The 121,934-nt window shown below is 58.4% G+C and overlaps 8 protein-coding genes, 1 long non-coding RNA gene and 1 other non-coding gene across 20 annotated transcripts; 5 read left to right on the forward strand and 5 right to left on the reverse strand.

The window, feature by feature from the left end:
* Nucleotides 1-12,577: 12,577 nt before the first annotated feature.
* NGFR (nerve growth factor receptor) lies at nt 12,578-24,966 on the reverse strand. The gene is made up of 6 exons (XM_058857834.1): nt 24,841-24,966; nt 21,091-21,232; nt 16,515-16,874; nt 14,754-14,997; nt 13,749-13,909; nt 12,578-13,224 (listed from the first exon to the last, which is right to left on the reverse strand). Exons 1-6 carry the CDS (start codon nt 24,880-24,882, stop codon nt 12,923-12,925), a joined length of 1,251 nt encoding a protein of 416 aa, XP_058713817.1. The 5' UTR covers nt 24,883-24,966; the 3' UTR covers nt 12,578-12,922.
* A 16,225-nt stretch (nt 24,967-41,191) lies between these two features.
* PHB1 (prohibitin 1) lies at nt 41,192-45,915 on the forward strand. Of its 3 annotated transcripts, none has more exons than XM_058857838.1 (7): nt 41,192-41,299; nt 41,784-41,900; nt 42,149-42,310; nt 43,047-43,189; nt 43,809-43,925; nt 44,579-44,674; nt 45,516-45,915. In XM_058857838.1, the coding sequence occupies exons 2-7, from the start codon at nt 41,813-41,815 to the stop codon at nt 45,726-45,728; spliced, it is 819 nt and encodes a 272-aa protein (XP_058713821.1). In that variant the 5' UTR covers nt 41,192-41,299; nt 41,784-41,812; the 3' UTR covers nt 45,729-45,915. The 3 variants fall into 3 exon arrangements, with proteins under 3 accessions (XP_058713821.1, XP_058713822.1, XP_058713823.1); XM_058857839.1 differs by having other exon boundaries at nt 41,231-41,323; XM_058857840.1 differs by lacking the exons at nt 41,192-41,299; nt 41,784-41,900; nt 42,149-42,310; ... (1 more) ...; nt 43,809-43,925; nt 44,579-44,674 and adding an exon at nt 44,714-45,229 and having other exon boundaries at nt 45,465-45,915.
* A 1,815-nt stretch (nt 45,916-47,730) lies between these two features.
* ZNF652 (zinc finger protein 652) lies at nt 47,731-72,375 on the forward strand. The gene is made up of 6 exons (XM_058857825.1): nt 47,731-48,093; nt 59,676-60,727; nt 65,514-65,661; nt 67,089-67,204; nt 69,071-69,215; nt 70,387-72,375. Exons 2-6 carry the CDS (start codon nt 59,867-59,869, stop codon nt 70,884-70,886), a joined length of 1,770 nt encoding a protein of 589 aa, XP_058713808.1. The 5' UTR covers nt 47,731-48,093; nt 59,676-59,866; the 3' UTR covers nt 70,887-72,375.
* Nucleotides 62,621-65,497, reverse strand: LOC131588835 (putative per-hexamer repeat protein 5). 5 transcript variants are annotated; one of them, XR_009279652.1, is made up of 3 exons: nt 64,550-65,497; nt 63,697-64,509; nt 62,621-63,599 (listed from the first exon to the last, which is right to left on the reverse strand). XR_009279652.1 is itself a non-coding variant. In XM_058857836.1 (2 exons), exons 1-2 carry the CDS (start codon nt 65,408-65,410, stop codon nt 64,345-64,347), a joined length of 1,026 nt encoding a protein of 341 aa, XP_058713819.1. In that variant the 5' UTR covers nt 65,411-65,497; the 3' UTR covers nt 62,621-64,344. The 5 variants fall into 5 exon arrangements, 1 of the variants encoding a protein (XP_058713819.1); XR_009279654.1 differs by having other exon boundaries at nt 62,621-63,311; nt 63,537-64,509; XR_009279653.1 differs by having other exon boundaries at nt 62,621-63,375; nt 63,537-64,509.
* A 3,887-nt stretch (nt 72,376-76,262) lies between the features above and the next one.
* Nucleotides 76,263-82,044, forward strand: PHOSPHO1 (phosphoethanolamine/phosphocholine phosphatase 1). Of its 2 annotated transcripts, none has more exons than XM_058857841.1 (3): nt 76,263-76,458; nt 80,018-80,085; nt 80,861-82,044. In XM_058857841.1, the coding sequence occupies exons 2-3, from the start codon at nt 80,041-80,043 to the stop codon at nt 81,614-81,616; spliced, it is 801 nt and encodes a 266-aa protein (XP_058713824.1). In that variant the 5' UTR covers nt 76,263-76,458; nt 80,018-80,040; the 3' UTR covers nt 81,617-82,044. The 2 variants fall into 2 exon arrangements, with proteins under 2 accessions (XP_058713824.1, XP_058713825.1); XM_058857842.1 differs by having other exon boundaries at nt 76,278-76,458; nt 80,864-82,039.
* A 171-nt stretch (nt 82,045-82,215) lies between these two features.
* On the reverse strand, nt 82,216-88,911 carry ABI3 (ABI family member 3). Of its 2 annotated transcripts, none has more exons than XM_058857827.1 (8): nt 88,487-88,911; nt 86,958-87,125; nt 85,926-86,102; nt 84,728-84,813; nt 84,494-84,586; nt 83,588-83,964; nt 83,346-83,432; nt 82,216-83,061 (listed from the first exon to the last, which is right to left on the reverse strand). In XM_058857827.1, exons 1-8 carry the CDS (start codon nt 88,868-88,870, stop codon nt 83,042-83,044), a joined length of 1,392 nt encoding a protein of 463 aa, XP_058713810.1. In that variant the 5' UTR covers nt 88,871-88,911; the 3' UTR covers nt 82,216-83,041. The 2 variants fall into 2 exon arrangements, with proteins under 2 accessions (XP_058713810.1, XP_058713809.1); XM_058857826.1 differs by having other exon boundaries at nt 82,218-83,061; nt 83,346-83,468; nt 88,487-88,908.
* On the forward strand, nt 86,098-86,948 carry LOC131588839 (uncharacterized). Its single transcript, XR_009279656.1, has 3 exons — nt 86,098-86,240; nt 86,365-86,386; nt 86,539-86,948. It is a non-coding gene; the product is annotated as an uncharacterized LOC131588839 (long non-coding RNA).
* A 2,306-nt stretch (nt 88,912-91,217) lies between the features above and the next one.
* GNGT2 (G protein subunit gamma transducin 2) lies at nt 91,218-93,191 on the forward strand. The gene is made up of 2 exons (XM_058858041.1): nt 91,218-91,558; nt 92,604-93,191. Exons 1-2 carry the CDS (start codon nt 91,475-91,477, stop codon nt 92,727-92,729), a joined length of 210 nt encoding a protein of 69 aa, XP_058714024.1. The 5' UTR covers nt 91,218-91,474; the 3' UTR covers nt 92,730-93,191.
* A 1,962-nt stretch (nt 93,192-95,153) lies between these two features.
* TRNAQ-UUG (transfer RNA glutamine (anticodon UUG)) lies at nt 95,154-95,225 on the reverse strand. Its single transcript has one exon. It is a non-coding gene; the product is annotated as a tRNA-Gln (tRNA).
* A 6,520-nt stretch (nt 95,226-101,745) lies between these two features.
* IGF2BP1 (insulin like growth factor 2 mRNA binding protein 1) lies at nt 101,746-118,210 on the reverse strand. 3 transcript variants are annotated; one of them, XM_058858003.1, is made up of 16 exons: nt 117,976-118,210; nt 116,199-116,259; nt 111,831-111,879; nt 111,003-111,054; nt 110,665-110,728; nt 109,824-110,066; nt 108,823-108,957; nt 107,871-107,993; nt 106,814-106,949; nt 105,956-106,048; nt 104,668-104,721; nt 104,501-104,605; nt 104,005-104,079; nt 103,073-103,204; nt 102,668-102,781; nt 101,746-101,946 (listed from the first exon to the last, which is right to left on the reverse strand). In XM_058858003.1, exons 1-16 carry the CDS (start codon nt 118,148-118,150, stop codon nt 101,863-101,865), a joined length of 1,695 nt encoding a protein of 564 aa, XP_058713986.1. In that variant the 5' UTR covers nt 118,151-118,210; the 3' UTR covers nt 101,746-101,862. The 3 variants fall into 3 exon arrangements, with proteins under 3 accessions (XP_058713986.1, XP_058713985.1, XP_058713987.1); XM_058858002.1 differs by lacking the exon at nt 104,668-104,721 and having other exon boundaries at nt 104,501-104,617; nt 105,923-106,048; XM_058858004.1 differs by lacking the exons at nt 104,668-104,721; nt 108,823-108,957; nt 109,824-110,066 and having other exon boundaries at nt 104,501-104,617; nt 105,923-106,048.
* Between the last annotated feature and the right edge of the window lie 3,724 nt (nt 118,211-121,934).

A 121,934-nucleotide genomic window follows, 5' to 3' on the forward strand; every position in this document is an offset into this window, starting at 1 on the left:
TACCTGGAGAAATCCCGGGAATTCCTCCTCCCTGCGCCCGGCACTGCCAGAGATCCCAAACCCCGCTGGATTTCCGGGGAATTTTTGGAAGTCCAAAGAAGCGAAGGCCAAATGTTGGGAGGAATTTCAATGGATTTCCCCATTTCAGTGGGAATTTCACTCATTTCCCCATTTCAGTGGGAATTTCACTGAATTTCCCTCATTTCTGTGGGAATTTCACTGGATTTCCCCATTTCAGTGGGAATTTCACTCATTTCCCCATTTCAGTGGGAATTTCACTGAATTTCCCCCATTTCAGTGGGAATTTCAATGGATTTCCCTCATTTCTGTGGGAATTTCACTGGATTTCCCTCATTTCTGTGGGAATTTCACTGGATTTCCCCATTTCAGTGGGAATTTCACTCATTTCCCCCATTTCAGTGGGAATTTCACTGAATTTCCCTCATTTCAATGGGAATTTCACTGGATTTCCCCCCGGTTGCAGCGGGAATCTCTTCCCATCCCCTCTCCCGTTCCCTCATCCCTTTCCCTCTTTCCCAGCTCACTCCACTGGGAACGGCGGCTCCAAGGGCTTTGGCGGCATCCAATTTGGGATGAGAACCCCAAAATCTGGGATGAGAATTCCAAAATCTGGGATGAGAACCCCAAAATCCAGGATGAGAACCCCCAAAAGAGTCCGGGACCTTCCCACTCCTCATTCCTGCCCAAATCCATCCCCTTTTCCCACCGGCCCCCCGGGATGGGCCTGGGGAGGCTCCGGCAGCACCTGGATCTGCCAGAACCCTGCGGGAATCCCGCTGAAAATCCCATTGCCATGAAAATCCTGAGTGAATCCCACTAAAAGTCCCATTCCCACTAAAAATCCTGAATGAATCCCGCTGAAAATCCCATTCCCATGAAAATCCCAAATGAATTCCTTTGAAAATCCCATTCCCATTGAAAATCCCGAGTGAATCCCACTGAAAATCCCATTGCCATGAAAATCCTGAATGAATCCCGCTGAAAATCCCATTCCCATGAAAATCCCAAATGAATTCCTTTGAAAATCCCATTCCCATTGAAAATCCCGAGTGAATCCCACTGAAAATCCCATTGCCATGAAAATCCCGAGTGAATCCCACTGAAAATCCCATTCCCATGAAAATCCTGAATGAATTCCTTTGAAAATCCCATTCCCATGAAAATCCCGAATGAATTCCTTTGAAAATCCCATTCCCATGAAAATCCCAAGTGAATCTCACTGAAAATCCCATTCCCATGAAAATCCTGAGTGAATCCCACTGAAAATCCCATTCCCATGAAAATCCCGAGTGAATCCCACTAAAAATCCCATTCCCATGAAAATTCTGAATTAATCCCACTGAAAATCCCATTCCCATGAAAATCCCAAATTAATCCCGCTGAAAATCCCATTGCCATGAAAATCCTGAGTGAATCCCACTGAAAATCCCATTCCCATGAAAATCCTGAGTGAATTCCTTTGAAAATCCCATTCCCATGAAAATCCTGAATGAATCCTGTTGAAAATCCCATTCCCATGAAAATCCCGAATTAATTCCTTTGAAAATCCCATTCCCATGAAAATCCTGAGTGAATCCCACTGAAAATCCCATTCCCATGAAAATCCTGGGTGAGTCACACTAAAAAATCCCATTCCCATTAAAATCCTGAATTAATTCCATTGAAAATCCCATTCCCATTAAAATCCCGTGTGAATTCTGTTGAAAATCCCATTCCCATGAAAATCCCAAATTAATTCCTTTGAAAATCCCATTCCCATGAAACTCCTGGGTTAATCCCACTAAAAATCCCATTCCCATGAAAATCCCAAATGAATCCCACTGAAAATCCCATTCCCATGAAACTCCTGGGTTAATCCCACTAAAAATCCCATTCCCATGAAAATCCCGAATGAATCCCACTGAAAATCCCATTCCCGGGGCGCTCCCGGCTGCATCACCGAGAATTCTGAAGGGGAATTTGCTCCTGGAGCAAAGGAGAAGCGGCTGCAGCCCCAGGGCTGCCGAATCCATGGAAAATCGGGAATTCGGGAGCGGGGGAGGCGCTGGCGGCGCTCCCGGCTCAGCCGGGGTTTGGGCCGGGACCACCCAGAGCCGCCGCCCCTTTGGATTCGCCGCCCCCGGGAAAGAATTCCCGACCCTCGGAGCCTCGGGAAACACCTGGAGACCCCCGGGGAAGCCAAAATCACCGCGGAGCCGAGCCCGGGATGTGGGAGAACATCCCAAAAATATCCCCAAAAACATCCAGAGGCAACCCAGAAATATCCCAAAACCATCCCAAAAATATCCCAAAAACATCCAGAGGCAACCCAGAAAGCATCCCAAAGCCATCCCAGAACCATCCCAAAAATATCGCAGAACAATCCCAAAAACATCCCAGAAAACATCCCAAAAACATCCCAGAACAACCCCAAAAACGTCCCGGAAAACTTGCCAGAAATATCCCAAAAAACATCCCAAAAACATCCCAAAAACATCCCAAAAACGTGCCAGAACATTCCAGAACACCCAGAAACATCCCAGAAACATCTCAGGACCATCCCAAAAACATCCCGGAAAACATGTTAGAACATCCCAAAAATATCCTAAAACATCTCAACACAACCCAAAGCATCCCAAAACATCCAAAGGCATCCCAAAAAACATCCCAAAAATGTGCCAGAACATTCCAGAACACCCAGAAACATCCCAGGAGCATTCCAGCCCCAATTCCCAGGAACATTCCAGCCCCAATTCCCGGAGCTCGGGCTCCCTCCAGGATAAACTCTCGGCTCCCGCGGGATCCTCCCGGTTTATTTTTGTGGGATTTTGCTGCAGATTCCGCCCTGGACACCGATCCCGTTCCTCCGAGCTCAATCCCGGGCTGGAATCCCATAAATATCCCAGATTATTCCCCAGTGGCTCCCAGCTCCTGCCTGATTGTCAAAGCCTGATTTTGGATCCTTCCCGATCCCGATCCCAATCCCGATCCCGATCCTGATCCTGATCCCGATTCTGATCCTGATCCTGATCCTGCTCCTGATCCCGATCCTGATCCTGATCCCGATCCCGATCCCGATCCCGATCCTGACCCCGATCCCGATCCCGATCCTGATCCCGATCCCGATCCCGATCCTGATCCCGATCCCAATCCTGATTCTGATCCTGATCCTGATCCCAATCCCGATCCCAATCCCGATCCTGATCCTGATCCTGATCCCGATCCCGATCCCGATCCTGATCCCGATCCTGATTCTGATCCTGATCCTGATCCCAATCCCGATCCTGGTCCCGATCCTGATCCTGATCCCGATCCTGATCCCGATCCCGATCCCGATCCCGATCCTGATCCCGATCCCGACCTCCTGGAGGCTCCGGGGCTCCCGTCCGGTCCCGGATCCCAAAGAGAATCCGGGAACCCCTGGGTGTCATCCCTGGAGACCCAAATCCCCCTGGGAGGGACCCAAATCCCCCTGGAGGGATCCAAATCCCTCTGGAGGGATCCAAATCCCACTGGGTGGATCCAAATCCCTCTGGGAGGGATCCAAATCCCCCCTGGATGGACCCAAATCCCCCCTGGAGACCCAAATCCCCTGGGTGGACCCAAATCCCCCTGGATGGACCCTGAGCCCCCGCAGGATCCAAACTCTGATCTCTGGCTTGGCCCTTCCCGGGGCTGGAGAGTGCTGGAAGCCCCGGATCCAGCTGGGAATTGGTGGAAAAACCCCGGGAACTGATGGAGAAAACCCCGGGAATTCTCTGGAGAAAACCCCGGGAATTGGTGGAGAAAACCCCGGGAATTGGCTGGAGAAAACCCCGGGAATTGGCTGGAGAAAACCCCGGGAATTCTCTGGAGAAAATCCCGGGAATTCTCTGGAGAAAATCCCGGGAATTCTCTGGAGAAAATCCCGGGAATTCTCTGTTTCCCGGCGGGAGCTGCGCCGGATCCCGGGGGATGAAAGCCCCGATTGTGGGGACAGAGGCCCTGAAAGGTCCCTTTGTCCCGGGAATGCCGAAATTCCTGGGAAGGAGCCCTGGAGCGGCCGGGGGGGGGCTCAGCCGCTCCCTCTGCGGATCCCGAACCCTCTGTGCTGCCATCCCGGATTTTGGGGTTCCCATCCCGGATTTTGGAATCCTCATCCCAGATTTTGGGGTTCCCATCCCGGATTTTGGGGTTCCCATCCCGGATTTTGGGGTTCCCATCCCGGATTTTGGGGTTCCCATCCCAGGTTTTGGAATCCTCATCCCAGATTTTGGGGTTCCCATCCAGGAACTGCCGGAGCTCTCAGGGTCCGCCCCGGGATCGTGGAATGGTTTGGGGTGAAATTCCCACTCCCAGCCGGAGTTATCCGGGATAATTCCCATGAAATCCCAGGAATTCGGGATTCCTTAAGAGCTGCTCCAGCTCCTGCTGAGTGCAGCAGAATTCCCCGGCACCGCTCGGGGCATCCATCGATCCCGGAGAATTTATTCCCGAGGCATTTCCAGGAAACGGCTCTAATCAATCCAGAGCCAAGCCCGGGAGCAGGGAAAGGTGGAATTCCCTCCTCCTTCCCAGGAAAGCTCCATTCCCGAGGCCATTCCCGGGAAGCCGAGCCGGGAATGGGGCCAGGATGGGATCCCAAAGCTCGAGGATCCCGTGGGATCCCCAGCTCCTCTCCCCGCTCCCACTTTTCCCTCTCCTCTCCCCGGGAAATCCGGGATGCGAGGCCGGGAGCTGCTCCGGCTCCCGCCTTTCCCCCTCTCCCGGGATTTTTTGGAGCACAGGATTCCGGGTTTCCATTCCAGGCCGGCTCCTCTCGGGAATTCCCGGGCCCTTCCCGGGGAGCTCCAATTCCTTCCTCTCTTCCTTTCCCTGGGAATCCGAGACTCCGCAGCTGACAGAAACCAGGGAAGCGTCAGCTGCTGGAAACCGCGATTCTGGGAATATTCCCGCAAAACCTCCTCCCGGGGAGAGAAACCGGGATAAGGTTTCCGCTTGTGGCGGTGCTGGGCTTTGTTTGGGAAGAGGTGATGATTTCCCGGGATGATCCCGGCCCGCGGGGGATTTATGGAGCACTAAAACCCAGCAGTTTCCCCCTCATCCTCAGCCGGGATCGTTTTCCTGCCGAAAAGCTCCGGGATTTTTCCTTCCTTCCGGCACAAATCCCGGCCGGGCAGGGAAATCCTTCCCAGCTCCTTCCAGCCTCGGAATTCCCACAAAATCCCATCCTGAGCCCTGATTCCCACACAAATCCAGCCGGGGTGCCAGAATCCATCTGCAGATCCCATTCCAGGATCCCATTCCCGGGATATCCCTGGGATATCCATCCAAAGGATAACAGATCCCTGCCTCCCTCCCGGAATTCCCAAATCCCTCCCTCCATCCCTGCCAGGTGCATCCAGAGCTTTCAACGAGCGTGGGAAGTGTGAGGGAAAAGCTGGGGATGAAGGGAATTTTTCCTGGGAAAATCCACCTTTGTTTTGGGTGGCTCCGGGAAGCGCTCGGTCCATCCGGGAAGGGGCTCGAGGGAATTCGCTTGGATTTGATCATCCCTGGAATTCTCTGGACACTCCGGGGGGTTCCCATGGCCGGGAATGGGCTTTGGAAATCCCCGAATTCCAGGAGAATTCCCGATTCACCCCGAAGGGCGGATTGGGACAGCGGAGGAGGACAAGGGGGATGGATTTAAACGGGATTGGAGATGGAAACCGGGATGGAATTCCCGGGAAATCTGTGCCCGCCCCGTCCCTGGGAGTGTGAGCGGGATCCCCGATTATCCCGGGATTCTGGAAAGCTCTGGAAGCACCGGGAGAAGGGAAGGAAGGGGTTGAGCTGCAGCGGGAAAAGGCGACGGGAGAATTCCCGGGATTCGGGAGCGGGGCCGGACTTATCCCGACCCCGAGATCCGAGATCAGAGGGACGGGAAAGGCAGGGAAGGGACAGGGAAAGGGACAGGGAAGAACCGGGAAGGGACATGGAAAGGCAGGGAAAGGGCAGGGAAAGGCAGGGAAGAGCCGGGAAGGGACAGGAAAAGGGCCGGGAAGGGCCGGGAAGGGCCGGGAAGGGCCGGGAAGGGCCGGGAAGGGTCGGGAAGGAAGGGGAGGAAGGGGAGGAAGGGGAGGGAGGGGAGGAAGGGGAGGGAAGGGGGGGATTAAAGGCTCAACCCCGGCTCCAGAGCAGGAAATTGGAATAGAATCCTTGCCCGCGGCCCGGGGGGGCATTCCCGGCTTCCCGAGGGTCCTGGAAGGGGAAAAAGGAGGCTCCTGGTCCCGCCTGGCCGGGATGCGCTGCCCTCGGGATGTTTTGGAAAATCCCGGGCTCCAGCTCGGCCTGGGGGGATGAAGCAGCGCCCGCTGGGCTCCGACTGCTTCCCATTAAATAACTGGGAATGCGGCTCCATCTGGGAGCCAGATTTACCCGGGGGGATCGGGGGGATCGGGGGGGCTGATCCCGCCGGGATCGGGAACATTCCCAAAGCCCCGCTCCCAAACCCGGCCTGGGAGGAAGCTGCGGGAAAACTGGGAAGGTTTTCCTGGGAAAACTCAGTTCCTGGGAGGGACGGGGGGGAAATATCGGGGAGATTTGGGATTGTCCAGCCGGGCCGGGAGCCGCTGCTCCGCTCCCAGACCCCGCCGCTTCCCGGTTTTCCATTCCCGGTTTTCCCTTCCCGCTTTTCCCTTCCCGCTTTTCCCTTCCCGCTTTTCCCTTCCCGGTTTTTCTTTTCCAGGTTTCCTTTCCAAGCTCCAGGGGAAGCTCCCGGCTCCCCCCGGGGGTTGAGTGAAAAGCGCTTCCGCGGAGTTTAATTTGGAATTTTTTCCTGTTTTCCCCCGGTGATTGCTGCGTTTTCCCAGGGCTTGGGGAGGGGTTTGGGATTTTTCCCGCTGGATCCAGCAGGGATCTGTTCCCGTCTCCCCGCTGGCAGCAGATGTGGGGTCGAGCAGCTCTGGCCCTCCCCAGGCTCCCATAAAAAAGGGGAAGGAGGTTTTCCAGGGATTTTCCCCGGCCCATGTGAACATCAGGCTCCTTTCCAGGCTTTATTCCTCATTTCCCCTTTTTTTTCCCTCCCCAGAATTCCAGCTGCTCTCCCTGATCCCACACACGAAGCCAAGCCCGTTCCCGCTGCGGGAATTCAGGGCGGGATTTGGGATCAGAGGATTCTCCTTTCCCTTCCCAGCTCCTCTCCCTGCTCCTTCCAGCCCCGCTCCCGAGGGGATCCAGGATGGACAATCCAGGAATTCCTGCATTGCCTGCGGGGCCGGGAGAGGGGAGGGGATGTGGGGATGGGATTGGGAATGTGGGGATGGGAATGTGGGATTGGGAATGTGGGGATGTGGGAATGGGAATGGGAATGGGAATGTGGGGATGGGAATGGGAATATGGGAATGGGATTGGGAATGTGGGAATGGGATTGGGAATGTGGGAATGGGAATGTGGGAATGGGAATGGGAATGTGGGAATGAGAATGGGAATATGGGAATGTGGGGATGGGAATGTGGGATTGGGAATGTGGGGATGTGGGAATGGGAATGGGAATGGGAATGTGGGGATGGGATTGGGAATGTGGGGATGGGAATGGGAATGTGGGGATGGGAATGTGGGAATGGGAATGTGGGAATGTGGGGATGGGAATGTGGGGATGGGAATGGGAATGGGAATGGGAACAGGGATGGGAATGGGAATGTGGGGATGGGAATGTGGGAATGGGAATGGGAATGTGGGAATGAGAATGGGAATATGGGAATGTGGGAATGGGAATGTAGGAATGGGAATGTAGGAATGGGAATGTGGGAATGGGAATGGGAATGGGAATGTGGGAATGGGAATGTGGGAATGGGAATGTGGGGATGGGAATGGGAATGGGAATGGGAACGGGAATGTGGGGATGGGAATGGGAATGGGAATGTGGGAATGGGAATGGGAATGGGAACAGGGATGGGAATGGGAATGGGAATATGGGAATGTAGGAATGGGAATGGGAATGTGGGAATGGGAATGTGGGAACGGGAATGTGGGAATGGGATCCCATCAGGAAGGCTCTGGGGGCTTTTCCCCATCCTGGATTCCCGGGTTTTTTTTGGGGAGAGCGGGAAGAAGCGGGCGGGACAGCGACGACGATGCTTTATTGGCATCCCAAGGATACACACGGACAAATTCCACCCCCCCAGGGCCTCATGCTGCCCCCAACCCCCCAAATCCTTCTACTTCCTAAGAATCCGGCCCTGGAATTACAGAGAGGGGAGTGGAGGAACACACGGCCTTTGTACAACGAGCTCTCGGCTTTCCCTCCTGGGTTTGGGGTTTTTTTGGCGGTTTTTGGGATTTTATTCCCATTTCTTCCCCGGGGGGGGATTTGGGGCTCCTCTTTGAGTCTGTCCCACTTCCCTCAGCCCTAAAAATCTGATTTTTTGGGATTCCGGGTGCTGAAATCCCTTTCCCGTGGCGATGAGAACCTGAGAGCGAGGCAGCGTTGTCCTGAGGAAAAGAATTCCCAGCGGGAGGAAAAGAAAAGAATTCCCGGTGGGAGAGGCTCAGCCCGGCTGGCTCATCCAGGAAATTCGGGAAATTCCTCATTCCAGGCACCCTCAGCTTGTCCTGGAGTGGCTTTTCCAAAAAAAACCCGGATCAATGGGAACCTGAAGATGGCCAGTGATGGAATCCATCCCAAATCCATCCCAAATCCATCCCAAATCCATCCCAAATCCATCCCAAATCCATGGCTTGGCCTGGCAGGAGCTGGGGGTTGTAAATTTGGGACGAATTTCCTTGGATTTGAGTGCTGGGAGAAGTTTGGGATGGGGATTTGGGATTTTCAGCACTTCCAGGAGCCAGAGTTTCCCTCCAGGAGCTCTTCCCGAGGGATCTTCACAGGCGGGAATGATCCAAATCCCAGCCCGAGCTTTTCCATCATCCAGAGCACAGCAGGGAGGGAAATTTCCAGAAGATTTTGATGGATCTGGGATCCCATGGATGCCTCTCCAACCCCGGGGAGACTCGGAGCTCTCCTGGGAACATCCAAATGCTGATTTTTGGGAGGGGGGAGCGTTCCTGTGCCAGAGGATTGGGATGGGAATTCCCAGCTGGAAGTGGAGAGGGGACAGGGCTGTCCCCAGGGGGGTCACACGAGGAACATCGAGCAATGGCTCCAACACCACAATTCCTATTTACAATCTCTCCTCCAGGAGGGAAATCCCGCTCGGGAAGGGATTTTGGGATGAATCCAGAGGGGCCGTGCCCGGCTCGCCCGGCAGCGCTGGAACCTCGGCGTGCCCCGGGCAAGGGGAGCAGGGCCTTGGGGACATCGCTGGGAGCTCGGTGACAGCTCTGGGGACATCGCTGGGAGCTCGGTGACACCTCAGGGGACATCACCAGGAGCTTGGTGACAGCTCTGGGGACACTCCTGGGAGCTCGGTGACAGCTCTGGGGACATCGCTGGGAACACGGTGACAGCTCTGGGGACATTACCAGGCCAGGTTCGCTCAGGGGACACTCCTGGGAGCCTGGTGACACCTCTGGGGACATCGCTGGGAGCTCGGTGACACCTCAGGGGACATCACCAGGAGCTTGGTGACACCTCTGGGGACATCGCTGGGAGCACGGTGACACCTCAGGGGACATCACTGGGAGCACGGTGACAGCTCTGGGGACACTCCTGGGAGCTCGGTGACACCTCAGGGGACATCACCAGGAGCTTGGTGTCACCTCAGGGGACATCACCAGGAGCTCGGTGACACCTCAGGGGACACTCCTGGGAGCTCAGTGACACCTCAGGGGACATCACCAGGAGCTCGGTGACAGCTCTGGGGACACTCCCCAGGCCAGGTTCGCTCAGGGGACACTCCTGGGAGCCTGGTGACACCTCTGGGGACATCACTGGGAGCTCGGTGACACCTCAGGGGACATCACCAGGAGGTTGGTGACACCTCAGGGGACATCGCTGGGAGCTCGGTGACACCTCAGGGGACATCACCAGGAGCTCGGTGACACCTCAGGGGACATCGCTGGGAGCTTGGTGACAGCTCTGGGGACATCGCTGGGAGCACGGTGACACCTCAGGGGACATCACCGGGAGCACGGTGACACCTCAGGGGACATCACCGGGAGCACGGTGACACCTCAGGGGACATCACCGGGAGCACGGTGACACCTCAGGGGACATCACCAGGAGCTTGGTGACACCTCAGGGGACACTCCTGGGAGCTCAGTGACACCTCAGGGGACATCACCGGGAGCTCGGTGACACCTCAGGGGACATCACCAGGAGCTTGGTGACACCTCAGGGGACATCACCAGGAGCTTGGTGACACCTCAGGGGACACTCCTGGGAGCACGGTGACACCTCAGGGGACATCGCTGGGAGCACGGTGACAGCTCAGGGGACATCACCAGGCCAGGTTCGCTCAGGGGACATCACCAGGAGCTCGGTGACACCTCAGGGGACATCACCAGGAGCTTGGTGACAGCTCTGGGGACACTCCCGGGAGCTTGGTGACACCTCAGGGGACATCACCGGGAGCTCGGTGACACCTCAGGGGACATCACTGGGAGCTCGGTGACACCTCAGGGGACATCACCAGGAGCTCGGTGACACCTCAGGGGACATCGCTGGGAGCACGGTGACACCTCAGGGGACATCACCGGGAGCTCGGTGACACCTCAGGGGACATCACCGGGAGCTCGGTGACACCTCAGGGGACACTCCTGGGAGCCTGGTGACAGATCCGGGGACATCACCAGGAGCTTGGTGACACCTCAGGGGACATCACCAGGAGCTTGGTGACAGCTCTGGGGACACTCCCCGGCCCGGGGCCACTCTCCAGCTCACCCAGCCAGGGCAGAACCGCCCCAAAAATGCATTTTTATGTCTCTGGAGCGATGTCACCTCCCCAGAGACGTGCTGGGGTCATTTCCCTGGAGAGGGGACATTTCCCAGGGGACATTTCCATAGGGACATTTCCATGGGGACATTTCCAAGGGGACATTTCTCAGGGGACATTTCCCAGGGGACATTTCCGAGGAAACAGTTCCCAGCCTCCCCTCACAGTGCTGGCACAGGAGGAGCCCTTCCAAGCTGGGTGGGGACAGTGGGGACAGTGGGGACACTGGGGAGAATGGGGACATTGGGGACATTGGGGACATTGGGGACAGTGGGAACAGTGGGGATATTGGGGACATTGGGGAGAATGGGGACATTGGGGACATTGGGGAGAATGGGGACAATGGGGACATTGGGGACAGTGGGGAGAATGGGGACAGTGGAGACATTGGGGACAGTGGGGACATTGGGGACATTGGGGACATTGGGGACAGTGGGGACATTGGGGACAGTGGGGACATTGGGGACATTGGGGACATTGGGGACAGTGGGGACATTGGGGACATTGGGGACATTGGGGACATTGGGGACATTGGGGACAATGGGGACACTGGGGACATTGGGGACATTGAGGGGGACATTGAGGGGGACATTGGGGACATTGGGGACAGTGGGGACATTGGGGACAGTGGGGACACTGGGGACATTGGGGACATTGGGGACATTGGGGACACTGGGGACACTGGGGACATTGGGGACATTGAGGGGGACATTGAGGGGGACATTGGGGACATTGGGGACATTGGGGACAGTGGGGACATTGGGGACAGTGGGGACACTGAGGACAGTGGGGACATTGGGGACATTGGGGACATTGGGGACATTGGGGACAGTGGGGACATTGGGGACAGTGGGGACATTGGGGACACTGGGGACAATGGGGACATTGGGGACATTGGGGACTGGGGACATTGGGGACATTGGGGACATTGGGGACATTGGGGACAGTGGGGACAGGCAGAGCGCAGCCCTCAGGGCTGTCCCCTCCGGTCCAGGCACTTGCTCAGCGTTTCCCACCCTCAGTGTCCCCCTCGGTGACCTCTCGATGTCCCCTTGGTGTCCCCTGCAGCCCCCCGGGGGGGTCGGGGCACCCCAAAATCTGCTCCTCAGTGTCGGGGTCCCCATGGGGAGACCACAGCCCCGAATTCCGCAGTGTGGGGAGCCCCCAGAGCCCCCCCAGAGCCCCCAGAGCCCCCCCAGAGCCTCCGGAGCCCCCCCAGAGCCCCCCCAGAGTCCCCAGAGCCCCCCCAGAGTCCCCAGAGCCCCCCCAGAGCCCCCAGAGCCCCCCCAGAGCCCCCCCAGAGTCCCCAGAGCCCCCCCAGAGTCCCCAGAGCCCCCCCAGAGCCCCCCCAGAGCCCCCAGAGCCCCCCTAGAGCCCCCCCAGAGCCCCCCCAGAGCCCCCAGAGCCCCCAGAGCCCCCCCAGAGCCTCCAGAGCCCCCCCAGAGCCCCCCCAGAGCCCCCCCCAGATCCCCCAGAGCCCCCAGAGCCCCCCCAGAGCCTCCAGAGCCCCCCCAGAGCCCCCAGAGCCCCCAGAGCCCCCCCAGAGCCTCCAGAGCCCCCCCAGAGTCCCCCCAGAGCCCCCAGAGCCCCCCCAGAGCCCCCCCCAGATCCCCCAGAGCCCCCAGAGCCCCCCCAGAGTCCCCAGAGCCCCCAGAGCCCCCCCAGAGCCCCCCAGAGCCCCCCCAGAGCCCCCCCGGAGCCCGGGCCAGCAGCTCCAGGGCTCTGCAGCCCCGCCGGTTTTTGGGGGGACAGCAGCTGGATTTGGGGGTGTCGGAGGGGAACGGGGCAGGAGGATGAGGAGCCCCGGGGAGAAGGGGCTGGAAGGGGGGAGGGGAGAGCACGGTGGTCACTCCCGTGTCCGTCTGTCCGGCTGCCCGCCCGTCCCGGGGCTCCGGCCACAGCCGGGATTTGGGCTCAGGGCGGGGCTGAGCCCCCCAAAACCTTCAGGCGCTGCCGGGCGGGCTCGGCACCGGGAGGGGACGGCACCGGCACCGGGAGCTCAGCCGGGGGGAGCCGGGGTGACCCCCCAGAGCCCGGCGAGGGTCCCCCCCAGGCCGGGGCTCCCTTCAGACGGGGGAGGTGGCCGTGGACTCGCTGGCCAGGCTGTCGGCGATGTCGCCGCGCTGGAGCCGGCGCAGGGCGGCCAGCAGCGCGTCCAGCGTGGCCGACTCGCGGCAAGCCCAGTGGGCCAGCAGCGCCCGCGCCGGGGACTCCTCGCGGGTGAAGGAGTCGATCAGGTCCTCCTTGTAGCCCAGCTCGCCCGCCAGCTGCCGCCACGTGTCCTCGGCAGAGCTGCCCAGCAGCTTCTCCACCTCCTCCTGCTTGCTGGCCGGCAGCGCCGAGTACAGGCTGCTGTCCGCCTTGGGGGCTGCGGGGGGGAACGGCCTGAGACACAGCCCGGGGTGGGGGTCTGTGCTCCCTGCCACCCCCGGGGTCCCTGAGTGTCCTCCCTGCCACCCCCGGGGTCCCTGAGTGTCCCTGGGGGTCCCTGTCCATCCTCCCTGCCACCCCCGGGGGTCCCTGAGTGTCCCTGGGGGTCCCTGTCCATCCTCACTGCCACCCCCGGGGTCCCTGAGTGTCCCCGGGGGTCCCAGAGTGTCCCTGCCCGTCCTCCCTGCCAGCCCTGGGGGTCCCTGAGTGTCCCTGAGCATCCCTGGGGGTCCCCGAGCATCCTCCCTGCCACCCTCAGGTGTCCCCAAGCTTCCCAGGTGTCCCTGCCCATCCCAGGTGTCCCTGAGTGTCCCCAGGTGTCCCTGTCCATCCCAGGTGTCTCTGCCCATCCCAGGTGTCCCTGCCCATCCCATGTGTCCCTGAGTGTCCCCAGGTGTCCCTGCCCATCCCAGGTGTCCCTGTCCATCCCAGGTGTCCCTGTCCCCCCCTGGCTGTCCCCACCTGGCCCCTGGGTGCCCTGCCCGGGGGGCTGCTGGTCGTGCAGGCTCTGGCTGTCCACGGAGATGCCGCTGTCGCTGTGCAGCTTCTCCCCCTCGGGGGACGGGGTCTGGTTCACTGGGCGGTTGTTGGCTCCCTGCTTGTTCTGCTTGCAGCTGTTCCACCTGTGGGGACAGCGACAGGGACAGGGACAGTGACATCCCTGAGGCCAGCAGGGGTTTGTCACAATTCCTGGTTTGTGTCCTGGTGCTGGGACAGGGACAGGGACAGGGACAGGGACAGGGACAGGGACAGGGACAGGGACAGGGACAGGGACAGGGACAGGGGCTGGGACAGGGACAGGGACAGGGGCTGGAACAGGGACAGGGGCTGGGACAGGGACAGGGACAGGGACAGTGACATCCCTGAGGCCAGCAGGGGTTTGTCACAATTCCTGGTTTGTGTCCTGGTGCCGGGACAGGGACAGGGCTGGGACAGGGGCTGGGACAGGGACAGGGACAGGGACAGGGACAGGGACAGGGGACAGGGACAAGGACAGGGACAGGGACAGGGGCTGGGACAGGGACAGGGGCTGGGACAGGGGCTGGAACAGGGACAGGGGCTGGAACAGGGACAGGGGCTGGGACAGGGACAGGGATCTGGGGAGTCGGGGACAGTGGGACCCCCACTCCGGATGTCCCACAGGTGCCACCAGCGAGGGTGCCAGGTTGGCTGGGCTTCCAAAACCGTGAGGAGAGAGGCAGGAGGGGTGAAGAGGGAGGTGGCAGCAGGGTGGGGGACCCGCTGTCCCCCTGTCCCAGCCCTGTCCCTGTCCCTGTCCCTGTCCCTGTCCCTGTCCCTGTCCCTGTCCCTGTCCCTGTCCCAGCCCTGTCCCTGTCCCTGTCCCAGCCCTGTCCCTGTCCCTGTCCCTGTCCCTGTCCCTGTCCCAGCCCTGTCCCTGTCCCTGTCCCTGTCCCTGTCCCTGTCCCTGTCCCTGTCCCTGTCCCATCCCTGTCCCCATCCCTGTACCTCTTGAAGGCGATGTAGGCCACCAGCCCCACCACCACGGCGGCCAGGATGGAGCAGTAGACGGGGATGAGGTTGTCACTGGTGCCGTGGGTCACCACGGGCTGTGAGCTGCCCATGATGGTGGTGGCCGTGCTGGCCGCGGTGGTGGCCGTCCCCTCGGTGCCCGGTGGCTCCCTGCTGGCCGGCTCGGGGCTCTCGGAGCCCCCCAGGGACGGGCTCTGCGTTGTCCAGCGAGGGTGGAGACCTGCCCGGGTGGAGGGGAAGGAAAGCCAGGATCAGGACGGGAATTCCTGCAGGGATCTCTTCCCTGGCTGTGGGGGTGGTGGAGGTGGCAGCTCTCGGTCCCCTCGGCCTCGCTCCTCTCCAGGCCAGGCCAAAGCTGTCCCCTCCCCGGGGGTGGCCGTGGCTTTGTCCCAGCACGGTCCCCTCGGGGCACAGCTCCCACTGCCGCCCCCAAATCCAGGGAATCCCCCCCAGCAGCCCCCCCTCCATCCCAAATCCCCCCCAGCAGCCCCCCTCCATCCCAAATCCCCCCCAGCAGCCCCCCTCCATCCCAAATCCCCCCCAGCAGCCCCCCCTCCATCCCAAATCCCCCCCAGCAGCCCCCCTCCATCCCAAATCCCCCCCAGCAGCCCCCCTCCATCCCAAATCCCCCCCAGCAGCCCCCCCTCCATCCCAAACCCACCCCAGCACCCCCCCTCCATCCCAAATCCCCCCCAGCAGCCCCCCCTCCATCCCAAATCCCCCCCAGCACCCCCCCTCCATCCCAAATCCCCCCCAGCACCCCCCCTCCATCCCAAATCCCCCCCAGCAGCCCCCCTCCATCCCAAACCCACCCCAGGCGGGGCTGAGGCAGCCCCGGTGCCCCTCACCCCTCACCGAGCGCCAGGGCCTGGATTTGCCCCTTCCCCGGCCCCACCGGCTCCGTTCGGGAGTGACCCCGATCCCGCCACGCCCGGGCGTGTCCCAGGAGCGGATCCGTCTGGTCTTGCACCAGGGAAACGCGTGGCTGCCCCATCCCATCCCATGGATCCCATCCCATGGATCCCATCCCATCCCATGGATCCCATCCCGAATTCCCGCTGTCCTCTCCAGCCCTTTGCCCGCTGCCACCCTCAGGGCCAGGCCACATCCCGTAGCCCATCCCGGAGTGAGGATGCGCCGGGAATTGCGGAGGGAGCCGGGACCTCGCTTTGCCACCCCCCGGGATCGGCACCAGGCTGGAATTGAGCCGGGCTGGAATAGAGCCGGGCTGGAATTGAGCCGGGCTGGAATTCCGCCCCGCCAGCCCCCGGGGCCGCAGCGCTGTCGCTGTCGCTGTCGCTGTCGGGGGGGTTGGTGACATCCTGCCCCTCCGCTCCCGGCCCCCGCTGCCCTTTGGGAGCCGCTCCCGGCGGACAAAGCCGGCCCTGTGTCCTTGACTTGTGGCTCCATTTACTCGACCCCTGGGCCGAGCTGCCCCGCACCCGGCTGGGCGGCGGCGGGGACAAAGCGCTTTTCTCCGGGTGCCGCCGCTCCCGCCCGGGCATCGCCGCTGGGCCTGGCCAGGAGCCCCCGGCAGCCCCGGCCGGAGCGGCCCCGCTTCCCCCGGCAGCTCGGCACCGCTCTGCCTCTGGCTCTGCCGCCCTTTCTCCCCCTTTCCCGCGGGGCTGGGATTTTTGGGATGCTGATGGGGACCGGGAGGAAACCGCAGCTCCTTTGCCTCCTCACTCAGGGACCCCAGCGCCGCTCCCAGAGCCCAGAGGAGGACGCGGCGCTCACCCCGGCACTCGGCATCGGCCGCGGCCGTGCACTCCCGCACCAGCAGCTCGTTCTCCTCGCACGTGGTGCACGGCAGGCAGGGATCCACGAAGTTGGCCTCGCTGGAGAAGGTGCCCTCGGGACACTCCTCGCACACCGTGTCCTGCGAGTCCTTGCAGGGGAACATGAGGCCGAAGCCCACCTCGCACACGCGGCACTCGCGGCAGCTCCCGCTGGATTCGTCCTGGAAGTATCCGTAGGCGCAGCGGCAAACGGCGTCGTCCGACTCGACGCAGGGCGCGGACATGCTCTGCAGCCCCTCGCACTGCGTGCACGGCTTGCACGGCTCCGTGGCGCTCACCGTGTCCGAGAAGGTGACACCTGCGGGGCCGCGGGGGGCTCAGAGCGTGGTTGGGATCAGATCCCGGCTTCTGCTCCCGGGGTTTCCCTCTGGGGTTTGCCCGGGGTCAGAGGGAGAGGGGTCCCCGCCTCTGCGGCCCCCCAGAGTCAGCTTCCCTCGTTCCCGCAGGAATTCCCAGCTCCGGGTTCTCATTCCCATTAACACCTGCACAATTCCCAGTTCCCAGCACCTTCCAGGCTCTGCTTCCCATTCCCGCCTCAATTCCCAGCTCCGAGCACCCACCGGAGGTTCCTCTTCCTGTTAACACCTTCCCCATTCCCAGCAATTCCCAGCTCCGGTATCCCGGACTCTTCAGCCCGTTAACACCTTCCCCATTCCCAGCAATTCCCAGCTCCGGCATCCCGGACTCTTCAGCCCGTTAACACCTTCCCCATTCCCCGCAATTCCCATTCTGAGCATCCTTCCAGGCGCAGCTTCCCATTAACACCTTCCCCATCCCCACCTCCCCATCCCATTCCCACCTTCCCCGCAATTCCCGGTGATCCAGCGCTGCCCCCAGCGCTCCCTGCTCGTGAATTCCTCCCTTCACCCCCATTTCCGACCTCCCCGCGGTCCCTCTGGGCATTCCCGCTCCTCACATCCCAACATTTTCTCCTCCGCATCCTTCCCGGGGCTGCGGGGCTCGGGGCCAGCGGGAGGGGAGGCTTTGCTGACTCGGCCTGGCCCCGGCTCCGAGCGCTCCGGTTTCCTCCTGCAGGACGCGCTGCCGGGGAAATCGATGCCCGGGCCTCGCTCTGGCCGCTCCCGGAGGAGCTCGGGGATATTTTTAGCCCCGGAAGAGGGGTCAGAGCCCGTCCTGGAGGGCGCAGCTGCTGCCAGCTCCCAGCTGATCCCACCGGAGCCCATCCCGGGGAAATTCCAGCCGGGGGGATGGAGAATCCCTGCGCTGGGAACGGCCATTCCCGCTCTCAGCAGCTTCCCTGGGGACACCGGGCTGGGGACAGGACAGTTCCTGCTCGGGACGGGAATTTTGGGCTGCTCCGGAGGGGAATGAAGCGCCCCAACCCCCCGGGAATGGCGGGGATGGGAGGAAATTCCAACCCGGATTTTCCCCACCCCTCGCCCGGGTGTCCCGCGCCTCTCCCGAGGCTCCCCGGACCCGCAGAGGACGCGGAATCACCAAAACCCCGGAACGCTTTGGCTCAGGAGGGATTTTAAACCCCTCGGAGCAGGGACAGCTCCTCCTGTCCGTGCTCGGACACTCCCGGGGCTCCCCCGGGCCGGGCCGGACCGGGCAGGGCGAGCAGCCCCGGGGCCGCACACGCGGCTCCCATTAACCTGGGCTCATCCCTCGCATTATCCTGAATTATTGATGGGCCCCATTAGAGCGGGGAAGTGGCCAGGAAAGGCTTTCGGCTGAGTGGGCACATTTGCAGCGGCAGCCGAAGGGATCTGAGCTGAGCAATTACAGCCCCGCTCCAAACGGGGCCCCCCTGCCCCATCCTCCCTCCCCCGGCATGGGGGCTGAGGGCGATGAATAAATCATGAGGCAGCGCTCGGGGGGGCTGCGGACGGGGAAAAAGGGGAAATTACAGCAGTCCCCACTCTTGGGGTGGTCTCTGGACCCCCCCCGGGCTCTGGCAGGTGCCGGGCTTGGGTTTGGAGCGGGAATTTTGCAGCGGGATTTTGGCAGCGGGATTTTTTGGCAGTGGGATTTCTTTAGTGGGATGTTTTGGCAGTGGGATTTTTGCAGTGGGATGTTTTGGCAGTGGGATTTTTTGGCAGTGGGATTTTTGCAGTGGGATTTTTTGGCAGTGGGATTTTTTTCCAGCGGGATTTTTTCCAGTGGGATTTTTTGCAGCGTGATTTTTGCAGTGGGATTTTTTTCCAGCGGGATTTTTTGGCAGTGGGATTTCTTTAGTGGGATTTTTTGCAGCTGGATTTTTGCAGCGGGATTTTTCCAGCGGGATTTTTCCAGCAGGATTTTTCCAGCGGGATTTTTCCAGCGGGATTTTTTGCAGTGGGATTTTTCCAGCAGGATTTTTTCCAGCGGGATTTTTTGCAGTGGGATTTTTCCAGAAGGATTTTTCCAGCGGGATTTTTTTGCAGAGGGATTATTTTCCAAACCAATTCCCCCGGCGGATCGGGAGCGCGTCCAAGGGAGTGCCCGCAGGAGGCAGCCCGGGGTGCAGGTGGGAACCTCAGCCCTGGGCCGGGCCCGCATTCCTGGGGCTCAATCTGGAGCCTGAGCCAGGAGCGGCGCTGCCTCTGCCTGCCCAGCCCGCGGCAGCGGGATCCGGAGGGATCCGGAGGGATCCGGAGGGATCTGAAGGGATCCAGGGCCACAGGATCCTCTCCCCATCCCAGCCAGGGACGGCTGCTTGCAGGTCTCCTTCCCTCCACACCCCAAATTCCCTCCCAGGGAGGAGCTGAGGGTGGGGAGGAGGTTTTCCCTCGGTGGGATCCAGATTTTATGGGATCCGGTGCAGGGGGGATCCATCCCTCTCTGGGATCTGTCTGTCACTGGGATCCATCCCTTGGTGGGATCCATCCCCTCACTGGGATCCATCCCCTCTCTGGGATCCATCCCTCACTGGGATCCATCCCTCTCTGGGATCCATCCCTCTCTGGGATCCATCCCTCGGTGGGATCCATCCCCTCACTGGGATCCATCCCTCACTGGGATCCATCCCTCAGTCGGATCCATCCTTCTCTGGGATCCATCCCTCACTGGGATCCAGCCTTTGGTGGGATCCATCCCCTCACTGGGATCCATCCCTCTCTGGTATCCATCCCCTCTCTGGGATCCATCCCTCACTGGGATCCATCCCTCACTGGGATCCATCCCCTCACTGGGATCCATCCCTCACTGGGATCCATCCCTTGGTGGGATCCATCCCCTCACTGGGATCCATCCCTCACTGGGATCCATCCCCTCTCTGGGATCCATCCCTCACTGGGATCCATCCCTCTCTGGGATCCATCCCTCACTGGGATCCATCCCTCACTGGGATCCATCCCTCTCTGGGATCCATCCCCTCTCTGGGATCCATCCCTCACTGGGATCCATCCCTCAGTCGGATCCATCCCTCTCTGGGATCCAGCCTTTGGTGGGATCCATCCCCTCTCTGGGGGGATTCCTCTCTGGGATCCATCCCCTCTCTGGTATCCATCCCTCTCTGGGATCCATCCCTCACTGGGATCCATCCCTCTCTGGGATCCATCCCCTCTCTGGGATCCATCCCCTCATCCAGGGGTGCAGCCCCGGGCTGCCTCAGTTTCCCGTCCATCCATTTCGGAGGGCTCGGGTGTATTTTTATCCCTGTCCTGGCTCTGCTCTGCCCCTGCTCGGCTCCTCCAGGCTCCTCCAGGCTCCTCTGCTCTCTCTGCAGCCCTTCCCCCTCTCCCATCGCCTCCCCGGAGCCTCCCGGGCTCCCGGCGGATCCCGGCGGGCTCTGGCAGCGCTCCCGGCTCCCGCGGGGCTCGCTCGCGTCTCCCACCGACTTTTATGGAGCGTTGGACACGGGAATCGCTCCTGGAGCCGGCCCGGAGCGCTCCGAGCCCGCCCGCCGGGCTTTGCCTCCCCTCCCCGCGCGGTTTCGCTGCTGTTTCACGGCTTTTGAAAGGTTTGGAAGGGAAAAATCAACGGGAGCAGTCCCTGGGGATGGATCTGAGCTCGGGCTGGGGGATTTTGGGGATAAATGTGGGGCCTGCAGGTGGAGAGGGAGCGGGAATGGGGCTGGGAATGAGCCCGGGATCAGATCCCAGCCCAGGGAGAGGCGGCATTGACAGGGCGGATCTTTGGTTCAGGGAATCCGGGAATATCCCGATCCCAAGGATCATCCCAAATCCCTCCCTGTGCCTGAGAGCACAGAGCCCTTCCCCAGGCCCCAAAGTCCCATTTTGGGGGAAGAATTCTGCATTTTGGGGAACAATATCCATTTTTGGGGGAAGAATCTCCATTTTGGGGGGAAACAATCTCCCATTTTTGGGGGAAGAATCTCCATTTTAGGGGAACAATCTCCATTTTTGGGGGGAAGAATTCTGCGTTTTGGAGGAACAATCTCCCATTTTCATCCATCCTCTCCCCAGAATCCGGCCCGAACCCCTCCCGGCTCAGCACGGGGGTGACCCGGGGAGGCTGCAGCGCTTCCAGCGGGGTCCGAGGGGTGACCCCCGGGTCTGTGGCGGTGTCCCCGGCCCGGTGGCAGCCCCGGGGGTTTGGGGGGTACTCACTGTCCAGGCAGGGCTCGCACACCGTCTGGTTGACCCCGCAGGGCTGCGCCACGCCCTCGCCCACGTTGCAGGCCCGGCAGCAATCCCCGCTGGCCGTGAAGAGCTTGGAGAAACACTCGTCCTTGGAGCCCCCGGCGGGTCCCTGCGGGCGAGCAGAGCCGGGCGGTCCCTGTCACACCCGGGGGAGGCTCCGGGGACAGCCCGATCCTGCTGAACGCGGATTTGGGGCAGGGGGGAAGCAGAATTCACTCATTTCCAGGCAGAATTCACTCATTTCCAGGCAGAATTCACTCATTTCCAGGCAGAATTCACTCATTTCCAGGCAGAATTCACCCCTCAGGAAAGGCCCTGCTGATTCTGCGGCTGGAGGGGGTCGGGAGAGCCCCCGCGGGTGTTTTGGGGGGGCCGTGGCCGCTGTTTGTCCTTGTCCCCCGCCTCAGCCGCCTCCTCTAAGGGCACCGCGCCATCCCGGAGGGCTCGGGACAGGAGACGGGAGGAGGAATTCCTGCCTCTGGACAGCCTGGGTGCCACCTGTGCCCCCCAAAACCCGCTGGGCAGCAGGAACGAGATGGCAACGAGGAGCTGAGGGACCCCAGGAGCCCCGGTGACCTCCCCGTGTCCCCGCTGCCACAACCTGTCACCACCCCTGGGAGCCACCAACACCCCACGGCCCCTCCGCAGCCCGCCCAGGGGGGAGCTGCTCCCCAAAACCCCTCCTGGCCGGGAGACCCGAGCCCTCCCGAGCCCCCTCCCGAGCCCCCCACCCCCGGCTCCTCCGGGGAGCATCTGGCGGCCTCGTCAGCGCCTTGGCCGCGTCCCCGCGCCCGGAGCGGCCGCGGAGCCCCGTGCGCGCCGCATCCGGCGGGGCCGAGACAATGGAGCGCCAGTTGCAGGCGGCTGAATGACAAAGTGCTCCAATTACCCTGAGCTGGGAGGCGGCCGCTCCCCCTCCCCGGCTCCGCCAGCCCGGCCTGGCAGCCCCTGCTTCCAGAGCCTGATTCCAGAGCCTTTTCCCAGAGCCTGCTTTTTCCAGGGCCTTTTTCCAGACCCTTCTTCCAGAGCCCTTTCCCAGATCCTTTTCCCAGAGCTGTTTCCCAGACCCTTTTTCCCCAGACCCTTTATTCAGAGCCCTTTCCCAGAGCTTTTTCCCAGACCCTTTTCCCCAGACCTTTTCCAGAGCCTTTTCCCAGATCCTTTTCCCGACCCTTTTCCCAGATCCCTTTTTCCAACCCCTTTTTCCTAGACCCTTTTTCCCAGAGCCTTTTCCCAGATCCTTTTCCCGACCCTTTTCCCAGATCCCTTTTTCCCAGACCCTTTTTCCAACCCCTTTTCCCAGACCCTTTTTCCCAGACCCTTTTCCCAGGCTGTTTTTCCCGCTCCAGGCAGGCAGGAGGGATTGGAACATTGGGAATCCTCCCAGATGTCACCCGGGACGGGGCTGGGCTGAGGCCCCACGCCCCTCGTGGGGGCACATTTGGGGTTTTGGAGCCCGGAGCTCATCCCGCTGCTCCCTTCGGGATCGGCCGCTCGCAGCTGCCCGGGATGAGATTCCAGCGGCCGGGAATGGGGCTGGGGGATGGCCGGGCTGGTCAGGGGGTGGCCACGGAGCACCCAGAGCACCATCCCAGAGCATCCACAATCCCAGAGCATTCCATGATCCCAGAGTATCCACAATCCCAGAGCATCCACAATCCCAGAGCTTCCAACAATCCCAGAGCATCCCGTGATCCCAGAGCTTCCACAATCCCAGAGCTTCCACAATCCCAGAGCTTCCAACAATCCCAGGGCTTCCAGCTCTCCCAGAGCATCCCATGATCCCAGAACACCCCACAACCCCAGAGCATCCCACAATCCCAGAGTTTCCACAATCCCAGAGCATCCCATGATCCCAGAGCATCCCACAATCCCAGAGCATCCACAATCCCAGAACACCCCACAAACGCAGAACACCCCACAATCCCAGAACACCCCACAATCCCAGAACATCCCACAGTCCCAGAACATCCCACAGTCCCAGATCTTCCATCTCTCCCGGAGCATCCCGCTCTCCCAGGCCGCTCTCCCACGCCTCAGGCAGCTGCCGGTGGCTCCGCGTGGGCCGGGCCTGGCCTCGCCACTCTCGGGCCACCTGTCCCCTCCCCGCGGGGCCACCGCCGCCCCCCGCCCCTCCAGCGCTGCGGAAAAGGCGATTCCGGCTCCAGGTGCCGCGGCCCCGCCTCTCTCCGAGGGTTCCCCGTGGGGGTCCGGGGGCTCTGAGCCCCCCTCGGGGCTGGCCGGGGGCACCTGGTCCGCGTTAGGCTGCGGGAACTGCGCGTTCCGAGCGGTGGCAGAGCCGCGGGGATTAACCCGTAAAGCGTTCTGACAGCTGGCCGGGCCCGAGAGAGCCGGCGACACCTCTGGAAGCTCTTAATTGCTTTTGGAGCCGTGGCCGGGGGGGATGGAGCCGTGTCCCGGGGGTGGGAGCAGTACCGGGGGTGGGAGCAGTACCGGGGGGACGGAGCAGTGTCCCGGGGGACGGAGCCGTGTCCCGGAGGGTGGGAGCAGTACCCGGGGGGTGGGAGCGGTGTTCCGGGGGGTGGGAGCAGTACCAGGGGTGGGAGCGGTGTTCCGGGGGGGTGGGACCCCGAGCAGGCGCTGCTGGAGGGACGGAGCCGCTCCGAGCGAGTTTTGGGAGCGCTGGCACCGCCAAGCGAGATCCGCTGGAGACGAGCCCGGCAGCGAGATCCGAGCAGCGCCTCTGGGAGAGGCCAAATCCCGGCTCCCGGCGATTCCCGAAGTTTGGGCGGCTCGGGAGCCGCGTCCGAGCGCCGCCGCTCCAGGGCCGGGCAGCGCAGGTACCGAGCGGGGACCGGGATGGGGGTCCCGGGGTGCGGGCACTGCTGGGGGGACACAGCTGGGGTCCCTGGGGACACTCCCAGCCCCGGAGGGCAGAACCGGCCCCCCGAGGTGACCCCGGCCCAGGGAAGCGGCGCTTTGGGGACATCACAGCCCGGCCCCGCCGCAGCGGGCGGGGCGGGGGGGCGAGAGGGCGATGCCCTGGGGGGGAATGGTTGGGATCCATCTGTCTGGGGCAGCTCCGGCCCCTCCTGCCCCCCCGCCCGCTGTCACAGGGGCGGGAGGGACCATCCCGACCCCCCCTGCCCCTGCTCCGCTCCTCAGCCCCCGAGCGGAGCCGCTCAGCTCCACCTTCAGAGCCCTGCCCGAGGGGTGTCCGGCTGCCCGAGCGCCCCCCGGCACCCCAGGGAAATCCTGAGCCCCAAAAATGTCCCGTTCCAGCCCCAGCTGCGGGCTTGGACCCCCCCGGGCACTCCCCTCTCTGCTGCCCCCTCTTCCCGTGCCCTGAAGTTTTTTGTCTGGGGCGCACGGGGGGCTCTGCCGGGAGGAAAAGGCTCTGAGCCTTCGCTCTGGGAGAGTTCGGAGCCGGGAGAGTCCGGGGGAGGTTTGGGGGGGGCAGGTGATGAAGGCTCTGGGGGGTTCTGCCCGCTCCCCTCGGACCGGGGCTCCGTCACCCTTTACAGCGGCACCGGAGGGGCTGCGGGACCCCCGTCCCCACCCAGCTCCCCGCACCCCAAAACGCTCTGCCCGCCCCCCCCAGGGGCTCCCCGGCACCTCCGGGACCCTCCAGCCCCGCACGGAGCCTCCAGACACCCCCTCGTGATGGGGACCCTCCATCCCCCGGTGCCCCCGGGGCTCGGCACCCCCTCCCCGCCGGGCTCTGGGGGTGTCCCGGGCGCTGCCCCCCGCACTCACCGCCGGCAGCAGGAGCAGCAGCAGCGGCAGGAGCCCGGCCATGGCACAGCGGGGGAACGGGGCCGGTGACACCCCCGGGAGCCGGAGCGGGGCCGGTGACACCCCCGGGAGCCGGAGCGGGACCGGGCTGCCCTCGCTCTGCCGCTCCCCGCCGCGGCGGCGGCCAGAAAAGGCTGCAAGTCCCTCCCCCTCCTCCTCCTCCTCCTCCTCCCCGCCCCCGGAGCATCACGGAGCGGCCGAGCCCGCACCCTCCGCCGCCGCCACACAAAGCCCGAGCCCCCCCCGGGACCCCCGGGCCCCCCCGGGCCCCCCCGGCCGCCCACGAAGCGCTTTTGGGGCTCGGCTGGGCACGGGGCTCTTCAACCCCTCGGTTCTCGACGCCCATCCTCGGCTTTTTATCTCCTGCGCTGTCTGTCCGTCCTTCCTGCCCCCTCTCTGTCCCCTCCTCTCCCGCGTCTGTCCGTCTGTCCCCGTCCTGTCCCTGTCCGTCTGTCCCGGTCCGTCTGTCCCCGTCCCCGCCGTGGTGTCACCGATGTCCTCTCAGCCCTGTGGGATGGGCTGCGGTTTCCAGCCTTGCAGGGGACAAGGGACAGCGTCCCCCAGCCTGGCGACACCCCAGGGCTGTCCCGGCCGTGCGGGTGACACAGAGAGGCCCCCAGAGGGGGAGGAGCGGCGGGGGCTGAATTAAATCTTTGTAATTCTGCCCTCCGCAGTGAAATAATCCCAAATGGGCGCCCCGTGCTCCCTACAAAGATCCCCGCGTGCCGCCCTCCTTTGTGCTGGAGCTCGCAGGGTGACTCTGCCCGGCCTCTCCCCGATCCCACAGCGCTGGAAATGCCAGGGCTGGAAATTCCTCATCCCCGCGTCAGCCCCGGGAGCGGCTCTGTGGGGTCACGGGAGCGGGATGGGGACACCGGAGCGGCTCTGTGGGGTCACGGGAGCGGCTCTGTGGGGTCACCGGAGCGGGATGGGGACACCGGACAGGGATGGGGACACCGGACAGGGATGGGGACACCGGAGCGGCTCTGTGGGGTCACCGGAGCGGCTCTGTGGGGTCACCGGACCGGGATGGGATCACCGGACCGGGATGGGGTCACCGGAGCGGGATGGGGACACCGGACAGGGATGGGGACACCGGACAGGGATGGGGACACCGGACAGGGATGGGGTCACCGGAGCGGGATGGGGTCACCGAACCGGGATGGGGACACGGGACCGGGAAGGGGTCACTGGACAGGGATGGAGTCACCGGACCAGGATGGGGTCACGGCTGGCACTGGGAACAGCCCGGACCCGCTGTCCCTGCCCCGGGGTGGCTCCTGTGGCCGCAGCACAGCGGATTTGGCCTCGTGTGCGTCCAGCTCCAGGTGTTTCCTCCCCGCTCCGGGCTCTGCAGGTGCTTTTGGGGCTCCCGAAATCCGGCCGTTCCCACCCCTGCAGCCACCGGAGCCCCAAAATCCCCGCGGGGTCACGGTGGGAAAGCGCCGCTCCGCTGGATTTCCTCTGGAAAAGCCAATTCTGGATTCTCCGAGGCGCTCGGGGCCGGCTGCTCCCGCCTGGCTCATCCCGGGAAAGGCTTGACGGAATTCCCTCTCTCGCAGCTTTTCCATGGGATTAAACCCGAGCCAAAAAGCTGCCGTTTGTTCTCCGTCACGGGCAGAACATCTGTGAGCCACATGGAGAAGCTTTCCCAGCCAAAAAAAACACGCTGGGGCCAGGTGGGAACGGGCCGGGAGCTGCCCGGGGCTTGGGATGCCCAGCCGGGATTTGGGATTCCCACCCTTGGGATGCCCAGCCGGGATTTGGGATTCCCACCCTTGGGATGCCCAGCCGGGATTTGGGATTCTCACCCTTGGGATGCCCAGCCGGGATTTGGGATTCCCACCCTCGGGATGCCCGCACGGGGGGCAGGGATAATCCCACTTTTAAGGGGTTTTTATGGGATCACGGATGTTCCCGCTGCCCCAGCGGGCCGGGATGGGGTGACCGGGATTCCTCGGGCTGCGGGGGGACAGGGGGCAGCAGCCCTGGGGACATTCCCGGGAGCAGCGGCGTGGCCGGGCTGGCACAGCGGGGGAGCAGCCGCGGGATCCCGCAATTAATTTCCAGCAGCAAGTGGCAAATCCAGATGTTTTCCTCAGGCCCTTGGATAAATCCCTCCTCCCCCTCCTCCTCCCCCTCCTCCTCCTCCTCCTCCTCCTCCTCCTCCTCCTCTCCCTCCTCCTCCTCCTCCACCTCCACCGAGCCCCGGCCCTGCCCCGGTCCCGGCCCGGTGCCGGTCTGGGAATCATCCCGGGAATCTCCGATCCCGCCCGGCTGGGCTCCATCTGCGCCGGGAAGGGAAAATTCCTGCTCCCATCCCAGCCCTCTGGAAAAGGGACTGGAGGAATTCCTCACGGAATCGCCCGTGCGTGGCTTTTCCTGTCCCCCCCAAAAAGCTGCGGCGCTTTCCCGGCTCCGTGAGGTGACAAAAAAAACCTCTCAGCGCTCCGGGGTCACCTCCTGGAGCTCAACCCAAAGGCTCCGGGGTTTTTTTTGGAGAGGGAAATGGAATTCTCGGAGCTTTGCAACCCCTAAGGTCACCCAAAGCTTCACCCGCCTGCCCCTGGCTGTGGAGTGGGGCCGGTCACGGTCCCAAAAAGCCTCGAGGGGACCCAAAATCGGTTCCCGGGGGCTCTCGGGGCGCGGTGGAGCCGGGGCCGGCTCTGAGGTGCAGGGAGGGCTCGGCCCCGCTTTTTATCCCACAAAAAAACCTCCCCCGGTTTTTCCTCTCGGCTCCCGAGCTCCCCTCGGGTCACGCATGGAGAGGTTTCCCTGCCGGAAAGGGCAGGATTAATTAGCGAAAGGCCAATTAGAGCTGGGTGAAATATTCCCATCCTCGCAGCGTTTTCACCCCCTCGTTTTCTCCCGGCGGTTTCCAGCGGCCGCTCCCAGAAGGATCCCGGGGATTTTCCCCGCTCGGGAAGAGCCCCCAGGACGAGCCCGGGTTGGACACTCGGGATCTGCGAGGTTTTTATGGATTTTACCCCAAAATTCCCTTCCCGACAGAGCCGATCCCGCGGTCACGGCGAGATAAAAATGAGGATGAATTAATAAATCCACCTTGGGAGCTGCCAGGGAAAACCCGCCGGGAATCAGGGAATGGGGCCCGATCCCGCCTGCTCCGGGGGGAGGGAAAAATCCCTTTTTGGGGGAAAAGAGAGGAAAATCCGGCTGGAATTGGGCTCTGACCTGGTGTCACTTCACTGGGAGCCACCGGAGCATTCCCACCTCCCTGGATTGGAGCGGAATTTGTGGCATAAAAGGAACATTTACAATAATCCCTTCTGGATTTATTTCAATTTTTAAAATAAAAAAGGGAGAGAAGTTTTTGTTTGAGCTCTCCAGAGCAGCTCGGCTGCGAGATTCGCACCTCGGGCCGTGTCTGGAGCAGGGAGGGAAGCGCGACCCCAAAACCCCAAACACCCCAAAAGCTCCAGGGCAGGAGCACCCAGCGCTCCCCAAGCTCCCCGCAGCTGATTCCCTGCTCGGTTCCCTGGGATTTCATTCCCCGGGATTTCATTCCCTGGGATTTCATTCCCTGGGATTTCATTCCCTGGGATTTCATTCTCTGGGATTTCATTCCCTGGGATTTCTCTCTCTGGGATTTCATTCCCTGGGATTTCTCTCTCTGGGATTTCATTCCCCGGGATTTCTCTCTCTGGGATTTCATTCCCTGGGATTTCTCTCCCCGGGATTTCATTCCCCGGGATTTCTCTCTCTGGGATTTCATTCCCTGGGATTTCTCTCCCCGGGATTTCATTCCCCGGGATTTCTCTCCCTGGGATTTCTCTCTCTGGGATTTCTCTCCCCGGGATTTCATTCCCTGGGATTTCATTCCCTGGGATTTCTTTCCCTGGGATTTCTTTCCCTGGGATTTCATTCCCTGGGATTTCTCTCCCCGGGATTTTTCTCTCCCAGGGATTTCTCTCCCAGGGATTTCATTCCCCGGGATTTCTCTCTCTGGGATTTCTCTCCCTGGGATTTCTCTCCCTGATTTCCACGCCTGCAATTCCCGCCTCCATCCCCCTCCCTTCCCCGCTCTGGCAGCTCCCGGCCTCCCCCCTTCCCTTTTCCCTTTCTTCCCGTGTTTTCCAGCGCGATCCATCACCCTGCCGGCAGCGGGGGGGATTCGGGATGAATCCTCGGGCCCTTATAAGGCCGGCCCGGAGGAATCTCCGGGAAAAACAAAGCCCAGAGAGAAACCAGGGCCTGTCCAGCTCCAAACAGCCCCGGGGGGAAAATCCCGGGGGAAAAATCCCGGGGGGAAAATCCCGGGGGAAAAAATCCCTGGGGGAAAATCCAGGGGGGAAAATCCCGGGGGAGAAAATCCCGGGGGGAAAATCCCTGGGGGAAAATCCCGGGGGAGAAAATCCCGGGGGGAAAATCCCGGGGGGAAAATCCGGGGGAGAAAATTCAGGGGGGGAAATCAGGGGTAGAAAATCCAGAGGGAAAAATCCCGGGGGGAAAAATCCCTGGGGGAGAAAATCCCGGGGGGAACATCCCGGGAATTGCGGGCGGGCAGGGATAAAGGACGGGACCACGCCCGGCAGCAGCAGCGCCGTTATCGATGATCGATCGATCCCGGGATTGGGAGGTGATTGATCCCGGGATAGGGAAATGATTGGGAAGCGATTGATCCCGGGATTGGGAAGCGATTGATCCCCGGATTGGGAAGCGATTGATGCTGGGATTGGGAAGCGATTGATCCCGGGATTGGGAAGCGATTGGGAAGCGATTGATCCCGGATTGGGAAGCGATTGGGAAGCGATTGATCCCGGATTGGGAAGCGATTGATCCCGGATTGGGAAGCGATTGATCCCGGGATTGGGAAGCGATTGATGCTGGGATTGGGAAGCGATTGATCCCGGGATAGGGAAGCGATTGATCCCGGATTGGGAAGCGATTGGGAAGCGATTGATGCTGGGATTGGGAAGCGATTGGGAAGCGATTGATCCCGGATTGGGAAGCGATTGGGAAGCGATTGATCCGGGATTGGGAAGCGATTGATCCCGGGATTGGGAAGCGATTGATCCCGGGATTGGGAAGCGATTGATCCCGGGATTCGGGGATGAGCCGGGCCGGGAGATCTCGGCTTTTCCTTGGCTCAGGGCTGCGCTTTTCGCCGCCTTCGGTTTTCCTTTGGGGGCGGGGATTTGTTTTAATCGACTCCGTGCTCGGCCGGAGCTGGAGGAGATAAAGGTAGAACGGAAGAGGGATGAATGGAATAAAATAAAATAAAATGGAAATAAAATAAAAATTAAATGGAAATAAAATAGGAATAAATTACAAATAAAATAGGAATAAATTACAAATAAAATAGGAACAAATTACAAATAAAATAGGTATAAATTACAAATAAAATAGGAATAAATTACAAATAAAATAGGAATAAATTACAAATAAAATACAGATAAAATACAAATAAATAGAAATAAAATAGACGTAAATAGAATAAGAGATTAATAGAAAGGAGATAAATAGAATGAGATATAATAGAATAGAAAATAAAGAATAGAATAGAATAGAATAGAATAGAATAGAATAGAATAGAATAGAATAGAATAGAATAGAATAGAATAGAATAGAATAGAATAGAATAGAATAGAATAGAAATATGAATATTTGCACTGGAAGTGCCCTAAAAGGTCCCTCGGATCCCGCTCTGGGATATTTCCCAGCCCAGACGAGATCCAGGGATTTTGGGGCTCATTTTCCCGCTCCAGGCCGGGATGTTCCCGGTGCCCGTGCCGGGAATTCCAGCTGCCGTGCCTCAGTTTCCCCTGTGGAAGGTCTGGGAATTTCGCCTCCCCTGAGCCTGTTCCCAGCAGCGGCTGACGCGCGAGGGGGGAGCTCATTTCCCAGCCCGTGATGAGGAAACTTAATTGCTGCCTTCATTGCTTATGCAAATGAGCCGTGAGCACCCGCGGGAGGGAACGGGAGAGGGAACGGGAGAGGGAACGGGAACGGGAGAGGGAACGGGAACGGGAACGGGAGAGGGAACGGGAACGGGAATGGGAATGGGAACTGGAGAGGGAACGGGAGAGGGAGCGGGAACGGGAACGGGAGAGGGAACGGGAACGGGAACGGGAGAGGGAATGGGAAAGGGAACGGGAACGGGAGAGGGAACGGGAACGGGAGAGGGAACGGGAATGGGAACGGGAATGGGAACGGGAACAGGAATGGGAACGGGAACGGGAGAGGGAATGGGAATGGGAGAGGGAACGGGAGAGGGAAAAGGAATGGGAGAGGGAACGGGAGAGGGAACGGGAATGGGAACGGGAACAGGAACGGGAACGGGAATGGGAGAGGGAACGGGAACGGGAGAGGGAACAGGAACGGGAACAGGAATGGGAACGGGAATGGGAGAGGGAACGGGAGAGGGAACGGGAATGGGAGAGGGAATGGGAACGGGAGAGGGAACGGGAACGGGAGAGGGAATGGGAATGGGAGAGGGAACGGGAACGGGAGCGGGAACGGGAGAGGGAACGGGAACAGGAACGGGAACGGAACCGGAGCGGTTCCAGCTCCGTGTCCCTCCCGATCCAGAGCGATCCATGGGGCCGTTCCCTCGGCTCCGCTTTCCCGACCCCTCCACTGCCATGAGTCTAATTACCCCGCGATGATTTTTGTTTTAATTAGCGGCCGGGGCGGTTTGGGTGGGAGCGCCGGGAGCTTTGGGAACCCGGCTGGAGTCTGACAAAGGTCACGCAGCGAGGATCGATCGCATCGGGATAATCGGATTGGGACGGGCAGCGCTGTCTCGGCCCCGCTGGAATTCTCCGAGCCAGCAAAGAGCGAGGAGGAAATTGGGTAAAAGCAATTTTATCCTGGCTCGGAGGAGGGAGTTAATGAGGGCCAGGACATGACAGCGACAGGGAAAGCGGCCCCGCTTCCCTCGGGGCTGCCGGAGCCCCCCAGCCCTGCACGGAACCTCCCCGGGCCCCCAGACCCCTCTGGGCCACCTTGGGGGGTCGCGGGGATCCATCTCCCCAAAATCCAGCGCTGGGATCATTCCTGAAATCCCCCCGAGCGATCCCGGGAGCTTCTCCCCGCTCCGGGCTCTCCTCTCCCGGCTGGATCTGCTGTCCCTGGGGCGGGATTTGGGATGGATTCCTGCTGGATGGACAGCGGGAGATGGAGGAGGAAGGATCCTCCCGGGACACGGATGAGCTTTGGGATTCTGGATGAGCTGTGGGATGCTCATCCCTGTTCCCACCTGTGGGGAATCCATCCATGCATCATCCATGGATCATCCACGGATCCATCCATCCATCCATCCATCCCTCCATCATCCATCCATCATCCATCCATCCATCCATCCATCCATCCATCCATCCATCCATCCATCATCCATCCATCCATCCATCCATCCATCCCTCCATCATCCATCCATCATCCATCCATCCATCATCCATCCATCCCTCCATCATCCCTCCATCCATCCAATCCCCGTTCCCCCCCGGTGTTTTTCTGGGGTCTTTTCCCCCTCCCCTCCCGGGATGTGCCGGGACAGTCCCGGGGTCCCTTCGGGGGGCTCGGGGGTCGCTCCCAGCCCTCTTTGACCCCCGGCTGGGGCGGGGCTGAAAGCGGAGCCGGGTCCTGGCAGTGACGGATGGGCCGGGGGCTGCTGGGCTCGCACATCTCCCGCTTTTAAAAGCATTACAGCTCCCAGGCCGATCAAGCCGGGGATTTGCTGAAGCCGCTTGAGGTCCCATTTTCCCTGGAACCCATTTCCATGGCATGAATCACCGAGCGGAATGAACTCAATTAGTCCAGACAGAGGCAGGAGATAAATCAGGGTCCCATTAGGAAACCTGGAGGGGAATTTATGGCCCCGAGCGGCAGCGCTGGCTCGTTCCCTCCCCTGCCCATCTGCAGCCGGCTCCGGAGCCGCGCCGGGACCGCGGGGCCCTCTCCCGGTGCCGGGGATGCTCCGGGGATGCTCCGGGGATGCTCCGGGGATGCTCCGGGCCGGCTCAGCCCCGTCTTGACCGGCTGACCCAGATCGGAGCCTTCTCCTTCCCCGCCAGCCTCATCCTCCCTCCTTGCTCAGTCATCCATGGCTGGATTCCTGCTCGGGGACGTTCGGGAGAAGCCCGGAGCCTTCCTGGAAATCCGGGCTGGAATTTCCCCGATCCCGGCTGCTGGAGGCTTCAATCGGTGCCGAGCTCCTCGGGGCGCTTCCCGACCCCGCTGAGCAATCCTGGGGCGCTCCTGGGGGGTCGCGGATCCCCCTCAGAGCCGGGGATGGAGAGAGGGGGCCAGGGAGGAGCTGGGTGGGAGATCCAGGGCGATCAGGGGGGTTCGGGGCGCTCACGGTCCCCGGGGAGGTTCTGGGCGCTGGCTCTGAGCTCTGCGAGCCGCAGCCCTGCCCCGGGCAGGAGCCGGAGCTGATTTTATCAATCGCTGCAGCCGCCCTGGGCTCCCTCCAGCAGCGGAGTCTGCCAGGGACAATTCCTGGAGCCCGGGAAGCGGCAGCTCCATCCCCGCCCGAGGGCTCTGGGGGCAGCCCGGGGGCTCCCGGCCTCCCCCACATCCCCGAGCCAGCATTTCCCAGGGCTCAAAAAGGATTTTTTTGTCTTCCGGACAAAATCCGCGTCCGGCGCTGGCCCTGGGAGCCGCTCCAAGGGCTGGGAATGTCCCGCGCCACCCGCAGCTCCTCCCAAAAACACCCCAAAAAACACCCCAAAAAACCACCCCAAAAATACCCCAAAAAACCACCCCAAAACACCACCCCAAAACCACCCCAAAAATACCCCAAAAAACACCCCAAAAAACACCCCAAAAAACCACCCCAAAACCACCCCAAAAATACCCCAAAAAATACCCGAAAAACACCCCAAAAACACCCCAAAAAACACCCCAAAAACACCCCAAAAACACCCCAAAAAAACACCCCAAAAACACCCCAAAAACACCCCAAAAAACACCCCAAAAGTGTGGCAGGATCTGCTTTTCCCCAGGAGCCACCCCGGGAACGTTCGAGGCGGGGCTCGCTCTCCCCAAAATCACCGCTGGCTTTCCCAAGGCTTTTCCCGCAGCCAGGGGCAGCTTTTGGGTGACACAAACTTTGCCCCAGGGGACCCGGCCAGCCCCCAAAAGCGGCTTTTCCACCTTTTCCACCTTTTCCACCTTTTTTTCCACCTTTTCCGCCCCCGATTCTCGGCGCTGCGAGCGCGGCCGGATCCGTCCGGCCCTAATGGGAGTCTGCGGGGAATTTGGGGATCAATGGCGGGCAATTAACGCGCCCCGGAATTGGAAGAGGCGGCGCAGAGATCCCACCTGGGATCGGCCGGTGCCAGGGAATGGCAGCGCTGGGATGGAGCCATGCGGGAAGTGACGCCTGGGGAGCGCTGCGGGCGCATTTGGCAAGGAAATGCCCCGGCCTGGCAGCCACGGGAGCGGGGAAATGGGAGCGCTGGGGGTGCTCAGACAGGGCTGGGGCCGCCGAACCCCCCGTGAGCCACTGAACCCCCTCCGTGAGCCACTGAACCCTCCGTGAGCCACCGAACCCTCCGTGAGCCACCGAACCCTCCGTGGGCCACTGAACCCCCTCCGTGAGCCACCGAGCCCTCTCCGTGAGCCACCGAACCCTCCGTGAGCCACTGAACCCCCCCGTGAGCCACTGAACCCCCCCGTGAGCCACTGAACTCCCCCCGTGGGCCACTGAACCCTCTGTGAGCCACCGAACCCTCCGTGAGCCACCGAACCCTCCGTGAGCTACTGAACCCCCCCGTGAGCCACCGAACCCCCCCGTGAGCCACTGAACCCCCCCGTGGGCCACTGAACCCCCCCCCGTGAGCCACCGACCCCCCCCAGTGAGCCACTGAACCCTCCGTGAGCCACCGAACCCCCCCGTGAGCCACTGAACCCTCCATGAGCCACCGAACCCTCCGTGAGCCACTGAACCCCCCCGTGAGCCACCGAACCCCCCCGTGAGCCACTGAACTCCCCCGTGAGCCACTGAACCCACACCGTGAGCCACCGAACCCCCTCCGTGAGCCACTGAACCCCCTCCGTGAGCCACTGAACCCTCCATGAGCCACCGAACCCCCTCTGTGAGCCACTGAACCCTCCGTGAGCCACCGAACCCCCCCCGTGAGCCACTGAACCCCCCCCGTGAGCCACTGAACCCCTCCCGTGAGCCACTGAACCCCCTCCGTGAGCCACTGAACCCCTCCCGTGAGCCACCGAACCCTCCCCATGAGCCACTGAACCCTCCGTGAGCCACTGAACCCCTCCGTGAGCCACCGAACCCCCCCGTGGGCCACCGAACCCCCTCCGTGAGCCACCGAACCCTCCCCATGAGCCACTGAACCCTCCGTGAGCCACTGAACCCCTCCGTGAGCCACCGAACCCCCCCCGTGAGCCACCGAACCCCCCCCGTGAGCCACTGAACTCCCCCCGTGAGCCACTGAACCCCCTCCGTGAGCCACTGAACTCCCCCCAGTGAGACACTGAACCCCCTCCGTGAGCCACTGAACCCTCTGTGAGCCACTGAACCCTCTGTGAGCCACTGAACCCCCCCGTGAGCCACCGAACCCCCTCCGTGGGCCACCGAACCCCCCCGTGGGTCACCGAACCCCCCCGTGGGCCACCCGGCCGGGTGCTGAAGGCGGAGGTGGCCCAGGTTGTGCTGGGGGGGGGGAAGAGCAGGGGAAGGGACCCCCCAGGTGTGACCCCGATATCTCTGCCCCCCGATATCCCTGCCATCCAATATCCCTGCCCCCGATATCCCTGCCCCCGATATCCCTGCCCCCGATATCCCTGCCCCCCGATATCCCTGCCCCCCGATATCCCTGCCCCCGATATCTCTGCCCCCGATATCCCTGTCCCCGATATCCCTGTCCCCGATATCCGTGCCCCCCGATATCCCTGCCCCCGATATTCCTGACCCCCGATATCCCTGCCCCCGATATCCCTGTCCCCGATATCCCTGCCCCCCGATATCCCTGACCCCCGATATCCCTGTCCCCGATATCCCTGTCCCCGATATCCCTGCCATCCAATATCCCTGCCCCCCGATATCCCTGCCCCCCGATATTCCTGCCCCCCGATATCCCTGCCCCCGATATCCCTGCCCCCGATATCCCTGCCCCCGATATCCCTGTCCCCGATATTCCTGACCCCCGATATCCCTGCCCCCGATATCCCTGTCCCCGATATCCCTGCCCCCCGATATCCCTGACCCCCGATATCCCTGTCCCCGATATCCCTGTCCCCGATATCCCTGCCATCCAATATCCCTGCCCCCCGATATCCCTGCCCCCCGATATCCCTGACCCCCGATATCCCTGACCCCGATATCCCTGCCCCCCGATATCCCTGCCCCCCGATATCCCTGACCCCCCATATTCCTGACCCCCGATATCCCTGCCATCCAATATCCCTGCCCTTCAATATCCCTGTCCCTGATATCCCTGCCCTCCGATATCCGTGCCCCCCGATATCCCTGCCCCCCGATATCCCTGTCCCCGATATCCCTGCCCCCGATATCCGTGCCCCCCGGTGTCCCCCCGCTCTCTCCATCCCATCCCATCCCTCATTCCCAGCCCCATCCCCGCCCTGTCCCCCCCGGATCCCCCCGGGCTCCACCCGAGGCTCAGGAGGCAGCGGGGGCTCCCTGACCCCGGGGCGGCTCCTGCTCCACAAAGCTCCGGATTGTTCCCCCCGGCGGCCGCCGGGACACGGGAAAAACGGGGGGAGGCGTTTTCCAGGGATTTCTGTGGCCCCCGGGAATGCTCCGGGCGGATCCTCTGCTCCAAAGGGCTGCGTGTCCTGGGGGGGGTGTGGGGTACAGTGACCCCCATCCCATCCCATGGATCCCATCCCTTGGATCCCATGGATCCCCCATCCCATCCCATGGATCCCATCCCATGGATCCCATCCCATGGATCCCATGGATCCCCCATCCCATCCCATCCCATCCCATCCCATCCCATCCCATCCCATCCCATCCCATCCCATCCCATCCCATCCCATCCCATCCCATCCCATCCCATCCCATCCCATCCCATCCCATCCCATCCCATCCCATCCCATCCCATCAGGAATGAGCCGGGACAGGGACAGGGACACCGGGAAGTGACCGAGGCTCAGCGCTGAGCCGGGGCCTCGTCCCTCGCCAGGATCCGATCGATCCCGAGGCTTGGGATGGGATGAGGAGGGACCCGCCGGGGTCACCCAGCCGCGGACGAGCACCTGGGACTAATTGCGCGAAATAAATGAGCAATTAAGGGCGCTGCGGGAATACTGGAACATCCCAGACCTCTCGCTGACCCCCGGGCAGTATCCCTGGAAACGGCCGGAGCGGGATGCTCAGCCCGGCCGCTCCCGGCGGGATCGGGGCCCTCGGAGCCCCCCCGGCGGCGGAAGCGGCTCCGGCCCCACGGGCAGCTGGAGCGGCCGCACTGAGGGGCCTTTGTCCGGCCAGGGGTGGGCTGAGCCGGGGAGGGCAGGGATTGTCCCGGGAATGGCAGGGATTGTCCCGGGAATGGCAGGGTTTAGTTGGGAATGGCAGGGAGTGTCCCGGGAATGGCAGGGAGTGTCCCGGGGAGGGCAGGGATTGTCCCGGGAATGGCAGGGATTGTCCCGGGAATGGCAGGGATTGCCCCGGGAATGGCAGGGAGTGTCCCGGGAATGGCAGGAATTGTCCCGGGGAGGGCAGGGATTGTCCCAGGGAGGGCAGGGATTGTCTCGGGGAGGGCAGGGATTGTCCCGGGAATGGCAGGGATTGTCCCGGGGAGGGCAGGGATTGTCCCGGGAATGGCAGGGATTGTCCCAGGGAGGGCAGGGATTGTCCCAGGGAGGGCAGGGATTGTCCCAGGGAGGGCAGGGAGTGTCCCGGGAATGGCAGGGATTGTCCCGGGAATGGCAGGGATTATCCCGGGGAGGGCAGGGTTTAGTCAGGAATGGCAGGATTTAAACAGGAATGGCAGGATTTAGTCGGGAATGGCAGGATTTAGCAAGGGAGGCTAAAATTTGTCCCAGAGCGGGCAGGAATGGGGGGATTTTGGGGGATTTTGGGGGGATTTTTTTGGTCCCCACCTCCAGGCTGGGGTTTTTTCCAGCCCCCACTCTCTGCCCCCCATCCCGCCCGGGCCAGCCCGCTGGGAGGAAATAGAAATGGAAATGGAAAATGGAAAATGCGCAATTCCAGAGCCGCAGAGGGTCAGGGGTTCAGGGGCTAATGCAGAGGATCGGGTTAGGATTCATTAACTCCCTTTTAATTGCAGCCCTGCTCGGGGACGCCCTTTTACCTGCGCGGCTGGGGCGGGCGCTTCCCGCAGCACCTGCGGTGTCCCCAACCCCCCCGGGAATGTCCCCAAACCCCCCCGGGAATGTCCCCAAATCCCCCGGGAATGTCCCCAAACCCTCGGGACTGTCCCCAAATCCCCCGGGAATGTCTCCAAACCCCCGGGAATGTCCCCAAACCCCCCGGGAATGTCCCCAAACCCCCGGGAATGTCTCCAAACCCCCCGGGAATATCCCAACCCCCCCGGGAATGTCTCCAAACCCCCGGGAATGTCCCCAGACCCCCCGGGAATATTCCAATCCCCCGGGAATGTCCCCAAACCCCCCGGGAATGTCCCCAAACCCCCCGGGAATGTCCCCAAACCCTCGGGACTGTCCCCAAATCCCCCTGGAATATCCCAAACCCCCCGGGAATGTCCCCAGACCCCCCGGGAATGTCCCAAATTCCCCGGGAATGTCCCCAAATCCCCCGGGAATGTCCCCAGACCCCCCGGGAATGTCCCCAAACCCCCCGGGATCCCCTCTCGGTGCCCGGACCCCTTCGCTCTGCAAATCCGCCGCGATCCCGAGGAAGAGGAGGATGAGGAGAAGGTGGGAACTGGGGCGGGGGCTGAGGGGTTTTGGGGGGGCTGCGTTTCCCCAGTTCCCCGATTTCCTTGGAGCTGACGATTCCCAGCTCCCGGAGCCTTCCCGGAGAACGCGGCTCGGTGCCGGTGCCCACCGGGGACCCGGCGCTGGCAGAACCGGGCGGTGCCGGTCCCAAATCCGCCCGGCCCGGGGGGATTGGGAGCATTTCCCGATGGGATCAGGGATAATCCCGCTCTTCCATCCCCCAGCCCAGCGCTCCCACCCAGGGGGATTTTTTTCCTTCCCCGGCGCGGTCGGGCGGGGCCACCCGAGCGGGACCGGGCTGGATTTTAAAGCAGATTAATTAATGAAACTGCATTGCGGGGCCGTGCGGACAGAGTTCAGAATGCAAACAGCCCTAATTCGATTTCTCTGACTTGCAAATCGCGGCAGGGAACTCGGCTGAAATCACATTAAGGCCGTTTCCACTCCCAGCCGCGTCCTCGCAGAGCTTTAATGCAGTTTGGATAATTTAATTTAAATTTTATTGAGCCTAATTCGGGTTTGTGCCGGGCGCGGGGCTGGGCTGGGACCCCCGGGAAGGGCTGGAGACCCCCGGGAAGGGCTGGAGACCCCCGGGATGGATTGGGGACCCCCGGGAAGGGCTGAGAACCCCCGGGATGGATTGGGGACCCCCGGGATGTGTTGGGGACCCCCGGGAAGGGCTGGAGACCCCCGGGATGGATTGGGGACCCCCGGGATGGGCTGGGGACCCCCGGGAAGGGCTGGAGACCCCCGGGATGGGCTGGGGACCCCCGGGATGTGTTGGGGACCCCCGGGATGGGCTGGGGACCCCCGGGATGTGTTGGGGACCCCCGGGATGGGCTGGGGACCCCCGGGATGTGTTGGGGACCCCCGGGATGTGTTGGGGACCCCCGGGATGTGTTGGGGACCCCCGGGATGGATTGGGGACCCCCGGGATGTGTTGGGAACCCCCGGGATGTGTTGGGGACCCCCGGGATGTGTTGGGAACCCCCGGGATGGGCTGGAGACCCCCGGGATGTGTTGGGGACCCTCGGGATGGGCTGGGGACCCCCGGGATGGATTGGGGACCCCCGGGATGTGTTGGGGACCCCCGGGATGGGCCCAGGGAGGGGGCCCAGCGCTGTTTTGGGGTGCGGCTCCACAGCCAGCCCCCAATAACGGGGTCCCAGCTCCATTTTGGGGTCAAAGCCCCCGATATCGGGCTCGGGTGGCTTGGGGACATCAGCTGGGACCTGGCCCCGCTTTTAGGGTCCCCTCCAGGCCCCCTGGGCGGGCGCTGAGCAGCGCCGTGCCTCAGTTTCCCCACGCGAGGTGGCACAAGCTCGGGGGGTGACAGTGACACAAACTCGGGGGTGACACAAGCTCTGGGGAGGTGACAAAGTCTCTGTGCCCAGCGGGGTCACCTCGGAGCGGATCCCGCCGCGGGCTCGTGCTTGGGGTGGGGTTTTTTTTCCCCTTTTTTCCATTTTTTTCCCCTTTTTTTTCCCTTTTTTCCCTGTTTTTCCGGGATTCCAAAGGGAGAGCGCTGCTTCCCTCTAGCGGCTCCGGGAACGGGAGGGGACAGGGACAGGGACAGGGCCCTTTGTCCGCGGGGGAGCTCCAGGGAGGGACACTGAACCCCGGTGTCGCAGCTCGGGAAGGACGAGGAGCGCCTGGAGAGGAGCCCAAAAATGATTCGGGGTCTGGAGCGCCTCGGGGGAGGAGAGAGAGGGAGCCAGGGCTGGTTGGGATGGAGAAGGGAAGGCTGAGAGTGGAAATATCCCGAATTTCTATGGAAATATCTCAAATATCCATGGGAATATCTCAAATATCCATGGAAATATCCCGAATTTCTATGGAAATATCTAAAATATGCATGGGAATATCTCAAATATCAATGGGAACATCTCAAATATCAATGGGAACATCTCTAATATCCATGGAAATATCCCGAATTTCTATGGAAATATCTCAAATATCCATGGGAATATTTCAAATATCTATGGAAATATCTCAAATATTTGGAATACATGTCCCCTGTACCTCGTGTGTCCCCTGTCCCCCGCATGTCCCCGCGTGTCCCCTGTCCCCCGCGTGTCCCCTGTCCCCTCATGTCCCTTGTCCCCGTGTCCCCTCCTGTCCCCCGCGTGTCCCCTGTCCCTTTGTGTCCCCTATCCCCCGTGTGTCCCCTCCTGTCCCCCGTGTGTCCCCTGTCCCTGTGTCCCCTCCTGTCCCCGTGTGTCCCCTCCTGTCCCCCGTGTGTCCCCTGTCCCTGTGTGTCCCTGTGTGTCCCCTCCTGTCCCCTGTCCCCTCCTGTCCCCCGCCTGCCTCCCCCCGCCGCGCCTACATCTCCCAGGAGGCCCCGCGCTCAGCCCGGCGCTCCAGCCAATAGCGCGCGGCCTTGCTCAGGGAGCCGGGGTTACCCCGGGGTCTCCGGGCGGGCGGGCAGCGGGGGCGGCAGCGGAGAACTTCATATCCCAGAATGCCACGGGGCGCGCGGGCCAATGAGGAGCGCGCGTCTTGGCGAGGCGCGCAGGCGCGCTGCGGCGGGCGGCCGCGGATTCATGTGGAGGTCAGCGGCGCGGCGGGAGTGGCGGTGGGTGCGGGCGAACCGGGGGCACCGGCGGGCCCGGGGGAACCGAACCGAACCGAACCGAGCCGGGCCGGGCCCGAGCCGCGCCCCGAGGGCGGGAGGGAGGGGTGGAGACAGCGAGGCCTTGGCCCGTGGGGTGCCCGTGCTGGGAGCGAGCGGCCTAGCGGGGAGCGGGCAGGGGGAGGCGTGCGGGGCTCGGGGAGAGCTGGGGACGGGTGTGGAGGGTGCCCGGGGGGCTGAGCCCGGGGAGGGGTCACGGGAGAGAGACCCCCGGGGCTGGGAGACCCCTGGGGCTGGGGAGACACCCGGAATTGGGGAGACCCCCGGGGCAGGAGGAGCCCCCCGGGACTGGGGAGACCCCCGGTGCTGGGAGCCCCCCGGGGGATGCGGTTGGCGGTTCCAGGCAGGGCTCGCTCCCCGCTGCCCCCCGGGTGAGGTTTGAGCGGCCCGGGGGGGTTTGCAGGGGGGTTTCGAAGCGGCTGGAGCTGTGAGATGGCTGCCAAGGTGTTCGAGAGCATCGGGAAGCTCGGCCTGGGCTTGGCTGTGGCGGGTGGAGTCGTCAACTCCGCTCTTTACAACGGTGAGTGGTTCGGGCTGAGCCCCCGGGTGGCGTTTCTGTCCAGTATTGACCTCCCGGCGCTTTTATTGCCCAATAAAAACAGACCGAGCCCTTGCAGTGTGAGTTCCTTCCCACGAAAGGCTCGGTGAGGAGCAGCCTGGGATTCCCTGCAGTTCCAGCTGTGCTTTCTCCGGGCTCTGTTCTCCCCAGGGCCCCGTTAATTCCCCGTGGGGCTGCGGTGGCCCTGACGTGTCCCTTTCCCCCGGCAGTGGACGCGGGGCACAGAGCTGTGATCTTCGACCGCTTCCGGGGGGTGCAGGACGTGGTGGTGGGAGAGGGGACCCATTTCCTGATCCCCTGGGTGCAGAAACCCATCATCTTCGACTGCCGCTCGCGGCCCCGCAACGTCCCCGTCATCACCGGCAGCAAAGGTGGGTGCTGGCCCCGGGGGGGGCTCTGGGGGGCTCTGGGAGGGGCTCTGGGGGGCTCGGGGGGAGGTTTGTCCTTCCACACCTGGAGTTGTGTATGAGCACAGACGGAACAAGCCCCACCTGGAGCTGAGGGAGACTGAGCGAGCACCGGGACAGGTGAGCTGGGGGTGTCAGCCCCACCCCACCCTGCTCCAGGTGACCCTGAAGGTGTCCTGGGGTCCCGTCTGAGCCCAGCTCCGTGGGGATCCCAAGGCTTGGGAGCAGTCAGGGAGGGTTGGTCTCTGATAAAGGGGGTTAAGGAGCTCTTTGGTGCTCTGGGGATCCTCCAGCCCAAAGCATTCCCTGACCGTGGTGATCCCAGGGGTCCCCCTTTGGCACGGGAATGGTTTGAGGTTTTTAATAGAGAACAGCTTAAGGAGCTCTTCCTTTGGTCCCAAATTTTTGGGGTTGGAAGGGATCTCTGGAGATCCCACAGGTCCCCAGAAAGGTTTGAGCTCTTTAACTGGAGAACTCTTCCTCTGGTGCTGGAAATCACTGGATCCTGAGCAGTTGGGCTTGGAAGGGAGCCCCGGAGCTCCTGCAGGGCCAGGCAGGGCAGGTGACAGCGCTGGGGTTGGAATTCTCAGAGGGGAGAGGGGAGAGGGGAGCGAAGCCAGCCCGTTTTTCCTGGGATCTGGGGGGTTTATCCGTGCTCAGGGCTCAGCACAGCTCCCTGAGCACGGCACGGCTTCCCCAGACCTGCAGAACGTGAACATCACGCTGCGGATCCTGTTCCGGCCCGTGACGGCGCAGCTGCCGCGCATCTTCACCAGCATCGGCGAGGACTACGACGAGCGCGTGCTGCCCTCCATCACCACCGAGATCCTCAAATCCGTGGTGGTGAGCAGTGGCAATTCCAGCCTGCTTTGGGTGGGAAGGGACCTGGGAGCTCCTCCGGATCCAAACCCCATCCGGCCGGGCCTCGGGCACTCCCAGGGTGGGGGTTCCAAAGCTCCCTGGGAGGATTTTTCCATGGGGAAATTCCTGCTGCTGTTCTGGCTGGGGCAGCATGGGGCTGTGTCCGGTCACTGCCCGTTCCCTCTCGTTCCATCCCGTTCCCAGTGCTGTCCATCCCGTTCCCAGTGCTGTCCATCCCGTTCCCAGTGCTGTCCATCCCGTTCCCAGTGCTGTCCATCCCGTTCCCATCCCATTCCCAGCACTGTCCATCCTATTCCTGTTCCCAGCTCTGTCCCTCCCATTCCCAGCTCTATCCTGTTCCCAGCTCTATCCTGTTCCCAGCTCTATCCCATCCCATTCCCAGTTCTGTCCCTCCCATCCCATTCCTGTCCCCAACTCTCCATCCCATTCCCTGCCGTTCCCAGCTCTATCCCATTCCCATCCCATTCCCAGCTCTATCCCATTCCTGTTCCCAGCTCTATCCCGTTCCCATCCCATTCCCAGCTCTATCCCGTTCCCATCCCGTTCCCACCCCGTTCCCAGCCCTGTCCCTCCCGCCCAGGCCCGTTTCGATGCCGGTGAGCTGATCACGCAGCGGGAGCTGGTGTCCAGGCAGGTCAGCGAGGACCTCACCGAGCGAGCGGCCACCTTCGGCCTCATCCTGGACGACGTGTCCCTGGTGGGTCTCCCTCTCCTGCTTCCCCTCCGGCCACCAGGGAGTCCGAGGGTGGCCACAGGATGGACATCTGGACATGTGGACACAGCTCTGGCTGTGTCCCCGTGGCCTGGGGCAGCCCTGGGTGGCCTCTGGTGGCCTCATCCAGCCCTGGGTGGCCTTGGTGGCCTCAGGCTCCCTGTGCAGGGGTTCTGTAGCGCTGCATCCCAAAGCCAAATCTGGGATTTGCTACCCTGGGCCACCCCAGGGAAGCACCAGGAAATTCCCACTTGGACAGCAGGAAATTCCCGCTGGTTCCTCTGCTGAGATATCCCAGGGGGGAGCTCTGTCCTCCCACCTCCGTTTATAAATGAAATTACAAATGAAATTTATCCCTTTATGAATGAAAAGCTGTGATCAGGCACAGCTCCCTCTTTCCCCTCAGGATCCTGCAGGGAGCCTGGGCAGGAAGGTGACTTTGTTTGTTTGTTTGGATGGAAAGTGACTTTATTTCTGCCCAAAGGGAATTTGGACACTTTGTTTCTGGGATGGGATTCCCCGGGGGGATTCCTGGATTTCTGTGGGGGATCCCAGGGGGATTCCTGGATTTCTGTGCGGGATCCAGCAGAGCTCTGGTGCCCGTTCCCGCTGTGACCCAGGTGTGTTTGTGCCCCCAGACCCACCTGACGTTCGGCAAGGAGTTCACGGAGGCGGTGGAGATGAAGCAGGTGGCGCAGCAGGAGGCAGAGCGCGCCAGGTTCATCGTGGAGAAGGTACCTGGTCCTGCTGGGAAATCTGGGATTTGGGATTTTCCCTGGAGCAGAAGGGTTTTCCCAAATATCCCGCACGAACCCGGCTGGAGGGGGCTCCTCTTTGCTCGTGGTTTGCTGCCGGGTCACTGCTGGGATCCACCTTGGATCATCTCTGGGAGAATGGGATCTTCATCCCTTGTGTCACTCAAATTTCAGCTGCCTGGACACCTCTGGCTTTGGCACACAAAACAATCAGCATTTCCACGTGGGAGGGAGAGGTGGAAAATCAGCAGAATTCACCTCAAAATTGCCTTTTTTCCTTTTCCCACAGCAGGCAGATCCGATATTTCCTGTCCCACTTTAGAGACCACGAACCAGAACCTTCCATCCCTCTCCTGGCTGGGGAATCCCTGCGGGGTGGGGCGGCTCCTCCTGCTCTCCTTCCATCCTCTCTCCTTTCCTGCACTGCATTCCTGGTTTTCCTTCCCTTTCCTTCCCGGTTTTCTTCCTGATTTTTCTTCCCTGTTTTCCTTCACGGTTTTCCTTCACGGTTTTCCTTCACGGTTTTCCTTCACGGTTTTCCTTCACGGTTTTCCTTCACGGTTTTCCTTCACGGTTTTCCTTCACGGTTTTCCTTCACGGTTTTCCTTCACGGTTTTCCTTCACGGTTTTTCTTCCCGGTTTTCCTTCACGGTTTTCCTTCCCGGTTTTCCTTCCCAGTTTTCCTTCCCAGTTTTCCTTCCCCGTTTTCCTTCACTGTTTTCCTTCACATTTTTTCTTCCCGGTTTTCCTTCATGTTTTTCCTTCCCAGTTTTCCTTCCTGATTTTTCTTCCCATTTTTTTTTCCCGGTTTTCCCCGCAGGCCGAGCAGCAGAAGAAGGCGGCGGTGATCTCGGCAGAGGGTGACTCCAAGGCTGCAGAGCTGATTGCCAACTCGCTGGCCACGGCTGGGGACGGGCTGATCGAGCTGCGCAAGCTGGAGGCGGCCGAGGACATCGCGTACCAGCTCTCGCGCTCCCGCAACATCACCTACCTGCCCTCGGGCCAGTCCGTGCTGCTGCAGCTGCCCCAGTGAGCCAGGGGGAAAAAACACAGCTCCCACACCCCCCCAAAAAAACAAAAATTAAAAAAAAATCATCGCAGTTTCCTCGTGGAGGAAAAGGAAATTTGGAAATCGGAGGGATTTTATTTTATTTTTTTTGGATGGGTAATGGAATAAAAAGTGAACAGGACTGAGGTTCCTCTCCTCCCCTGTGCGGTCACAGCGGTGGCTTCAGTGACTCCGAGTTGGGGAATTGAGGAAAATTTGGGAATTTGGGAAGTGAGATTTGCCCCTTTCCGGGCGGCTGGAGCAGCAGGAGCTGAGTTTTCCCGGGATGGAGCCCAGGAATCCACAGCAATTCCAACACTCTGGAATTCGGCATTTGCAGCTCCGGGGCAGAGAGGGCGCCGAGATTTTTTTGGCAGAATCTCAAATCCAGCGCCCTCCGCTGAGTGGGAGGTGTTCGTAGGTGAGGAAACAAACCCCAGGCAGAACTTGTGGACGGAAGGATTTAGGAAAGGAACAGAAAGCTGTGGGAGCAGCCCTGAACTCCTCGGGAAAGAGCCAAAGAGCTCGGTGCCCTTCCCCCTGCGGGCCGCTCCCGCTAATAATTCCTGTACGGCTGCCAAAACCAAACCACAGCAGCGCTGTCCCCTCCTCCACAGCCCCGGCAGCGGTTCTGGGGTTGTGCCCGGGGCTCCGCAGCCTCCCGGGGCTCCGGAGCTTCCCCGGGGCTCCGCCGCCGCCCGGGGCAGGCGGGGGAGGCAGCGCCGAGCGCTCCGCTCCTGCCCCCGCTCCCTGCCCAAGGTGCCGCTCCTCAGCGAAACCGCGGCTGGGATTGAGCAGTGATTAATTAACGTGCCGAGGGCAGCGGGAGCTTTTGGGCAAGCGGGAATTGTTGGGTTTTGGCACCGTCACGGACGGGAGCGGCTCCTCCGGCCCTGCCCGCGGCTGAGGGGCCCCGGGAGCCCTGAGGGCAGCGGCACCCAGCCCCGGGAGCCCTGAGGGGAGCGGTGGCCAGCCCCGGGAGCCCTGAGGGGAGCAGTGGCCAGCCCCGGGAGCCCTGAGGGCGGTATCCAGCCCCGGGAGCCCTGAGGGGAGCAGCGGCCAGCCCCGGGAGCCCTGAGGGGAGCAGTGGCCAGCCCCGGGAGCCCTGAGGGCAGCACCCAGCCCCGGGAGCCCTGAGGGGAGCAGCGGCCGGTCCCGGGAGCCCTGAGGGCAGCACCCAGCCCCGGGAGCCCTGAGGGGAGCAGCGGCCGGTCCCGGGAGCCCTGAGGGCGGTACCCAGCCCCGGAAGCCCTGAGGGCTCGCTCAGGCCGCGGTTACCGCAGCCCGGCCGCGGCCTGCCCGCCTCACCCGGCTGCGCTAATTACGGCGGGCTCGCTAATTACCCGCGCGGAGTTAATGGGCGGGCTGAGGGGAGCCCCCCGCTCCATCGCACCCTCTCACACGACACCCTCACCCCCGCCATCACCCGCCTGCGCTAATTAGGGCACGGTCGCTAATTACCGGAGGGGTAACGAGCCCCCTTCGTGCCCCCCGCGCATGCGCAGCCTCCCCCCCGCCTCACCTGCGCCGCGCGCGCCGCCGCCTCAGGTGCAGCAGCGGCGGGAAAGGGGCGGGCGCGCGGGAACGGCCCCCGGCGGCGCATGCGCACAGCGCCGCCTGCCCCCGGCCCGTGCGCGCCCCCGGCCCCTCCGCGCGCGCTCCCGCGCTCCCCTCCCTCTCGCCCTGCGCGCGTTACCCCCCCCCCCCGCGCGCTCCCGCACGCGCGCACTCGCCGTCCCCGCTCCTCTCGGCCTACGCGGCGCTTCCCTCCCGCCTCCACAGCACGGTCCGTTCCCCTCCCCGCCTCCGCGCGCGCTCCCGCACACGCGCACTTACAGCACCCCCCCCCACCTCCGCCTCCCCTTCCCTTCCACCGCGGCCTCGGCCCGCGCGCGCTCCCGCCGCACGGGCGCGCTCCCGCCGCGCACCGGTCCCAGGCACGGGGCGCGCCCCCGCCACCCCCCCGCTCCCTCCCTCCAGCTCCGAGCCCCGCGCGCGCGCGCGCCCCCGCGAGGACCGGCGGCGGCTGCGGCGGCGGCCACGTAGCGCTGCGGCGGCGGCGGCGGCGGCGGCGGCGGCCGAGGGGCAGCGGGAGCCGCGTCCGCCCGCGGCGGCAGCGCCTGGGCCTGAGCGCCGGCCCCCCCTCCCACCCCCGGGCCGAGGCAGCGGCGGCGGCGGCCGGCGGAGCGCGGGGGCCGAGCGGAGGGGCCGGAGGGAAGGCACGGAGGGAGGGAGGGAGGGCCCCGGCCGCCCTGCCCTCCGCCCTCCGCCGCCGCGCCCGCCCGCGCCCCCCTCCCCGCGCCGCCCGGCATGGACGGCGGCGGGGGCGGCCCCGAGGGCACCGGCCTGGGTGAGTGCGGGGCCGCCCGCGAGGCCGCCGAGCCCCTTCCCCCTTCCTTCCCCCGGGCCTGGCGGCGCAGCCGAGCGGCGCTAGGCCCGGCCCGGCGGTGGGCGGCGGGGGGAGCGGGGCACGGGCGCCTCACGGCCCGGGGGGGAGCGGCGGCACCGGGGAGCCGTGGGGAACGGGCAGGAGGAGGAGGCGGCGGGCAGGGACGGGACCGGGGGGCTCTGGCCGGGATCGAGGGGTTCCCCCGGGATCGGGGGACTCTGCCCGGGATCGAGTGGTTTTCCCGGGATCGGAGGTGTCCCCCGGGATCGGAGGTGTCCCCCCAGGTCCGGGGGCTCTGCCCGGGTCCGGTGGCTCTGCCCGGGGGCGGAGGTGTCCCCCGGGTCCGGTGGCTCTGCCCGGGATCGGGGATGTCCCCCCGGGATCGGAGGTGTCCCCCGGGTCCGGTGGCTCTGCCCGGGGTCGGGGGTCTCCCCCCGGGATCGGAGGTGTCCCCCGGGATCGGAGGTGTCCCCACGGGGTCGGGGGTCTCCCCCCGGGGTCGGAGGTGTCCCCCGGGATCGGGGATGTCCCCCCGGGCTCGGAGGTGTCCCCCGGGGTCGGAGGTGCCCCCCGGGCTCGGAGGTGCCCCCCGGGATCGGAGGTGTCCCCCGGGATCGGAGGTGTCCCCCGGGGTCGGAGGTGTTCCCCCGGCTCCGGTGGCTCCGTGTCCCCTCCCCGCGGGCCCGGGGCTGTGTCACCTGCCCGGGGGAGGTGAGGTGAGGTGAGGAGAGTTCCCGGAGCCGAGCCCAGGGAATCCAGCATTCCCGCACGCTTGGGGCTCGGCTCTGGAGCGTGTCCCGTGCCCGGTGCCGCTCGGTGTCCCGGGGAGGTGAGCAGAGGTGCCGCTACCGGGGGGGTTCCCTCATCCCCGCCCTTTTCCCCGCTCTCCCGGGCTCCGGGGATTTTTGGGGTGTCCCGGTGCGGGGCAGAGCAGGCTGGCACATCAATTACCGCAGATCCAGGCTGAAGCTGAATCCCTGGAGTTTGGGGAAGGAGGGAGAAGGCCCGGAGGAGGATGTGAGGGATGAGGATTCCATCCTCCCTCCTTGGCACGGGATGGAGGAGAAGAGCTTTGGGAAGCACCTGGGCTCTTCCCAGCTGGAACTTCTGCTCTGTTTCTCTCTGTGCTAAAACAAAAAACAAACAAACAAAAAAATTGGAATTTTTCCGGTGCTTTTGAAAGGATCGCGGAGTTGCCAAGTGGGATTTCAGGAGGGCTTTGTGTGTGTGTGATATCTGCTGAGTTCCCTCGTCTTTATCACATCTGATATTTCCCTCTGCCTCCACCTCTGCGCCAGGTGCATTTCACTCCATCCCCATCCCTGTCCCGGGCTGCCATTCCAGATGTGATCCCGGCACTTCTGACAGCTTTTTCCAGAGGCTTCGTGAAAGAAAAGTGCAAATTCATGAAGCTCTTTTATTTTTCCAGCTAAGCACTCGCGTTTCCTGCGCTGCCGGGGGGGTTTGGGGCTGGATTCTGATTTTTATTTTCCTCGGGGGGAAGCTCAGAGCTGCAGAAATTGGGATTTGGGTTTGGGATTATTTGTTCAAACACCTCTGGGATATTGGATATTGAGTATTTTTGGTAGATATTTTAATAATTTGAATATTTGGAATATTATCTGAGCAGAGGAGGCTTTGGTGTGGGAGGTTATTGTGAGTTTTGAAGGGTTTAATTGACTTTCTAATCCAGTAATGATTAACTGATGTTTCCAGGGGAATTCTTGCTGTGGGGAGGGGGCAAATAGAGGCTAAATCATCCAAAAATTGAAAATATTGTGTTGCCAGAACCACGGAATGTGGGGATTTCACCCCGAGAGCTGCGATTTCACCCCAAAAATCCCAAGTTTTATCCACCCAAAGGCTTTTCCTGGGGATGGGAGCAGGAGATTCCCTGTGGGAACGCCTCGGGAAGGATTCTGGAGTTGAGGAGGGATTTTTGCAGTAAACAGGAGGAGCAGGGCCGTGCCCAGAGCACACCTGAGATGGCACAGGTGGATCTCAGGCGCTTACAAAACTCCTCGCTGACCTATTTCTCTCTGCCGCTCTCGGGGACCTGCCAAAATCAAAAATAATTCCATTTATTATTTATTATTAATTAATTTTCTGGTTCCACCAAAAAAATAACGAGGCAGAGCTGAAAGGAAGCAGCAGGCAGCTGAGGAGAGGGAGATTTCTTTAATATTCTGTGCATAATTATAATATTAAAACATTTTATAGTATGTAATAAATGCTATATATATCTATATAATATAATTCCATTATATTTCTATTTATTAAATTTATTAATAGTATCATTTTATATAGTGCATGTTATATATTCATATATAATATATATTCATATATATAATATATATTCATTATATATAATATATATTCATATATAATATATATTCATATATAATATATATTCATATATAATATATATTCATATATATAATATATATGAATATATTATATATATTCATATATAATTTGATACAGATATAGAAATGTTACATGTTTTATAATGTATATATTTTATACATTATAAATAATGTATAATTTGTTATAGAATATTTAATATAGTAAAATTATTATATAATATATATTATATAATATATATTATATATATGTTTTATATATAATTCTATATATATTCTATAATTTATTATAGAATATTTAATATAATAATATTAATACTTAATATTTAATATTAAATATTTATAGGATATATAAGAATATTTTATTTCTCCTGGTTCAATTCCTCCAGCACACTCTCAGCCTGCTCTGCTCTCTCCCTGCAAGATCCAAAAGGGAGGTGAAGTCAATTTTTAAAGCTGATTTTACTTTCCAAACCATCATTAATTTACCTTTTGGTAAATCTCTGCTCTTTGCCATCCCAGAGTTTTATTTTGTGAATATTTGGGGGTTTCCCCTCACAATAATGAGGGAAAAAATGGATTTTTCTGCAGTGTTCATTTTATTCTCGTGAAGTTTCTCCCTTAAACAGACCCAGGTGAGATCCCCCTGCCCTGAGCTCCCTCAGGGGGGACGTGGCTGCATTTTCCCAGCGTTTCCCACCAAAAACGTGGATTTTTCCTCCTGGTTTGGAGCAAAATTGAGGGAACCTCTGGAGCCTGGGGGTGTTTTGGGTGGGATCTGTCCCGGCTTTGGTGCCTCAAGGAGAATTTGAATCAAAACCTCATTTTTTTTCATCACATTCCCGTAGAAATGAGGAAAATCCTGTCCCAGCTTGTGCCTTTTCACGGAGTTTTCCCAGGATTTGGGAGCAGCATTCCTGTTGTTCTCACTTCCCTAAAAACCCCCCAAATTCCCAAATTCCTTTGTTTTTCCAGGTGATTCTGGGATTTTGTGGGTTGCTCCTCCCTGCTGGGAAAGAGGGAGTGAATCCCTGGCGGTGTCAGGAGATTCCTGCCCTTCCCGACACCCTTCCCTCGGGAGGTTTCGCACTGGGACTTTTCCCAGCATTTCCCAGCAGCTTTTCCAGCACCTTCTGCTGGGCCTGCTCCCTTTAGAAATGGGATTTTTCCCTGCCTGGAAATGGGATTTTTCCCTTTAGAAATGGGATTTTTCCCTGCCTGGAAATGGGATTTTTCCCTTTAGAAATGGGATTTTTCCCTGCCTGGAAATGGGATTTTTCCCTTTAGAAATGGGATTTTTCCCTGCCTGGAAATGGGATTTTTCCCTTTAGAAATGGGATTTTTCCCTGCCTGGAAATGGGATTTTTCCCTGCCTGGAAATCCGATTTTTCCCTGCCTGGAAATGGGATTTTTCCCTCTGGAAATGGGATTTTTTCCCCACTGCAAATGGTTTTTTTTCCCCCTGGAAATGGGATTTTCCCCCCTGGAAATGTTTTTTTTTTCCCCACCAGAAATGGGATTTTCCCCCCCCTGGAAATGGGATTTTTCCCTGCCTGGAAATGGGATTTTTTCCCCCCTGGAAATGGGATTTTCCCCCCTGGAAATGGGTTTTTTTCCCCACCAGAAATGGGATTTTTTCCCCCCTGGAAATGGGATTTTTCCCTGCCTGGAAATGGGATTTTTCCCCCCTGGAAATTGGATTTTCCCCCCTGGAAATGTGGGTTTTAGGGAGGCGATGGGAAAGGCAGGGGAGCTGCTGGGATTGGGATCTGGATTAGGATTTGAGGGGAAAAAATGGGATAAAATCCAGGGAATCAGTGGGAAGAGGGTTTGAGCTTGAGATCTGTTGGGAATTGCGGGAGATCCGTTGGGAATTGCCAGAGATCCCTCGGGAATTGCAGGAGATCCCTTGGGAATTGCAGGAGATCCATTGGGAATTGCCAGAGATCCACTGGGAATTTCCAGAGATCCATTGGGAATTGCCAGAGATCCATTGGGAATTGCAGGAGATCCATTGGGAATTGCAGGAGATCCATTGGGAATTGCAGGAGATCCGTTGGGAATTTCCAGAGATCCATTGGGAATTGCGGGAGATCCCTTGGGAATGGCAGGAGATCCATTGGGAATTGCAGGAAATCCATCGGGAATGGTGGGAGATCTATTGAGAATTGCCAGAGATCCATTGGGAATTTCCGGAGATCCATTGGGAATTTCCAGAGATCCATTGGGAATTGCAGGAGATCCATTGGGAATTGCAGGAGATCCATTGGGAATTTCCAGAGATCCATTGGGAATTGCAGGAGATCCATTGGGAATTTCCAGAGATCCCTCGGGAATTGCAGGAGATCCCTTGGGAATGGCGGGAGATCCATTGGGAATTTCCAGAGATCCCTCGGGAATTGCGGGAGATCCATTGGGAATTTCCAGAGATCCCTCGGGAATTGCGGGAGATCCCTTGGGAATTTCCAGAGATCCCTCGGGAATTGCGTGGTGGCTCCAGGGCAGGGTTGGGAGCTTTGGCACCGCCCGGTGGAATTTGGGTCACACCGGGATGGAGCAGCCCAGGGATGGAGCAGCCCGGTGGCAACCTCGGGGCTGATCCAGGAAAATCCGGGAATTCAGCGCTGAAATCCCACCGGGAGCTGTGGACGGAGCCCTGCAGGTGGATCTTTGATGGGATTTTGGATGGAGATCCCAAAGATGTCGGGGTAGAGACACCAGGGAAAGCTCCCGGTGCTCTTTGCCCATCGGCACCGAGGGGAATTCGGGAATTCAGCAGTGAAAATCCCACTGGAAGATCCAAACCCAGAGTTTCCAGGGGTGTTTTTGTGGGATTTTGGAGGGAAATCCCAAAAAAAGTCCAGGTGAGGACAGGAAAGGAAAGCTCCCGGTGCTGTCATTCCATCAGCACAAGGGAAGTTTGGGAATTGAGCAGTGAAATTCCCACTGGAAGGTCCAAACCCAGATTTTCCAGGGGTGTTTTTGTGGGAATTCTGAGAGGCAGAGCCGGGTGAGGACGGGATGGGCTTTGGGGCTGTCTCAGAGCCTTTCCCAAACTTTTTGGGGATCCCAAAAGGCAGATTGGGTGGTGCAGTGAAAAGCAGGAGGGATTTTGGGCTCCCCAGGAGAACATTCCAGCCCTGGGATTCCCTTTGGAGGCCGGAGTTGATTTTTGATGATTTTTTTGCTGATAAATTTCAGGTTTTTCTGCCACTTTCCGCTCTCAGCAAAGCTCCAAAATGTCGAGTGGGGTTTTTTGGGATGAGCTGGAAGCCTGGAAATGAATCCCAAGGGTTTAAAAATGGTGTTAAAGCCTGAGTGAGAGACTCTGGAGCTTGTGTGTGACATTCCAATGGAATTATTGCAACCTTTTATTACTATGGAATATAAATTGTGCCGGGGCAGGGATGTGCAATGTGAAAAAATCCTGAATTCTTCTTTTAAAAACCCCAAATTTGCTCGTTTTCCCCATTCTCCTCATTGCAAAAAATCTCATTTAAGAGGCTGGGCATAAAAATTCCGTAATTTTTGCCAAATTCGTGCTGAAATTGAGATTTTTTTCCTGCCGGGAAATGTCCAGGTGGGAATTCCAAGGTGGATTTGGGGCAGGATATTCACACTTCATTTACACCTCTGCATATCCAAGGACACCGAGACACCTCCGGGGCCTCTTTGGGGGGAAAAATGCTAATTTTGGGCAAGAGATCTTGATGACAGATTTCCTTTTTGAGGCTTTCACCGGGCCTGGAGCTCGGGGTCGGTGATGCTTAATGGGAAGTGCCAGGATTGAAATAAAATCTGAATAAAATCTTTTCATTTTCTTCAAGCTACATCAGCAGAGAGGTGTGAAAATAAGAGATTTTAAAGGAAAAAAGGAATTTTGGCACCTATTTGGACAATTTTACAAATCTAAGGGGTAAAAAGACCTTGTAGTGTGGTCATAAATAGCTTTTTTTTTGTCTAAAAATGGTGAAATATTGATTCAGAAGTGATAAATGGGAAATGCAAACCAGGGAAGCACCTGGGGGTGTTTTAATCTTATTTTCAGTTCTTTTTTTTTTTCAAAAAAATATGCAGGAATAGGTTGGAATACCTGGAATTTCCTAATTGCAAAATTTTTAATTTTTAAATACTTCAGGCAGTGGGAAGGGCCTGGAGTTGTGATTTGAGGGTAAAGAACTAAAAGTTATTTTAAAGCTTTTTTTTTTCTACTTCGAGAAAAACATTGAGTTTGTGGCTGTTCAATCTGAAACTCCTTTAGATTCAACAAAAAAAACCTCATTTATTGCAAAATCCGAGGCATTTTAATGCTGAATTCCCAAATGGAAACCTCTGGAATGTATTTTTCATGGAGATAATGCTTGAAAAAAATCCAGGAATCTCTGGTCGGAAAGGGCTTTGTGTCTCCCAAAAATCCAGATGCAGCCAGATCATTCCTCCCAAAAAATGGGAAAAGCCTGAGGTTTCTTCCTCGTGGTTTTTCTGTTCCAGTGGCAGCATTCTGTAGATTTTTATTTTTTTTTCCCTGGGATTTGGGAATGTGATTTTTCCAGGAGCCTGTGGAACACTTGGAGGGAAATTCCCAGCTCCCAGGACAAGGGAGAGAGAGGGAGGAAAAAAAAAAAAAAAAAAAAAATTCAAAGTGCTGCCTGCTGAGTCAGCAAAATCCCCATGCCGGGGTTATTTTGGGAATTCCAAATCCAGCTGGAAAAGCAGCGGGATGAGGTGGGAGCTCTGGAATTGCAGAACTCACAGGATTTATCCCCCCCCCCATTCCCTCTCCTGCACCTAATCCTGGATTATTCCAGGAAAAAGGCTCAGGTGAGGTGGGAGCTCTGCCCAGCCCTGGAATTCCAGAATTCCAGGATTTATTCCCTCTTTCTCCAGGGTTTTGTGTCCCTGCCCAGGCTCTCTGCAACTGAAGGAAAAGCTTTTCCCAGGGAATTCGGGGCTGGCAGTGACAGGAGAGTTCTGATTTCCCAGTTTTCCGCAGGAATTGGGAATGCTGCTCCCAAATCCCCTCCTGTTGGGTGCAAAAAATTGGGATTTCTCTTCCCTGATTCCCTTTCAGGATTATTTTCCTGAGGATTTTTGAGGCTCAGGTGGGTCCCCCCAGGTTTGGGAATGGGAATAAGGTCGTTAGCAGCACTCAGCTCTTTATTTTGCTTTTCATTTGCATTTATTTTGCATTTATTTTGCATTTCCATGGGCTCAGGCAGCTCCAGCACTTCCCATGGAAATGCAAAATTCGGGATGTGCCAGAGTGAGGCTCTGGGAGATAAAACCTCCCCTCTTAAAAACAGATTTTCAGGGATTTTTTTGCACCTAAAGCAGCTGAAATGCACAAGAAGGAAGGGATCAGGGGCTGAGGGGAATAATTGAAATAATTCCCTTCAGATATGTTTTCCCACTCTTTGGAAAAGGCTGGGCCTTTCCAGGTGCTTCCAACTGGGAGAGTTTATTGAGGCTTTTTTATTGCAAATAAAATTTGTTGCAGATTTATTGAGCTGTTACGGAATTGTGGAATATCCTGATAAGGGGACCCTCAGGGTTTGAATCCAATTCCTGCACGGGACACCCCAAAAATGTCATTTTTAGCCCTTACTTTGTGTTTTCCCGGTGCAATCTGTGGTTTTTCACTGCTCGTTAATTCTTCAGAATTCACATGACCTGGGGATTTCAGAGTTTCAATGGGAAAACATCCTCAAATCCTCAATTTTCCCCTCACACCCTCAGCTTTTCCTCAAATCCTCAGTTTTTCCTCAAATCCTCAATTTTTCCCTCACACCCTCAGCTTTTCCTCAAGTCCTCAGCTTCCAAAATTCTCAATTTTCCCTCTCATCCTCAATCAGATTTTCCCCATTTTTTCCTCACATCCTCAGCTTTTCCTGAAATCCTCAGTTTTTCTCACATCCTCAGTCAGTTTTCCCTTTAATTTTCCCTCACACCCTCAGTTTTTCCTCACTTTTTCCTCAGTTTTTTTCTCAGTTTTTCCTCAATTTTTCCCTCACACCCTCAATTTTTCCCTCACACCCTTGATTTTTCCTCAATTTTTCCCTCACACCCTTGCTTTTTCCTCAGTTTTTCCCTCACTCCTTCAGTTTTTTCTCAATTTTTTCTCAGTTTTTCCTCAATTTTTCCTCAGTTTTTCCTCAATTTTCCCCTCACACCCTCAGTTTTTCCTCAATTTTTTCTCAGTTTTTCCTCAATTTTTCCTCAGTTTTTCCTCAATTTTCCCCTCACACCCTCAGTTTTTCCTCAGCTTTTCCTCACACCCCCGTTTTTCCACAAATCCCTTTTCCCTCACATCCTCACCTTCTCCTAAAATCCTGCTTTTCCTCAGCTTTTTCCCACTTTTCCCTCAGTTTTCCCTCAGTTTTTCATCAGTTTTTCCTCAGTTTTTCATCAGCTTTTCCTTCGGGCCGAGCCCAACCCAGGCCGGGCCTGAGGCCTTGCCCAGCCGAGCTCAAATCTCTCTATTTTTAGCGCCGATAACACCAAAAAATGCGGTTTTTCTTCGGTTTTTCTTCAGAATCTCGGTGTGAAGTTGCTCCCACACACTCACCAGCTTCCTCCACCCACTCTTTTGTCTGCAAATTGTGCTTTTATTTCTTCAGAGTTGAAGCTTTTCATGTCGGAGACCTCGCAAACCTTTGATTGCTCGGTTTGGTTGTGCAGATATTTCCCCAGGTTTGGGGCTTGATAAGCATCAAAAATCGCTTTGAAACTTTTGTTTCCTTTTTACATCTTAATCAACGCCTTCATCTCTGACCCGGGATTTGTTCTGTGGAAAAAATCAGCCTTGATTAAATTAAATTCACCTTTAAAACAACAAAAAAACGCTTTGGTGTTTTGGGATTAAAAACACCCAAACGCTGCTTTGGGATTAGAAATTTAAAAGCAGGGCGGGGAAAGTGTTTTAAGAGCTTTTTTTGGGCAGTATTTCACAGCTGTTGTTTGGACTAAATGGCCGAGGAGGGTTTTGTTTTTTATTTAAATAATGTTTTGGAAAGTTGTGGGTCCCTGGAGGGAGGCACTGAAAGGTTTGGAGCAAACAGAGCTTTGATAATTCAGAATAAACCCCACTGTGGCATTGGTTTGAGGTGGTACCTGTTGATAAAAAAGGATTTTTTTACATATAATAAATATCCTTTCAGTGAGCCGAGGTGAAATATTGGCAGGAATTTTTTTCTGTTTGATAAATGGGGGAAAAGGTGAAATTTCCTTTTCCTGCCCAAATTTTTTGTGCTTTCCTGGCTCTGCAGTGGAATTCTGGATTTCCTCCTGCAGCCTCCTAGAGATGTTTAATATGATGAGGAAATAAATCAGGTATTTTCTACCTGGAACAGGGAATTTTCTGAACTCCTGAATAATTCATCCCACTCCAAGGAAAAGCTACAATGGGATCCATCCTTCCCAAGGCTTCCTGGGCATAGATTGGGAATTCCAGCTGGACAAAACCGGTTCATTTTATATTTGGAATAATTTGAGAAGTGCTCAGGAAGCTGTTTTAATGAAGTTTGTAATCAAACTGGTTTTTTTTTTCCATTCTTTCCCTGGTGTGGCACTTCACAAAGATTCTCTTTATTATTAATAATTAATATTAATTATTCAGGCTCCGTTTGGTTCACCTCCTGTTCAGTTAAAATTCCCTCCAAAGTGGGGGAAAATTCTGGTGGGACAAAAATGATAATACAGGAATCTCTGGAAGAGAGGAGGATTGGGTGGGATATTGGGAAGGAATTCCCTGGGAAGTTGGGGAATTCTATCCCTGGAAGAGTCCCAGGCCAGGCAGGGATCAGGGAAGGTGTCCCTGGATGGGATTTGATGGGAATTGATGGGAATTGATGGGATTTGATGGGAATTGATGGGATTTGATGGGAATTGATGGGATTTGATGGGAATTGATGGAATTTGATGGGAATTGATGGGAATTGATGGGAATTGATGGGATTTGATGTCCCTCCCATCCCATTCTGGGGTGTCTCCGTCCTTGATTCTCCTTCCCTCTGATCCCGGGTTTAACTCCAGGTTTAGCTCTGGAATTCCCAGAGTGCTCCTGATGGGATCAGCCCATCCCAAACTGGAATTGTCCCTCTGGAAACGAGAGGAATGTGTGGGATTGATTGCTCTGTGTCCATGAGGGACCGCGTGGCACTTCCCGCAGGAGGAAGCTGCAGCGTCCAGGGCAAATTCCAGCTTGGAAAACCTCGTGGGAAGCGTGGATGGGCAAAGCGATGCCGTGTGTGGGGATTTGGGAGCTGGGGGAAGAATTCCTCAAATCCCTCCGAGTCCAGGGTCTCTGGGGTGTTCTGATCCCAGTGGGGATCTCCTGATCCCAGTGGTGATCTGCTGACCCCGGTGATGATTTCCTGACCCCCTGGATGATCCCCTGACCCCAGTGGTGATCCCCTGACCCCCTGAATGATCCCCTGATCCCAGTGATGATCCCCTGACCCCATGAATGATCCCCTGACCCCCTGGATGATCCCCTGACCCCATGGATGATCCCCTGACCCCAGTGATGATCCCCTGACCCCAGTGATGATCTCCTGACCCCCTGGATGATCCCCTGACCCCAGTGATGATCCCCTGACCCCATGAATGATCTCCTGACCCCAGTGATGATCCCCTGACCCCATGAATGATCCCCTGACCCCAGTGATGATCCCCTGACCCCATGAATGATCCCCTGACCCCATGAATGATCCCCTGACCCCAGTGATGATCCCCTGACCCCCTGAATGATCCCCTGACCCCCTGAATGATCCCCTGACCCCATGAATGATCTCCTGACCCCATGAATGATCTCCTGACCCCCTGAATGATCCCCTGACCCCAGTGATGATCCCCTGACCCCAATGATGATCCCCTGACCCCAGTGATGATCCCCTGACCCCATGAATGATCCCCTGACCCCAATGATGATCCCCTGACCCCATGAATGATCCCCTGACCCCATGGATGATCTCCTGACCCCATGAATGATCCCCTGACCCCCTGAATGATCCCCTGACCCCAGTGATGATCTCCTGACCCCATGAATGATCTCCTGACCCCATGAATGATCCCCTGACCCCCTGAATGATCCCCTGACCCCAGTGATGATCCCCTGACCCCAATGATGATCTCCTGACCCCATGAATGATCTCCTGACCGCTCTCCCGTTGTCTCTTGCAGATAAAATGCTCGAGGGCTCCGCTTCCTGCCGAAGATCCCTCCCCGCCCTGCCCCTGCCGTGATCCCGACCCCGCTCCAGCCCCTCCAGGACCCCCGAGGCCGCCGGGCTCCGATGGAAGAGGCGCCGGGCCGGAGCAGCCGCCCCGAGCCGCAGCCCCGCGGGCCGGAGGGCGCCCCATGAGCCCCCCCAGATGAGCCAGGCAGCCAAGGGCGAGCCCCCCGGGGCCGGCATGGCGCAGGAGGGGCCGCCCGCCTTCTACCCCGGCCAGGAGCTGGACCTGTCCACCAAGGTGTACAAGAGGGAGTCAGGGAGCCCCTTCTCGGTGCTGGTGGACAGCAAAGTGAGCAAAGGCCACCTCCACGAGAGGGAGGAGCAGCCGTTTTTCAGGGAGAGCAGAGCGGTAGGAGAGGTCCGGGCTGTGAAAGAAGACAGGGAAAACTCTGACGACTCTGAGGAGGAGGAAGAGGAGGAAGATGAAGTGACTTACAAAAGGGAGCAGATTATAGTGGAGGTAAACCTTAACAACCAAACCTTAAATGTGTCCAAAGGGGAGAAGGGTGTCCCCTCCCAGTCCAAAGAGACTGCTGTCCTTAAGAGCAGCAGTGAGGAAGAGGAGGGTGACAGTGGGGAAGAGGCCACGGAAGACAGTAACGATTACGAGGAGAACGAGAGGCAGAAGAAAAAGGAGAAAAGAGTGGAGAAGGTTAGTGTTGGCCAGAGGAGAAGCAGGAGAGCCGCCTCCGCCGCGGCCGCCGCCGCCTCGCCGGCGCCCCGAGCCACGCGGGGCCGCAGGAAGAGCGCGGAGCCCCCCAAGAGGAAGAAGAAAGCTGCAAAGGAGCCCAAGGCACCTGTGCAGAAAGCCAAGTGCGAGGAGAAGGAGACTCTGACCTGTGAGAAGTGCCCCAGGGTGTTTAACACACGCTGGTACCTGGAGAAGCACATGAACGTCACCCACAGGCGGATGCAGATCTGCGACAAATGTGGGAAGAAATTTGTGCTAGAGAGTGAGCTGTCCCTGCACCAGCAAACTGACTGTGAAAAAAACATCCAGGTAGGTGTGCTCGCCTGCTGGCCAGGTCCCCACGCCTGGATCCGGCTGCTGGACGCTTCACAGGGGGAAAAAATCTCTTCTTGCGCGGCCCCGGGTGCTGAGCCGGGCCCGGGCTCTGCCTTATCCCACATTTTGGGGTGTCCCAAAAGGAGGGAATGGCAGGGAGAAGAGTGCTCAGCTGCTGTCAGCTGGTACTCCAGGAGTAAGCTGTGAGTTGGGAACACGCAGCTCCTTTGGCAGGGTCGGAGCCTGGAGTAGCCGGTCCCAAAAATGTGAAGTTTTGTGGTAAATCCTCCTCCTCTTCCTCCTCCTCATCCTCATCCTCGTGCCGAGCGCCTGCAGCTCCCACTGAATTCCCAATTCCTGGGGTTTTGGGGGCCAGCTGAGCCTCCAGGGGAAGCAGAATCCCAGGGATTCCCTGGAATGGGAGATCTGTGAGATTGGAATGGGATTTAAACCCTTCTGAGACCACGAGGCAAAGGGAATTCCCAGAGTTTGGGAAGGGCTCGGAATTCCACACCTGCACCTCGAGCCTGCCCAGAAACCCCAGCAGATCTCCACACCAAAATCTCATTTTTTAACTCCCTGGGAGCTTTTAACTAACTGGGAATTTCTGGGAAGCGCTCCCGAGTTTCTGATCCCTCGGGATCGGGCACTGCTGCTCTCTCCAGCACCCCAAAATCTGCTTTTTTAGCCTCATTCCCACCCACCTCCTCCCAAAATCCTCCCGGTTGGAATTTTGGGCAGCTGGAATTCGTAGGGCGAGGAGGGGATTTTTTTTTGTGTGTGTGAGAGTTTGAGCACAATAATTGAATATTTTTCATTGTTTGTTTGCTTTCAATGCTGAGCTGGGTTGATCCTCAGCTCCCACTGTGTGGGAGATGGGGAATATTTCTTGCAATTTCTCTTTTCCCAGCTCTGTGTAACTCTGGGTTGGGTTTTTTTGGGTTGTTTTATTTTTTTTTTTCCCTTGTGTTTCAGCTCAAGGAAGGATTTATTAATATAAGTTTAATTTTTGCGGCTTTTGAAAGAAATATTTTAAAAGTTCAGTGCAGCGGGGAAGATTTAAATGGGAATTTAAGAGATGCCCCAGCCTGCAGGGGGTTCATTCACAGCATAAAATTCAAAGGGATTAAAGCAGGAATTAAAATGAAAATTTAAGCAGGAATTCCTGAATATTTTGAACACATAAAACGGAGAAATATCCCTGTATCCATCCACATGTGTCCAACGGTGATGGGAAAAGGAGAAATTATGGAAATTATGGTTTAAATCCAGAGGAATTCCAGAAACTTCCCGGGGCCAGCAGCACTGAGAGTCACCTTCAAATCCTCAACATCCAGGAATAAATCCAGCAATCCTCGTTCTGTCCTGACCTTTGGGATGTGATTTCCAGCGCAGTTGATTTGTTTTTATTCCCATTACCAACAGGATCGAGGGGAAAAACTGAAATTTTCCTTAATTTGGGGTTAAATGTGCCAAGGGAGAGCTTTATCCCGGAATAAAAACGGTTTGATGTTGGATGGAAACGAAAAGCGGGGCTGGCTCCTCCCGGTTTTTCATCCCAGGGATGGAATGGATCTGTTTTTCCAGGTGATTTCTGCTTTTCCATCTGCCCCAGGCAGCTCCTGCAGGGAATTTCTGTCGTTGCCTGGAGCTGGGTGCTTTAATCCTGAAATTCCCTGGTAGCCCTGACCCCTGCCGGGCTCGTCCCGCTGTAAATCCGAGGATTTGGGATCATTCCCTGGCGTTTCTCTACTCCCTAGGAGGTTTTTTCCCCCTCCCAAGAGGGGAATTCCAGCAGGATTCCCCCTCGGTGCCTGCAGCAGAATTCCCAGACCTGCAGAGATTCAGAGAAGGAGCAGAGTTGATTAATTTGTTAATTAATCCTGATGGGGAAGGGCTGGGAATCCATGGGCTGGGACGTGGAGATATCCCAAAAAACCCCAAACATCCCAAAAACATCCCCAGAAGTTCCTCCCTGTGCCCTCCGAGGTGAAGATGGTTTGGTTTCCTCACACTCCAGGATTTCCAGCCGGAATTTCCACCCTGGACACGGATTTCTTGATGGAATTCCAGGAAGAGCTGCCTGAAATCCTCGGGGGGCAGATTTCCCGGGCATCCCACAGGAGTTTTGGGGAGGAATTGTCACATTCCAGTGTCACTTTGGAGCTCCAGTGGTGCCTTTGATGAATGAAGAGAGCGCAGCAGGAGGAGCCGAGGCCCGGAGCTGATCCCGGAGCTGATCCCGGAGCTGATCCCGGAGCTGATCCCGGAGTGTCCAGCGGGATGGGAAGTGTTTTCCATGGTGATCCAGAAGGATGGGAGCTGCTTTCCATGGTGATCCAGCAGGATCAGAGCTGTTTTCCATGGAGATCCAGTGGGATCAGAGCTGCTTTCCTTGGAGATCCAGTGGGATCAGAGCTGCTTTCCTTGGAGATCCAGTGGGATCAGAGCTGCTTTCCATGGAGATCCAGTGGGATCAGAGCTGCTTTCTGTGGAGATCCAGCAGGATGGGAACTGATTTTCTTGGAGATCCAGCGGGATCAGAGCTGCTTTCCATGGAGATCCAGTGGGATGGGAGCTGCTTTCCATGGGGATCCAGCGGGATCAGAGCTGCTTTCCATGGAGATCCAGAAGGATCAGAGCTGCTTTCCTTGGAGATCCAGTGGGATCAGAGCTGCTTGCCATGGAGATCCAGTGGGATCAGAGCTGCTTTCCATGGGGATCCAGAAGGATCAGAGCTGCTTTCCTTGGAGATCCAGCAGGATCAGAGCTGCTTTCCATGGGGATCCAGAAGGATGGGAACTGATTTTCTTGGAGATCCAGTGGGATCAGAGCTGCTTTCCATGGAGATCCAGTGGGATCAGAGCTGCTTTCCTTGGAGATCCAGCAGGATCGGAGCTGCTTTCCATGGAGATCCAGTGGGATCAGAGCTTCTTTCCATGGAGATCCAGAAGGATGGGAACTGATTTTCTTGGAGATCCAGTGGGATCAGAGCTTCTTTCCATGGGGATCCAGCAGGATCAGAGCTGCTTTCCATGGGGATCCAGTGGGATCAGAGCTGCTTTCCATGGGGATCCAGCAGGATCAGAGCTGCTTTCCATGGGGATCCAGCAGGATCAGAGCTGCTTTCCATGGGGATCCAGCGGGATGGGAGATCCTGGCCTGGCCACACCTGGATTTGGGGGGGCAGGAAGGGCTGGATGGGGTTTTGGGAATTTAACGGTGTCGGCCTCCTCCAGCTGCGTTGGGTTTTTCCCTCCCCAGGAGTTTGGCTTTTCCCTCTCCAAGGGTTTGGATTTTCCCACTCCAGAGTTTGGATTCTTTCTACTCCAAGGGTTTGGATCCTTCTCACTGAAAATGTTTGGATTTTCCCATTCCAAGGGTCTGGATCCTTCTCTCTCCAAGGTTTTGGATTTTTCCCACTCCAACAGTTTGGATCCTTCCCTCTCCAAGAGTTTGGATTTCCCCACTCCAGGGTTTGGGTTCTTCTCACTGGAAATGTTTGGATTTTCACTTTCCAGGGGTTTGGATTTTCCCTTTCCAGGGGTTTGGATTTTCCCTCTCCAGGGCTTTGGGCTCTCCAGCAGCTCAGGGCTGTGGATTTTCCCTGCTCAGCTCCCTCCGGTGCTCTGGGCTGTGAGGATCGGGAGGCACCGGAGCACTGGCACAAATCCCAAATCTGGGTGCAAATCCCCAAATCCGGGGTGCCAGTCCCCAAATCTGGGTGCAAATCCAGACCTGAGTGCAATCCCAAACCTGGGTGCCAATTCCCAAACCTGGGTGCCAATTCCCAAAGCTGGGTGCCAATTCCCAAACCTGGGTGCCAATTCCCAAATCCCCACACCCAGGTGCCAATCCTGCACCCCCATTTCTGGTGCCCTGGTGCCCCGGTCCCGGGTCCAATCCTGGTTCCAATCCCCCAGCCTCAATTCCCCAGCCCCATTCCCAGTTCCAATCCCGATTCCAATTCCCCCAGCCCCATTCCCAGTTCAAACTCCCCAGCCCCAATCCCAGTTCCAATCCCCCAGCCCCATTCCCAGCCCCAGTCCCAAGCCCCATTCCCGGTTCCAATCCCGGTTCCAATCCCTCAGCCCCATTCCCAGCCCCAATCCCTGAGCCCCATTCCTGGTTCCAGTCCCCGTTCTTGGTTCCAATCCCCATTCCCAGTTCCAATCCTGGTTCCAGTGCCCCAGCCCCATTCCCAGTTCCAATCCCCATTCCCAGTTCCAATCCCCATTCCCAGTTCCAATCCCCATTCCCAGTTCCAATCCCCATTCCCTGTTCCAATCCCCATTCCCTGTTCCAATCCCCATTCCCGGTTCCAATCCCCATTCCCAGTTCCAATCCCAATCCCCATTCCCGGTTCCAATCCCCATTCCCTGTTCCAATCCCAATCCCCATTCCCAGTTCCAATCCCAATCCCCATTCCCGGTTCCAATCCCCATTCCCTGTTCCAATCCCAATCCCCATTCCCTGTTCCAATCCCCATTCCCGGTTCCAATCCCAGTCCCCATTCCCGGTTCCAATCCTGGTTCCAGTCCCCCAGCCCCATTCCCAGTTCCAATCCCAATCCCCATTCCCGGTTCCAATCCCAATCCCCATTCCCAGTTCCAATCCCCATTCCCGGTTCCAATCCCCATTCCCGGTTCCATTCCCGGTTCCAATCCCAGTCCCCATTCCCGGTTCCAATCCCGGTTCCAGTCCCCCAGCCCCATTCCCAGTTCCAATCCCACCCCCGTCCCCCCGTCCCCGCTGACGCGGCCCCTCCGTGTCCCCCCAGTGCGTGTCCTGTAACAAATCCTTCAAGAAGCTCTGGTCGCTCCACGAGCACATCAAGATCGTGCACGGCTACGCCGAGAAGAAATTCTCCTGCGAGATCTGCGAGAAGAAGTTCTACACCATGGCCCACGTGCGCAAACACATGGTCGGTGAGTCCCGGGAAGGGCTGGGAAACGCGGGAATGCCAGGAAAAATGGGAACACCGGGAAACACGGGAATGCCAGGAAACACGGGAATGCCAGGAAAAATGGGAACGCCAGGAAACACGGGAATGCCAGGAAACATGGGAACACCGGGAAACGCGGGAATGCCAGGAAACACGGGAACGGCGGGAAACACGGGAATGCCAGGAAAAATGGGAACACCGGGAAACGCGGGAATGCCCAGGAAACGCGGGAATGCCAGGAAAAATGGGAACGGCGGGAAGCACAGGAACGGATGGGAAACGCGGAAATGCCAGGAAACGCGGGAATGGCCGGGAAACACGGGAACAGCCAGGAAACACGGGAATGCCGGGAAACATGGGAACACCGGGAAACACGGGAATGGCTGGGAAACACGGGAATGGCCGGGAAACACGGGAATGCCAGGAAACACGGGAATGCCAGGAAACACGGGAATGCCAGGAAAAATGGGAACGGCCAGGAAACACGGGAATGGCCGGGAAACACGGGAATGCCAGGAAACACGGGAATGCCAGGAAAAACCAGCCTGGGAGAGCTGGGAATGTCCAGCTGGAGAAGGGAAGGGTCCAGGGAGAGCCCTGAGCCTCTTGCAGGGCCTGGAGGGGCTCCAGGAGAGCTGGAGAGGGACTGGGACGAGGGACAGAGGGACAGGACTATTATTATTATTATTATTATTACTATTACTATTATAACTATTATTACTATTACTATCATTGCGATTATTACTATTAATGATTGAATATATTTATTTATAATTAATATAATTAATATAATTAATAATAATGTATAGATATAATATTATCATAATGCTGATAATGCTAATAATGCTAATAATGCTAGTAATAATAATAATAATAATATTCAGCCTCATTCCCCCAGCTGGGATTGGGAAAGGCGTCTCCCGAGGTGATTCCCAGTTTTCCAGCGGGTCCAGCCCCGTTCCCCCAGCCAGAATTGGGGAATGCTGAGTTCTCCCGGTGTTTTTCCCGGTTTTCCGGCCCAGCCGGGATTTGGGAATGCCGCGTTCTCCCGGTGTTTTTCCCGCTGTTTCCCGGGGGGTCCAGCCCTGTTTCCCAGCCGGGATTTGGGAATGCCGCGTTCTCCGGGTGTTTTTCCCGGTTTTCTGGCCCAGTTGGGATTTGGGAATGCCGCGTTCTCCCGGTGTTTTTCCCGCTGTTTCCCGGGGGGTCCAGCCCTGTTTCCCAGCCGGGATTTGGGAATGCCGCGTTCTCCCGGTGTTTTCCTGGTTTTCCGGCCCAGCTGGGATTTGGGAATGCCGCGTTCTCCCGGTGTTTTTCCCGGTTTTCTGGCCCAGCCGGGATTTGGGAATGCCGCGTTCTCCCGGTGTTTTTCCCGCTGTTTCCCGGCGCTGACGCCGCTCTGTGTCGCAGCGCACACCAAGGACATGCCCTTCACCTGCGAGACCTGCGGCAAGTCCTTCAAGCGCAGCATGTCCCTCAAGGTGCACTCCCTGCAGCACTCCGGGGAAAAGCCCTTCCGCTGCGAGGTGAGACCGGGAATGCCGGGAATTCCATCCGGGAATGCCGGGAATTCTGCCCGGGAAATCCGGGGAATGGGGGCGGCTCCATCAGGGACCGGGAATTCTCTGTGCGGGGGAATCGGCCAGCGGGGATCCCAGCAGAGATCCCTCTGCAGGGATTGAGGGATTGAATCTGGAGGGATCCAGGGGGTAAATCCAGGGGGTAAATCCAGAGGGTAAATCCAGGGGGTAAATCCATGGGATAAATCCATGGGAATGCTCCTGGGGGCTGGGAATGGCCCTGGGTGGGGTGGGAATGGGGGCTGGCTCCATCAGAGTTTGGGAATTCCGATCACCCAGCGGTGATCCCAGCACAGAAGGATCCTCAGGGATCTCTGGAGGGATGGAGGGGGTAAATCCAGGGGGTAAATAAATCCATGGGATAAATCCATGGGAATGCTCCTGGGGGGTGGGAATGGCCCTGGGTGGGGTGGGAATGGGGGCTGGTTCCATCAGAGTTTGGGAATTCCGATCACTCAGCGGTGATCCCAGCACAGGGGGATCCTCAGGGATCTCTGGAGGGATTGAAGGGTTAAATCCAGGGGGTAAATCCATGGGATAAATCCATGGGAACACTCCCAAGAAGTGGGAATGGGATTGGACAGGAATTCAGGGCAGTTTATCAAAGTTTGGGAATTCTCCCTGGAGGAGCCGTGGAGCGGCGATCCCAGCACGGATGGATTTGCTCGGTTGTGTTTCTCCCGCTGAAAATGGGATTTAAATCCCGGTTTTCCCTCCACACCAAAGTCTGATCCAAACCCCGTTGGTTTTCCCTGCTCCCATATTCATTTTCCCTGGAAATTGGAGCTGGGAGAAGTGAAATTACAGGGAAAACACCCAAATTACTGCTGGGTTTTGAGGGGAATTCTCTTATCCTCCAAAAAACTCCCAAAATCTGAGCCAGCGCCGCAGGTCTGAGTTCAGTTTGGTGGGAATTGCGACATTCCCAGGTAAATTCCCGGGAATCGGGGCCGGGATTCCCCGTCCCCCTTGGGAAGGGGCTGGAACAGCCTCCAGCAGGGAAGCTCCCCCTGCCCGGTGGGGAAATTCTGGGAATGCCCAGGGAATTGGGGGCTGGGAGAGGTGAAGGGTGGTGGTGCAGGCTTGGGAATGGGAATTCCAAGGGAAGGAATTTCCGGGAAGGGCCGTTCCGGGGGGAGGCAGAGTCCTCTAGTGGAGAGAGACGCTCTTTGCTGGGAATAACCCCACCCCTTTCCCAGCTTTTCCTCATTCCCAGCTTCCCAAATCCCCAAAATTCCCCTTTTTCCCCCCAGAATTCCTTTTTTTTTTTCTGTGAAAATCCATTTTTTCCCCTGAAATTCCATTTTTTTCCCCAAATTCCCATTTTCCCCCCAAAACCCCTATTTTTTCCCCAAAATTCCCTTTATTTTACCCCCAAAATTCCTGTTTCTTCCCCTCAGAATTCCCAGTTTTTCCCCTCAAAATTTCCATTTTTCCCCAAAAAATTTCTGTGTTTTTCCCCAAAATACCCATTTTTCCCAAAAAATTTCCTATTTCTTCCCTCCAAAATTCACATTTTTTTCCCCCAAATCCCCATTTTTTCCCCCAACTCCTATTTTTTCCCCCAAATTCCCATTTTTTCCCATGAAATTCCCATTTTTCCCCCCAAATTCCCGTTTCTCCCCAAAATTCCCATTTCCCTCCTCCAAAATTCCCATTTTTTCCCCTGAAATTTCCCGGTTTTCCCCTGAAATTTCCCGTTTTTCCCCTGAAATTCCCGTTTTTTCCCCCCAAACTCCCATTTCCCCCCCCAAACTCCCGTTTCCCCCCCGCCATTCCCGTTTTTCCCCGGAATTCCGGCGTTTCCCGCAGAACTGCGACGAGCGGTTCCAGTACAAGTACCAGCTGCGCTCGCACATGAGCATCCACATCGGGCACAAGCAGTTCATGTGCCAGTGGTGCGGGAAGGACTTCAACATGAAGCAGTACTTCGACGAGCACATGAAAACTCACACCGGTGAGGAATTCCCCAGGGATTCCCTGGGAATTCCCCATGGGATTGCCCCGGCCTCCCATCCCTCCCTTTCTGCTGGGAAAATCGGGATGGATTCCCCCCGGGGTGGGAGGTGGGAATTGGTTCCTGTTTGGGTCGGGAGGAGCCCCTGGGTGGAGATGTCTGGTCCCAAATCCTGGGAAGAGCAGGAGAATCCCAAGGGGAGCCAGGAGAATCCCAGGGGGAGCCAGGAGAATCCCGGGGGGAGCCAGGAGAATCCCGGGGGGAGCCAGGAGAATCCCGAGGGGAGCCAGGAGAATCCAGAGGGGAGCCAGGAGAATCCCAAGGGGAGCCGGGAGAATCCAGAGGGGAGCCAGGATTCCGTAAGGACCCGCTGATCCTCAAAGGCAGTGGTGTTTTCCAGGGATCAGGGGTATTTTCCAGCTGTTCCCCATGGATCTGGGGGTTTCCCAGGATCCCCCACGGATCAGGAATTTCCTGGGATCCCCCGTGTCTCTGAGGGATTTCCCAGGGATCCCCCCTGTCCCTGAGGGATTTCCCGGGATTCCCAGTGTCTCTGCGGGATTTCCCGGGATTCCCGGTGTCCCTGAGGGATTCCCGGTGTCCCTGAGGGATTCCCGGTGTCCCTGAGGGATTTCCCGGGATTCCCACTGTCCCTGAGGGATTCCCGGTGTCTCTGCGGGATTTCCCGGGATCCCCGGTGTCCCTGAGGGATTTCCCAGGATCCCCGGTGTCCCTGAGGGATTTCCCGGGATTCCCGGTGTCTCTGAGGGATTCCCGGTGTCTCTGCGGGATTTCCCGGGATTCCCGGTGTCTCTGAGGGATTCCCGGTGTCTCTGCGGGATTTCCCGGGATTCCCGGTGTCCCTGAGGGATTCCCAGTGTCCCTGAGGGATTTCCCGGGATTCCCAGTGTCTCTGCGGGATTCCTGGTGTCTCTGCGGGATTTCCCGGGATTCCCGCTGTCCCTGAGGGATTTCCCGCTGTCCCTGAGGGATTCCCGGTGTCTGTGAGGGATTTACTGGGGATCCCAGGTGTCTCTGCGGGATTTCCCGGGATTCCCGCTGTCCCTGAGGGATTTCCCGGGATTCCCGGTGTCCCTGAGGGATTCCCGGTGTCCCTGAGGGATTTCCCGGGATTCCCGGTGTCCCTGAGGATCTCCCGGTGCGTTCCCAGGGGAGAAGCCGTTCATCTGCGAGATCTGCGGGAAGAGCTTCACCAGCCGGCCCAACATGAAGCGTCACCGCCGGACGCACACGGGGGAGAAGCCGTACCCGTGCGACGTCTGCGGCCAGCGCTTCCGCTTCTCCAACATGCTCAAGGCGCACAAGGAGAAATGTTTCCGTGTCACCAGCCCCGGCGGCAGCCCCGGCCCCGCCGCGCTGCCCCCCGGGCCCTGCCCGGCCCCCGCCGCCGCCGCCGCCGCCGCCGCCGCGCTGGGGCTGGGCCCTGCGGCGCCGCCGCGCCCGCTGCCGCACCCATACGGAGCCCTGGCGCTGGCGCACGCGCAGCACCCGCAGCACCCGCAGCACCCGCAGCACCTGCCCGTGCCCCCCGTGCCGCACCTGCCGCCGCCCCCCGCCCTCTTCAAGAGCGAGCCCCTCAACCACCGTGGCCACGGCGGCGACGGCTTCCTGCGGCACCTGGACAAGGGCGGCGCCGCGCAGCCACACTGAGACAGCCGCGGCAGCCGGGACGGGAACCGGGATGGGAAACGGGACGGGAAACGGGATGGGAGCGGTGCCGGGAGCTGTGCCAGGAGCTGTGCCGGGATCTCAACCGGGAGCTGTGCCGGGAGCTGTGCTGGGAGCTGTGCCGGGAGCTGTGCCAGGATCTGCTCTGGGATCTGCTCCAGGATCTGCACCGGGATCTGTGCCAGGATCTGCTCCAGGATCTGCTCCGGGATCTGCTCCTGGATCTGTGCAAGGATCTGTGCTGGAATCTGTGCCAGGATCTCTGCCGGAATCTGTGCTGGGATCTCTGCCGGGATCTCTGCCGGGAGCTGCTCTGGGGTCTGTGCCGGGATCTGCTCCCGGATCCAGGATGGGATCCAGCCCCTGAACCGTGGCGAGCGCTCCCTGCGGCGCCTGGACGAGGCACGGCCACGCCGAGACGCTCTGGGATCTGGGAGCCGGGATCCAGCTTTGGGATCTCGGCTCCGGGATGGGATCTGGGATGGGATCGAGTCCCAGCCACGGCTTCCTGCGGCGCCGGGATCCGGGATCTGAGTTTGGGATCTCTGTGCTGCCGCCCCACACGGTGCTTGGGATCGGGGATTGGGATCTGGGCTGGGATCGAGGCCCCCCGGGCACGGCCCCGCTGCCGCGCTCCGGGACGGGATCCAGCTCTGGGATCTGGGCTTGGGATCCAGGATCTGCCCTCCCGCTCCCCCACAGCGCACCTGGGATCTGGGATCCAGCTTTGGGATCCAGGATCCAGTGTTGGGACCTGAGATCTGGCTTTGGGATCCGGGATCCAGTGTTGGGATCCGGGATCTGGCTTTAGGATCCGATCTGGGTCTGGGATCCGGGATCCAGCTTTGGGATCTGCTCTGGGATCCTGGATCCTGGATCTAGCTTTGGGATCCGGGACCCAGCTTTGGGATCCACTCTGGGTCTGTGTTCCGGGATCCAGCTTTGGGATCCACTCTGGGATCCGGGACCCAGCTTTGGGATCCGGGATCCAGCTTTGGGATCCGCTCTGGATCCGGGATCCTCCTCCCCCGTCCCACCCCGCTCTGGGCCGAGCTCTGTCCCCCCTCCCCAGGACTGGGATCCCCCCTCCCCAATCCGCGTTTTCCCGGTGATTTTTTCGGATCCCGGTGGATCCCGGTGGATCCCGTGCCGGGGGCGGGTGGATCCCGGCGGGATTTTCTAATTTCCTATCAGCTGACGAGGTTTGCTTGGCTTTTATATCCCGGCCCCTCCTCAAAGAGGAGCGGGCGCGGGGCCCTTTGTACTAACGGGAAAGGCTGTGAGTTCGTTAATACAGAGCGTTAATGAGCACTGCGTGCGTCCTGCTTCCTTCCAGAACCTTCCACAACCTTCCACAACCTTCCACAACCTTCCAGAACCCGGAGTTGCCCCTCCCCTCCAAAAAAAAAACCAAACAAAAAATGAGGAAAAAAGCAAAAAAAAAAAAGAAAAAAAAGGAAAAAAAAAATTATTATTAATAATAATAATAATAATAATAATAATTCCCCCCACCTCTCCCTCCCCCCCCGCCGTGGTTTTTGTGTAGCTCTCCTAACACACGTCTTTATTTTACTACAGAAATTATTTTAGAGGGTTTTTTGTATAGATCCTATTTAGTAGAGTCTGTTTCTAAAACGACAACAACAAAAAACAAACAAACAAACAAAAAAAAATTGATAATTGATAATAATTAATAAGAATTAATAATAATAATTGTATTTCCATAAGCGGTGTAATTTTTTTCAGTGTAGCTGCAGCTCTGTTGTACAATAGAGAACTTTTTATAATCAGCCCAAATGTGATTCCTCAAAGATGCTTTTCCCAAATTCCCCCATCCCACGACTCCAAGGTGCTTCGGAGAAGAGAGGAAAAAAAAAAAAACCCGAAGTTTCTGGAAAATTCCCCCCGGATCCGGTGGCAATTCCTGGGTTTAATTTATTTTTTAGGGTTTTTTTTTGGATATTTTTGTCATTTTATTTCCCTTTTCCCGCTTCCTCTCCAGCTCTCGGGGTCAGATATTCCCGCTGGATGCGGGAAGGGGAGGATGGGAATTCCCTTGGGATGGCTTTGGGAGGGAGATTCTGCCCGGGAAATTCGGGAAATTCGGGAAGGGGGAGTGCGGGAAAATCGGGATCTGCCAGCGGGGGAAGGGCGGTGTCCCGAGCCCGGCCGGGTTTGGAGCGGGATTCCCTGGATTTTCCATGGGATTGGGGGAATTCGGGATGAACCCAGCGCTGCCCTCCGGATTCAGGGAATTCCCGGAATTCCTGAGAGGAGAGAGCAGCGGGATCAGGGAATTCCCGGAATTCCTGGGAGAGGAGAGAGCAGCGGGATCAGGGAATTCCCGGAATTCCTGAGAGAGGAGAGAGCAGCGGGATCAGGGAATTCCCGGAATTCCTGGGAGAGGAGAGAGCAGCGGGATCAGGGAATTCCCGGAATTCCTGAGAGAGGAGAATGAAGCGGGATCAGGGAATTCCCGGAATTCCTGGGAGAGGAGAGAGCAGCGGGATCAGGGAATTCCCGGAATTCCTGGGAGAGGAGAGGAGAGAGCAGCGGGATCAGGGAATTCCCGGAATTCCTGGGAGAGGAAAGAGCAGCGGGATCAGGGAATTCCCAGAATTCCTGCCCGGTTTTTGGGACAGGGAGATTTTTGGGATGAAGCTGTTCCCCAGCCCGGGATGTTCCCGGATGGTTTTTAGGGACAGAGTCGGGGATTTGGGGCAATTCCAGGTCCAGGCTGGAGCTGTTCCCGTGGGAATTGCCCCATTCCAGGCTGGGATTCCCTGGGGCTCCCTCGGGACCCCTGGGAAAATCCCGTTTTCCTGGGAATTCCTCCTCTTTGTGCCGCTTTTCCCTCTCCGATCCCACCGAACTCCCCCGGGGGGGATCCCGGCCTGCTCGAGGCTTTTGGGATTCGTTTTTAGCCGGAAAAGGCGGAATTCTCCCCCAGGACAAAGCTGGCTTGGGAAAACCTCTGGAATTTGCTCCTCCCAAGGTTTTCCCAATCCCGGAGTTGGGTTTTCCATAACATTGGAAACTCCGGGACCGTTCTGGGTCCAAACCCCTCATTTTTGGCTGAACTGAGGCCCCTCAGAAATGACGTTTTTAAACCATTTTCTCCAGAATATTTAAACCCCCCCCCCGTTCCCTCCTGGCAGGAAAAATTCCAATCCTGAATTCCCAACCGCTGCAATTCCCTGGAATTCTCTGCCTTCCACCCCTGCAATTCCCTGCTCAGGCCTGGGATAATCTGATTTTTAAACGCTGGGAAAGCCCCAAATGGACGAGCAATAATTTCTATTCCAGGTTCTTTTCCCCCTTCTCAATAAATCCTCCGGCATTCCAGGCTGCTCTCCCGAGAATTCCAGAATCCGGGACGGTTTTTTTTTTTTCCTGTTCTTCAGCTCCGCTCTGTATCGGATCATTCTGAGAATTTATGAACTTCCTTTCTGTGGAAGAAGATTAAAAATTCCAACCCCTCTTTCCCGGTCTGGCCGTGATTGAGGTGCTGGGAGGGCGGGGTGGGATCCTTCCCAAGGGATTTATTCCAGGAAAAAAAAAGGTGGGAAGGTGGGGTTTAAAATGCAGGAAAGGCAAGAATTTGAAAAAATCCGGGCGGATCCAGGGGTTGGGAAAGGCTCCCGTGGTTATTCCGGAGCTGCCGGGAGCGTCCCGGGGCTCTCCGCAGTGGAAAATCACCGGGAGCGTCCCTGCCAAATTCCCGGGATGGGATCGGGGTGGAGCCGGGATGGGATCGGGGTGGAGCCGGGATGGGATCGGGACGGGTCTGGGATGGGATCGGGATGGGATCGGGATGGATCCGGGATGGGATCGGGATGGGACCGGGATGGGATCGGGATGGGATCGGGAAGGGATCGGGATGAGCCCGGGATGGGTTCAGGATGGGTTCGGGACGGGTTCGGGATGGATCCGGGATGGGATCGGGATGGGTCCGGGAAGGGATCGGGACGGGTTCGGGATGAGCCCGGGACGGGTTCGGGATGAGCCCGGGATGGATCCGGGATGGGTTCGGGACGGATCCCGCTGGATCCCGGTGGGAAGCGGCAGGAACCCGTGGGGAATTCGCCCTTTGGAATCTCCCGCTCGGCCGCGCTGGGAGCGGGGCTGGAGCGGCTCCAGAGGGGGACAAACGTCCGGGAAAAAGCGGGAGCGAATTCCAGAGCCGGAGTGTCCCGGGCTGAGGAGGGGATCAAATAATCCCCTAAAATAATCCCTTAAAATAATCCCCTAAAACAATCCCCTAAAACAATCATCTAAAAGAATTCCCTACAAGAATTCCCTACAAGAATTCCCCACAAGAATTCCCGGTGTTCCCCAGGAGAGGCCGGTGGGGCCGGGTCGGCACCGGGGACGGTGCCGGGAGCGCTCCGGGCTCTGCTCCGCGCTGGAATTTCATGGAAAAGAGGAAAATCCCGACCTTTGTGGCCGTGCCCGCGGGACGGGGACAACGTGGCACTGCCGGCCCCGCCGCGGCTCTTCCCGACCTTTGGAATCCCGGCCCAGGATTCCATTCCCGGCCACCTTTAATTAAAACCCAGCAAAAAGCCCCAATTCCGCCGGGCTTTGGGTTTTTCGCGGCCGAGGCGGCGCCCGGCGGGCGCTGCTCGGGGTTTTTATCGCGGCGGCTCCTGCGGGGCCGCGATAGCGGCGGGGCCCGGGCGGGGCGGGGGGTCCTGGCACGGGCACCCCGCAATTCCCGGTCCCGCCCGGTCCCGCCCGGTCCCGCCGCTATTCTGGGCACAATTCGGGCTTTTCTCGCTCAACCGCGGCGCCGGGGGGGCTCCGGGGGCTGAACCGGACCCGGGGGGGAACCGGGGGCTGAACCGGACCCGGGGGGGAACCGGGGGCTGAACCGGACCCGGGGGAACCGGGGGCTGAACCGGACCCGGGGGGGCTCCGGGGGCTGAACCGGACCCGGGGGGGAACCGGGGGCTGAACCGGACCCGGGGGGGCGGCGGCGGCGGGGGAGAGGAGCCGGGATAGAGATCGGGGTTGGGATCAGGATCGGGATCGGGATCAGGACCAGGGTTGGGTTTGGGATGGGGATGAGGATGAGGATGAGGATGAGGATGAGGATGAAGATGAGGATGAGGATCAGGATCAGGGTTGGGTTTGGGATGAGGATGAGGATGAGGATGAGGATGAGGATGAGGATGAGGATGAAGATGAGGATGAGGATCAGGGTTATGTTTGGGTTGTTTTGTCCCCATTTGGCGACTTCGGCGGGGGCGGGACCCGCGCGGGCCCCCCGGGAAAGGGGGCGGAGCCTGGCTGGGCCCCGCCCCTCCGCGGCGGGGAAGCTGCGCTGCCATTGGCTGCCCTGGTGATGACGTCGCGCACTGCGGCGGCCCCGCTGGCGTCGCTTTAAAGGGGCCGCGCTCGCGGCAGCGCCGGCGGCGGCAACGGGCACGGAGCGGCCCCGAACCGGCCCCGAACCGGCCCCGAACCGGCCCCGAGCCCGGGCTGCCCCCGCGCCGCCCCCGCACGCTCCGGCACCGGGGCGGACCGGGCGCTCCCGGCAGGTTCCGACCCGGTAAGGAGGCGAGAGGCGGCACCGCGGCGGTATCGGGAGATACCGGATCCGCCACGGCTGCTGCCGGTACCGAGGGCCCCCCCCGGTTGGATCCTTTCGGGTTCGGATGGTGCCGGTACCGGCGGGATCCTGCCGGGACCGGAGCTGACGGTGCCGGTACCGGGGGTGCCGCCACGGTCGGACCCTGCCGGTACCGGGGCGCTCCCCCCCCGCTTGGACCCTGCCGGTACCGCTGCGGCTGCTGCCGGTACCGGGAGGTGCCGCCCGGGCACGGAGCGGCCGCGATCCAGCCCCGCCGGTACCGGCGGAGCTCGGGGAGGGCTGAGCCGGTACCGGAGCCGGTACCGGAGCCGCTGCCGGCCCGGTGGCACCGGGGGAGAGGCCGCGGCCGCGCCGGGATCGGGGATCGGGGCTGGATCCCCCGAACCGGGCGCTCCGCATTCCCGGCAGGAAAAACAAATCCCGGGAAAAGCCGGAGCAGCCCCGGGTGACCTGGGAGGGGCCGCCCGCTCCCGATCCCGGGAATCCCGGGAATCCCGGGAAAAGCGGAGCCCGGGGAGGGTCCAGGGCACCCCGGGGCTGGCTGGGACCGGCTCCCAGCGTTCCTTTCCCGGGATTTCCCCGCAATTCCCGCATTTCCTCCTCTTCGGGTCGGGGCGGGTCCGGTTCGGTTCCAGCGGCACCGGGACCGAGTCCCGCTCCCGGTTCTCCCCTCGTGGCTTTGGGATTCTCCCCGCTCGGTTCCCGGGAATTCCCGGGAATTCCGCTGGAGGGCAGGAGCCGCAGCTCCTTAAAATCCGAATATCGAACGCACCAAAATCCCCTTTGGGGTTAAAAACCTCCAGAGCGGGCGCGATCGGAGAGCGCCGCTGCCCCGGGAATTCCTCCGGGATCCCGGAATTCCCAGGCTCCGGGAGCGGCTCCGGATTTCTGGGAACCCGCGGGGATCGGGAGGGCGGCGGCGCCTCCGCCCCTTCCTCCCTCGGAGATCCCAAAATCCCGAATTTCGGGGCACAAACCGCGCCGGGAAACGATTCCCAGCAATTCCCAGCAATTCCCGAGCCTCATCCCGAACTCGGGGAGTTGAAATCTTTATTCCAGAGCAATGATCCCATTTGTTTTTCCGTCCCGATTCTCCAGCTGCGCTCGTTTTTGGGTTTTTTTGGGTTTTTTTGGGGAAATTCGGCTGCTCCGCTGCCCAAGGGAGCCCCTTTTATTTCGGGAAGGCGCTCCCGGCTGCCCCATCCCGGAGCAGGAACCGGGATCCGCTCCCGCCGGGATTTCCCTTCCCGCTGGGAATTCCAGAGCCCGGGCTGAGCTCTGCTCGATTGGGATTTCCTTCTCCGTATCCCAAGGATTTTGGGGGATGCCCGGGATCCCGCAGGGGATTTCAATCCCCAAATATCCCCTGGGATTCAATCCCGAAATAACTCCGGCTCCGCTTTTAAGGCCCGTTTTGATCCCGTTCATCGCGGGTTTGGGTCCGGTTTGGGTCCGGTTTGGGGGCGGTTTTGGGGCCATTTTTGTGTCCGGTTTTAGGGCGATTTTGGGGCGGTTTTGGGGCCTTTTTGGATCCGGTTTTGGGGCCTTTTTGCGGCCGTTTTAGGGCGATTTTGGGGCCTTTTTGGGACGGTTTTGGGGGGAGCAGCTCCTGCAGCCGCATCTCGGGGATGCTCCGGGCGGGGAGATGGGGCTGGGATTGTCCCGGTGGCTCCGGGATTGTCCCAGGATTGTCCCGGGATTGTGCCGGTGGTCTCGGGATTGTCCCGGTGGTCCCGGGGATGGGGCTGGGATTGTCCCGGTGGTCTCGGGATTGTCCCGGGATTGTCCCGGTGGTCCCGGGGATGGGGCTGGGATTGTCCTGCTGGTCCCGGGATTGTCCCGCTGGTCCCGGGATTGTCTCGGTGGTCTCGGGATTGTCCAGGGATTGTCCCGCTGGTCCCGGGATTGTCCCGGGAGCCGCGTTTTCCCCGGGGATCCCTCAGGACCGTCCCGGTTCCGCCCTGCCCGGGGGTGCCGCCGGTCCGGGGGGGCTCGGGCTGAGTTTTCCCGGGGTTTGGAGCAGCGGGATCGGTCCCGGGAGAACCGGAGCGGTGGGAATTGCTGCGGGAGCGCTGCTGAAACCCGGGGCCGCTCCCGGAGCTCGGGATGAGCCCGAGGGGCTCGCTCGGGGCCGGGTTTTGACATCCAGGACAAATCTCCGGGAGCGGCGGCTCCGGGCGGCTCTGTCCGACCTCTCCTGCCCCAAAATTCCATCCCTGGAACTTCTCCCAACCCCAAACCCCAAACCCTGGGGAGTTTTCGGGCCGGTTTCACTCCCCGTGTCCCCCAGGGACACCCCAGGGCTCTGCCAGCCCCACAAACTCTCCCGAATTATCCCAAATTATTTTCTCACTGCTGCCAGCGGCCAAGCAGTGACCAAAATTCCAGTTCCTCTTTCCTGTTTAATCCTTTTTTTGTTTGTTTGTTTTTTTCCATCTCTCCCTCTTTGGAAGCCGCTCCCAGCCTGGCTCCGCCGTTATTTGGCTGCAGATTTTGTCCGTAAATAAAACCCTCAACTTCTGACGGGTTTTTTTTTAGCAAAGAAACGCCCAGTGTGTGGTTCCAGGCCACACAAAAAAAAAGATTTTTCTAAAATTTCCAGCCCGGCTGCTCCGTTTCCCTGCGCCAGGTGCCGCCGCAGCCGCGGTTTTTTTATTCCAGCGGAGTCATGGATCGCGTTTGTTCCCAAAATAATCGGGAGCCGGGATCCGATCCAGCCAAATCCCCCAGAAATCGCCCTCAGACGCAAAACTCTTCCTGCTGCTGGGGGAGAATCCCCGGAATCCTCCCGGGGCCGGCTCCAATTCCCGGCAGGATATTCCTAAATTCCAGCAGGATATTCCTAAATTCCAGCAGGATATTCCTCAATTCCCAGCGGGATATTCCTAAATTCCAGCAGGATATTCCTAAATTCCAGCAGGATATTCCTAAATTCTCGGCAATCCCAGAGATTTTTTTGGGGAGGTTTCCCCTCTCTTTAGACCACCAGGGGTCGGCAGAATTCCGCCTTTGGTGTCATTCCAGGGGAATCTCTCCATCCAAAGGAACTCCTGGAAGAAAATCAGGGGGGGTGGGATTGGAGCAGGGCCGCTCTTCCCGGGATTTTTCTGCTCTTCCCGGGATTTTTCCGCTCTTCCCAGGATTTTTCCGCTGTTCCTGGGGTTTTCCGCTGATCCATTTTTGTGGTTTTTTTTTTTTTCTTTTGGTTTTTTTTTGCTATTCCCATTTTATTTTTTGCCATTCCCGTTTTTTTAGTGCTCCCGTTTTTTTTCCTCTTCCCGGCTTTTTTTTTTCTTTTCTCTTCCCGTTTCTTTTCCCTCATCCCGATTTTTCCCCCCTCTTCCCGGAGTTTTTCCGCTGTTCCCTCGCTGCCCTCAGGGGGAATTGGGAGCGATCAGAGGCTTTAAACGGGCTCTGCTCCGCTCCAATTCCTCCTCCCCGGAGCAGAATCTCCCGAATTCGGGAATATCCAGGGAAAACACTCCGGGGCTGACGGAATTCCCTGTTTTCTGTGCAGCGCTGGCCCGGGATGCTGCCGGCATGAGGAGGTGCTGCCAAGCCCTGGGGCTGCCGTGCCTGTCTAAGGTCAGTGAATTCCAGAATTCCAGCCTGGGATGGGCTGGGATCCCCCGGGATCACCCCAAAATCCCACCCGGGAATGTGCCCGTTCCCTGGGAGCTGCTCCAGGGCTTTTTTCACCCTCGGGGGGGGAAGAACTTTTCCCTAAAATCCCTCCGGAGCCTCCCTGGGCTGTGACTCCCGTGTCCCCGAGGTGGCACCGGGCCAGGCTGGGCTGTCCCCGCTGTCCCCTCCTGGATCCCGATCCGGGAATTTCCTGATCCCGCTCAGTGAGCTCAGGGATTTGCGATCCCTTCCTGGCCAGGATCGGGGTTTAGGGGGGGATTAACCCCTCCCTGCCCGGCCGGGTTCATCAGGCGGGGCCAGCGGGTCCCGATACCGGGGGGATCTGTCCTTGTCCTGCCCGGAGGGGCCTGGGGATGGCCGGTGCCACCACGGCCCGGTGACAGTGGGGTCTGTCTGTCCCACACCTGTGACAGTGGGGTCTGTCTGTCCCACACCCCAATTACTGCAGGGTCTGTCTGTCCCACACCCCAATAACTCTGGGGTCTGTCTGTCCCTACCCCAATAACTGCGGGGTCTGTCTGTCCCACACCCCAATAACTGCGGGGTCTGTCTGTCCCACACCCCAATAACTGCAGGGTCTGTCTGTCCCACACCCCAATGACAGCGGGGTCTGTCTGTCCCACACCCCAATAACTGCAGGGTCTGTCTGTCCCACACCCCAATGACAGCGGGGTCTGTCTGTCCCACACCTCAGTGACCGAGTCTGTCCCCCCAGCAGGGCTCGGCCATGGCTGGAGCGCGCTCTCCGCGGTTCCTGCTGGTGTTTGACTTTGACGAGACCATCGTGGACGAGAACAGCGACGATTCTGTGCAGCGGGGCCGGGCGCTGCCGGCGGAGCTGCGGCAGAGCCCCCGCGGCGGCTCCTACAACGAGCACATGCAGCGCGTCCTGGCCTTCCTGGGCGAGCAGGGCGTGCGCCCCGCCGACTTCAGGGCCGTCTACGAGAACATCCCGCTGGCCCCCGGCGTGGCCGAGCTCTTCCAGTTCCTCTCCAAGCACCGCGAGCTCTTCGAGCTGGTGCTCATCTCCGACGCCAACGTGTTCGGCGTGGAGGCCAAGCTGCGGGCGGCCGGCGTGCGCTCGCTCTTCCGCAAGGTCTTCAGCAACCCGGCCGGCGTCGACCGCCGCGGTTTCCTCACGCTGGGGCCCTACCACAGCCACAAGTGCCTCGAGTGCCCGGCCAACATGTGCAAGAGGAAGATCCTGAGCGAGTACCTGGCGGAGAGGGCGAGGGAGGACGTGGAGTTCCAGCGCGTTTTCTACGTGGGGGACGGCGCCAATGATTTCTGTCCCTCGGGGATGCTGAGGGCGGCGGACGTGGCTTTCCCCAGGAAGGGTTACCCCATGCACAGGCTGATCCAGGAGAGCCGGGAGAAGCAGCCCGGGGCTTTCCAGGCGGCCGTGGTGCCGTGGGAGTCGGGCGTGGAGGTGGCGCGGTACCTGCAGGAGCTGCTCAGGAGGAAATGCTGAGGGCAGGCGGCTCCCGGGATCTCCCCCCGCCTTTCCCGGCTCCGTTCCCTGGGGAATAAAGCACTTTCCGCGGGCTCCTGGCCCTGCCCGGCCGCGGCACGGCCGGACCCTGCGCCGGCGCTGGGGCTGCTGCGCTGCAGCTGTCGCGTCCTTTCCCTTCTGGCCTCGAAAGAGAATTCCCGAAAATCCAGAAGCCGCCTCCCCGTGGGGCGGGCACGTCCCTGCTCCTGCCGTCCCCAGCCCGGCCCTGGATCCTCCCCCCTTCCTGATCCCACCGGGAATTCCGGCTGGGAAATCCCTGGCCCTGGGCTCCCTCCCGCTTCCTGAAGGGGGATCCCACTGGGGGATCGTCCCGGGCTGCGGTGTCCCCGTGGTGTCCCCAGGGTGTCCCCAGGGTGTCCCCATGGTTCCCGTGGTGTCCCCAGGGTGTCCCCAGGGTGTCCCCAGGGTGTCTCCATGGTCCCCAGGGTGTCCCCATGGTTCCCGTGGTGTCCCCAGGGTGTCCCCAGGGTGTCTCCATGGTCCCCAGGGTGTCCCCATGGTGTCCCCATGGTCCCCGTGGTGTCCCCAGGGTGTCCCCAGGTGTCCCCATGGTGTCCCCATGGTTCCCGTGGTGTCCCCAGGGTGTCCCCATGGTCCCCGTGGTGTCCCCAGGGTGTCCCCGTGTCCCCCCCCGCCCTGGGCACCTGAGCGCTGCCAAAATCCCCCCGGGGCGGTTCCGTGGCACTTCTGGGTCCCCAGAGACTGAACCCGGCCCGTGTCCCCCTCCCCACCGCAGTATTAATTACCCCTTAATTACCCTTTCTAATTGCACTCTGCAGGGGGCACCTCCAGGCCCCGCTGCTCTCTGGGGCTGGCTCCTCCTGGATTTATCCCGGATTTCTCCTGGGTTTATCCACAGCCTTACCGGCCCCCGGGGGTGGCCCTGACTCCCCCAAACCCTCGGAACCCCCAAACCCCAGCAGGAAATAACCAAAGCCGCCCCGAGCTCTTCCTCCTCCCTCCTCCTCCTCCTCCTCCTTGGACTGTGTGGAACTCAAAGCCATGGAATTAAAGAGACAAATCTGGATGGGAGACAAATCTGGTATTGCAGGAAGCACGCCCGGGCACCCCGCGCGTTCCCAGCGGTGCCAGAGCCGAAATTCCAAGGAAATCCCGAGCGCGGGGGGAGACGGGATCCACGAAATTCCCGGGAAGAATCCCGAGCCGGGCTCCAGCAATTCCCGGGAAGAATCCCGAGCCGGGCTCCAGCAATTCCCGGGAAGAATCCCGAGCCGGGCTCCAGCAATTCCCGGGAAGAATCCCGAGCCGAGCTCCAGCAATTCCCGGGAAGAATCCCGAGCCGGGCTCCAGCAGCCCCCGCAGCAGGCGGCGGGTGACGAACGGGGACAGCTCCGGGGACAGCTCGGTGTCCTTCTGCCACTGCTACGGGAACAGGGCCAGCACTGCGGGAGAGGGGACACGGGGACACGGGGACACGGGGGACATGGGGACACGGGGACAGGGGGACAGGGGGACGGGGGGACACAGGGACACGGGGACAGGGGGACATGGGGACACGGGGACATGGGGACACGGGGACATGGGAACATGGGCACCACTGCAGGGCCGCCCCCAGGCTGCTCCCCGTGCCGGCAGCGAGATCCAGGGGCTTTGGGATGCTCTGAACCTTTCTCCAGGGGTCTGGGATGCTCTGAACTTCTCTCCAGGGGTCTGGAATGTTCCGTACCTTTCTCCGGGCAGCTCTCCGGGGCCCACAGCGGGTCCTCTGCGGCCGGTGGCGGTGGCAGGGCCAGGTCCCCAAAGTCGGGCAGGGCTGAGGGTGGCGGTGGCAGCTCGAGGTCATCGGGGGCTGCCCAAAAACCCCAAAAGGGGCGAGGGATGAAGGGGCTGGCAACGGCCGGGGTGGATGGGGACGGGGACTCGCAGCACCCCCTGTCCCTGTCACCCCCCGGAGCACCGAGCACTCACCTGGGGGCGGCAGGACCCCGGGGAGGGGTGGCAGGTCCCCAAGGGGTGGTGGCAGATCCCCGGGAGGTGGCGGCAGGTCCCCAGGAGGTGGTGGCAGGTCCCCGAGAGGTGTCTGCAGGTCCCCGAGAGGTGTCCGCAGATCCCCAAGGGGTGGCGGCAGGTCCCCGGGAGGTGGCAGCAGGTCCCCGGGAGGTGGCAGCAGGTCCCCGGGAGGTGGTGGCAGGTCCCCAGGAGGTGTCCGCAGGTCCCCAGGGAGGGGTGGCGGAGGCGGGATGGCGGCGGCCGGCGGGGGTGGCCCGGGAGGGGACGGTGCCGGCAGGGATGTCCCTGGCAGTGGTGGCGGGGCAGGAATTCCCTCCCCAGGGGCCCGGCTGGAGCTGCGGGGGAGGAGCGGCAGTGCCAGGGTGGGGCCGGCTCTGTCCCCACCCCGAGCACGGCCCCGTGCCGGGACCAGGCGGCACCGGCCGTGGGGGACCGGACTCCCCAAAACCTTCCCCAGGTCCTGTCCCCTTTCCTCGCACCCGTGTCCCGTCCCCCGGCATCCCCGGGCATCCCCCGGCATCCCCGGGCATTCCCGAGCATTCCCCGCTATCCCCCGGCATTCCCGGGCATCCCCCGACATTCCCGGGCATCCCCCGGCATCCCCCGCTATCCCCCGGCATTCCCGGGCGTCCCCCTCTCCCTAAAGGAGAATTTTGCTCCGGACACGAGCCCTGCCAGGGCAGCAAAGCCCCCAAAAGCCTCGGTTTTCCCCCAAAGCCTCGGTTCTCCCCCAAAGTCCCCCAAAACCTCGGGTTTCCCCCAAAATCTTCGGTTTTCCCCCAAAAACCGCGGTTTTCCCCCAAAATCCGCGGTTTTCCCCCAAAGCCCCGAGCGGGCGGAGCTGCCCCGGCCCCGCGGCCGCACCTGAGGGACAGCGCGGGGCTGGGGGAGGCTGCCCGGAGCTTTCCCTCGGGAACCACGGGCGGCTGGACGGGCTCGGGAACGCGGCTGCTCCTCCTGCGGGGCGGGAGGCGATCGGTGGGACGGACGGGATCCAGGGGATCCAGGGGATCCATGGGATGGGATCCATGGGATCCATGGGATGGGGTGGGACGGGACCCCCGCGGTCCCCAGGGCCATCCCCCAGGCCCGGCTCACCCCGCTGTTCCCGCAGCCTGCGCCGAGGAGGATTTGATGCTTTTCCGAGCCAGGGTGCCGGTGCGGGACAGCTGCGTGCTGGTGTCCTGGGACACGGGGACAGACGGACACGGGGACATGGGGACACACGGACACGGGGACATGGGGACATGGGGACATGGGGACACACGGACACGGGGACACGGGGACATGGGGACACGGGACACGGGGACACGGGGACACGGGGACATGGGGACACACGGACACGGGGACATGGGGACACACAGACACCGGGACACGGGGACACGGGGACACACGGACACAGGGACACACGGACACGGGGACATGGGGACATGGGGACACGGGGACACGGGGACATGGGGACACACAGACACCGGGACACGGGGACACGGGGACACGGGGACACGGGGACACACGGACACGGGGACACGGGGACACGGGACACGGGGACACAGGGACACGGGGACACACGGACACGTGCAGATGACATCCCTGCCCCGTGACCTCCGGGCACCCCAAGGCTGTGACATCCCCCCCAAAGGGAAGCAGCCCGGGGCTGTGGGGATGTGGGGATGTGGGGCTGTGGGGCTGTGGGGCTGTGGGGATGTGGGGCTGTGGGGACAGTGGGGATGTGGGGATGTGGGGACAGTGGGGGATGTGGGGATGTGGGGCTGTGGGGCTGTGGGGCTGTGGGGATGTGGGGCTGTGGGGATGTGGGGATGTGGGGATGTGGGGATGTGGGGATGTGGGGCTGTGGGGATGTGGGGCTGTGGGGATGTGGGGGCTGTGGGGATGTGGGGATGTGGGGCTGTGGGGGATGTGGGGATGTGGGGCTGTGGGGCTGTGGGGATGTGGGGCTGTGGGGATGTGGGGGCAGTGCGGGATGTGGGGATGTGGGGCTGTGGGGGCAGTGGGGGATGTGGGGCTGTGGGGATGTGGGGCTGGGAGCGCTCTGAACCCTCCCGTGGGGGATTTCTGCACTCGGGGAGGATCAGTGGGGCTGGGAAGTTTCCAGAACTCTTTCCTGGGCCCCTTCCAGAGCTGGGAAAGGCTCCACGGGCGGCTCTGAGGCTCCCAAACCCCTCCCGTGGGGATTTTCCAGAGCTGGCAAAGAGGACTCTGAGCCCCCCCCGCGCACCCTCGGGGACCCTGGCGACACCGGGGACCCAGAAATGCCACCCGTGGGGCCACTCCTGACCTTGACCCCGTGTCCGACGCCGTCCAGGGCGCTGAAGCTCAGGGGTGTCCGGTGATAGGGCTCCAGCACCGGGGGGCTCGGGGGGGCCGCGATCTTGGGGCAGCTCGGGAGCCTCTTGCTGACGGCCAGAGCTCCGATCCCGCGCCGCGACACCTTCTCCTTGTGGATGTCCACCCTCTGCCGAGGCCACGCTGTCCCCAAAGTGCCACCACGGGCCACCCGCAGCCCCCCGCGTCCCCCCCAGCGCCGTGTCCCTGCTCTGGGGGGCTCAGGGGACCGGCGGCTCCCCCCAGCAGTGTCCCCAAGTGTCCCCAAGTGTCCCCAAGTGTCCCCAGCAGTGTCCCCAAGTATCCCCAAGTGTCCCCAAATGTCCCCAAGTGTTCCCAAGTGTTCCCAAGTGTCCCCAGCAGTGTTCCCAAGTGTTCCCAAGTGTCCCCAGCAGTGTCCCCAAGTGTCCCCAAGTGTCCCCAAGTGTCCCCAAGTGTTCCCAAGTGTTCCCAGCAGTGTCCCCAAGTGTTCCCAAGTATCCCCAAGTGTCCCCAAGTGTCCCCAAGTGTTCCCAAGTATCCCCAAGTATCCCCAAGTATCCCCAAGTGTCCCCAAGTGTCCCCAGCAGTGTCCCCAAGTGTCCCCAAGTGTCCCCAAGTGTCCCCAGCAGTGTCCCCAAGTGTCCCCAAGTGTCCCCAGCAGTGTCCCCAAGTGTCCCCAAGTGTCCCCAAGTATCCCCAAGTATCCCCAAGTGTCCCCAAGTGTCCTCAAGTGTTCCCAAGTGTCCCCAAGTGTCCCCAGCAGTGTCCCCAAGTGTCCCCAAGTGTCCCCAAGCTCCAGCCCGGAGCGGGGGATGCTCGGGAACGCTCTGAGCTCCCACTCGGGAGATTTTGGGGCAGTTTGGGATTTCTGGGTGTGATGATAAAACAGCCCCGAGCTCCCCGCCGGCCCGGGCTGCGGTTCTGCACTCCCAGCGCTCGGGGAGGGTCTCCATCCCCCCGGAGCCCCTTCCCCAGAGCCCAGCACCCCCGGGCACGGCCCCACCTGTGCCACGCAGGTGATGTCGGCCTCCAGCCGGCGCAGCCGGGCCGCCTGCAGCTCCAGCAGGCGCAGGAAGGCGGTGGCCAGGCTGCGGAGCTGGGAGGTGACACTGGCCAGGGCCTGCGTGCTCAGAGCCATCGTCTCCTCCAGCGCCTTCCTCTTGTCGCCGGCCTGGGGGGGACAGAGGCGGCCGGGGCTGTTTCTGTTTCCTTCTGCTTTCCTCGAGCTTCCCCCGGACCCGGGCGGGGGCAGCCGGGGGTTCACGGGGTTCTGGAAGGTTCCGGGGGTCACGGGGATGGATGGCAGGTCCCGAGTGGGGCAGCGGTGGGAGCTGGCTCAGCTCGCAGAAGGGCTCAGGACATTTCCCCCCGCCCCAGCGGCTCCGGGACCACCGGGGGAGCCTCGGGGCTCTGCCAGGGCAGAGGGGCACGGGGGGAGCCCGGGGATGGCCAGGACGGGATTGTCCCCATGGGTGGAGGAGGAGGAGGAGGAGGAGGAGGAGGAGGAACCAGCAGAGCTTCACACTCGCCCTGAGGGTGCAGACCCTGCCAGGTGCCACCTCCCAGCCCCTGTGGCGACCCAGGAGGTGCTTCTGGCCCCCTAAAGGTTCCTCCAGAGGCACCAACCCCCTGGAGAACCCTCCCTCCATCCCAAACCCACCAGCAGAGCTGCTGGGGAGCAAGAGGAGAACCCGAGGCACGGGGAAATGCAGCGGAGGAACCCAAAGCACACGGAAATGCAGCTGGGGAGCCCAAAGCACACGGAAATGCAGCTGGGGAGCCCAAAGCACACGGAAATGCAGCTGAGGAGCCCAAGGCACACGGAAATGCAGCTGAGGAGCCCAAGGCACACGGAAATGCAGCTGGGGAGCCCAAAGCACACGGAAATGCAGCTGGGGAGCCCAAGGCACACGGAAATGCAGCTGAGGAGCCCAAGGCACACGGAAATGCAGCTGAGGAGCCCAAAGCACACGGAAATGCAGCTGAGGAGCCCAAAGCACACGGAAATGCAGCTGAGGAGCCCAAGGCACGGTTCCTCCGGGTTCCTCATGGTTCCCATCCCGGGAAAGCGCAGCAGAGGAGCCCGAGGCACCGGGGAAAGGCAGCAGAGGGCGGCAGGGGAAGCTGGGCCGGGAGCCAGCAGTGATGCTCGGGCTCCCAGAGCGAAAGCTCCAGCGGCCACCCCCGGGGAGCGCCCAGCGGGGCCAGCATCCCCCGAGCGGGGCCAGCATCACCCCCAGCGGGGCCAGCATCACCCCCAGCGGGGCCAGCATCCGCCGAGCGGGGCCAGCATCACCCCAGCGGGGCCAGCATCACCCCCAGTGGGGCCAGCATCCCCCCCAGTGGGGCCAGCATCACCCCCAGCGGGGCCAGCATCACCCCCAGCGGGGCCAGCATCCCCCGAGCGGGGCCAGCATCACCCCCAGCGGGGCCAGCATCACCCCCAGTGGGGCCAGCATCGCCCCCAGCGGGGCCAGCATCACCCCCAGCGGGGCCAGCATCCCCCCAGCCCTGCCGGCCGCGGGTCCTGACCTGCAGGTAGCCACTTTGGCAATACTCGGCCACCCTGAGCAGGTTCCCGTGCTGCTCCCGCAGCCGCTGCCGGCCCGCGGGGAGCTCGCTCTGCTGCAGCCGCTCCAGCTCCGACATCGCGCCCGGCTCGGCCCCCACTTCCTCCCCGCCGCCGTTTTGAGGCTGCCGGAGGTGCTGAGGCGGGGCCCGCGGTGTCCCCGTGTCCCCGGGACAGCCCAGCCTGTGGGGACAGCCCCGGCACGGGAAGAGGGGCTGCAGGGTCGGGAGTGACCCCAGAAGGATCCTGATCCCAAGAGGATCCTGACCCCAAAACCATCCTGATCCCAAGAGGATCCTGACCCCAAAATCATCCTGATCCCAAGAGGATCCTGACCCCAAAATCATCCCGATCCCAAGAGGATCCTGACCCCAAAATCCTCCTGATCCCAAGAGGATCCTGACCCCAAAACCATCCTGATCCCAAGAGGATCCTGACCCTAAAATCCTCCTGATCCCAAGAGGATCCTGACCCCAGAAGGATCCCGATCCCAAGAGGATCCTGACCCTAAAATCATCCTGATCCCAAGAGGATCCTGACCCTAAAACCATCCCGACCCCCTCTCTGCCAGCTGTGCTCGCCACCCCCGGGCCACCGGGGCCCATCCCGGGACCCACGGGCTGTCCTTGGCTGATGGTGGCCCAGGGCAGGGAACGTTCCCGGATCCCGGGATGCTCCCGGTGCCTCTCCCGGGGCTGGCGGCGCTCGGGACGAGCCCGGGGAGCCCCGCGGTGCCCGGGCCCCCCTCGCTGGGGACAGCGCGTCCTTCGCTAAGGACCTTTCACATCCCCGCGGGCGAGGCCGCAGGAAATTCCCGCTTCCCCCGGTGCCTGGGAAGCTCCTCCACGCCCGGCTGCGCCTCGGGGCCCTTCCTGAGCCCCGGCCCCGGGGAAATGATGGATTTCCTCCGCTCCCCTCCGGGACCGAGCGGCCCCCGCCGCTCCCGCAGCTCCCGCGGCTCAGCTCCCCTCCCGAACCGGGGGGCGAACAGCCGGGACCCCCGGGACAGCCCCGGGACACGTGTGGGGCAGGTCCGGGGCACTTGTGGGGCAGGTCCGGGGGCAGTTCTGGGGTCATTCCCAGGGGTCATTCCCTGGGGTCAGTTCTGGGGTCATTCCCTGGGGTTATTCCCAGGGGTCATTCCCGGGGGTCATTCCTGGGGTCATTCCCTGGGGTCATTCCCGGGGTCATTCCCGGGGTCATTCCCGGGGGTCATTCCTGGGGTCATTCCCGGGGTCATTCCCGAGGGTCATTCCCAGGGGTCATTCCTGGGGTCATTCCCGGGGGTCATTCCCGGGGTCATTCCCGGGGGTCATTCCTGGGGTCATTCCCAGGGGTCATTCCCATGGACATTCCCAGAGATCATTCCTGTGACCAGACATTCCCTGGGGTCATTCCCGGGGGTCATTCCCTGGGGTCATTCCCAGGGGTCATTCCCGGGGTCAGTTCTGGGGTCAGTTCTGGGGTCATTCCCGGGGGTCATTCCCTGGGGTCATTCCTGGGGTCATTCCCTGGGGTCATTCCCGGGGTCATTCCCTGGGGTCATTCCCAGGGGTTATTCCTGGGGTCATTCCCGGGGTCAGTTCTGGGGTCATTCCCGGGGTCATTCCCGGGGGTCAGTTCTGGGGTCATTCCCTGGGGTCATTCCCAGGGGTTATTCCTGGGGTCATTCCCGGGGTCAGTTCTGGGGTCATTCCCGGGGTCATTCCCGGGGGTCATTCCCGGGGTCATTCCCTGGGGTCATTCCCGGGGTCAGTTCTGGGGTCATTCCCGGGGGTCATTCCCATGGACATTCCCAGAGATCATTCCTGTGACCAGACATTCCCAGGGGTCATTCCCATGACATTCCAGGGGTCATTCCTATGGACATTCCCGGGGGTTATTCCCAGGGATCATTCCCAGGGATCATTCCTGGCGCTCCGGGCAGGATCCGGCCCCCGGCTGTGCCTGGGGCTGTCTCCAGGTGTCCCCAGGTGTCCCCAGCTGTCCCCAGGGCTCCCCAGGGGTCCCTAGGTGTCTCCAGGTGTCCCCAGGGCTCCCCAGGTGTCCCCAGGTGTCCCCAGCTGTCCCCAGGGCTCCCCAGGTGTCCCCAGGGCTCCCCAGGTGTCTCCAGGTGTCTCCAGGTGTCCCCAGGTGTCCCCAGGGCTCCCCAGGTGTCCCCAGGTGTCCCCATGTGTCTCCAGCTGTCCCCAGGGCTCCCCAGGGCTCCCCAGGTGTCCCCAGCAGTGCCTGGGGCTGTCTCCAGGTGTCTCCAGGTGTCCCCAGGTGTCCCCAGGTGTCTCCAGGTGTCCCCAGGTGTCCCCAGGTGTCCCCAGGTGTCTCCAGGTGTCCCCAGGGCTCCCCAGGGCTCCCCAGGGCTCCCCAGGTGTCCCCAGGTGTCCCAGCGCTCCCTTCCTGCCCCTCCCAGCCCGCTTAGCCGCCTCTCAGGGCTAATTCCCGACACCTGACCGGCTTAGTCTGCCGAGGGCTGAGCAGCTTAGGACAGGGACATCTGCTCCAGGAGCGCCCCGAGAGCCCCGCAGCTCCCGAGGAGCTCCCGAGGAGCCGCCTCTCCCCTCCAGAGCCCCCGGGTGAGCCCCTTGGCTGCTTCCAGCCGGCTTTTGGGATCGGGAATCGCTCTCCCCGCCCGTTTCTGGCTCCTCGCGGAGCTCCCGGGGATGTGTGGGCGCAGCACGGGTGCCGTGGAGGGTTTTTTTTGGGGAAAAGGGTTGGGTTTCCCCAACCTCCACACTCCCAAAAACTTCCAGGGGGGTGCAGATAATGGAGCTGAGGGCGATGGAGGAGCCATGACCTAAAAACCTGGGGGAAATGGAGACTGAAATGTGTTGAACTCCTTGGGAAAGTGGGAAAATGCTCCAAGACGCTGCTCAGGGGCACTGGGGGGGGTCACAATCCTGCTGGAACACAGCAGGAATCCAAATAATCGCTGATTCCCGCAGTTCCAGGGCAAAATGGCTCAGGACATGACAGAGAAGGAGCTGCTGAAGATGGAGCTGGACCAGCTGAAGAAGGAGGTGAAGAACGAGAGGCAAATGGTGAGTTCTGCACTTGGGCACCTCAGGGGACCTCCCTCCCTCCCTGGAGCCAAGGAAAAGAAACCTGAGCCCCAAAATTGACCCCCAGAGCTGGGCAGGAGCACCCCAACATCCCTGAATCCTCCCACCCCAAAATCCCTGAATCCTCTCACCCCAAAATCCCTGAATCCTCCCATCCCAACATCCCTGAATCCTCCCAGCCCAAAATCCCTGAATCCTCCCACCCCAAAATCCCTGAATCCCTCTCACCCCAACATCCCTGAATCCTCCCACCCCAAAATCCCTGAATCCTCCCACTCCAACATCCCTGAATCCTCCCAGCCCCACATCCCTGAATCCTCCCACCCCAAAATCCCTGAATCCTCCCAGCCCCACATCCCTGAATCCTCCCAGCCCCACATCCCTGAATCCTCCCACCCCAAAATCCCTGAATCCTCCCACCCCAAAATCCCTGAATCCTCCCAGCCCCACATCCCTGAATCCTCCCACCCCAAAATCCCTGAATCCTCCCAGCCCCACATCCCTGAATCCTCCCACCCCAAAATCCCTGAATCCTCCCACCCCAAAATCCCTGAATCCTCCCAGCCCCACATCCCTGAATCCTCCCAGCCCCACATCCCTGAATCCTCCCACCCCAACATCCCTGAATCCTCCCAGCCCAAAATCCCTGAATCCTCCCAGCCCCACACCTGGCCAGGTGTTTGTGGCACCCCAGGGATTATTTGGGACACCCCAGGGATTATTTGGGACACTCTGGGTTGCTCTGGCACAGCCCAGGGCTGGTTTTGGGGTGCCCCAGGGATGATTTGGGACACCCCAAGGATGATTTGGGACTCTGGCACAGCCCAGGACTGGTTTTGGGGTGCCCCAGGGATGATTTGGGACACCCCAGGGATGATTTGGGACACCCCAGGGATGATTTGGGTCTCTCTGGCACAGGCCAGGGATGATTTGGGTCGCTCTGGCACAGCCCAGAGCTGGGTTTGGACATTTGGGGTGTCCCCACAGCCCCAGGGCCGCTCTGGCAGCGTCTCCTCCCTGGCAGGTCTCCAAGACCGGCAAGGAGATCAAGGAATACATCGAGTCCATGGCGGGCGAGGACCCGCTGCTCAAGGGGGTCCCCGAGGACAAGAACCCCTTCAAGGAGAAGGGGGGCTGCACCATCAGCTGACCCCACGGCGGCCGTGCCCTCCTGCTCCCCCTCCAGCCCCACAGCCCAACCCCAGCGCAGTTAAAGGAGAAAAAAATACCCAAAAAACCCCCAAAACCCCCCCAAAAAACCCCACCAGGAACGGAGCAAAAAGAGGAAAATAATAAAATAAAAATAACCCTCAAGAGACGCCACCCCCGCTGGCGCCGGCGTCTGTGGGTTCACAGCTGAGCTGAGCTTTCCCACGGGCAGAAAATGCCAAACTTCTGCATTTTCAGCAGCCTGAAAAACACCAAAGTTCTGCATTTTCAGCAGCCTGAAAAACACCAAAGTTCTGCATTTTCAGCAGCCTGAAAAATGCCAAAATTCTGCATTTTCAGCAGCCTGAAAAATGCCAAAATTCTGCATTTTCAGCAGCCTGAAAAATGCCAAAATTCTGCATTTTCAGCAGCCTGAAAAACACCAAAATTCTGCATTTTCAGCAGCCTGGGCGAGCCCGGAGTGTGGGGACTCTGCTCCGAGCCCCCCTCCCTCCATCCCAAAAATCCCTCTCGGGATTCCAGCCTGGAAAAACCCTGGAAAATCAGCCCCAGCCCCTGAGCTGCTCCCAGGATTTTGGGGCTTTTCCAGGATAAATTCCATCCCCTGCCGGACAGGACAAAGCCAGGGTACGGAATCCAGCGGGGTTTTGTTGTTTGGAGCTGTTCTGCTCTTTTATTTTTATTGAAAATCCGTTCCAGCTCCGTTAAATCTCAGAGAAATCTCTCCCCAAGGGCATTGAACCCAAAGGAGAAGCAGCAGAAATTTGAATTTTGGAGTCCCCCGGGCTCTCCCAGAGCGGTTGAAATCCCAGGAAATCCCTCTGGATCCCGGCTGGGATTTTCCTTTTCCTTTTTTTCCTGCCTGGATCTCAGCTGGGGCACTCCAGACACCCCAAAAATGGGAGAAGAAGACAGAAAAAGTGAATTTTCCTCGAGATCCCTGAAGCCAGAACCCCCTCCCTGAGCCCCCAAAATACCCCAAAAATACCCCAAAAACCCCCAAAACCCCCAAAACACCCCAAAAACCCCCAAAATACCCCAAAATCCACGTGTTTTGTTCTTTCTCGCAATGCTCAATAAACCCAGCAGCTCCACCAAGGCCTCTTGTTTTTCTTGCAGGAAATCCTCTCTGAAAACCACAATTGATTTTCGCTCTCAAAAGGTTTTTATTTCTTACAGAAACGGGTCCTGAATGTCGCCCATTGCTGCTCCACCTCTCAGCGTTTCTTTTTTACCTTTATTATGAGGCTAAACCCCGTTTTTTGGTGTTTTTTATGGTTTTGTTGGGGGTTTGGGGAGTGTAGAATCTTATTTTTTTTTAATTTAATTGCTGGGGTTTTTTTGGGGGTGGGGTGATGGAGCTGAATGTGAGATGCCCCATAATTACTTTGTAAAAAAAAGGTGTTGCCTCTTCTCCTGGCCACCGCTCCAAGACATTTTAAAGCTATTTAGGTAAAAGAAATAATCGTATATTCCTGTCGTGGCCTTGAGGCGATCGGCGGCCTGAGCTGCCCTTAATCCGGGGCAATAACCGGGCCACGGCCGGAGGGGATTGAGCCGTTAATCGACGTTAAACGGCTGGGATCGTGCGTCAGAGCCGCCTAAGCCGTCTCGGAGGGGATTCGGGACGCTGATGGCGGAACAGCGGCTTAGGCAGCACCGAGAGGCCGCTCCGGGCCCTGAGGGAACGAACCCGCCATGATGGCTCCGGGGTGCTGAGGGGGAGGCGGGGAAAAGGCGCTCCCAGCCAATAGCAGTGCGGGATTGGCAGAGTGACATCGCTCTCAGCCAATCAGCGGTGAGGAACGGAGGGCGCGAACCCGCTGCGGGGGGGAACGGCTCGCTGAAGTGGGAGGCGGTATTAAGAGAGGTAACAGCCAATAGGAACGCGATATTGCTAGAGTGACAGCAGGAGTAGCCAATCAGCGACGGGGAACGGAGAGAACCAACCCTCCCCGGAGGGTACGGATTTCTGAAGGAGGAGGCGGTGCAGAGAACAGTCTCAGCCAATAAATAATAGGAGTTTGTGAGAGTGACAGAGCGAACAGCGAATCGGAGATGGAAAACGGAGACCGCGATTCTCCCCGGAGGGCTCCGGACCGCTCCGGTGGAAGGCGGGGCGAAGCGCGCGGCCAGCCAATAGTAACGCAGGGATCGCAGAGTGACATCCTGCTCAGCCAATCAGCGGCGGAACACGGAGAGCGCCCTTCGGCGTCCATCCGCCGCCTTCCCCCCGCGCCTGCGCCGTGAAGCGATGGCGCCCACGCACAAAATGGAGCGCGGCGGGCGCCGGTGCGGGCCCGGCGCTCCCGGTGCGGCCCCCGCCGCTCCTCCTCCTCCTCCGCTCCTTCCCCTTCCCTCCTCGGCCCCGGGGCGGCGGCAGCGGCGGGCAAAAAGAAACGCGAGGTCCCACCGAGATTTGAACTCGGATCGCTGGATTCAAAGTCCAGAGTGCTAACCATTACACCATGGGACCGCTGGGTGTACCGGGAGGCGCCGCGCGCCCTCCCTATCCCTCCGCCCGCGCCAAATAGTCCAGAGCGCTGCTCCCGGCTCCGGGAATTCCGGGAATTCCGGGAATTCCGGGATATTCCCGGCCAGAAAACCCTCCTGGAATCCCGCTCCCGCCTCCGTTCCACCCCCCGGGACAGCCCCGAGCTCCGCCGCCGGCGCGCTCTGCCCGGCGCTCTGATTCCCACTTTTAATTTGGGATTTTCTTCTTTTATTTCTGCCTTTATTCCTCTGGGATTTTCCTTTTCCTTCCCCCCTTCCCTTCTCTATTTCCCATTTGAGTTTTTCCCACTCCATTTCCCATTTTTTCATCTGCTTTTCCTCTGTTCCCCTTTCTTTCCTGGCCCTTTATTTCCCAATTCTCTGTTCATTTCTCCTTTCCATTCCCCCTTTTTTCCCCAATTTCGTTTTTCTATTTTCCCTCTATTTCATTTTATTCCCTTCTTTTCCCATTTCTCCTTTAACTTTTCCCCATTTCTTGATTATTTCTCTTCCATTTCCCTAATTTTTCCCTTTTATTTATCCCTTTTCCCTTTATTACCTCCAATATTCCTCTTTTCCCCTCCATTTTTTTCCCCTCTTTATTTTCCCCTTTAATTTTCCTTTTCCCCCCCATTTATTCTCCTATTTCTCATCTATTTTCCCTCTATTCCCCTTTCCTTTTAAATTTAAATTTTCCCCTTTATTTTTTCTCCTCCCTTTTTCCCTCCCCGATCCCACAAATCCACACAAACACTTGGAATTTTTTAATTTTTTGTTTGTTTCTTTCTTTCTCTTTTATTTTTCACAACCAAACAGCGGAAATAAAGCGATTTGTGGCCAAAATAAAAAATAAAACAAATAATGAAAACCCTCCTGCCTGGAAAAGAAACGGAGCCCGGATCCATCCCAAATCCCAGGAAAAGGGAAGGACGTGGATCATGAGAGGCGAGAGGGGAAAAAAAGGTGAAAACAACTGAAAAAACATCCCAGAAATCACCTTTTTTACCTAAAAAGGCTGAAATTTCCTGGGAAAAGCAGCACCTTTGGATGCTCCCAAAAATCAGCTCCATCCCCCCCAAAAAAACCCCAAAAATGTTGGAAAAATAGGAAAAAATAATAAAAAAAATTGACTTGGATTCCTTAGGGAGGCCGGAGGGGGAAGGAGGAAATATCCACGGAAAACAAAGGAATCGAAAGGAAAATCGAGGGTTAAAAGTAAAAATAGAAACAAAAATAAAAATAAAAATAGGAATAAAAATAAAAAATAATAAAAATAAGAATCAAACTAGAACTGGGATCAGTCCCAGTCCAGTCTGGGGCTGCTGAGGTCTGGAGATTCCAAGGATTCCCAAATCCGCTTTTCTTGAGGAAAAGCAATCCCAGAAATCCTCGATGATGATTTTTTTTTGTTTGTTTTTTAATCCTATTTTTTTATTATTATCTTTTAAAGAATTTTTTTCTTTGGAAAAAAGTGAAAATTTTTCTTTTTTTCTATTTTTTTTTTGTAATTTTTTAAAAAAACTTTTTATTATTTTTTTTCTTTAAAAAAAACCTTTTTATTTATTTATTTTGTTTTTTAATTTTTATTTATTTTTTTTTATGGAATTTTCCTTTTCTCCCCAAAGTTGCTCCCGGGAGCGTCACCTGAGGTAGATCAAAATTCGGGATGAGAATTCCCGGGATCATCCCGGGCTCCTTCCCCGGCTCCGTGGGCGTTTCCTTGGGATCATCTCCCGCTTCCCTCCCTTTTCCCGGGATTTCACTCATCCCAGAGCTGGAACAGCGGGGTCCTGGATGAGGATTCCTCCTGGAATTCCAGGGAATTCCGGATCCGAGGAGCCGATGGAACTCGGGGGTTTTTGGGGCTGAATTCCCGCCCTGATTCCCGTCAATCCTGCGGATTTCCCGGGATTTAATTCACCCCGAGGTGCAGGTTAAGGCTGGGTTTTTCCTGGAATTCCGTGGAATTCTCCATCCCAGGGTGAAGCTGGATGTGTGGAGCCGATGGAATTCGGATCCAATCACCCTAAGGATGAATTCCCGCCCTGGTTCCGCTGAATCCCGCGGATTTCCCGGGATCGGCCGTGGGAGAGGCACTCCCTGCCCTGGATCTGCTCTTCCCGCCTGGAAAATTCCCTCCCCCAGAATTAATCCGGCTCCAAAGGCAGCCCAGTGCTCCTGGGATCCCAAAAATCCATCCCAGTGCTCCTGGGATCCAGGAATCCATCCCAGTGCTCCTGGGATCCCAAAAATCCATCCCAGTGCTCCTGGGATCCCAAAAATCCATCCCAGTGCTCCTGGGATCCCAAAAATCCACCCCAGTGCTCCTGGGATCCCAAAAATCCATCCCAGTGCTGGGATCCCAAAAATCCATCCCAGTGCTGGGATCCCAAAAATCCATCCCAGTGCTCCTGGGATCCAGGAATCCATCCCAGTGCTGGGATCCCAAAAATCCATCCCAGTGCCAGGTTCCCAAAAATCCATCCCAGTGCTGGGATCCCAAAAATCCATCCCAGTGCTGGGATCCCAAAAATCCATCCCAGTGCTGGGATCCCAAAAATCCATCCCAGTGCTCCTGGGATCCCAAAAATCCATCCCAGTGCTCCTGGGATCCCAAAAATCCACCCCAGTGCTGCTGGGATCCCAAAAATCCATCCCAGTGCTCCTGGGATCCCAAAAATCCATCCCAGTGCTCCTGGGATCCCAAAAATCCATCCCAGTGCTCCTGGGATCCAGGAATCCATCCCAGTGCTCCTGGGATCCAGGAATCCATCCCAGCGCCAGGTTCCCAAAAATCCATCCCTGTGCTGGGATCCCAAAAATCCATCCTGGAAATCATCCACACGTTCTGCTGGAGCATCCCAAAATCCTGATGGTCCAGGAGAACTTCCCGAACCCTCCGGGGTCCATCAGAGAATTCCCAAAATCCAGCGGAACGTCCCAGCCCGGCTCATCCCACTTCCATGATTTTGGCGGAAGATCCCGCCCGGCTCCCAGAGCTCCCGGGAATTCCTCTCCCACGCGGAAACTCCGGGAATTCCGGATGAGGAGCCGGGATCGAGCGGGTGCTGGAGCCAGCCGGGCTTTTCCAGGGGATTCTCGGGAATTCTCCCTCCCCTCCGCCCTCCTGGAATGTTCCAGAGCTTTCCCCATGGCTCCTCCTCTTCTTCCTCCTCGGCGCCATCCCAAAATTCCGCCTCCAGCGGGAGGATCTGAGGTAGTTCCAGGTGTGTGATCCCAGCTGGAAGCGCTTCCCAAAAAACCAAAAAATCCGGGAAAATCCAGGCTGGAAGAGCGTCGGGAGGGTTCCGCTCCGCTCGGGAATCCGTGGGAAAAGTGGGATCAAATCCAAAGGCAGCCTCAGGGAATGGGGGCATTCCCAAGGGAATTCCAGCCGGGATTGGTTTCTCCAGGGCCGATTCCCGGGATCCGCGTGGGAAAATCCAGCCAAGCTCCGGCGCCGCCGTTCCCGGAGCCAAATCCCGGCGCTCCTTGTCCCGGTCTTCCATTCCAAGCTGGATCCGCCTCATTCCCGTTTTCCTGCCGGATTTTTGGGAATTTTTCCAGGTTTTCCCTTCCAGGCCGGATCCGCCTCTCTCCCGTTTTCCTGCCCCCTCCAGGATCCCGATTTTCCAGCTTTTTCCAGAGGAAAGCGGGAGAAGCTCCGAGGTCTCTTCCTTCCCATAAATCCCTTGGATAGAAATGAAATTTCCCTCTGGAAAAGGCAGCGGGAATTCCCCCTCGGAATTCCGACGGGGCCTGGGAATGGGAAGAGGGTGGGAAAAGCACCAGAGATTCCCGGAATTGTTGGAATTTCAGGGATCCCAGAGATGGGATCCGGGAATTGTTCTCCCGGTTTTTAGCGCTGGGTTGGGACGGGATGGGAAAAGTTTGGGAATGGGAGTTTCAAGTATTCCAAACCATCTGTTCCTGACCAAAATTCCCGGGAAAAGCTGGAAAAGGCCCAAAGCGGCTCCTCCCCCCCGGAGATTTTTGGGAATAAAAGCTCCAGGCTCCGCCCCCTGCGGAGGGGATCCCACATTCCCGAATCCCGGATTTTCGGGATGGGGAGAGGTGGGGAGTGGGATCGGGGAAACAGCACCAAAAATTTTGGGATCAGCTGGGATTGGATCTTGTTTAACTTTTTATCCAAAAATTGGATTTTCCTGCAGGGCTGGAAAAAAATGGGAAAAAATGGGATTTCAGCCCCCCAAAAAATGGGATTTTACCCCCCCCAAAAATGGGATTTTATCAAGAAAAATTGGGATTTTAACAAAATAAATTGGGATTTCCCCCCAAAAATTTGGATTCACCAGGAAAAATTGGGATTTCCCCCAAACCAAAAGGGATTTTGGGAAGAGCGATCACCCTGGGGGGGTTTTGGGGCAGGGAGAGGCCGATCCCGGGCCAGGAATTCTCCTCTCCCTCCTCCCTGTGCGTTTGTAGGGAATAAAAATCAGCTCCTGCTTAATAAAGAAATTTCTTAATTAATTTTTCTCTCTCCTCCTCCCTTTTTAAAAATTACTTTTTTAATATTTTTAAGCGTTTTTTAGTTTTAATTTTTTTCCCTTTTTAAAAGATTTTTTTCCTTTTTAAAAACTTTTTTTCTCTTTTAAAATTATTTTTTCCTTTTTTTTAGATTATTTTTTCCTTTTATAAATTCTTTTTTCCTTTTAAATTTTTTTTCCTTTTCTAAAAATGCTTTTTTTCCTTTTTAAAGTTATTTTTCCTTTTTTAAAAATTATTTTTTTCCTTTTTAAAATTATTTTTTCCTTTTTAAAAAAATTATTTTCCTTTTTTTAAAAAAAATTATTTTCCCTTTTTTAATTCATTTTTTAATTTATTTTTTAATTAATTTTTTTCCTTTAATGAATTTTTTTTTTTCCCTCTGTAAAACTGAGGCAAAAAAGGAAAAAAAAAAAAGAAAAATCTCTTTAAAAATAAAATTTTTTTTGTGTGTTTTTATTATAATTTTTTAATTCGAATTTTGGCAGCGACGGATCGACACCGCCCCCCCCGGAATTCCGGGAAGCTCGGGATCACCTCGGGATTTTGGGATCTTTAGGAATTTTCTATCAAATATAGAAAAAAACCAAAAAAATTCTCTTTATGGCTTCCGAGAGTGTGGAAACAAATCCAACCCCAAAATCCCGTTTTTTCAGCCCGTTTTGCATAGAAAACGCTGCCCAGGAGTGGAAAAAATTCCCAAAAATCCATGGATTTGGCTGGATCCGATGGGGAAAATCCTTTCAGGCAGCGCCGGGTTCGGGTTTGGTTTTTCCCCCTTGAAATCCCCGGAAAAAAATCGGGGAAAAAAATTTAAAAAATTCAAGTTTTTCCCGCTGGGAAAATCAAATTTGGGATTTTCCCGAATTTTTTTTTGTTTGGAGAGCTCCGATGCCCGAGAGCCGAAATCCCTGAGCTGGGAAAGGCTCCAAAATTCCATAAAAACCACAAAAGCTGAGGGAGACGCTGCCATCTTTTCCACTGGATCCGGAATTCCTGGAATTCCGGGGAAAAAAAAACACCAAAATTCAAAAAAATTTCTCTTTTCCTTTTCTCTCTTTCCTTACAAAAATAAAATCTCCGGCCCGGCCCCGAGCGGGGAGAAATCCCGGAATTCCCGATATTCCGCGGCTGAGGTAATGGCGCCTGAGGTAGCTTCTTCATTCCTGGGAATGGCGGAATTCCAGGGAATTCCCGCTGCCCTTCCCGAAATTCGCTTTTCCCGCTGCTCCCAGGGTCGTTTTTGGGAGGATTTCCCCCCAGAATTCCTTTCTGGGAAGGGCTGGGCTCCGTTAAATCCACGGCAAAAGCCTCGGGGCCGGCTTTGTCCCAAATTCCCGGTTTTTAGACTCGTCCGGGACATTCCCAAGTTTCTGTCTCTCAAAATCCATCCCGGTTTCCCTTTTTTTATCCCGAATTCCCACTTTTTAAGCTCGTCTGGGAATCCTCCCGTCACCCTTCTCCCTCAAAATCCACCCCTGTTTTGCATCCCGCCCCAAATTCCCAATTTTTCCGTCTCCCGGGAATATCCCGGCTTTCCTGGCTTTAAAGGATTTCCAAGGCACTGCACCCCAATCCTGCTGGGGGGTGAGATTCCCAATGGAATTCCCAATGGAATTCCCAATCCTGCTGTGGGATTCCTGATCCCTGTGGAAGTGATTCCCGATCCCAGCTCATTCCCGATCCCAGCTCATTCCCGATCCCAGCTCATTCCTGATCCCTGTGGAAGTGATTCCCGATCCCAGCTCATTCCCGATCCCAGCTCATTCCCAATCCCGGCTCATTCCCGATCCCAGCTCATTCCCGATCCCGGCTCATTCCCGATCCCGGCTCATTCCCGATCCCTCTGGAAGTGATTCCCAATCCCAGCTCATTCCCGATCCCAGCTCATTCCCGATCCCAGCTCATTCCCGATCCCAGCTCATTCCCGATCCCAGCTCATTCCCGATCCCGGCTCATTCCCGATCCCAGCTCATTCCCGATCCCAGCTCATTCCCGATCCCGGCTCATTCCCGATCCCTGTCTCCCTGCAGTTGCTGATTCCCAGGCACTCGGAGCCCGGCCTGGCTGCGCCGTGTCCTGGTTTTTCCCGGGATTTGGGATCCGGGGGTTCCCTATTTCCTCCGGGATTGGCTCTGGCCCTTCTGCTGCTGCTGCTTCACCTGCGCCAGGATGTCCCGGATCTTGCGCTGAGCCATCTGGGAATGACAGCCGGGGATCCATGGAATCCATCCCCATTCCCCACTCCAGCCCCTTCCGCTCCCAATTCCCACCCAAATCCCGCTGCCTGTCCCAAGGCTCTGCCCTGCTCCTCCTGGGAATAACGGATGGGATCCATGGGATAACGACCCCAAGTGTGCGGTCTGAGCAACCCGGGAGCAACCTTGGAACCTGGGAGAACCCTGGGGAACCTTGGAGAAACCTGGAGAACCCCTGGAGAACCCTGGGGAACCCCTGGGGAACTTCTGGAGAACCCTGGGAACCTTGGAGAAACCTGGAGAACCCTGGGGAACCTTGGAGAACCCTGGGGAACCTTGGGGAACCCTGGGGAACCCTGGGGAACCCTGGAAAAGCTTGGAGCAGCCTGGAGAACCCTGGAGAACCCTGGGAACCCTGGATTCCCCCAGATCCCCCTCAATCCCACAGCTTCCTGGCTCTCCAGATCCCTCCGGATCCCCCCAGATCCCCCCAGTTCCCCTGGCTCCCCCCAGATTCCCCGGATCCCTCCAGATCCCTCCAGATCCCCCTGGATCCCCCCGGATCCCTCTGGCTCCTCCGGATACCCCCAGACCCCTCTGGATCCCTCTGGATCCCCCCGGATCCCCCCAGTTCCCCTGGCTCCCCCCAGATTCCCCGGATCCCCCCAGATCCCTCCGGATCCCCCTGGATCCCCCTGGACCCCCCCGGATCCCCCCTCACCTGGCTGGCGTAGAAGTGCCCGATGATTTTGACGATCACCTGCTCGTTCTCGTCCGGGCTCTGCTCCCGCGGCACCACAACCTCGGCGGCCGTCAGGTTCTGCAGCTCGTTCACCTGGGGGAATCCCGGGATCACCCTGGGATCATCCCAACAGCATTCCCGGGAATCCCGGGATCACCCTGGGATCACCCCAGGATCACCCCGGGATCACCCCGGGATCACCCTGGGATCACCCTGGGATCATCCCGACTGCATTCCCAAGAATCCCGGGATCACCCTGGGATCATCCTGGGATCACCCCGGGACCATCCCGGCCACGTTCCCGGGAATCCCGGCCCCTTTCCCGGGAATCCCGGCCGCGTTCCCGGGAATCCCGGCCGCATTCCCGGGAATCCCGGCACTCACGGTCTTGCCGCCCTTGCCGATGACGCGGCCGGCGGCCGAGGCCGGCACACGGATGTGCGTCTCCAGCTTCACCTCCTCCTTCGGCCCGAAGAAATTCTCCTCCTTCAGCTTCCCGTAAATCCTGCCCTGCGCCTGGAGAGGGACGGAGCCGGGAATGTCCCACCCCGAGCTCCACCCCTGGATTGGGCATCATCCCAAAAAATCCCGGCTCTTTGGAATTCCAGACGCGCTCATCCCCTGGGGCAGGGAGCCGGGAATGTCCCACCCCAGCTCCACCCCCGGATTTGGGATCCCGTAAAATCCCGGCTCTTTGGAATTCCAGCGCCCTTTGTGCTCGGCGGGGGCTGGGCTGGGCTGGGGTCACCCCCCGAACCCCGCGGGGGACAGAGGGACAGGACAGGGGGACAGGGCAGGGGGACAGGACAGGACAGGGGGACAGGACAGGGGGACAGGGGGACAAAGGACAGGGGGACAGGACAGGGGGACAGAGGGACAGGACAGAGGGACAGGACAGAGGGACAGGACAGAGGGACAGGACAGGGGGACAGGACAGGGGGACAGGGGGACAGGGCAGGGGGACAGGACAGGGGGACAGGGCAGGGGGACAGGACGGGGGGACAGGACAGGGGACAGGGGGACAGGACAGAGGGACAGGACAGGGGGACAGGAAAGGGGAACAGGACAGAGGGACAGGACAGGGGGACAGGGCAGGGGGACAGGGCAGGGGGACAGGACAGAGGGACAGGACAGGGGGAGAGGGGGACAGAGGACAGGGGGACAGGGCAGGGGGACAGGACAGGGGGGCAGAGGACAGGGGGACAGGACAGGGGGACAGGAGAAGGGGACAGGACAGGGGGACAGGAGAAGGGGACAGGACAGGGCAGGGGGACAGGACAGGGGGACAGGAGAAGGGGACAGGACAGGGGGACAACCTTGAACTGTGCCTCGGGCGGGCCGGTGATCACCACCATTCGCACCTTGGAGTCCGGAGCGTCCGGGGGAGCGATCTGAAAAGGGAACGGCACCGGGTGGGTGCGGGGGACACCGGGGGACACCGGGGGGACACCGGGGACACGGCACCGGCACCGGGTGGGCACGGGGGGACACCGGGGGGAACAAGAGGGACACGGGATGGACACGGCGCTACAGCCCCGCCTGGGCTTCCTGGGGCTTTTCCCAGGAAAATCGGGACAGAAGGACAGAGGGACAGGGGGACAGAGGGACAGAGGGACAGAAGAACAGAGGGACAGAGGGACAGAAGGACAGAGGGACAGAGGGGCAGAAGGACAGAAGGACAGAGGGACAGGACAGAAGGACAGAGGGACAGAAGGACAGAGGGACAGAAGGACAGAGGGACAGAGGGACAGAAGGACAGAAGGACAGAAGGACAGAAGGACAGAAGGACAGAAGCCCCCGGGCCGTGCCCACCTTGATGGAGGCGCTGGCGAAGCGCGAGAGCTGCTTGATGTGCTGCCCCTTCTTGCCGATGATGGCCCCGACCGCCTGCGCCGGGATGAACACGTGCACCGTCTCCTGCTCCGGGGGCTGCGGGCACCGAGCCGCGCTCAGCGGGACAGGGGGAACCGGGAGGGGACCGGGGGGGACCGGGGGGACCGGGGGAACCGCGGGGACCGGGGGGACAAGGGGGGCTGCGGGCACCGAACTGCGCTCAGCGGGACCGCGGGGACCCGCGGGGGGACAGCGGGGACTGGGGGGGACAGCGGGGACCGGGGGGACCGGGGGGACCGGGGGGCTGCGGGCACCGAGCCATGCTCAGCGGGACCGAGGGGACCGGGGGGGGACCGGGGGGACCGGGGGAACAGTGGGGACAAGGGGGGACCGGGGGGACAAGGGGGGCTGCGGGCACCGAACTGCGCTCAGCGGGACCGGGGGGACCGGGGGGACCGGGGGAACCGCGGGGACCGGGGGGACAAGGGGGGCTGCGGGCACCGAACTGCGCTCAGCGGGACCGGGGAAACCGCGCGGGGACAGCGGGGACCGGGGGGGACGGGAGGAACCGGGGGGACCGGGGGAACCGCGGAGACAGGGGCTCACTTTGGGGACAGGGGCTTCCTTTGGGATCCTGGGCACCCCTCAGGGTCAGGGGCTCCCCTCGGGGTCAGGGTCACCGTTTGGGGTCAGGGTCACATCCCTGAGCTGGGAGCAGGAGCTGCCGGGGGTCACCTGCCCATCCCGGGGGTTCCATGGGAATGTCCCCGGGGGTTCCATCGGGAATGTCCCCGGGGGTTCCATGGGAATGTCCCCGGGTTTCCATCGGGAATGTCCCCGGGGGTCCCATCGGGAATGTCCCCGGGGGTTCCATGGGAATGTCCCCGGGAGTTCCATGGGAATGTCCCCGGGGGTTTGTCCCCGGGGGTTCCATCGGGAATGTCCCCCGGGTTTCCATCGGGAATGTCCCCGGGGGTTCCATGGAAATGTCCCCGGGGGTTCCATGGGAATGTCCCCCGGGGGTTCCATGGGAATGTCCCCGGGGTTCCATGGGAATGTCCCCAGGGGTTCCATGGGAATGTCCCCGGGGGTTCCATGGGAATGTCCCCGGGTTTCCATGGGAATGTCCCCGGGGGTTCCATGGGAATGTCCCCCGGGTTTCCATGGGAATGTCCCCGGGGTTCCATGGGAATGTCCCCAGGGGTTCCATGGGAATGTCCCCGGGTTTCCATCGGGAATGTCCCCGGGGGTTCCATCGGGAATGTCCCCGGGGGTTCCATGGGAATGTCCCTGGGGGTTCCATCAGGAATGTCCCCGGGTTTCCATCGGGAATGCCCCCGGGGCTCACCCGCCCATCCCGGGTTTCCACCGGAGCGTTCCCGGCTGGAATCGCTCGCTCACCAGGAAGGAGCTGTAGGGAGCGGCCCCGGAGACGCTGCTCGGGGGCGGCGGCACCGCCGGGGAGGAGGAGGCCGGGAAGAGCCCGACGGCGGCCAGGTTCAGTCCGGGAATGAGGTGGGATTGCAACTGGGGGGAAAAAACGGGAATGAGGTGGGATTGGAACTGGGGAAAAACCGGGAATGAGGTGGGATTGGAACTGGGGAAAAACCGGGAATGAGGTGGGATTGAACTGGGAGAAAAAACCGGGAATGAGGTGGGATTGCAACTGCGGGAAAAAAACGGGAATGAGGTGGGATTGGAACTGGGGAAAAACCGGGAATGAGGTGGGATTGGAACTGGGGAAAAACCGGGAATGAGGTGGGATTGAACTGGGGAAAAAAAACGGGAATGAGGTGGGATTGGAACTGGGGGGAAAAACCCGGGAATGGGGAGGGATTGAACTGGGGGAAAACAAAATCAGGGATGAGCAGGGATTGATCTGAGGGGAAAAATGGGATCGGGAGGAGTTGGGATCGTGCTGGGATGTGAGGGATGTGGATTTTTGGGATCAGGAGGAGTTGGGATGTGAGGGATGTGGATTTTTGGGATCAGGAGGAGCTGGGATGTGAGGGATGTGGATTTTTGGGATCAGGAGGAGTTGGGATGTGAGGGATGTGGATTTTTGGGATCAGGAGGAGTTGGGATGTGAGGGATGTGGATTTGTGGGATCAGGAGGAGTTGGGATGTGAGGGATGTGGATTTGTGGGATCAGGAGGAGCTGGGATGTGAGGGATGTGGATTTTTGGGATCAGGAGGAGCTGGGATGTGAGGGATGTGGATTTTTGGGATCAGGAGGAGTTGGGATCATGCTGGGATGTGAGGGATGTGGATTTTTGGGATGGCCCCACTCACGCTCATGGCGGCCACGTCGTTCTCGTAGGCCTCGCGCACTTTCCTCATGATCTCCTGCTCGGCGCGGCAGCAGCTCTCGGGGGAGCCCCTCACCGTGATGGTGCGCTCGGGGTTGTACAGGGTCAGCTCCTGCAGCCTGCGGCACCGGGACGTGGGACATGGGGACATGGGGACAGCGGGACACCGGGACATGGGGATATGGGGACGTGGGACATGGGGACATGGGGACATGGGGACATGGGGATATGGGGACATGGGGACATGGGGACATGGGGACATGGGGACATGGGGACATGGGGACATGGGGACACCGGGATATGGGACACTGGGACACCGGGACGTGGGGACATGGGACATGGGGACATGGGGACATGGGACATGGGGACATGGGGACATGGGGACACGGGGACATGGGGACATGGGGACACCGGGATATGGGGACATGGGGACATGGGGATATGGGGACATGGGAGCATGGGGACATGGGGACATGGGACATGGGGGCACCAGGACATGGGGACACTGGGACACCGGGACATGGGGACATGGGGACACCAGGATACGGGGACATGGGGACACCGGGACACCGCGGCACTGGGACGCAGGGACATGGGGACACCGGGACATGGGGACATGGGGACACTGGGACACCGGGACATGGGGACACAGGGACATGGGGACCCCAGCCATGGGGACAGGGGGACACCAGAGCAGGGCTCGCTGTGCCGGGGGCTCCGGCTGCCGTCCCCAAAAGGGGCTTTGAGAGGAAAATCCCAATCCTGGCCACGAGAACGGGCGGTGCTGGCTCTGCTGCACCGAGAGGGCGGCTGGGGACAGTGCAGGGACCCCAAAGGGACCCCACAGAGACCCCACAGGGACCCCAAAGGGACCCCACAGGGACCCCACAGGGACCCCACAGGGATGGGAAGGGCAGCACAGAAAATCCGACCCCAAAGTTTCCCGAGAGAGCTGTGGGGGCTCAGACCTGTCCCCCCATTCCCATCCCACCCTCCAGCCCGGAGTGGGGAATTGGGGAATTCCTGCCCCGGATCCTTACGAGGAAATGGTGATCTTGGTCTCCGTGTCCTGCTCCACCTTCTTGAGGTTCCGGCCCTCTTTGCCGATCAGGCGCCCCACAAAGTTATTGTGGGCCAGGATTTTCAGGGGGACCTCGTCAGCCCTGGGAACGGGAATGGGAACGGGAATGGGAATGGGAATGGGAACAGGAACGGGAATGGGAACGGGAATGGGAATGGGAATGGGAATGGGAATGGGAACGGGAATGGGAATGGGAATGGGAACAGGAACGGGAATGGGAATGGGAATGGGAATGGGAATGGGAATGGGAATGGAATGGAATGGGAATGGGGATGGAATGGGAATGGGAATGGGGATGGAATGGGAATGGGAATGGAATGGAATGGGAATGGAATGGGAATGGGAATGGGGATGGAATGGGAATGGGAATGGGGATGGAATGGGAATGGGGATGGAATGGGAATGGGAATGGAATGGGAATGGGGATGGAATGGGAATGGGAATGGGGATGGAATGGAATGGGAATGGAATGGGAATGGGGATGGAATGGGAATGGGAATGGGAATGGGAGTGGGAATGGAATGGGAACAGGAATGGGAATGGGAATGGGAACGGGAACGGGAACGGAATGGGAACGGGAACGGGAATGGGAACAGGAATGGGAATGGGAATGGGAATGGGAGTGGGAACAGGAATGGGAATGGGAATGGGAATGGGAACGTGAATGGAATGGAATGGAATGGAATGGGAATGGGAATGGGAACAGGAATGGGAACAGGAACGGGGGTAAAACCCCACAGGAAGGATTAGGACAGCTGGGAAAAGGGGAAAACCCCAAAGGATGGATTATGGGAACTGGGAAAGGAGGGATTGGCACAGAGGGCCGGGGGAAGCCCCAACCCCCAAACGCGGAATTCCGGCGCCGCGGAGGCCGGGCAGGATCCCGGGATGGGAGCAGTGGGAATCCTCACGTCTTGGTGTCCTTGGCCTCCTTGTGCATGATGTCCAGGATCATCCGGCACGCGGCCGAGCAGCCCTCGGGCGTGGAGTGGATGCTGATGGCCTTTTCTGCCGCGCCCGCGTTCTCCTTGCGGTGCACGTCGATCCTGAAAGGGACGGCACGGCCGCTGGAACCGGCACCGGCACCGGAACCGGCACCGGCACCGACACCGGGATTGGAAGCAGTGGGAGGGGCTGAGGGACCAGCGCTGGCTTGGGGGGTGGGATGGGGTGGGCACCTAAATCCCAAAGAAACCCCAAATCCCAAATCTCCTGAAAACAACAACAAAATCCCTGTGAAGAGGAGGGAAATTCTGGGAGAGGATTTCCCTGCAGAACCCCAGAGAATCCCTGGAGAATCTCTGAAAAAAACCCAGAGAATCCCTGGAAAACCCTGGAGCTCTCCTGGGGAATCCCTGAAGAATCCCTGGAGCACCTTTGGAGCAGCTCTGGATCGCCCTGGATCAATCTGGATCCCCCTGGACAAGCCTGGAGCACTCTGAATTCCCAGATCCCCCTGGACCATCCTGGATCCCCCTGGACCACCCTGGATCCCCCCCAGATCCCCCTGGACCACCCCAGATCCCCCTGGATACCCCAGATCAATCTGGATCCCCCTGGATCCCCCCGGATCCCCCCAGATCCCCCTGGACCACCCTGGAGGACTCTGAATTCCCAGATTCCCCTGGATCCCCCTGGATCCTCCTGGACCACCCTGGATCCCTCTGGATCCTCCTGGATCCCCCCAGATCCCCCTGGACCACCCCAGATCCCCCTGGATCCTCCTGGACCATCCCAGATCCTCCTGGATCCCCCCAGATCCCCCTGGACCACCCCAGATCCCCCTGGATCCCCCCAGATCCTCTTGGATCCTCCTGGATACCCCCTGGATGGCCCCGGATCCCCCCGGATCCCCCCAGACCCCCTGGATCCCCCCAGATCCCCCCAGATCCCCCGGCTGGCCGCGGCTCACTTGGACTGGCTCTGTTTGGTGATGCCGCGGATGGTGGCCCCCTCCTTGCCGATGATGGCCCCCACGAACTGGGTGGGCACCAGGAGCCTCAGGGGCACCTCGGGGGGCGGCGCCGCCTTCGGGGGAGCCCCCGGGGAGCCCCCGGCCCCGGCCCCGCGCCCGCCCTCGGCCGCCTCGTCCGGGATGTAGGAGACGCGCAGGGCGTGGCTCTCCAGGTGCTGCCCCTTGAGCCGCTGCAGCGCCCTGGGAACGGGAATGTGGGAATGTGGGAATATGGGAATGGGAATGGGAACGGGAATGGGAATGGGAATGGGGGAATGGGAGTGGGAACGGGAATGGGGCTGTAGGAATGGGAATGGGAATGGGGGACGGGAATGGGAATGGGAATGGGGGAATGGGAATGGGAATGGGGGAATGGGAATGGGGATGGGAATGGGAATGGGAACAGGAACGGGAATGGGAATGGGAATGGGGCTGTGGGAATGGGAGTGGAGCCCTGGGAACGGGAATGGGGGAACGGGAATGTGGGAATGGGAACGGGAATGGGGCTGTGGGAGTGGGAATGGGGGAATGGGAATGGGAATGGGAACGGGAATGGGAATGGGAATGGGGGACGGGAATGGGAATGGGAACAGGAACGGGAATGGGAATGGGGCAGTTGGAATGGGAGTGGAGCCCTGGGAACGGGAATGGGGGAATGGGAATGTGGGAATGTGGGACTGGGAATGGGAATGGAGCCCTGGGAATGGAGCCCTGGGAACAGGAACGGGAATGGGAATGTGGGAATATGGGAATATGGGAATGGGGGAATGGGAATGGGAATGGAGCCCTGGGTCCTCACTGCCGGGTCTGCTCCCGGTTGGCGTAGGTGACGTTGACCACGGCGGTCTCGCTCTCCGTGTTCACTGCGGGAATTCGGGAAAAGAGGCAGGGATTAGGGAAAAGGGGTCGGGAATTCGGGAAGAGGAATTGAGGAATTGGGAATTTGGGAAAGAGGCAGGGATTGGGTTTTTATTCCCTCCTTCCTGCTGAAACAGGGCAGGAGTTCCCGAAATTCCCTGCAGAAATTCCCAAAATCTGGGTTAAATTCCCAAAATCTGGGTTAAATTCCCAAAATCTGGGGTTGAATTCCCGAAATCCGGGGTGAATTCCCGCGATCCAGGGTTTCTCCCTCCCTACCTTGCTCGCAGCTCTCCACGGTGCCGTACTGGGCCAGCAGCCCATCCAAAACCTGGGAAAAAGGGAAAATCAACCCCCGGGAAATCCCGGGAAATCCCATCCACCCCTCCCGTCATTGGGATCATTTAGAATTCCATTGGGATCGTTTAGAATTCCATTGGGATCTCGTTTAGAATTCCATTGGGATAGTTTAGAATTCCACTGGGATCGTTTAGAATTCCATTGGGATCATTTAGAATTCCATTGGGATCGTTTAGAATTCCATTGGGATCTCGTTTAGAATTCCATTGGGATAGTTTAGAATTCCACTGGGATCGTTTAGAATTCCATTGGGATCGTTTAGAATTCCACTGGGATCTCGTTAAGAATTCCATTGGGATTGTTTAGAATTCCACTGGGATCTCGTTAAGAATTCCATTGGGATTGTTTAGAATTCCATTGGGATTGTTTAGAATTCCATTGGGATCTCATTAAGAATTCCCAAGTAATTAAGGCTGGGAAGCTCCAGGAGCCAGCGGGGGTGGGACACGGAGCCGGGGGAATTCCCAGCGGGAATCTCGGATCCGTTTTATTCCCCACACGACGGAGGAATCCCGGCTAACGGGAACGAACGGGAACGGCGGAATTCCCGGGGATTGCCGATTCCCGGGATCGCCGGGATGGGCTGGGGCTGCCAACGGCAGAGAAGGGAAAATCCAGCCGGGATCCCGAGGGTGGAATCCTGGAGACCGGGAATGATTCCGGGGGAGATTCCGGGAATGAGACCGGGAACAATTCCGGGAATGAGACCGGGAGCGATTCCAGGAGCGATTCCGGGGCCGCTCTCACCTCCCAGCGCAGCTGCGGCGGAATGTTCCGGATCTGGATTTTCCGGCTCCTGGAAGGAAGAAAAAGGAGGATTTCGGATCCGTTGGGATTGTTCCATTGGGATCGATTCATTTGGATTGATTAATTGGGATTATTCCACTGGGATCGATTAATTTGGATTGTTCCATTGGGATCGATTCATTTGGATTGATTAATTGGGATTGATTAATTGGGATTATTCCACCGGGATTGATTAATTGGGATTGTTCCATGGGGATCGATTCATTTGGATTGATTAATTGGGATTGATTAATTGGGATTGATTAATTGGGATTATTCCACTGGGATCGATTAATTTGGATTGTTCCATTGGGATAGATCCATTTGGATTGATTAATTGGGATTGATTAATTGGGATTATTCCACTGGGATTGATTAATTGGGATTGTTCCATGGGGATCTATTCATTTGGATTGATTAATTGGGATTGATTAATTGGGATTATTCCACTGGGATTGATTAATTGGGATTGTTCCATGGGGATCGATTCATTTGGATTGATTAATTGGGATTGATTAATTGGGATTATTCCACCGGGATTGATTAATTGGGATTGTTCCATGGGGATCAATTAATTTGGATTGATTAATTGGGATTATTCCACTGGGATCAATTAATTTGGATTGTTCCATGGGGATCGATTCATTTGGATTGATTAATTGGGATTGATTAATTGGGATTGATTAATTGGGATTATTCCACTGGGATCAATTAATTGGGATTGATTAATTGGGATTATTCCACCGGGATTGATTAATCGGGATTGTTCCATTGGGATCGATTAGTTGGGATCGATTAATTGGCATTGATCAATTGGGATTGTTCCATTTGGATCTATTAATTAATTGGGATTATTCCATTGGGATCAATTAATTAGGATTAATTAATCCCGGGCAGTTCCCTGCACAGCCAGGGCTGATCCCACGGCTCCGGAATTCTGCGGGAGTCGAGGCAAAGCCGGAGTTTTGCTGGCGAAATTCCAGGGAAAACGTGGAGTTGGGCTGGAGATCGGAGCCTCTCCGTGCCCCTCATCCACAAAAAAACCTGGAATTCCCAAAGTCTGGGAAATCTTCCAGCGCTAAAAACACTTCCCAAGGCAAGGAGGGAAAATCGGGAATTCCTCTGGATCCGGCACCGAGGGACCCGGGAAGAGCCGGAATTTCCCTGTGGGATCCCAAATCCCGGGATCCGAGGGAATCCGGCGGTCTGGGATTGCCGGGAGCAAAGAATTCCAGGATTTTCCCTGTGGGAAATGAGGATTTTTCTGGTGGGAAACCCTGGATTTGAAGGGAAATCCAAGGAAAAAAGCGGATTTTAGGATTTTTCCAACGTTTCTCCACCCTGAGGCGAACTTTGAATTCCAAATCCTCATTTTGGGAATCAGCAGAACCCCGGGAGGGGCTGGGAGGGGGGAAATCCCTTTTCATTCCCATTTTTTGGGGGGAAATTCCATCCTGAATCCGACGGCAATCCCAAAATCCCAACCCAAACCTGGAATTTTGCATTTTGATTCCCCTTTAAAAAAATCTTCACTTTTAAAACTCCCCCGACCGAATTTGGGAGATTTCAGGCTCAGAATTTCCCAGTTTCTCCCAAATTTTCCCATCAACAAAATCCAAGGAAAAACAACTCCCAAAAAACGACAAAATAATCCAAAAGACCCCAAATTCACCCCAAATCTCTTTTCGGTCGTCAAATCCCATTTGGAGCAACTTTTTTATTGGAATTTCAGACTTTTAAGGAGCTCAAATCATTCCCCAAACGATGAAAAGAATCGGGAGAATCCCAGGAATGAATCCCAAATAAATCCAATGATTCCTCTCGGAGCCGTGCCCCAAATCCCATTTTTTTCCTGATTTTTTTTTAAGTTTTGGGCTTTTCCGAATTCTTTTCCGAACGTTTCGTTTAGGAGAGGTTTTAAAAACCGGGAAGAAACCACGAGGAAAGAATTCCCGGGAATTTTTTTGGGAACGAACGGGTGAAAAGCGCCCAAATTCGGGGTTTTTCGAGTCGTTTTTTACCCTTTAACTCAAAGGAAAATCCCAATTTTGGGGTTTTTTTGGTGGTTTTTGAGTAAACGAAGGGGCTGGGAATGCTCCGGACTCGTTTTCCCACATTTTTAAAGGGATCAAAAAAAGGGGAAAAAAGGAAAAAAAAAAAAGATCTCGGGTTTTGGGGGAGGGGCGAGGGGAGGAATTTCAAAGGTTGGATTCTCCCGCTTTAACCCTTTCCTGCTCCCGCCGCTCCCGACTGGAAATTCCAGCCTGGGAAACGCCACGGAAAGATCCCAAAAACCAAAAAATCCCCCAAAATTCGTTTTTCAGGCGGCGTCTCCCTCTTTTCCCGGGGCTGGAGATGCCAAAATCCCAAAAATTCCCCCCAAAATTCCCTCCAAAATCCCCAAAATTCCGCCCCAAAATTCCATTTCCAGCTCCCAACCCCACCCCCAGTTGAAGGGAAATGCCCCAAAATCGCCTTTTCTACACCCAAAACCCCCAAATCCTTCCCGAAGTGTCCGGGACGCTCCCGAAATCCCCCAGAATTCCCGCAGAATATTCCAGGAGGGAAAAGTGGGAAAAGCGGCGCTGGCCCTTTAAGAGAAGCCCCCGAGTGGGGGGGCGAGGATTTGAACCCCAAAATTCCCCAAAAATGGGATTTTCCAGCCCAATCCCGGCGTCTGTGGGGACACCCGGGAGGAAAACAAATCCAAATCCCAAAATATTCCAAAGGGTTTTTTTCCAGCGTTTAAATCCCAGATCCCGAAGGAATATTCGCATTTTTAGGGATTTTTTTTGGGGGGGAAAAAGGGGGGAAAAGGGGGAAATTCGCTCCTCCCTCCCCAAATTGTTGATTTTCCAGAAACGGGGGGGAAATGGGATTTTCCTGGGTTTTTTTAAGGGATATTTTGTAACTTTTCCTGGAATTCCATCCCGATCTTCCCCCCATCCCTGGATACCGAAGGCGCAGGAACACAAATCATTAGGGGAGGAGGGGAATATTAATCAAAATTATAATTATCCCAGGAAAATCCGGGAATTCGGGCCGGGAAAAGGGGGCTGGGGAATTCCCGGCTGGATTTGGGATCGCCCTTTGTGGGATCCCAATTTTTTGGGAATTTTGAGGCGAGAGCAAAGGGGGCGATCCCAAAACGGGGCCGGGAAGGGTCGGGAAAAGGAGGGATTTGGGAATTCTCGGGTGGGATTTTTGGGAAGTTTTGGGCTGGGATTTTGGGAATTCTCGGGCTGGGAAGATCCCGCCTCGTCCCCTCCCCTCTTTTTTCCCCTTTGGAAAAGGCGCCTCCGTCACGTGGCGATGGATTCGGATCCAACCTGGAATCCTCGGGATCGGGAATTCCGGGAATTCCGGGAATTCCGGGACTTTGGGGGAGGGGGGAGGGCGAAAAACGGAGGAGGGGGGAGAGGAAAAAAGGGGAATTTCAGGGGAAAAACCCCAATTCCAGTCAGGATTTCCTGGATTTCCCGGGAATTGCGGAGCGCGGGGAGGATTCTCCAGAGCGCTCCCGGCTCCAGCCGGGAACAACAAAGGCCAGGAAAGATGGGAATGGGAATGGGAATGGGATGGGAATGGGAATGGGAATGGGAATGGGAATGGGAATGGGAATGGGAATGGGAATGGGAATGGGAATGGGAATGGGAATAGGGATGGGAATGGGAATGGGAATGGGATGGGATCCATGGGATGGGATGGGATGGGAAACCCCAAATCCCAGGAATTTTCCCGCAAAATCCCAGGAATTCGGCCGGAATTCCATCCCTGCCCCCCGCAGCTGCCGCGTCCCTTCTGTTCTCCCCAGCAAAATTCCCTTTTTTAAAGCGATTTTTAAATAAAAATTAAATTTTTGAAATTTTTTGTTGCATTTTCCTTCTCCCAAAACAAAGGATTTTCCCTCATTTCCCAGCCCGGGAGCCAAAAAGAACCAGGAAATTCTTCCACAAGTTTGGAAATCCCAGCCCAGACCCATCCATCACCTTGGAGAATTCTTTATTTCACTTCTTTATTCCTTTTTTTTCATTAATTAAAACCCCCCAGATTCAGCTTTCTTTAGGAAAAAAATCAATTAATCCATGAAATTATTAATGAATTAATTTTACTCGCTGGGGACAAATCCCAGCCCAAAATCTCTGACATTTCTTCATTTTTTTCCCATTTTTAGCTGGATTTTTTTGCCTTTTTTCCTCTTCTGTTTTCTCCCTCCAACACAAATCAATAATTCCGAGGATTCCAATTAAAATCAATTAAAAATCAATTAAAAATCAATTAAAAATCAATTAAAAATCAATTAAAAATTAATTAAAACCCTGCCTTTACCTTTGCTTTTTGGGCACCGAGTGTTCGATCTCCAGCTGCTTCCCGTGGAGCTCCACCTTCCCTAAAAAACAAAACGTGGAAAAACTCGGGATAAACGGGAATTTTCCCACCAAATTCCTCCCAAATTCTCCGGAATTCCAACCCTCAGCCCCTCGCGGCTGGGTTGGGATTAAACGCGAGGCTCTGGAATTCTTCCTTGGGAATATTTCATTTCCAGCCTGGAAGGACTCGAGGGATGAAATTTGGGATTTATTTTTTTTTGGGGGGGGGAGTTTGGAGAATTCCTCCCCTTTTCCTTCGAGCCCTCCAGGAAAATCCTTTGGAGAAAATTCCCTCCCTTTTTCCCAGCAAAAGGGCTCCAAAGTGGGGATTCCGCAGGAATTCTCCTGGAAAATGGAGCGGGATTTCCTCGCTGCTGCTTCATTCCAGCGTTTTTAATCCAGGTTTTGGGGGGAGCAGGGACGAAGAGGAGGAGGAGGAGGAAGAGGAGGAAGAAGAGGAGGAGGAAGAAGAGGAACCAGACGGGAATGGGAAGGAGCCGGGAAAAGGAAAGGGAAAAGGAGATGGAGAATAGGGGGAAAATATCATTTTAAAAAGCTCAAAATTCCCCTTTTTCTGCCCAATTCCCTCTTCCCAAGGTTTTCCCGGCTCGCAGCACCCGCGGGGCCGGGACCGAACCCCCCGGGCTGGGGGAGGATTTTGGGGACCCCCGAGAGCTTTGGGGCCGCTCCGGGACCCCCGGCCCGGATTTTGGGGAAGGGACAAAAAACGGGGGAGCGGCACCGACGGGAATGGAGAGGTTTGAGGGGATTTGGGATTTGGGATCGGGATCGGGGGGCAGGAGGGGCTGGGGGATCGGGATCGGGGATCGGGAATCGGGATTTGGGGATCGGGATCGAGGGGCAGGAGGGATTTGGGGGTCGGGATTTGGGGATCGGGATTTGGGGATCGGGATCGAGGGGCAGGAGGGATTTGGGGATCGGGATTTGGGGATCGGGATCGAGGGGCAGGAGGGGCTGGGGGGTCGGGATTTGGGGATCGGGATTTTGGGGTCCGGAGGGATTAAGAGGTGGGAATTGGGGGTCGGGATTGGGGATTTGGGGATCGGGATTTGGGGATCGGGATTTGGGGATCGGGATTTGGGGATCGGGATTTGGGGATCGGGATCGGGGGGTCCAGAGGGGTTGAGAGCTGGGAATTGGGGGGTCGGGATTCAGAGGTCGGGATTTGGGGATCCGGAGGGGTTGAGGGGTCGGGATTGGGGACCGGGACTGGGGGGTCCGGAGGGGTTGCGGGGTCGGGATTTAGGGGGTCCGGAGGGATGGGGGGATCGGAATTTGGGATCGGGACTGGGGACCGGGGACCGGGACTGGGGGGTCCGGAGGGGTTGCGGGGTCGGGAGGGCGAAGGGGGTCGGGATTTCGGGGATCGGGATTGACTGAGGGCTCAGGAGGGTCTGAGGGGGCCGGGAGTGAGGGGCTGGGAGGGATCGAGGGGATCGGGAGGGATCGAAGGGATCAGGAGGGATGGAGGGGTTCAGGAGGGATCGGGAGGGATCGAGGGGTTCGGAATTCCGGGGGTCGGGAAGGATCGAGAGGATCAGGAGGGATGGAGGGGCTCGGGAGGGATCGGGAGGGATCAAGGGGCTCAGGATTCCGGGTGTCGGGAAGGATCGAAGCACCCAAAACCCTCGGCAGAGCCCTCGGGCTGAGGATCGCGGGGTTTGGGGTGGGAATTGCGGCTCCGGGAAGGATCCGGGCAGGGTTGGGCGCCTCACCCGAGAAAGTTTCGATGGCTCTCATGGCCCAGTGCTCATCGGGACAATCCACAAAGGCGTAGCCGGCCTTGACGAGGAAGCGGCCGCTGAAGGAGATGCGGTGCTCGGTGAACACTCGCTCCAGCTCGGCCGCGGTGACGCCCTCGGGCAGGTTCCCGATGTAGAGTTTGTTCATCCTGCCCGGCCCGGGGGGCTCTGCCCGGCCCGGGGGGCTCCGCTGGGCGCTCCCGCTGCGCCCCCCGACCTTTCCCCCGCTTCTTTTCCCTTCTTGTATTTCCCTTTTTTTTTTATTATTATTTTTTTTTTAATTTTTTTTTTATTTTTTCCTCCCCCTTTATTTTTTTTTTTTGCCCAGCGGATTTTTTTGTGCCGTTGGGGAGGGGGCGGCGGCCGCTGGAGGAGGAGGAGGAGGAGGAGGAGGAGGAGGAGGAAGGAGGGGAGGGGGCGGCCCCGGCTGCGGGGCCCCCGAGCGGCACCGGACACCGGGGGAGGGGGGGAAAACAGCGCCGAACCGGGAAGGGGGGGGGAAAAAAACGGGAAAAATATAAAAAATGTGGGAATGTTTGCGGGAGGAAGCCACGTGGTGATGCGGGAGGGGGGGGGGGGAGGGGCCGCCGGGGGTGGGGGAGGGGTGGGTTTTTTATGGATTCGAATTCCATGGAATCCCTGCTCGGGATATGGGGATGGGGAGGGGGGCGCGTCCCTCCCCGCCCCCTCCCTGCTCCCAATCCCGGGATCCGGGGGCTCTTCCCCATCTGCCGCGCCCCTCCCCCACCCCCTCCCGCCCCTCCCCCTCCCCCCTCCCCCCCTCCCCTCCCCCCGAGCCTCGCTGGGAATTCTCCGCCTGGAAAAAAAAAAAAAACCGGGATCAAAGGGGCCGGGATTGGGGCGGGGGGCTCTGCCCCTCCCCCCCCCAACGGGACCCCCCCATTGCTGGGGAGGGGGGGGAGGGGCACCAAGGGACCCCCCCCCTTTATCCAGCCCCTCCCCCCGCTGATTTTGGGGGGGTTTTGGTGTTTTTGGATGGAAACGGCAGCGAGAGACCCCAGACCCCTCCCGGGGGGATCGGGGGGGGTTTAGGGGGTTTTGGGGTCCCCGGGGGTCTCTGGGGGTCCCCGGGGGTCTCTTGGGGTCCCCCCCCCCGCAATTAACCCCCAACGAGGGCGGCTCTTAACGAGGCAGCGCCTTAATGAGCGCGGCGGGGCCAGAGGCGGCACGTGCGGGAGAATTCCCGAGAAACGCGGGGAGAATTCCTGAAAAACTCGGGGAGAATTCCCGGGAAACTCGGGGAGAATTCCCGAGAAACCCGGGGAGAATTCCTGAAAAACTCGGGGAGAATTCCCGGGAAACTCGGGGAGAATTCCCGAGAAACTCGGGGAGAATTCCCGGGAAACTCGGGGAGAATTCCCGGGAAATTCGGGGAGAATTCCCGGGAAATTCGGGGAGAATTCCTGAAAAACTCGGGGAGAATTCCCAAGAAACTCGGGGAGAATTCCCAGAAAACTCGAGGAGAATTCCAGGGAAACTCGAGGAGAATTCCTGAAAAACTCGGGGAGAATTCCAGGGAAACTCGGGGAGAATTCCCGGGAAATTCGGGGAGAATTCCAGGGAAACTCGGGGAGAATTCCCGGGAAACTCGAGGAGAATTCCAGAGAAACTCGGGGAGAATTCCTGAAAAACTCGGGGAGAATTCCCGGGAAATTCGGGGAGAATTCCAGGGAAACTCGGGGAGAATTCCCGGGAAACTCGGGGAGAATTCCTGAAAATACTGTGAAATTCCTAAAAAATGTTGGGAACTTCCCAAGAAACTCTGGGAGAATTCCCGGGAAATTCGGGGAGAATTCCAGAGAAACTCGGGGAGAATTCCCAGGAAAGGCTGGGAAATTCCTGAAAATGCTGGGAAATTCCTGAGAACGCTGGAGAATTCCTGAAAACACCGAGAAATTCCTAAAAAATGTTTGGAAATTCCCAAGAAACCCTGGGAGAATTCCTGAAAATACAGAGAAATTCCTTAAAAAAATGTTGGGAAATTCCTGAAAAATGCTGGAGAATTCCTCAAACGCTTCCCAAAGGTTTTGGTGCCGCTTTGGGAATTCCCGAAGGGAGGAATTTGGGGCTGGGGGTGAAAAATCAGCCGGGAATTTCCCCAAACAGGGATTGGATCCAAAGCCGGGAATTTCCTGGATTTTCCTGAGCTCTCTTTGATCTCCAGCAAAAAAAAAAGGATCTGAAATTCCAATTATTTATAAGGAATTTATTGAAATTTAAGAGGTTAAAGAACAGAATTTATTCTCTTTCTTTTTAATATTTTAAATATTTATTTTATTATTTTTTATTTATTTATTGTTTTATTTTTCACATTAATTTGTTTCATATTTTTAATTATTTTTAACATTTTTGTTTCCTTTTTTCTTTTCTTTTTAATATTTATTAAATATTTATTAAATATTTATTTCATATTTATTACATATTTATTACATATTTATTACATACTTATTACATATTTATTACATATTTATTACATATTTATTACATATTTATTTTTCTTATTTTGAGATTCATTTCTCTTTTTCCTCCTTCTTTATCCTCTCCAGGATAATTTCTCTCTCTCTCTGATGATTTTATTTTTCACTCTTTCATTTGAGCTTTTAATTAAAAATTAATCAAAATAAACCCCCTCAGAAATTCCCAGAAAATTTGAGGATAAAAAAAAAAGAAATAAAATAAAAATTTGGGGGAAATCGGAAAAGTTTTAAAAAGTTTGAAATTTATAAAAAATATCGTGATAAAAAAATGGAATTTTAAAAGGAAATGGAATTAAAAGGAAAATTCAGAGTTCATAAAGGGGGGAAAAAACCCAGAATAAATTCCAGGAGTGGAATTCCTGGGAAGGAGAAATTCTCCCTTAAAACCGAAGGAAGGTTGGAAAGGGATCCTCGGGAATCCGCGAGGGTTTGGAGATTCCTCCTGGAATTTTCTGGGAATTCTGGAGCAGGGAAAGGGCTCGGGGAGAGCCCCCGGATCCCGCGGGAATTCCAGGGGGATGGGAAAGGTGGAACCTGGAAACCCAAAACTCTGAGCCTGGAACCTGAGGAACCCCGGTCTGGAACCGAGTCCAGAACCCAGTCTAGAACCGAGTCTAGAACCCGATCTAGAACCGAGTCTAGAACCTCTAGAACCCGATCTAGGACCGAGTCTAGAACCTCTAGAACCCAGTCTAGAACCTAATCTAGAACCCAGTCTAGAACCTCTGGAACCTCTAGAACCCAGTCTAGAACCCAGCCTAGAACCGAGCCTAGAACCCAGCCTAGAACCAGAGTCTGAACCCCTCCAGTCTGAGCCTGGAACCCAAAGAACCAGGGATGAGAACCCAAAAAACTGAGCCTGGAAACCCAAAAATTTGGGATGAGAAGCCCAGAAGGTGGGATGAGAATTCCAAAAGCTGTGACGGGAACTCCCAAAATCCGGGATGAGAACCCCAAAAAATTTGGGGAGGTGAAGGAAGGAGGGAAGGAGGGAAGGAGGGAAGGAAGGAAAGGAAGGAAGGAAAGGAAGGAAAGGAAGGGAAGGAAGGGAAGGAAGGGAAGGAAGGGAAGGAAGGGAAGGAAGGAAGGAAGGAAGGAAGGAAGGAAGGAAGGAAGGAAGGAAGGAAGGAAGGAAGGAAGGAAGGAAGGAAGGAAGGAAGGAAGGAAGGAAGGAAGGAAGGAAGGAAGGAAGGAAGGAAGGAAGGAAGGAAGGAAGGAAGGAAGGAAGGAAGGAAGGAAGGAAGGAAGGAAGGAAGGAAGGAAGGAAGGAAGGAAGGAAGGAAGGAAGGAAGGAAGGAAGGAAGGAAGGAAGGAAGGAAGGAAGGAAGGAAGGAAGGAAGGAAGGAAGGAAGGAAGGAAGGAGGGAAGGAGGGATCCCGAAGGCCATTCCCGATCCGGTTTTCCAGGATTCCAGGGACACCCAAACCCTTTGGA

The sequence above is a fragment of the Poecile atricapillus genome, chromosome 27 (assembly GCF_030490865.1).
Source record: "Poecile atricapillus isolate bPoeAtr1 chromosome 27, bPoeAtr1.hap1, whole genome shotgun sequence".
NCBI classification, from domain to species: domain Eukaryota; kingdom Metazoa; phylum Chordata; class Aves; order Passeriformes; family Paridae; genus Poecile; species Poecile atricapillus.

Coding starts and splice junctions, on each gene's coding strand:
- GNGT2 (XM_058858041.1), top strand. CDS start 91,475: ATGGCTCAGGACATGACAGAGAAGGAGCTGCTGAAGATGGAGCTGGAC. Junction 91,559..92,603: donor TGAAGAACGAGAGGCAAATG/GTGAGTTCTGCA, acceptor CCTCCCTGGCAG/GTCTCCAAGACCGGCAAGGA.
- IGF2BP1 (XM_058858003.1), bottom strand. CDS start 118,150: ATGAACAAACTCTACATCGGGAACCTGCCCGAGGGCGTCACCGCGGCC. Junction 116,260..117,975: donor AGCCATCGAAACTTTCTCGG/GTGAGGCGCCCA, acceptor TTTGTTTTTTAG/GGAAGGTGGAGCTCCACGGG. Junction 106,049..106,813: donor ACGACGTGGCCGCCATGAGC/GTGAGTGGGGCC, acceptor TTTTCCCCCCAG/TTGCAATCCCACCTCATTCC.
- ABI3 (XM_058857826.1), bottom strand. CDS start 88,870: ATGATTTTGGGGTCAGGATCCTCTTGGGATCAGGATGATTTTGGGGTC. Junction 84,587..84,727: donor CAGGCTGCGGGAACAGCGGG/GTGAGCCGGGCC, acceptor CCCGCCCCGCAG/GAGGAGCAGCCGCGTTCCCG. Junction 83,469..83,587: donor CGGGGTCCTGCCGCCCCCAG/GTGAGTGCTCGG, acceptor GTTTTTGGGCAG/CCCCCGATGACCTCGAGCTG.
- PHOSPHO1 (XM_058857841.1), top strand. CDS start 80,041: ATGAGGAGGTGCTGCCAAGCCCTGGGGCTGCCGTGCCTGTCTAAG. Junction 80,086..80,860: donor GGCTGCCGTGCCTGTCTAAG/GTCAGTGAATTC, acceptor CTGTCCCCCCAG/CAGGGCTCGGCCATGGCTGG.
- NGFR (XM_058857834.1), bottom strand. CDS start 24,882: ATGGCCGGGCTCCTGCCGCTGCTGCTGCTCCTGCTGCCGGCG. Junction 13,910..14,753: donor GCCTACATCGCCTTCAAGAG/GTACAGGGATGG, acceptor CTGTCCCCACAG/GTGGAACAGCTGCAAGCAGA. Junction 13,225..13,748: donor GCAGGGCACCCAGGGGCCAG/GTGGGGACAGCC, acceptor TCCCCCCCGCAG/CCCCCAAGGCGGACAGCAGC.
- LOC131588835 (XM_058857836.1), bottom strand. CDS start 65,410: ATGGGGACTGGGATTGGAACCGGGAATGGAACCGGGAATGGGGATTGG. Junction 64,510..64,549: donor ATTTGGGAATTGGCACCCAG/GTTTGGGAATTG, acceptor ATTGGCACCCAG/GTTTGGGAATTGGCACCCAG.
- PHB1 (XM_058857838.1), top strand. CDS start 41,813: ATGGCTGCCAAGGTGTTCGAGAGCATCGGGAAGCTCGGCCTGGGCTTG. Junction 43,190..43,808: donor AGATCCTCAAATCCGTGGTG/GTGAGCAGTGGC, acceptor CCTCCCGCCCAG/GCCCGTTTCGATGCCGGTGA. Junction 43,926..44,578: donor TCCTGGACGACGTGTCCCTG/GTGGGTCTCCCT, acceptor TTGTGCCCCCAG/ACCCACCTGACGTTCGGCAA.
- ZNF652 (XM_058857825.1), top strand. CDS start 59,867: ATGAGCCAGGCAGCCAAGGGCGAGCCCCCCGGGGCCGGCATGGCGCAG. Junction 60,728..65,513: donor ACTGTGAAAAAAACATCCAG/GTAGGTGTGCTC, acceptor GTGTCCCCCCAG/TGCGTGTCCTGTAACAAATC. Junction 69,216..70,386: donor GCACATGAAAACTCACACCG/GTGAGGAATTCC, acceptor GTGCGTTCCCAG/GGGAGAAGCCGTTCATCTGC.